This window comes from Pangasianodon hypophthalmus, chromosome 16 (genome assembly GCF_027358585.1).
Source record: "Pangasianodon hypophthalmus isolate fPanHyp1 chromosome 16, fPanHyp1.pri, whole genome shotgun sequence".
Taxonomy (NCBI): Eukaryota; Metazoa; Chordata; class Actinopteri; order Siluriformes; family Pangasiidae; genus Pangasianodon; species Pangasianodon hypophthalmus.
This window is the reverse complement of record NC_069725.1, coordinates 11,488,656-11,610,551: the sequence shown is the minus strand read 5'-3', so window position 1 is coordinate 11,610,551 and position 121,896 is coordinate 11,488,656. Positions and strand designations below refer to the sequence as shown.

The 121,896-nt window shown below is 38.8% G+C and overlaps 9 protein-coding genes and 1 long non-coding RNA gene across 15 annotated transcripts; 2 read left to right on the top strand and 8 right to left on the bottom strand.

Annotated features, from left to right (window-relative positions):
• Positions 1-458: 458 nt before the first annotated feature.
• sephs3 (selenophosphate synthetase 3) lies at positions 459-8,886 on the bottom strand. The gene is made up of 8 exons (XM_026920458.3): positions 8,389-8,886; positions 6,540-6,643; positions 6,245-6,352; positions 4,061-4,215; positions 3,382-3,472; positions 3,174-3,273; positions 2,403-2,615; positions 459-2,306 (listed from the first exon to the last, which is right to left on the bottom strand). Exons 1-8 carry the CDS (start codon positions 8,669-8,671, stop codon positions 2,020-2,022), a joined length of 1,341 nt encoding a protein of 446 aa, XP_026776259.1. The 5' UTR covers positions 8,672-8,886; the 3' UTR covers positions 459-2,019.
• Positions 8,887-9,301: 415 nt separating this feature from the next.
• On the bottom strand, positions 9,302-11,919 carry ssr4 (signal sequence receptor, delta). The gene is made up of 6 exons (XM_026920941.3): positions 11,761-11,919; positions 11,311-11,429; positions 10,163-10,237; positions 9,977-10,066; positions 9,770-9,835; positions 9,302-9,664 (listed from the first exon to the last, which is right to left on the bottom strand). Exons 1-6 carry the CDS (start codon positions 11,810-11,812, stop codon positions 9,560-9,562), a joined length of 507 nt encoding a protein of 168 aa, XP_026776742.1. The 5' UTR covers positions 11,813-11,919; the 3' UTR covers positions 9,302-9,559.
• Positions 11,920-14,258: 2,339 nt separating this feature from the next.
• Positions 14,259-26,162, bottom strand: ikbkg (inhibitor of nuclear factor kappa B kinase regulatory subunit gamma). Its single transcript, XM_053240888.1, has 16 exons — positions 25,817-26,162; positions 24,232-24,425; positions 23,860-24,131; positions 23,681-23,734; positions 23,501-23,587; positions 22,776-22,964; positions 22,226-22,240; positions 20,434-20,465; positions 20,176-20,223; positions 19,887-19,989; positions 19,642-19,757; positions 19,365-19,517; positions 18,549-18,639; positions 18,256-18,399; positions 15,710-15,893; positions 14,259-14,901 (listed from the first exon to the last, which is right to left on the bottom strand). The coding sequence occupies exons 2-16, from the start codon at positions 24,413-24,415 to the stop codon at positions 14,762-14,764; spliced, it is 1,812 nt and encodes a 603-aa protein (XP_053096863.1). The 5' UTR covers positions 24,416-24,425; positions 25,817-26,162; the 3' UTR covers positions 14,259-14,761.
• Positions 26,163-28,971: 2,809 nt separating this feature from the next.
• On the bottom strand, positions 28,972-34,388 carry cav4b (caveolin 4b). The gene is made up of 4 exons (XM_034311970.2): positions 34,132-34,388; positions 32,789-32,982; positions 31,430-31,617; positions 28,972-31,240 (listed from the first exon to the last, which is right to left on the bottom strand). The coding sequence occupies exons 2-4, from the start codon at positions 32,975-32,977 to the stop codon at positions 31,090-31,092; spliced, it is 528 nt and encodes a 175-aa protein (XP_034167861.2). The 5' UTR covers positions 32,978-32,982; positions 34,132-34,388; the 3' UTR covers positions 28,972-31,089.
• Positions 34,389-34,726: 338 nt separating this feature from the next.
• Positions 34,727-59,489, bottom strand: arhgap4b (Rho GTPase activating protein 4b). 3 transcript variants are annotated; one of them, XM_026920330.3, is made up of 24 exons: positions 59,147-59,489; positions 54,106-54,571; positions 53,711-53,882; positions 53,452-53,614; positions 53,314-53,376; positions 52,289-52,462; positions 52,018-52,146; positions 49,805-50,026; positions 49,566-49,667; positions 49,116-49,301; positions 48,872-48,956; positions 48,706-48,733; positions 48,237-48,333; positions 45,634-45,694; positions 45,452-45,529; positions 42,910-43,038; positions 42,597-42,702; positions 40,577-40,807; positions 40,424-40,479; positions 39,971-40,142; positions 38,785-38,880; positions 38,495-38,683; positions 37,554-37,638; positions 34,727-37,235 (listed from the first exon to the last, which is right to left on the bottom strand). In XM_026920330.3, exons 2-24 carry the CDS (start codon positions 54,170-54,172, stop codon positions 37,020-37,022), a joined length of 2,907 nt encoding a protein of 968 aa, XP_026776131.3. In that variant the 5' UTR covers positions 54,173-54,571; positions 59,147-59,489; the 3' UTR covers positions 34,727-37,019. The 3 variants fall into 3 exon arrangements, with proteins under 3 accessions (XP_026776131.3, XP_026776132.3, XP_026776133.3); XM_026920331.3 differs by having other exon boundaries at positions 39,971-40,097; XM_026920332.3 differs by lacking the exon at positions 48,237-48,333 and adding an exon at positions 45,940-45,967.
• A 4,065-nt stretch (positions 59,490-63,554) lies between these two features.
• zgc:103759 (U8 snoRNA-decapping enzyme) lies at positions 63,555-69,524 on the bottom strand. The gene is made up of 4 exons (XM_026921373.3): positions 69,253-69,524; positions 66,018-66,058; positions 64,637-64,862; positions 63,555-64,554 (listed from the first exon to the last, which is right to left on the bottom strand). The coding sequence occupies exons 1-4, from the start codon at positions 69,382-69,384 to the stop codon at positions 64,348-64,350; spliced, it is 606 nt and encodes a 201-aa protein (XP_026777174.2). The 5' UTR covers positions 69,385-69,524; the 3' UTR covers positions 63,555-64,347.
• A 10,864-nt stretch (positions 69,525-80,388) lies between these two features.
• On the top strand, positions 80,389-86,950 carry LOC113530309 (uncharacterized). 2 transcript variants are annotated; one of them, XR_003403134.3, is made up of 9 exons: positions 80,389-80,518; positions 80,708-80,819; positions 81,757-81,840; positions 82,192-82,381; positions 82,552-82,702; positions 82,845-82,996; positions 83,984-84,269; positions 84,399-84,507; positions 85,654-86,950. It is a non-coding gene; the product is annotated as an uncharacterized LOC113530309 (long non-coding RNA). The 2 variants fall into 2 exon arrangements; XR_003403133.3 differs by having other exon boundaries at positions 82,845-83,000.
• A 2,026-nt stretch (positions 86,951-88,976) lies between these two features.
• On the bottom strand, positions 88,977-98,577 carry trpc4apb (transient receptor potential cation channel, subfamily C, member 4 associated protein b). The gene is made up of 19 exons (XM_026921241.3): positions 98,387-98,577; positions 97,505-97,633; positions 97,264-97,380; positions 97,028-97,085; positions 95,704-95,759; positions 95,476-95,604; positions 95,192-95,393; positions 94,697-94,885; positions 93,715-93,857; positions 93,463-93,591; positions 92,405-92,463; positions 92,162-92,263; positions 91,973-92,056; positions 91,772-91,862; positions 91,514-91,654; positions 90,909-91,020; positions 90,711-90,823; positions 90,229-90,435; positions 88,977-89,793 (listed from the first exon to the last, which is right to left on the bottom strand). Exons 1-19 carry the CDS (start codon positions 98,507-98,509, stop codon positions 89,656-89,658), a joined length of 2,322 nt encoding a protein of 773 aa, XP_026777042.2. The 5' UTR covers positions 98,510-98,577; the 3' UTR covers positions 88,977-89,655.
• A 493-nt stretch (positions 98,578-99,070) lies between these two features.
• On the top strand, positions 99,071-104,931 carry emp3b (epithelial membrane protein 3b). Of its 3 annotated transcripts, none has more exons than XM_026921110.3 (5): positions 99,071-99,219; positions 101,752-101,840; positions 102,063-102,165; positions 102,293-102,433; positions 104,564-104,931. In XM_026921110.3, the coding sequence occupies exons 2-5, from the start codon at positions 101,763-101,765 to the stop codon at positions 104,737-104,739; spliced, it is 498 nt and encodes a 165-aa protein (XP_026776911.1). In that variant the 5' UTR covers positions 99,071-99,219; positions 101,752-101,762; the 3' UTR covers positions 104,740-104,931. The 3 variants fall into 3 exon arrangements, with proteins under 3 accessions (XP_026776911.1, XP_026776910.1, XP_053096692.1); XM_026921109.3 differs by lacking the exon at positions 99,071-99,219 and adding an exon at positions 100,512-101,051; XM_053240717.1 differs by lacking the exon at positions 99,071-99,219 and adding an exon at positions 100,513-101,055.
• A 405-nt stretch (positions 104,932-105,336) lies between these two features.
• Positions 105,337-113,030, bottom strand: nsfl1c (NSFL1 (p97) cofactor (p47)). The gene is made up of 9 exons (XM_026920082.3): positions 112,871-113,030; positions 112,222-112,319; positions 110,895-110,966; positions 110,353-110,518; positions 108,720-108,815; positions 108,514-108,623; positions 108,254-108,391; positions 107,293-107,463; positions 105,337-106,287 (listed from the first exon to the last, which is right to left on the bottom strand). Exons 1-9 carry the CDS (start codon positions 112,970-112,972, stop codon positions 106,125-106,127), a joined length of 1,116 nt encoding a protein of 371 aa, XP_026775883.1. The 5' UTR covers positions 112,973-113,030; the 3' UTR covers positions 105,337-106,124.
• Between the last annotated feature and the right edge of the window lie 8,866 nt (positions 113,031-121,896).

The following is a 121,896-nucleotide window of genomic DNA, read 5'->3' as shown; positions in this document are numbered from 1 at the left end:
CCTTTCTTTAGTTTATTACTGTTTACTGCACTTCTTTCTAGAGTTTTTAATGTAGAAACATTTAATTTCATTATTTCTGAAGGAATCTTTGCTTTACTTTTGCACAATACCATATGTATGTGTGTGTAATTTGTTTTGACATTTATACAATTGATATATAGTTGTTAAATATTTCACACCCAGGCCAGACAGCTATACATGAAGTATTAGTTCACTGCATAGCATCATTGTCATCATTTCTAAGCTTATAAGGTCATATGCTTATGCAGACATGGGCCAAATCTGATGTCTGGACTACATGGTATGCAGGAAACCATGTATCTTACATAGCAGTGTGAGTGATCAGCTACTGCACTCTGCTGCCACCTTGAAGTAAACAAAACACAATTACATTTCTAGCACACGTGAGACTGACAGTACTAAATACATCACTGAGGGAATAAGCAAAACTGAGACCATTTACACAAAACCCTTCATCTGTTTTATTGTCTGAAGATGACATGTAAATCAGGACAAAGCCTGAGTCAGCTGAATAGACTAAGCAGACCAGGTCCCACCCATCCTTACAAGTAACATCAACTTCTCCCATCCCCATTGGCTGGGGTTTAACGGGAAATGCATCATGAGCAGGAAGGGTGAGTGCTTCTGATCCACTGCAGCCATTCAGCTGATGACTCTGGGATTCCGGCCTCACCCACAGGACCAAAGAGAGCTGCTCAATCCTCGCTCTGATCCATGGGGAGGAGTCCGACATCCGATTTCCCACTGATCAAAATGAGAATGCTAGCACAGAGAGAGGATATGTGACATATACCTCAGCATTAATAAGAAAACAGGCTTGCCATAATTCTAAGCATCACACAAAACCAGGTACACACCTCCCAAAAGCTACTGCAGCCTAAATACATAATGAAAAGAATGCACCAATACTAGCAATGATTTTAAAACCCCAGTGCCAACCTCAGTACAGATACACAGCACATGATCAAATGCAAAATGTTTCACAAATTAATACTAAAGCACATATTCCAGAGACCTACATGAATGTAAACATTTAACAAGTCATTCAACCATCTCAGACAGCTAAGCAACTATATGAGAAAGTCGAGCTGATCAGAACTAAAACAACGGCACCAGAATAATCAGTTATTTAACCTTCCCTAATTTGGTTGATTGCATTCAATCTATGACACAAACACATAATATAATTAAATATCAAATAAATTAAATATGCCCATATTAAATATTATTTTCAGCAATTTGTTTGGCTTGATTTGATTGTATTTGAATTCCCCAAGGTTTGCTGAAAGAATGTTTTCTAATGGATTTAATTGGCTTTGATTGTCATAAAAAGATGCATTTGATCGAAAGGGTCTGGACTTTGCAAAACTGTGATGGAAAACTGAAAAAAGTCAAAGTGCTTCCAACAAGCCATCAGTTTGGGTTTTGCAACTTGTGCCTACAACTACAATGCTTGTTCAGTGAACATTCTTTTCAGCAAAAATATACCCAAGGGTTAGAAGGGGAAGCTTTTCTATCACTGGATTGACAGAGTACAGTGGATGAAAAAGAAAGAAAAAAGAAAAACAAGCAATCCATTCCACCTCCCACCAGGTAAAAAGAAAATTTTTGGTCTGTTGCTCTCAACCCATCGGCTGAACAGGGAGATGAAATGAAAAGCGGAGTGAATGCACAAATCCCCTCTCTCATATTCCCTCTGATTCACACATGCACACTACCACACTCACTCTCACTACATGCATGCATGCATTCATTCTCTCTCTCTCTCTCTCTCTCTCTCACACACACACACACACACACACACACACACACACACACACACACACACAGTTATCCCAGTCTTACCAGCACAAACTACACATCACACATTTGTAAAGTACACACCCTTCAGGACTCACACAACCAGAGTAGCCACATCCAGAGAGAGAGAGGTGAAATGTACAAAGCACAAAGATGAACAATGAACATTCCTATTACACTCTTGTGTTAGAGGCTGTGTCACTGTGCCAGGCTGGCCTGAGCTTCAGCAGGGGTGCTGCTGGTGTTGGTGGCGGTGGGAGTGGTGATGGTGTTGGTGCCCTCCTGTGTGTTGCCTGCTGCGAGGCCACGATATGGCACCTCAATGATGCGGGGCTTGTCAATGATGCGTGCACAGCGGCTACCCTTCTCCACGATTCCAATTATCCAGGCCTGCTGTCCATCGCCCAGTGAGCTCGTCCGGCTCGCCTTCATCTCAGCACAGAAGCGTGCTGCCTGCTCCCGTGGCAGACAGATCAGCAAACCACCTGAGAGGCACACAGATATGACTTCAAGATTATAGCCTACTTTATTAATTGTATTTTTTTCGTTTCAGCACAACTTTTTCTGTCTCTAGCCCTGACCTGAAGTCTCGGCGGAGGTGCCGTGCAGAAGGCCAAACAGGTTACCACCGGCTTTGCTGACAGCAGCCATCTTGGCGAGGATTGGCAGATTGTGGATAACAAAGGCCACTTCATTGCGCTGCTGCTTGGCCAGGTTCCGTGCGTGCCCAATGATCCCGAAGCCGGTGATGTCAGTGGCAGCGTGTGCGTTGAACTTGTGCATTAGAGCAGCAGCTAAATTGAAACATTATCAGTGAAAATGAACGCACTGCTTTTAGCTGAGTGACTTAGAATCTGTCAACTGTAATTAGGAAAGATAATTAAAAATTTATCTAAAGCAGTCCTGGAATATGCCTGCACTGCACATCTGTGCTCCAACACATTTAATTCAGCTCAAACTTTTAATTAACCACTGAGCGTGTTAGAAACATTAAATAAGCAGGCCACAGTGCATTCCAATTACACTGCAGGGAATCATGTAAAGCTTCCACTGTTCCATAGGAGTCATGCTGTTTTCAAGTAAGTAACAACCCAGGAAAATGAGATGGACGAACAACAGCAGTAACATTTGTGAAAAGATAATTTTTGTATATTAAACATGCTGCAGTAGAGAATTTGCCAACAGAAAAAGTTGCCAAAGAAGTGATGGAAGGTATTATTCAAAATGGCACGGTATGAAGAATTTAAAATATTCCCATCAAATGCAGTAAAAGCGGTAGGCTTGACTGTAGTGAAACTTCAAACAAATGCATCATTGTTAGAATCATTTACAATAATTCTCAGTCATATTACCAGTGCGGTTAAGGGTAGCCATGTTGAGCATGGCCTCCTGATAAGCATGCTCCACCTCCTCCTTTGAGATCACCAACTTGATCTTGTTCCATTTTTCTGGCTGAGAGAACAAAGACAGAATATTAGGAAATAATTGGAGGCTGCGAAAACATCCACAAATGTTTCCACAGACCATGGCATAAGGTGTACAGGTGAAAAAAGCTCTTACTATGTTCAGCCACTGATGAGCGTTGACGGCTACTTGGGTTCCAAGAGGTTTTGTCAGAACGAGCACGTCACCCGGTACAGCACCATCTGGCCTGTGTATAATGCATAGAGGACGAGACAACATTGTTATCATGGTTATTTCAGATACCATCAATCTGCTTGTGTTTCATTCAGGCGACATACATAGACGTTTGCTTGCCCTGTAGCTAATATTTTCTTAATGGTTTTGAATAAGTGTCATCTTTATAAAGGAAGTGGCCAGAAGTCATTCTTGTGAATGAATTTAGCTACCACAAGGTGAAGCAACAGGAAGTGTATGACTTATGAGGTAGCATTAGTTAAACCTGGCTGTGTTAGTCAGCTCATTCTTGATTTAAGTACTACTTATAAAAAGCTTCTCAGTGAGACAGGCAGAGGTGTTTATTTATGCAAATGTAAGGCAAAGCATAGTTGCATAGAAACAAAAACGCTCTCATCGTTCTCCTTAGTGTGAAATGAAGCATAAGCTCCTAGTTTAGATCAGGTACCTAGTCCTCAAGTACAGGGCTGTAAAACCTTAAATCTGCTACTCTGTGTACTACTGTGATTAAAAAAAGAAGCAAATGCTTCTGAGACTTGCTCTATTAATCCACACACACAATATTCCAATATATATGCAAAATTCCAATTAAAACACTCACATGATGAAGTCAGTAGGCTGGCACACTACCGTGGCCACGCCCCCTATGATGATCCAAGGGTTCACAACTGTCTGTCCGCCTGTCACAGAGGTCCCGCCCTCTTCTGCTGCGTCACGGAAACCCTTCATCATTAAGGGCATCACCTGCTCTCTCTCCTGTGATAAAAAGACCACAAAAATAGATTTCACACTCCACTTTATTCAGTCTTGCACTCTGCTTAATCCTGCACGGCATCAGTTATGATGTTACTGGGTAAAAAAAAGAACCTTTTTTGTCATAAAATAGGTCAAATATATACATATTAAAATTAAATATTTTTTGGGGGGGATACAATTTTATGGTGCCTCATCATAAAGTGACACTGTACCACTGTACCAAATGTGATAAATGTACACTTATACTTGAAAATGTTTAAATAAATGTTAATATACTTTAATATTAAATATATTGTATATATTAAATTCATTTTAATATATCTCATGTTAAAATTAAAAGCATAAATAAGAGAAGCTTGCTTCTCAGTTTCCTTATTGCAACTCTGTACCACTGCACAACATTGCATAGTGATGAAATTACAGAAGAATGTCAGATGGCTTCAAAGTTTAGACTAACAATCTATAAAAGCAAACAATCAGTAATAAAAAAGCTTTGTGTCCATTCTGTAAATGGAGGAATAATCTGTAGCACTGTTACAGTATACAGCAGAATACAGTATACAGCACTGTAGTAAGCTCCCTGGTCAAAATATTAGTTGGAGCCACCAACAGCAGCTCCTTACTGCACAGCGTCAACAGTTTGCACACATGGATGGATTTAACTGAGCGTAAAAGCAGATGGTCAGTTATTAGCTAGACAAAATTCTAAATCTAATTCAAATTTTCTTTGTCACACACCGATGTGTGGTGAAATGCTTTTTTCAACTAGAATTTCCATAGAGTTAGAAAATGGGAAAGTATTAAAAGAAAAAGTATAAAAATAGAATGGGAGGCAGCAACAGTCCGATAAAGAGCAGATATGTGCAGTTGTTTTGTGCAATATAATGCCTTTTGTTCTTCATGTCAAGCTTGATGGAACACTGGACAGTTTGACTGGCCTGCAAAATCACCAGGCCTCAATCCCATAGCAAACTTGTAGGATCACTTTAAAACACTTTAAATCCAAAGTCTAGCTGAAAGTTAGTTATATTCATTATGAGATTGGGTAAGAAGGCACTGCTATTGGTAGTATGGGGACAAAAATATACAGTACAGCCTGAATTCATATAAACTGAAAATCATATTAGTTTAATTTGTATAAATAAAAAGCTATGATCACAATGCTTATGACTAGTACATAATCCTAATTATGTTAATAATAATCCTTAACCGTAAGATGTGGCACCAAGGCAGCATATACTTTTCAGCAATTCCCCATAAGTTAATTATCAAATTGTGGCACACACGCGGCAGAATGTGAACTTCAGCTGTGAACTTGGCAGACGTGAAAGCTGCGAGTCTGTGGCAGACCCTCTACTGTTGATTTGTCCTTTTTTGTTGAGTTTTGAAAGTGCGCTGAAAAACGCAGACTGAATAAATGTGAGCCCAGATCTCCGCTAAAATTCTGCCTGCCTCCTGAGTCTTCCTCCGCCCCCTCACACACCAGTGATCTACACAAATATACTAATTTAACCTATTAGACTTTATTCACCTATTATTATGAATATGATTTTCCCAATTGGAAAATAGTTTGGAGGGCGATTTTGTGGAAACAGCAGGATGTGTCAAAAGCACAAGTAAAAGAGTCATGTGATTAACTGAAACACAGCTATTACACCACAGGCCTTTCCATTTCTTTCAAATATTATATCATTCTTCATGATGTTTAGTGACTGTAATTAACTACAAATGTTTATGTTGCCTAGATTTAGCTTAGTACCATAGAGTGTTAACTATGAGCACTTAACACAGAACATAGTGGGGAATTTCTTTTGCATTTGCAAATAACCACTGTGCGGAAGCATTATGCAAAGCATCATGGTTTCCACAAACGACAAGATCTTATATATTACCATATATTACTCTGGTTACAGTGTGCGGATAACAACCTCATTCGTGTCTTCTTCTTAAAAATAATCGGGATGTATGATAAAGGTGGTGTTTGGATGTGCGTGTGTGCGTGTGTGTGTGTGTTGGACGGAGGTCTCACCTTCTCACTCATCTTCTGACTGACACTCAGTAGCATCAGCATGTTGTCACAATCAGTAATTCCCATCGCGTACAGATCGCTCAACACATTTGCACACGCTATACGACCCTGTAAAAGAATCATAATGCGTTATTAGCACTGATTACTATATTTAGCGCAGAAGACTGCATGGTGCATGAAGTGTCAGCATTAAATAAGTAACCAGTACAGTGTTAATAGATGATGGAAAAGAATGTGCTTAGCTGAACAAACATGGCAAAAGCAGCAGATTTCTGGTTAGTTACGCAATACTTGCCATCATATAGGGATCTTCAACTAATGGATAGAAGAAATCTGTAGTCTGGATCAGGGACAAACCTCCATGCCTCAAAGGAATGACACAAGAATCCATCCCTATGCCTACAACATATACATGATTTTATATGAAATGACATTGATACACCATAGTTACACATCATTGTGTTATGAAAGGTCATGACTACTATCATTATCAGGAAGTCACAAGCTTTTTCCTGCAAGCTGAAAGTAAAAACAAGCTGATTCGCTTGGAGAAAGAAGGCTGCTATCCAGCAGAGGGTTAATGAATTATTTCTTCGATGGGGCATAGTTCAGGTGTACTGGATCACACTAGTCAGTACAAACAAGAACAGCTAGGGGTGGGGTGGTTTCCCCTCTCAGTTATATTATTTTATCCATGCAGATAACCGACATACACGATGGACTTGCTCTTGTAGATATAATTGCATTTAGAAATAATTTAGTTCCAGTTTAATCTAATGTACCAAAATTAAACTTTTTTTCAGCAAAGGCTGGACTGCAAGTGATCATAAAAACCTACATGTGTGTGAAGTTAGTCCATTCACAAGACATGCTGAGAGATTTACTGTATTTCATTAAGCCCAGAGATTTCACTAAATACAGTAAACACAGTAAACCTCTGACTTTATTGCACAACCACACTGCAGTTTAACCGGATTACATGAGCTTTCTTATATCAATTAAGAATACAATATAATCAAAACTACAACACAAAATGCTAAAGTAAATCTAAGACAAATTGTAACAAAATAAAAAAAAAATGTAGTATAAAAAAACTGGGTATAACTTGGCAGTTGTTATAGATGGGAGAGGTGATTTTCCATATTTTTCAGTCATTACACAATATGAGTATGAAGAAAATGATAAGATGTAATCCGGTTTAGCCTTGGGGTTTTGTACGCAGTTTAGTAAACAGCAAATAAATATTTATGATGATAAAGAACATCTCTGGCATAAGGACCTGCAGGAATAGTGCAGGAATGGTCAGGAATTGTGTGGGGATGGTGCAGGGATAGTGCAGGAATGGTGCAGGGATAGTGCAGGGATAGTGCAGGGATAGTGCAGTTATGGCGCAGGGATAGTGCAGAATTGTGCAGGAATGGTGCAGGAATGGTCCAGTAAAAGTACAGGAATAATGTAGAAATGGTGCAGGAATAGTGCAGGAATGGTGCAGGAATGGTCCAGTAAAAGTACAGGAATAGTGTAGGAATGGTGCAGGAATAGTGCAGGAATGGTGCAGGAATGGTCCAGTAAAAGTACAGGAATAGTGTAGGAATGGTGCAGGAATAGTACAGGAATAGTCAGGAATGGTGCAGGAATAGTGCAGGAATAATCAGGAATATGGTAGAAATAGTGCAGCAATGGTGCAGGAATAGCGCAGGAATAATCAGAAACAGTACAGGAATAGTCAGGAATGGTGCAGCAATGGTGCAGGAATAGTACAGGAATAGTACAGGAATGGTGCAGGAATGGTACAGGTATAGTCAGGAATGGTGCAGGAATAGTTAGGAATGGTGCAGGAATAATCAGGAATGGTATAGGAATAGTGCAGGTACAGTGCAGGAATAATCAGGAATAGTGCAGTCTGCTGCATGCTTCGGTTAGACAATACAACACTGATAGCAGGTTAACTAACTATTTTCGCGGCCATTGAAACTTTGTGTTTTAGTTTAGTAAGTAAACTGGTAGTCTAGTACAATAAACGGATAAATTACTATTCTTTAGTATTCTTCTGAGGAGCTACACTACAGTTGTGTCCCCTGCTGCAGTTAGCTAGTTAGCGAGTCGCGCTCTCAGTCCAGCGCGCTGTGTCTGGCCTGACTTACCCAGGCGGGGACCCTGTGAGACCGCAGCCAGCTGAGTGAACTCCGAGGCCTCGTCCCCGGCTCCTGTCCCCGCTCCGTCCTGTGCCGGCTGGGCCTCGGGCTCCAGTCCCTGCAGGAGTTTGAGCAGTGTCTCCTGCGGGACTTTGCACCCTCATCCTTTCATATCGGAAAAGGCCGTGAGCCGAAAAGTGCGGTCCAGGCCATGAGTTTCTGGAGCCTGGTAGCTGGCCGGGTAAAAGGCCGAGAATCCCGCCGAATCGGCCGACGGTGGCGAACCGGACATGGCTAGCTCTCGCCAGTTATTCGCCTCTCATTCAGGCGGTGAAATAACGAAACGGCGTGGACTAGCAAATATCGTTTCCTACAAGGAAGTGAATATGGATGATGTAAAAACGGTTGCAGCATATTGGCTGTTGTGTACAAGGGTGAATCCCAAATGGCTTTCTATTTTGAACTTAGTGTACTACAAAGGGAGTAGAACCCATTATTTTATACCCTATGTAGAGTACTTATATAGCGAGTCAGTAAGCATTTGGGATTGAGTCAGAAACCGTTTTCGGTCGATACCATTTCAAGACTGAGACAGGTAGTGAACATGAGAGTGCGTTTTTTAAACTAAGAATTTATCTTTATTCATTACAAATTGCATTTTTCTTGTTACTCAAACATACTAAAAAAAACACCTGACAAAATAACCTCAGACTAAATAGAACAATTGGTAATGTTTGATTTTCCACAACCCCTCATCTTTTTCAAAATGGTATGGTCCATCTATTTCGGACTGCACACAGCTAGCCAGTTGGAAAAAAGGAATATAAAATACATAAAAGCTTTATTACTTTACAGACCTAAGTGTGCAGGAGTGACTAGCTTTAACTTTCTGGTCGTGTGTTGGCAAAAAAAAAAAATCTGACACTGTTACAAATGTTTATTTTTATTCAATGAATTTCATTGACAAGCAGACATTCCAAAAGCCAGAATGTGTCCTCTGTACATCAAGTCCACATCTAATAACACAGGTTATTACTCAGGCTTCTCCCAACTGCATCATAAAACAATCTCCTGGCTGGAACAAATTACTTACAAAACTGAGACATGAGCACTTGCTGGTACAAGAAATACATGTTTACATGACCGAGTTGCTTTTTCACACTTTTAGCACCTGACATATTTATGCCTGAATTGAACTTTTAGTGCTGTATGCCAGATAGTACAGAACAATGCCGATGACAGCTGCTAAGACCTCCGAGGACACCCAAGGACCACTCCATGCACCCTGAAATAAAGAGAAAGTAGAGTTTGAATTGAAAGACATCTTTTAAATGTCAATACAACTATGCTTGTACCTCATTTGAAGACACAAAGCTACCATGTTACTCACCCTGTGCTCTACATTGACAGAAAACAGAGGCTTGATGGCTTCTACATCTTCATTATTTCTCTGGGCCTGAAATAATACAATGTTTATCATCAGCGCTATTTATGAAAATGGTGGCCTTGTACGTTCCATTAGCAACACTTTCCAGCATAGCAAAACACTTTCATATATTAGACACTTAAAATAAAGATTCAAATCAATTTGCCGCACCTTACGCAGGACGCTGTACGCCTCCTCATCAAAGAACTTCACTTGATAAGTGCCTGAGCTGGCTTGTTTGTGGGGAACACTCCAGGAAACCTGCAAGCAAGAAAATCATCAGGTGAACTGTGTGTGCAACAGGCAACAGTCATGTTTAAACGGGTTTAATGTGAACATAAATCTGGCATTATGTACCTGATATTTTCCAACATCCTGACCTCTGGTCACAGGAAACTGTTTGCCATTAACATCTGCGTACAGGGCAACACTCTAGTAGAGAGAGACAGACACAGAGAGACAGAGAGAGACAGAAGAGTTTGCTTAGGCAAAGTTGAATATTGTAGTAAAACTATGATATTTTCCAGACCACATTGGGTTTAATGTACCTTTTATTGCCAAATCTGCAGACAATAGCAGATATTTTTGATTCATTACTTGTACAAATAACCTGGAAGATATGTACACCATGATTTAAAAAAAAAAAGGATTAAGCCGTGGCCTTAGCAAAAGTGTATAATGTCGCTGAGAAAACCCAATTGGAAATTGGACCTCTGGTCTGGAATGCTTGTTTGTGTTTGGATGTACCTCCTGTCAGTCATTTTATAGACACTCTACAAGCCACTCTAGATCCCTGAGGGCAGAGCTTCATGAACATGAGCACCTAACAGTTAGAGGTCTAATCTTGGGGGAAAAATCGTACCTAATGCACTTTAATGGTAAGCATGGACATATCATCAGCTGGGAATCTGACCAACTAAAGATTCTGGCTATGGCCCTGAATCTCATGTACATTCAGGAACCCTGCAACACTTAGAACAGACACAGCGTTTATATTGGCTGACCCTGCGTTTTTCATAATGAACCCCGAAAGAGCACTGTTTAAGGAATCCAAACAGAATAAGGAAGACTAACATTGCAAACAAATTGGACAAATGTTTGTTTAGGGGTGTATTAATAATGCAACCCAAATTCAGACAAACTCTTTACCTAGTACACAGTTATAGGAGGGAATTATTTATAATTGCACTACTCGTTATCAGATAAGGATGGGTTCCCTTTTGAGTCTGGTTCCTCTCAAGCTTTCTTCCTCATGAAGTCTCATGGAGTTTTTCCTTGCCATCGTCGCCTCGGGATTGCTCATTAGGGATAAATTTATAAATTTAAAACTTATATTTTGAATTTATATATTTCTGTATAAGCTGCTTTGGGACAACAGCCATTGTTAAAAGTGCTATACAGATTAAATGGTATTGAATTGAAGTGATCTCCCGTCATCCTGCTGGGTAAAAGTAATGCGTACAGGTTGTTCATAAAGGCAGTTTCAACATCGTAATGCTTTTTACCTGTGCTCCATTTCCACATGCCAAACTCAGCTCAACAATGAAGACTGTCTCGGAGGAGATCACTGCATCAGCTGTTGTGTATGAAGAGGTGGAGATCACCGGCTCTGTGCAAGTGTCAGCTGGGAGGAGAGAAACACTTTTTTTTTACAAACATGATTGATTTATCCAAGCCATAGAAGATCCCAGATTTAGTAATCCTAGCATTTCCCTAATCTCATTATCTAGGCTGTTTGATCAAAGTTCAGAGACTGTAGCTTACAACTATTTAGAGCTATTTGGATGTTAAATGAACTTTACAGTACAGTACAGTAGAGTAGAGACAGCTAATAATCACAAACACTTATAACATATGATCAGCTTTAACAGTTATGCTCCTGGCTGGTTTAAAAGTCGACCTAAATAACGCACTAACATCACAAATACAAAAATGACCAACATAAAAATCTTCACCTGCACACAGAGTCAGACAAAAAGCCACAAGAGCTACAATTATTCTCCTCATTTTGCTTCTTGGCTGGTCGCGAGAACTCAAAGGAAGCAACTTCAGGCAGGAAAGAGCAGCCCGAGGATCAGCCAATGAAACCCACACAGACACGTCATGTTTCTGAGAAAGGAGTGGAGCAGGTTTAGAGAGCGCCCTCGTGTGGAACCCGCCGTTACTGCAGACACACACCACCGCAGACACGTGCTCTCAGAGTGATCATAAACATAACACATGAACCTGAGCATTCCCAACATCCTGACCTCTGGTCACTGGAAGATGTTTGCCTTTGACATCTGCATACACGAGAGAGAGAGAGAGAGAGAGAGAGATCAGTGTGTCAGGAAACTTTAATCTGGGAGTGAATACAAGAGAAAAAGCACGAAGAGCTCTTTATGCAACCAAGAATAAATTCTACAAAATAAATTCTACGAATTAGACAGAGTCGTTGCGCCTATTGTGCTGTATGGATGTGAGGTTTGGGGTCCACTCAGTACACACGACTACACTAGATGGGATAAACATCCCACAGAATGCAGGCAGAATTCTGTAGAAATCCTAAAAGTTCAAAGGAAAACACCAACCAATGCATGCAGGGCAGAATTAGGCGAATTCCCACTGATTATACCCGTACAAAAAAGAGCTCTAAAATTCTGGAAACATCAAATCAAGTAATGAAAACCCAAGAGCTCAGCCCTAAAGCCAGTCCCCTCTGTCAGCTGCTCCTGAGACTCACTAACACACTAACCACTAACACACTAACTGCTAACACACAGCAGTCTCAGACCAGCACTGCTCACCAAAGTCTAATCAGAGTCAACCAAATTACTGAGCAGATGAGAAGAGTGTATCTGGAGCACTGGGACAGTCAAACCCAAACCCAGTCCAGATTACACTGCTGTCAGGCCCTAAACAGAGAGTGTGAACTGGCAGAGTATCTCTTCACTGTCAGAGATATAAAGCAGAGACACATCCTGACCGAGTACGGGCTGAGTGAGCACAGGCTCGCCGTGGAGAAGGGCTGACACAGGAGAACCTGGAACACAGGAGAACCTGGAACACAGGAGAACCTGGCTGCCCAGTTAACAGAGACTGTGTGCTCACTGTACGAGCAGTGAGGTCAAGACAGAGCTGCACTTCCTCCTCCACTGTGAAAAATATCAACACCAGAGAAACACCTTCACCAAAAACATCACACAAAAAATTCCAAATTTCTGCTGTTTAACAGAAGAGAAAATGAGAATCATTCTAGGAGAAGGAAACACTGCAGCCTTCGCTGCAAAGTATGTGTCAGAACGTGAGAGCCTGAGGAACAGCAAGACACTGAGTGTCCTGCACACACCATGAATACACACACCATGTTCACACACTTACCTGTCAGGTTTTTGTTGTTGTTGCTGTTTGCTTTATGTATATATTTTTTATTGTTCCTGTTTATGATGTCTGTAATGTTTAAATACGTATATGTGTGTTCTTTGTATAAAATTTGTTTTAATCTACCTGCACTATTTGCTTTGGCAATAATGTGATTTATAACATTCATGCCAATAAAGCGCTGATGAACTGAACTGGGGAGGGGGATGGGGGAGAAAGAGAGAGAGGGAGAGGGAGAGAGGAGGGAAAAGTTTTATCAAACTTTTTTAAATTGTGTGTGTTTGTGTGTGTATGTATGTATATATCTGTAATTTAATGTTACCAATGTAAAGCCTTTTACCATGCCAATAAAGCTACTTGAATCTGAGAGAGAGAGAGAGAGAGAGACAGAGAGACAGAGAGACTGATAAACTATTCATCCTGTTAGGAGAACAGAAGGAGAAGAGCAGAGTACAGAAGGACAGTGAGTGACACACACACACACGCACCTGATTGACCTATGCATTCATTGATTGATTATTTATTAATTTATTTATGCTCTATTTTCACCTTTTACCTATTTATAAAAAAAATTCTTTGTCATTTCAATGTTTTCAATATTTTTACAGCTGTAACAGTCATGGCAATACAGCTCACTAAACTGAAGACAAAGAAAGAGACAGAGAAAGGCACACAGACATACAAAGAGAGAGAGGGAGACACAGTCTTCAGATGTTTTATTTTGCCCTTGAGGAGTCCTAATTACAGTAGTTAAATCTTTGCATTGTAATTGTTAGCTAGTTATGTAGCTGTTTTTGGGATCTTCCTATATGGACATAAATGCAACCAATATTCAGAGGTGGACACCAGCAACCAAATCAGTGACTACTAAGTATTTATAATACCACTGACCATGACAATGTTCCTCTAACATGATGAAAGGGTAAATGTCAGCAATAAGATTGAAACTCAGGTATCAAAATTATTTACAAAGCTCCCACTTGTCATTATGACTTCAAGGGAGGCTTTTGTGCAATTTTTAGGTCAGGGACCTGTTTTATTTACAATAATTCAGCTTAAACCTGCATTAAAGTAATATTCCTCCAGAAACCAATTTCAATTTATGTTTTTAATCTTCAAATCTCTCCATAATAGACTGTACAAAGTATTTAATACATTCAAGCAAGATTATAGACAATATTAACAGACAAAGATATGAATCCATACATTCAGAATCCATACATTCAGAGAGACAAATAGCACATTTATAAAAGGACTGTTGTCACTGACAGACTTGTGCTGTACATCGAAAACACGTGCAGTACATTACACTACACTGTCACAGAGAGGTACACATCTTTTCTAACAGATAACTAATATATTATGTCAAATAGTACACTGCGGACAGTTCTAGCTCCCCGAAATAAAATGTCCACTGCAACTGCTATGTATCTTCTTTCTTGATCAGTTGCACAGGCAATCATTAGGCCTGTCCTTTAACAAAATTTTCTGTTCATTGATTTACTTGTGCTTAGATTGTTTACGCTAAAGTTGCTGTGATAGGATTCCAGCTCTGTAGATCATGCTCATTATTCTCGATCTGCGGCGCTCCTCTTCTCACTGGATACAGTCCATGACATGAATCTGCAGGGTATCCATGTCCGGAGCATTGTACTGACACTTAGGGCATTGGTATTCAGGCTGCATCTCAGGGGCATTGCGATTCGGCTGTGGTATCCCAGCGCCTGGCATTACTGCTACCACAGAAGAAGAAAGAAATAGGCCAGTAAGACACAAAGAGCATAGCACAGCAACAAGGTAGTTGAGGATGCAGGACAGCTTTCCAGTGGACATGGGATGGTACACTTACTGAAAATACTACCGTATTATCCACCACACAACTGGCTTTTAAATGGGCTTAAGTGTGATATTTATATCGCAAGCCGCTATGGATTTACCCTACATTCTCACTAGGAAGTGACATAGCGCCAGGTGAATTTCATTTTCTGTGCACATGCTTGACATGGTACCATGATTTTAGTGAAAGCGGCAAGTGATAAAACAACATCTAAACTGCAATTTTTTTTAATTATATGCAAATTACATATGGCATAGACCAATCCTAAATTTCTTCACCTACCTGCAATTAAATCCCATTTTCTGTTTGACCCACAAAAATAGAAGAAATACTTATAATCATGGTTTCATCTTCTGTTAGATATAAAAAAAAAAAAATCTGGAAGTAGGTAGCAGCATTTGTTGGTGCCTTTGGTGACTGTATGTAGCTTGTACCTTTAGGCTGCCAATGAAACTAGTACGAAGCCTAGCATGAAAACATGGAAATCAAACAGCCAGTTTTCACACTGAATAGTGCATTAATAGTTAGCTTTAGGAGCTAAATAGCTATATATCTCATCTTAACTAAAAGCCACTGGACAGTGCATGCCCACAAGTGCCAACAGTGGCAGTCGCTACACACCCATAAGAGACAAACTCAGAGGGGCTTGTCGCTTGCTAGAACATGGAGTTAGAGCAGGATGGCAGATGAGATTTTAAAGTGCATACCAGGTGGTGGCAGGTGTGGGAGAGGTCTGTAGCTGTCCATGTGTCTTTGCTGCATCTTCTCCTGCTTGTGGAGATTGAGTTCAGTCAGTGTTTGGTTCAGTTTTTCCTGCAGCTCCTCCTTCTTTTGGTTGAGCTCCTCTCGTGCTCTTCTCTCTGCATGGAAGTCTGACTTATAGATCTCCGCCTGAGAAAGAGGACATGTGTATGAAAAAACAGATGTATTTTGGGCTGTCTCACAAACATCCTTTAAAAAGGGGATGCTGTGTGTGTGTGGGCACAGACAGCGGTGACTGAAGGGTGTATATTAGTCAATGTAGATAATTAAAAGCACTACAAAAGTGAAAAAAGGAGTAAAACCTGCCTTCCTACACAAATATATATAATGCCAAACAGATGGAACAGCTATTTGGATATGTTATGTGATTAGCCAAGGTACAGAGAGAAGAGAATGCAGGCCTGAGCTGAAATCCACATTTTTTGCATAAATCTCTTGTTTTGAAACACCACCTTTTCTAGTCAACTACAACAGTAATAGGCAAATAGTGGTCTATCAAACAGTGACAGTGGGCCGATATTGCTCACAGAAAGTATCATATGACGGAGCTAATACCTCAAATTTTATCGTTCATTTGCAACATTTACTAAAAAAATAGCATGCATCATAGGGATATTTATAGCTTCAGATTTACAGGAATAAAGCCAATTTTATACCGGACGTGGTAAGCATGCCGCTTCCTGAATGTTCCTATGTTAATCAGTGTGCTCTTTTACATGCAACAGTGGGGCACAAGTGTAGGGTATTTCTTTCCAAAAGTCCAGTGTAAACTGAAATTCATCAGAAAAGGGTTGGTGTAAAATACATTATATATATATATATATATATACACACACACACTAATCAGCCATAACATTATGACCACCTGCCTAATATTGTGTTGGTCCCCCTTCTGCTGCCAAAACAGCCCTGACCCGTCGAGGCCTCCACTAGATCCCTGAAGGTGTGCTGTGGTATCTGGCACAAAGACATTATCAGCAGATCCTTTAAGTCCTGTAAGTTGTGAGGTGGGGCCTCCATGGATTGGACTTGATGGCCATCACACCCCACAGATGCTCGATTGGATTGAGATCTGGGGAATTTGGAGGCCAAGTCAACACCTTGAACTCTTTGTCATGTTCCTCGAACCATTCCTGAACAATTTTTACAGTGTGGCAGCGTGCATTATCCTGCCGAAAGAGGTCACTTCCATTAGGGAATACCGTTGCCATGAAGGGGTGTATCTGGTCTGCAACAATGTTTAGGTAGGTGGTATGTGTCAAAATAGCATCCACATGAATGCCAGGACCCAAAGTTTCCCAGCAGAACATTGCCCAGAGCATCACACTGCCTCTGTCAGCTTGCGTTCTTCCCATAGTGCATCCTGGTGCCATCTCTTCCCCAGGTAAACAATGCACACGCACTCGGCCTTCCACATGATGTGAAAGAAAACGTGATTTATCGGACCAGGCCACCTTCTTCTATTACAATAGAGTATTGTCTATTAGCTCACAGACAGCCATGACAGGTAGATTGTGAGAGCAGAGGAATATCATTCTTCCAACTCTCATCATTGCCCTCATCAACATGGACAGCATGAAAGCTCAGGAGCCCAAGACTTACATCCTACCAGTTAGCCTGAGACTCAAATACTGCTGAGAACCTAAAATTTAGTGTATTATTTCTTACAAGTTTAACAAGTTATACTGAAAGGTCGAGCAAACCGTTCATTTAAAAAAAAAAAAACTGATTTTAAAGATAGTCTAAACTGTACTTCACACCATGTATCAAACTTTATCCAAATATATGCAAAACATAAAGTTCTAATACATACATGTAGCTAATAACCACATATCAAAAATGTGAATCAAAAAAACCTGTTTTAGGACATACCTTCTGTTTGTGGTCTGGCTTAGCTTTGCACTTAGTGACATTTCTGTATCAATGAGACATAAGCACACACTACTTATGCCAGAACTACCTTCCAAGCACCTGCCAAAGTATTTTCATGACTGTAGAACTGCTTGCAATACAATCCAGCCTTAATTAGTGTAGCTTTCCATCAGCGGGTAGCAGTGCAGCAGGAGACAAGCAAGCACAAACCACAATCTTACTATTTTTGCCACTTGCACCACGCCCCTAGAAAAGACGTACAAGTACACCATGCAGCCTAGCCTCCCAACTTGGGTAAAAAGAGCAGCACTGCAAAAAGATTCCACTTTATTATTTAGACTCCACCACTATTGTTATGTTGCCAGGAAGCAGACAAAAAAGAATTTTAGCAGCATGAATAAAGTGTAGTTGCTGGCTCAAAATTTCCTGAATCTACCTTTGGTAAATGCTTAATAAAAAAAGACTAAGCATTGAGAGATTTTAAAACTATAAAATCAGCACATGAAGCTTTCTCTCCCACAAATCAAAAAATAGATCCAGCCCATAAAAAAAACATTACAGTTACCAGTGAGGGATGCATGTGTATTTGTGTAAGAGAGAACGTTTTTTGCCTGCTGACCTGTGCTGTAAGCACTTCAATGGTCTCCTGTAAGGTCCTCTGCTGCTCCACTTCTTCCTTGAGTTTGTCGATATGAGCTTGTTTCAAGGCCAGAGCTTTCTCAGCTTCCTCTAGTCTGTGAGTAAGCGTCTCTGTTTCTCCACTCTGACACAGAAACAAACACAGAATAACATTAAACACTTCCTGCTCTTGCCTGGCACTCAGACCACTACCCAGTTTCCTTACATGTAACCACTCCAACCACAACTGGTTTAAAAATGATTAACATTAAATGATTAACTCATTTCACAAACCCTGTGATTGGCTAGCTTTTCAGTTTTCAGTTTGGAGTCATAATCCTGAAAGAGACAGGTGTAAGCATGCTGGAGTTGAGCTAGCTTCCTCCTAGAAGGGAATAAAAAAAGACGGAATTAAGATTAAACCAGTCAATAAACCATGGATACGGACAGACGCTGTTACTAGGGGCTGGGCAACATGCAAACTGCTTGAAATAATGCACTGATTCAACACTGAGTCAATATTGGGATGATCGGATTTGACAGATTTGCCAAACAAGGAACTGAATTTCTTTTTACTTATTTTTCTGTTGATAATAAATCTGTTTTAAGATTTTGAAAGCAGATCTAGCAGATTTTGTTACTCAGTACAATTTTTAAACAGCTACTACATTTATTAAAGTGAAAAATCAAGTACACTAAGCTCTGATACTGATACTGTATCAGAAAGTACTAACAAAATTAGTGAATCTCTGATTTAAAAACTGTACACAGTTTTCTGTATATCAAGGTATCCGCTTAAAGAAACTCCAAGTATTTAATTAAATGAAACTCATTATTTTTGAAATACATTTGTTGTTGTTCTTTCGGCTGCTCCTGGTAGGGGTCGCCACAGCAGATCACTGGCCTGTATATTAGATTTGGCACAGGTTTTACGCCGGATGCCCCCCTTTTTTCCCCACATTTTCACCTAGTTTTTTTATTTTTTTTTTTTATTTTTAAGCGAGTTGTGTAAATATTTTTATGCAGTCCATTCTATACTATTCCGACATGACGTTAACTGCAGAACAATCTGATTTACTCAGCACAGTACTCAGCAGCTCGGGGCCTCACCTCTCCTCCACAATGACAGCCCGTTCTGTCTTCAGTGCTGCCTCCAGGTTCTGTGTTTGCAAAAGGAATTTGTCCACGGTCACGCAATGCTGCTTCTTTTGTTCCTCCATGTCACGCTCCAGAGTCTGCAGGTTGTCTGTCTTACAGCACAGCCTAAGGAAATACACATCAGCATAATCAAACATGCACATGGGTTTAAACCATTGTTCTGGCTATTATCCATGACACACACATAACACTCAAACGTGCATGGGGTGCACACAACATGCTCACTCGCCTTTCTTCTAAACGTCTTTTCTCCTCTTCACACTTGTCTAGGGATGTCTGCCGCTCTTTCAGCTCACCAAGTAGAGAAGTGACCTGAGCCCTCAGAGCCTCACTGTCCTTGGTCAGCTGCAAAACGAACCAATAAAATAGAGTATTTTGTTGTTGTTGTTGTTTTTAATTTAAGACAAAACAACCACCATTACACAAATGTCCAAGACACATGAAAGACAAAAAGGAGTGTTTGTGTGTCCATACCTGAATATAATCTTTCTCTTTCTGCTTGAGTAGCGCCTCAGTTCTATCCCTTTGCACTGTGTTCTGTTCTAGTAGGTTCAGTTTTTCCTGAAGCTCTCTATACCTATGCCAAAGGACAAATACAAAGAATATACATCCACATCAACATTTGTCTTTAAGAGTACCTCATTTAATTATGTTCTTCATTTTAAACAGCAAAAATACATGCTCTAAATGGACCAATGGCAACTCAACAAAGGGAAGGAGGTACTGTACATGCACACATACAGTGAAGCACAGCTCTCCTCACCTGCCTTGAGTAGCCTGAAGCTGTTCTGTTAGTTTAGCCAAGTGAAAGCTAAGCAGACACATGGAGTAGAAGGTTAAGATGAACAGTGATTAGGGACAGTCACTAAGAAAAAGTGTAGAATCAAGAGAAAAGTGGATTTTGTCAAAAATTGGTATTCTCAAAACCATCACAGAACCCGCACATGCAGCATAGAATTGTGTAGAGTCCTTATTGGCCACGGCAAAAAAAAAGGCAAAGAGAATAGTGCTAGGACTGTACCTTTCAGCAGAGACGGTACAAGCATTTGTTTTCTGAAACGTGGTCCTCTGTTACAGCACCAGTCTGTAAAAAAACCAAAAAAAAACCAGACACAGAGCACATTTTCAAACTAGAAGGTTTCTTACGGGTTAGTCAGGTTTTTACATAGAAAACAGTGATTTCTATATTCAAAGTCTACTTTTATCATTCACGCAATTACAGTTGGGTCCAAATCATTCATGCAATTACAGATACAGTCAGGTCCAAATGATTCATGCAATTAAAGGTACATTTGGGTCCATAAATATTTGGACAGTGACAATTTTCATAATTTTTCCGCTGTATACCACCACAATGGATTTAAATGAAGCAATCAAGATGTGATTGAAGTGTAGACTTTCAGCTTTAATTCAAGGAGTTTAACAAAAAAAAAAATATTGCATTAACTGTTTTGGAATTACAGCCATTTTTTACACAGTCCCCTCCATTTTCACAGGCTCAAAAGTAATTGAACGATTGACTGACAAGCAGATTCAGGGTCAGGTGTGGCCTGTTTCCTCCTTATTTCATGACAAATTAAGGAGATAAAAGGTCTGGAATTGATTCCAAGCATTGAATTTGCATTTGGTAGCTGTTCATGGGAACTCGTGGTCCAAAGAGGTGTCGATGCAAGTGAAGGAGGCCAAACAGACCTAGCAGAGAGATAGCAGAAACTTTAGGAGTGGCTTTATGACCACAGAATTCTTTCCTTGGCGAAGAAAAAACCCTTCACAACATCTTGCCAAGTCAAGAACACTCTGGAGGAGGTAGGCGCATCACTGTCAAAGTCTACAGTCAAGCCTTCATGAATGTAAATACAGACGGTTTACCTCAAGATGCAAACCACTGGTAACACTTGAGAAAGTCCCGATTTTGCTAAAAAAAAAAAAACAGACTTTGCTAAAAAAAAAAAAAAAAAAAAAAGACTTAAAAAACTTAAAAAAAAAAAAAGCCTGCCCATTTCTGGAATAAGATCAACTTGTACCAGAATGATGCAAAGAGAAGAGTACAGAAAAGGAAAGGAAGGGCTCATGATCCAAAGCATACATCATCTGTCAAACATGTGGAGACAAGTGTTATGGCATGGGCATGTATGGCTACCAATAAAACTGAGTCACTGGGGTTTTTGATGAATTCTGAAGTGTACAGAGCTACACTTTCTGCTCAGATTCAGTCAAATGCTGCAAAACTGATAGGACAGCACCTCACAGTACAGATGGATAGTGACCTAAAACATACTGCGAAAGCAATCCAAGAGCTTCTTAAGGCAAAGAAATTAAATGTTCTTAAATGTCCAATGACCTCAACCCAATTGAGCATGCGAAGGCAGAAAGACCCAGAAACAAGCAGCAACTGAAGGTGGCTGCAGTAAAAGCCTGGCAAAGCATCTCAAAGGAGGAAACTCAGCATTTGATGATGTCCAAGGGTTCCAGACTTCAAGCAGTCATTGACTGCAAAGGATTTGCATCCAAGTATTAAAAAAAAATCCTAATATTTATGATTATGTTAGTTTGTTCAATTACTTTTGAGCTTGTGAAAATGGAGGGACTCCGTAAAAAATGGCTGTAATTCCTAAACAGTTAATGCAATATTTTTGTTAAATAATTAAATAATTAAAATAATTGAATTAAAGCTGAAAGTCTACACTTCAATCACATCTTGATTGCTTCATTTCAAATCCATTGTAGTGCTGTACAGAGGCAAAATTACAAAAATTGCGTCACTGTCCAAATACTTATGGACCTGACTGTATGTAAACACAGGCCCCTTTAACAGGAACACTTGTACACTTCATGCAATTATCCAATCTTATCCAATCATGTGGCATAAGCACAACACATGGCAACAGGGAAGGCCCACACCTGGGTGTGGTGGTCAGGTGTCCACAAACTTTTGGCCATATAGTGTACACGTCAAGAGCTCCAGTTCATTCGACCAACAATCAAACATCAAAATGGTGAAAAATGTGATTCACGACATGACTTTGGCGTGATTGTGTCAGATGGGCTGGTTTGAGTATTTCAGAAACTGATAATCTGGGATTTTCACACACAACAGTATCTAGACCTTACACAGAATTGATATTTTTGCAAATACTAAATTTTTAAATATCTCTGAACATTTTTTTTTTTTTGATGGTACTCAGCTACTAAACATACACGTATCTTAAAAAACATTCAAGTATCACAAAGTGATATTTTTGCCATATCACTCACTTCCATAAATTTACTTCTATTAAGAAGCTTATATCAAACAAAAAAACACAAGTATATCAGTGGGTCAGGTCATGAGGTTTAGCTGCAGTATTTAGTAAATGAAAGCACCTGAGTAAGCTGTGTCACTTTGAAGCGTAGCTGGTCCACAGTTATCAGAAGGCATTCATTCTCTTTTTTACTCTCCATTTTCTCCTTCTCCAGTTCCTCATTTCTTCTTCTAAGCTCTCTCATTCCTTGCTCTAGCTTCTCTTTATGACTCTTCAGCATCTTTAGGATTTCGTTAGAACCTTCATTAGGCTACAGAACACAGAGGTGTATGGAGTTAGCAAACCAGCAACACATATTTCATACTCATAAGCAAGAAAGTGTACGGAAACCAAGAACAAGTGTCCTTTTTCCCCCTACCTATTACAACCATGGGTAACATCCATGTTTAACTTAGTACATACATGTACAGTGCAGAATCATTTATCAAGCTTGTGTGACCAGTCAAAATTAAGCTGTATTATAGAAATCAGAGTGCCTCCAGTTACTGGTAATAATTAAGTTACTGGTAACTGGTAACCTTATCGGATGGTTTTTGACATTATTAATATATGATTAATAAAGCTGTGGGAAATGGGGAGAAGATTCAGGTAATCAAGGTTTTCAAAATCATCTGAAACCTGAAGCAGTGCAGAATATCACCTTTTATAATGGTAGAAGAAAAGAGCAATATGGAGCAGCTTAAAGAAAATAAAAAAACAAGCATAACCAAAAGGAAAGAAAATTTTCTGGACTCATGGAAGCAGACACCCAGCTTAAAGAGTTTGGGAGGGTGGTGACAGGCTTACCCGACAGGCCCTGCCCTCTTGCCCACAGGGCAAGCTTTCACCAAAACTGGGAATATAACTATTGAGGGAACTATTCTCACTAGATCCCTAAACACACACACATAAATAGACATTATAAACTGGACTCTTTGTGGTGTATAGTGAAAAGCATGTGTTCTCTACCAAACTTCGAGGCATTGCCTGTCTGTCAGTGTCTTGTTCTGCATCAACCTTCCGCTCAACCACGGCTAACTCCTGATAATGAAAGGCAAAAACAAACAAACAAACAGGAATCAGGTTTTGGAGAGATGTCATGTTTATTCAACTAAATAATGTCTGAATAAAAAAAAGGAGATTTTACACTGTTCTTGTAGACTTACATTAGAATCCTCCATCAGTCCATTACTCTCTTGGTTCCGATTTTGACATGCTGTCTCTGTGCCGATAGCAGTGCCTTGAGGTTCTACATGACTGCCATTGGGGTTGAGCTTGCCCAGCAAATTCTTGTTCTCCTGAGCCAGTCGCTCAACCAAAGCCCGTGCCTCATGAAACTTGCCATTCAGAAATTCTCTCTCCTCCCTAGTTCTTCGCTGCCATCCCTCCATCTCCTCACACCTGTTTTTCAGGGCATCATTGCTCCTCTTTAGTGCCTCTGTAGGAGAGTCAGAAAGTCACATAGCTGGCAAAAATGATGTACAAATACAACATTCAGACTCTGTGTTGGTCATTTTGGATGAAATGGCTTACCATACCTCGTAACTGGTGGTTATCCAAAAGAAGTCTGTTGACCACTTCATGCCCAGCTAATTCAGGTGGCACCCTTAGTGATCCTTGAGAACTATTCGTTAGTGAGCCTTGGCTGGCAGCCCCCACTGCCTCCTCTCCTGCCATGTCCCACTGGAAGGCGCTGTCCACGTAAGGCTGGGGCTGGACCATGACCTAGGACCTAGGCCACACAGAACACAACATGTTTGTGTCTGGCACTCTTGAGCACTAAAACTTACTCCAAACCTCATGGTTAGTAACGGCCACCTTTGTTATTTCTACGGCTTACTCATTTCTGACCCATTAAAGTGTGCAACACCTCTCGCCAAATCTACACAGATTTAAGAGCGACTTAGTAGACTGGCTAAATAAGAGGTAATAAGTTTAATTAGAGCTTGTTTTCAGCTTGCAGGTAGATTTCTCCCTGCCAATTTGGCCATTGCATCATGTACAGACCTCCAACCATTGCATCCTCAGATTGAATCCAGGCCATGGGTCATTTGTTACCAGCCCAGGTTTCTATTATTTTTTTTTTACCTCTTCCCCATGGAGGAGAGGGAAAGGCCTGCCATTTAACACAAGACGGTAAAATAAAACTGTACCGACAAGCGAGCACAAACAAAGTAGAGTCTTGGTATGTCCAAATACTCGCTAGCTTGCTGTATATTAAACTGCACACTGCAGTGCATGGACCATCACAGTGCAGCCCGCAAAGGTCATACGTTTGAGCCGAGCTCAAGATTTTGGACATGGAACGAGTGCAGACATACCCATACATAAACTCCAACTAATTTTTCCCCACATACAATTGGTTGTTTTGAAGGAGGCTAAAAGCTGCACAAGCACAACTACATGAATGACCCATGTTTGCTACTGAAAAGCAATGCTCTAGAGAGCATTTAACTGGATGGAAATTAAATGAGTACAGGATGAATCATGAGAATCATCTTTTTGTTCCCATACATGATAAACTGTAAATTTACAATAAGAATATCTACAAGACCCACTATATGTGTGTGTGTGTGTGTGTGTGTCTATAGCGACAAGAAACTCGTATAAAAACCATCACTTTTTGATTTGATTGCGACTTCAGGTTTTGCAGCACTTGTATTACTACCGTGGGTGTATTTTAGACTTAAGCTCCCTTTTCCTCAGCCCAAATGTAAATGCCACAGCTGAAAGAAATCAATCACGATGTCGCTTCATTTAAACTTTCATTTCAGTCTTGACCATTATGTCTAATTTCTGCCAGTCATAATGCGCTAACCTATCCACCCCCAACCTTTAAACAGCTAGCTGAATTATGCTTTCTAATATTCACACATTTAAAAAAACAAAACAAAACAAAAAAAAACCCTTAATTCTTATGTGTCACAGTGACATTTCTCTCACCGGCTAGTTATATTTACAGCTAGTTAACTAGCCACCTGGCTAGCAAGAGAGAGAATGTTAACTACACAGCTAATAACACAGCAACAACACAGGTAACAGCTCGTGGAAAATGGAGAACAATACGTAATGTAACAGATTTATAAACAGAAATACAAAACCAGAAAACCAACGAAATGTTACCTGGCAGTCTTAACGCGTACCTAAAGCTTTAGCCGAGTTAGCTAGCTAGCAAAACAGATAGCTAACTTAGCGTTGCTCTGAGTGCGGAAGACTTGTTGAGGCGGTAGAAAAGCGTTGACAAACACCACAACGCTAACAACGTTAATGGTTAACAATGGCTCCCAAATTCTGGTACCATATTTAATATAATTAAACGCGCCTCACAGACTAGCTTGCTAAGGCAACTCAATTCAATCTGTTCATGTAGGTGGATAATTCTCAGGAATTCCCCTTGTTTCTTCCGCACTTCATCACAGCAGCGCTAACGCCGCAGAGCCCTGTCACTACCCAACCTGCGTCCCTTGACGGTACCCACTGCGCATGCGTAAACATTTCATGCACTAGAATCTGGGACACTTTTTCTACACACACAGATACAAGCCTGTAATACACACACTTACTTTTTATATAACATGGAAATAACATGTCGTGTATCTACACTCATTTATCAGGTATATCTACCACACTGTAGGTGCAATTCCAGACTGTAGCCTGTCTGTTTTTATGCACAAATTGTTGTATGAATGGGCAAAATAGAGGGGGCAAGTCATACACACTTACAGATGGGCTACAGTCAGGAACTACATAACCTAACCTCCATAACCTAAATACATGCACCTAGTAAATGGTATATAAAATGGTCAGTATAGGTATACCTAATAAACTGGGTACTGAGTGAGTACCCACAACAGAAACAGATGACAAATTTACCAAAGCAATTTCATCAAAGAGATGTCAATCTGAAGGAAAGGAGTGAAAATGAAGACTAATTTACATTCTGAGGAAGTTAAAGAAAAAGTAATGGAATTTCATAACTTAGGAATAGAGTGTAAAATTATATCTAAGAGTGTGAACTTACCAGTAAGCACTGCTGGATCAATGGCAATCAAGAAGAGCCATATTAACGCACAAGAGTGACAGTGAATGTGTTTTTGGTGTGATGAGACCATGACTGATATATTTGGGAAAGTTTCAAAGCGCTATATGTAGTGCAAACCTAACAGGCCACACCTCAGTTAACACCATCCCTACAGTGAAATATGGTTGTGGCAACATCATGCTCTGGGGATGATTTTCATCCTCAGAACCTGGGCTTCTTTTCAAAATTGAAGGGAGAATAGGTGGAGAAAAATACAGTGGGATATTACAAGAGAACCTCTTTCAGTCTGCTTTAAAAAAACAGCTTGGGAGAAACTTCACCTTTCAGCAGAACAATAGTCCCAAACACAAAGCCAAAGCAATGCAGGTGTGGTTAAAAACAAAAAGGTGTATGTTCTACGGTGGCCAAGTCAAAGTCTGGATCTGAATCCCACTGAGAATCGGTGGCACTGTTTGAAAATTGCAACAAAAAACATCCAGCCAACCTGGACAACCTGGAGAAATCTGCCAGAAAGAATGAGCAAAAATCACTCCCAAACAGTGTGCAAAGCTGGTAGGAACTTACCCCAACAGACTTGAAGTTGTTATTGCAGCAAAAGGAGATTCTACCAAGTACTAGTCTGAAGGTGAATACTTATGCAAACAGCATTTCAGTGAAAATGTCTAGATCCTCCTGATGTTGTAAAGGAGAAACCTGCATGACCGGGTCAGGTTAGCAATGTGAGGAGAGAATGATTGCCTGGTTGTCCAGATTTACCCCAAGATTTTGTTATCAGATTGTGTGTTCCTGCTGAGAGGTTAATGAGTAGAGAGTCTGGCAAAACTACAGGGTGTCCCAAAAGTCTCCATATAGGGGAAAGTCTTCACATAGGGGAAATTAATACTTTTTAGCAAAATGTCCTCAAAAATTTTTCATACTTAGTTTATATTACTTTTTTTTCAGATAGCAGAACGTATTGAAATCATTCTAAGGGCTGGATCAGGAAGCTGTCACAAGGTTGTGATGGAATTTAACAGGAAACATGGCAAGCACATCACACACGACACTGTTGCCAAACTTCTTAACAAATTAAAAAAGATTGGAAGTGTTGCGGGCCAACCAAAAAACTATGGCATACATAGTCCTCTATGTTTAGAGACTTTTGGGACACCCTGTAGTGGAATGAGCTTCTCAGTATCAGCCACCAGGGTCATGTTTGTGGAGTATGCCTGGTGGCTTTTTCTTACACAGAATAATTTTGGAGGTCATTCTGGGTAGGAAAAAGTAAGAACTGATTGTAAAAGATACATTCAAGAGTTTTAGAAAGAATGTAGTGATACTGGTCAGTAGTTGCTGAGATCTGAGGCATCTAGTGTGGGCATTTTCAGGATGGGTATGATTCCTATTTTGAAGGCAATCAGTACATTACTAGCTGTCAGTGACTATGGAAGTGATGAAGGGGAATAGGCCTTGAGAGATGGTCTGGAGCACTGTGTAAGGGATGGGATCCAGTGGATAGGTGGAAAATATGTTAAAGCTTGGCAGATTTGATCTTCTCATCAGAGAAGGTGGAAAAGTCAGTGAGCAGGGTGAATGGGGGGGCGTTGAGAAGTGAAGAAAAATGGAGCTTATCCAGATCAGATGCAGATGCTTCTTCATTCTGTCTTCCTAATCTGACTCCTGAAATAGAAGGTAGGAAAAAGAAAAGTATAAGGTGGTTCATCAAGGTCAGGTATATTGTTGTCTCTGCACAATGATTTGTTACTTGGTGTTCTTTCTCAGCTAAGTTCTGTTAATCCTTCAGACTATCAGGGAACAGACAGTATATCATACTGAGATCCCTAATTTTATTCACAGCAGCTCAACTGTTTGCTAAAAACTCACCATTAGAGGGCAGCAGCTTTCAGTGCATTGCCTCTCTGGCTCACTGACACTAGAATACACAAAGTAAAGTGCAAATAGGATCTACAAGGTGATGTATATGCTATCTTAGTATTTGAGGTTTGGCCACTTTTTGTTACATGGAATAATGAACTGTATAGTACATTCACACATGAATATCTGGGAGTTGATCCCGGGCTTTGTCAAACTTGAGGATGTGATTGTATTTTGCTGCTGTTCATGGTTCAGATGGGGGTATTCCACAAAAGAGCATGAAAAAAATGAAGATATAGGACTGACATTATTATAATAATACTGTTAATCCACAAGAGTTGTAAAATAGTAGTTAAATGTATTTACCCCTGCCTTCTTAGAGTAATGACATGTGGTTGACATATACTGAGAGAATCCATAAAACTGAGGAATGTTATTAACATCATTGTAATATACTAAATTGATCCAAATTGTCTAATACTGTGATAATTAATTTTCCATGGGCACTGAGTAAATCCTTCTGCAGTATGAGAGTAACAACATGGAAAATTGAGGAACCTTGGTAAAGCAGAAGCAGCATAGACATCATCATTCCTGGCACTTTAGTTCCAGAGCTGTTATAATATGTCAGGGGGAAACATATACTTATTTATGGGTACCAGTCATAAATATGTGTATTTCCACTCTAAAGGCATGTAGGGGTTCCGTTAAATTTACTGAGTTAAATGATCTTGTTAATTTTTACATGTAATGCTGTTGTTCCTCTTTTGGCTGCTCCCGTTAGGGGTCGCCACAGCAGATCATTGGTCCGTATATTTGATTTGGCACAGTTTTTACACCGGATGCCCTTCCTGGCACAACACTCCCCAGTTTTATCTAGGCTTGGGACCAGCACTGGAAGTGCAATGTCATGTGCAACCCCAGTGGCTAGGGTTGATTCCCTGGCCAGGAATCAAGCCCGGGCCACAGCGGTGAGAGCGCTGAGGCCTAACCATTAGTCCTCCAGGGACCCAATTCTTACATGTAATGATGACTCCAAAATACATCACCAGCATCACTGTGGTGCTATAAAATTAATCACACTGTAATATACAATGGGGAAATCCCTTTTCTCATGGCTCCAGGTAAATCTGTTACCCCAGGGTTCTCAGTGGAAATGAATGCTCTGTGGGTGAAATGTAATGAACACTTAAGTTGATCAAACATGGACACATTACTAGCATTGCTGTAGTATTTGAAATGCACACCAGTTGGAATATAGTGGGGAAAGCACTTTCCATGGGTGTCAGTGTAATCTGGTTCCCCTCATTCTTAATTATAAAAGCATATGGATGAAACTTGTAGAGTTCAGAGGAAAAAGAGAGCTAGAGTACCATCATCAGAGTTTTATTTTAAAGACATTTCAGTTGTAATATATTGTAATACATGTGGGAAACCTCCTTTTTACCAGTACCAGTTCTGTCTGTGGTTTAGTGTGAAAAACATGATGGATGAAACTTGAATGAAACTGAATGAAACTGTGAAGCAGATATATTAGTACCATAACAGTAGGATATAAATGCAGTCTAGCTGCAACATACTATAGGTGAACCACTTTCCTAGGTGCATTTTTTCTCTGAGTAAGTTTTCCTAGTGTGTAACTGAGACGTGTAACCTAAAATAATAACACAGATTACTTACTGTGCCATGCTATATAGTTTATTTATGTCTGCAACAAAACTTCAAGTTGTGTGACATACATGATACACAATAATAATAATAATAATAATAATAATAATAATAAAATTACTTACTGTCCAAACAACAAAATGTCTGAAAAACTAGGCATTCACAGTTCTAATTGGGATATATTTGTTAATTAATCTTGAAGCATTTACTCCAATTAAGTTACACAGAGACGCTGAAAACAGGGTGAAAGCTAGAGTTACTGGATATCCGTCATATGACTGAGCAATAAAACCTCTGACAACAAAACATTCTATGCTTCAAAGCATGTATTTAATTACAAACTATATTACAAGCAATGTGAAATTTACCTTACCCTGATGAACAGAAAATAATAACGTTATAAACTAACGCGTGGTGATTCAGCATACACAGGCTGCCAAACGCAGCAACAGGAGAAAATGTCAGGATTTTGCACATGGGCACTGAAGGGCAAACAGGGGAACTGAATCATCCGGAACACTCAGACAAATCAAGTGTAAAGTTTAAAATGAAAAATGGATTCTTGTTGCTGTGTTGATGTGTAACAATAATATCCAACAATATATCAACATACATATGCTGTACTAACTATGGTTGATTATATTTGGTATATCAAGCCACACAGTGACCAGTGGTTATTTAAACATTGTTTATATTCCATTCATTTCACTCCAATGTAGACGTATTTAAGTGCTGAAAGTGCACTGAACCTTAAATGTCATGAAGTATGTATGCCTGAATTAAGCAAAAAGGATTGTTTTGATATATGGAGTGCATTTCTTCACTGTCTTCCTCATTCATTAGAGAATAATACATACATTCCACTACAACAGCGAGCAGCAGACACGCAGAGTGGCATGATGAAGATATTCACCACACTCATCCACAGGGACCTAACGCAGGGCAAACAGGTATGACACACCTGTACACACGGCATCACACACCTGAGAAAAAAGGAAGTGAGAAACAACAAAACTGTGAGAAGTTATGTTATATGAATTCAATAGTCTGAGATGTGACATTTGCATCTGATATTGCTGTAACAATAATGCATTGCTTTTCATAGAGCATAAAATGTGAAACAGGAAAAGCAGTGCACTGGAAGGTGTTAGAATTCTGAGGATTAAACTTACCAGATGTGTAAGCAGGCCAGCAGTGCAAAAAGGCAGCCAGAGAGGCAGGAAACAGGGACTGCGAACAGTGTCGTGAGGCAGCGGTAACTCCAGATTCGTGCTGACTCAAACCCAATGCTACTGTACACCCAAACACGTTCATAACTGTGCGGAGAGGCTGGCTCGGCCAAAACATCACTAAACTCCATCTGTAGCATTAACAAAAGGAAGCAAAAAGTGTCCAATAGCTAGTGAGAGAAAGGAATCAAGTGTACTTTTATGACTTAATATCTTTGTACACATTAGGGATGTATCTGAATATGAATATGACACAGTGTGTTCTACACAGATAAAAATGCTGATACGAATAGGAGGTGCACTGTTTGTTTTGTTTGGTAAGAACACTTGCTGAGTGGGATCCTGAGGGACAGTCAGGCCAGCTAGAGGTCTTTACAGATATGAAGCTTGTGGGCATGAGCAAGCAGTCAGATAATAAACTTGTGGGACCGAAAAGATTAATTCATAAATGTGAACATGAACAATGCATTTACAGCATTTATTTATTCATCCTTAGTAACTACCTGGTCAGGGTGGCCGTGCTTTAAATTAGGCTGCTACTATATTTATGTTTTGGGAAATAGAACCAACTAAATTCATTAGATATTGTTGTAGGAATGTACAAAAAAAATAGTAACTGCATGAGTAGGATTAAAAATAAATGTTTAAAAAAATTTAGGCCCCAGCCTCTTCAGGTTTAAATCTGTTGCTGCCTCCAAGTCCTGTCAGAAATATTATAATTAGGTGAGGGCACTTAAATGCCATGCTAATGTCGTAATTACAACTCAGGAACTCATATTTTTGTACAAGCCCCAACCTTTCCAGTTGGGGGTGTGACAATAAGAAAAAACAGCAGACGGTAAGATTTAAGTGGTAATTTTGCATGTTAACTTCACTTTTTTCACTTTCTTTGAGTAAATAAACCTCCTGTTTTTGATGATACAAAAAAACAAAAAAAAAAAAGAGTTTTCTCAAGCTGTCCATTTGTCCAACTTTGTATGTTGTAATCACCAACTCTAAACATCAACGCATGAACTTCTGAGCAGGACCTGAAGGCAGCGTGAATACAGATACAGATACAGATACAGATATAGATACGAATAGTTGGAGCACTAAACAGATACAGATAGGTGGCAATGCGTTAAACCCCTAATACGCACAAGCATAAAACAACCAGTGTTAGCTGTGTTTAACATTATTAAATAGCTAATAATATTTCTGGAAGAGCTGGGCATTACCTTCGGCATCATGCAAAAAAAGGCTTGATTTACTTCAGAACACCTTGGCATTAAACTTTGCCTACAGTAAACCTAGCAGTCTCACCTTCAAGTGGTTGTTGACTCCATAGGGGTCTCTTGTTTCACCTTGGCTTATGGACACTTGGGAGCTGGAGCAGAACTGTGGTGGTGGAGTTGGAGTGGGGTGCATCTTCATCATATCCTCGTCATAGTCATCATCATCATCATCATCATCATCTATTTTGCACTCCACTAAGTACTCATCAGACAACATGGTGACTACAGTGCATCAGATCACACAAATATTTACAACATATCATCAAATCAGTTGTTAATACATCACTTAAAAGTGACAGGTGTGATTTTCAAAATTGACACGGCTGTCTGAATAACTAGTCGACTAATTGGTCTCCTGCATTATTAGGCGAACTTAGGATGTGTAGATGTAGGCAGGCCTATTCATCAATTATATAAATAACTAACACAGACAGGCCTATTCATCAAGTAAATAAATAATTATATCCTTTCATTGTATGAAAAACATTATCATCACAGTAAATGGTGACTGTAATAACACTGATAGCAGATATAAAAACTGACCGGTGCAAGACTACATTTTCATGACGTCTCCAGAGGACTAGACTTATCCTAGGTATAAGTGACAGGTGTAAGTGTAGCAGGCTTATAATGTATACCCCAATATATGAGTATATTGATATAATACATAACTATAAAAGCAACAACAAGAATAAGAATAAAAATAATGTTAATACTGAAATGTTAGAAACAAAATATAGTTAAAAAAAACTCAATAATTGATTTTTCAACTAGGCGATCGTACTGACTCATTGCAATAGACTATAAAATTCAGTTATCAGGAAATAACAGAGAAGCAGAGAAAGTATAGTGTATAAGAAGTATAGTGAAAACATTAGTTTCATTCTTCATATCATTGACTCTTGACAGAAAAATTTTACTCAACAAACTTTGACATATATTAGAGTTATTCAATGTAACTAATGTGGAAAATAACATTGCATGCAACTGGATAAGGTCCAGTTTGGAAGAAATACAATATGTCTATGAAGTTTCATGCAGGTCTCTTTGTTATGTTCTGTAGTAATAAGTTAAAGCAACTGGACCTGTCATATAATCACAATCTACAATAATTCAAGGTTGCGGAACAGCTGATTTATTTGAATGGCGAAATATCTTCCATACAAGTCTAGTCACATACATTTAGAACTGTGGTTTTACTTTCTAACCAGTTGTGACATGTCATCAAATCAAGTTACTCTATAAATGCATTGATCCATGTACTTACTAGCAACAATGCAGTATAACTCTTTCTTTTTTCTGTTTTTGTGTTTTAGTGTCATGTTAGACAGAAAGGGTATATTTAGCATCAGTGAATATTTTCTCACTTACCCACTTCAATTTAGTCCTGGTATTTTCCTGTACAATGATTTATATCTGCTGAAACAGGTTCCACTTTATAATATGGTTATCAGATAAGATGCATGAAATATATCTTGGTCTGTAATATAGTATAAACTAGAATGCAGAAGAAGACATGAGGGAGTCGCGTAGTTGTGACCTCACTTTTTTTTTTCCTGACCACTCGCCTGTATCATATAGCAGGAGTTTCAGGCAAGTGTGGTGTGTGTGAGCATGTGTCTGTGCACAGTGAAGAATTAGCAGGGGGAACATGGGGTTATTTTTGGGAAAGGAATGACATGGGCCTATAGAGGAAGAGAGATCATATTACTACTGAATAGACTATTCAAACAGATGCACACATTTAATTTAAGTCATCTACTAAAAATAAAAAAGTAGTTATGTTAATTAATACAGATATGTTAAAGAATAATAATAATAATTCAGTGAAAACTTTTACTTGACAATGATAGTGTAGATACTGTATAATATCTAATATTATAAATGTGCAATACTGAAAATATTTGGTTAGGTTAGTTATAAAGTTATTAAACACAGACACAGAAAATTCATTCTTGATCAAATGTATTTTAGAATTTACATCATTTATTGTGATAATATTGCAAGTCATACAACAACAACAAGTCATTATGTAACACATTTGTCATTATGTAACACATTATGAAACACATTTTCTGAAAGGATATAGGAGTGAGTGGCACAAAAAGAAGAAACGTACAACAGCTATGGACTAAAAGGCCAGTCAGCTTGTAAGGCTGCATATTACAACTACACCTATAAGACCAAAGCAAACCTCGTGGTCGTTTTTCCTCACTTGTTTCAATATTTGCTGACTATTTGAGCTTTTGAAGGTTCTTTAGCCTAATAATTAGTCTAATCTTGGATTCCAGATGCACTCACATCAATCTTTAGGATTAATAATCAAATAAACAAGCTTCCTGTACGGAATGCACTGGACTGACAGGATTGTGGTATTTTCTCAATTCATGTTTGTGTCATCCTTGAAAGTGGCACAAATGCCAATTTTTCTCAAATTTGCATACTTGAACCAGACATGAATCAGGCGCAGTCAGACTGGCTTGTCTTTGATGGGTTGTATGCAACCTTACAGGCTAAGCTGCTTTTTAGTCAACATAGCTCTCCCCCTTCTCTGTGGAGTAGAGCAGGGGAAACCCATGAGATGTGTACACTTGGGTGTAGTAGGAAGTGAAAGTGGTGCTGTACTACCTGTGGTTGCATCAGCTCGTTCACAGTTTGGTCAGTCCTGTCAATCATTTCCTTTCTCATCTACAGCTCTTCCTTTATCTCTGTCCCTCTCTCTAGGTGCTCCTGAGCTATCACATATATCATAGACACTTGTCTTCCCAGATATCCAGCAGACTTTTTGTGCGTGACAAAGATAAGATAAGTTGATGGGGTGAAGTGTAGCAACATACTGTAGTTGCCCTTATTTTGGTTGTCGCACCATTCCTACATGAGATGTTTTTGCATGTGTGTGTCCACGTGTCACTTATTGCACTTTTTGTACAATGATCTTTGACTTGAAGATTTCACATTACACATATGATTGCATAAAGACTATGGGGAAAAAATCACGCTAATGTATGATATAACCAAAATAAGGTCTTTCCACTTTCTTTCTGCTTTTTTGTAATCGTTTTTTCTCCTGTGACTATTTTGCAGAGCCTAGTCCTAGATTAAATTGCATATTCCATCATTTTCAGTGGATAGTCCTGTATTCATAACAGTGGCTATATTGTTTTAATAAATGGAGACTTGTAGCTGATAATATGATTGTTCTGTTTTTTAAGGTAAGGGATTTGATTTGTTTCAATGCATCTCCTCCTCTTTAGAATGAGTTTTTAAAAAAAAAAAATAAAAAAAAAAATTCAATAAGATCAGGTCAACAAATATAAACATCTAACAAAATGAAAAAAAAAATTTAAGCAAACAACTTGGAAATAAAAATAATCATTAAAAAAAACATAATTACTATAAAAATATTAATTTTCAAAAAATAGTTGTCTATTCCTGTTGCAGCCAGAATGGAAATTTATGTTTATAGTCGTTTTCCCTCTATGAGTAATAGATGACACACTCATTGCATTAATGCTGTAAAGCAGTGGATCTTTGAGTTTGTAGGGAGAAACCAATAAGTCCCAATGATAATGAAAGTTACACTTCAATAAATTGCTGCCTTCCAGAACTGCTTTTAACATGCCCTCATTAACTTTCACATTATTTCCCCTTAAGGAATGAACAGCACCTGTGAGTGGGCTGTGGGATGAAGTCTTGGAGACTTGAGGGATTTAGAAAAAACAACTGTAGAATATTCCTAGATATTGGCCAGAAGACACAAGAATATTTGAAAATAGCATTTGGTAAGTTCAAATTGGGTGCTACATAGCCACATAGCAAGCAAGTGCATTCTGGTTGAAAAAACTGGGTACCATACATGAGGCACCATTGCAAGGGCATGTTAAAAACAGTGTATGAATGCAAGGATAGAATTAAGTCACTCCACTGCACATCACTATAATGAATGATCATTGTAATGGGGCAAAAACAAATTATAGAAAAAGGTTCTACATTAACGTACCATTAAGTTTATGTTAAGCACAAACAAAACCAGTTGCAAGACCAGTGAATAGTTTCAATACCATTGTGAATGACAGGCTAAGTCACTGGCACTACATGAACCAAAGTCACTTTTCATAAACAAAATTTTTTCAGAATTGAGGTCTCACAAACATCATATTATACTTTAGAAAAAATATATTAATCTCTGCTGTATGTTAGCTCTTGCCCTTGCCTTCCATTTATGCATTTTCTGCTCTCTTTCTTTTATCCCTCCTCTATCAGTCCTGCTGGTCGGAGGGTTTGAAAAGGCCTCGGCTGCGCAGGCCGAATCCTGCCCCCCTCTTTATGGACTGCCGAGAAGGTGCAGTGGACACTGAGGAGGAGGAGGAGGAGGAGGAAGAGGAGGAGGACATAGCTGGTGAAACACTACTGTCTTGAGGAGGTTGCCGGGAAAGGAGCTCTTTGAATACCGAGTTCATCTGCCGGGTGACCTCCTGTGGGGATGAAAGAGGGGGGGGGGGAGAGAGAGAGAGAGAGAGAGAGAGAGAGAGAGAGAGATCATGCTATGTTCAACTTATTCCTCAGTTCAAATGAAATTAAGTCATATATAAGTCATATATGCATTGCAACACATAATCTAGCCAAATATTGGTCACGCATAGTCATTCAAAGACCAAGATCGATTGATTGAATGAGTGGAATCAGAGTTACTTTGGTTGTTTGAGATGAAAACCAGCAGCTCTTTGCAGATAATGTTAAGGAGCCCTGGTCTATACACTAAAATACAGCAAGTAAAATGTAGTAAGTTAGACCTTATCAACTGACTGCGCTGTCTGTCTTTCTGCTGTTCCTCCAATGGGCCTGACACTGTCCAAGGTATGTCTCCGTTCCTGTAGACTGAAATAAAAAAAAACATTTATAGGGTCATTCATTTGTCTCTTGATTCCATATGAATAAGCTTAGTACTTGTGATATAATGTGCCGAGTGTATTTTGTGGTATAACAGGCTGTTATAACCGAATAGACTATTCAAATTTCACATACATGCACACCACAAATTATATAGATAAAGGTTAGATCAATTTGGCCACAGTTTCAGGTGGTTTGTAGTCAGCTGGGAAGGTTTATGACCATGACTAGATTATAACAATTAATCCAATCTGGCAACCCTGATTTCTTCATAATCAGCCTCTCTGCAGATTCATGTATGCTTTACATCAACCATAAATTTATTCATTTGATGTAAAGAATTCTAGACTCCAGAGTAAATATCAAATATGGATTTTATTAAAATAATTATAATTAATCCAAAGAGGACAGAAACAGGAGATGGCAGTTTTGCAATCAGTTTAACCAGGGAGATGGCATCCCCTCACATCCACTCCTAAAATAAGCACTTTTGGAAGAAGAAGCCTTTATATGTCATATATACATTACAGTACAGTGAACTTCTGTCTATGCATATCTCAGCTTCTTAGGAAGTTGGGGTCAGTCATGATAAGGCTGCCCCTGGAGCAGATAGATTTAATGGCCTTTGCTCAAGGGCCTAACAGTGGCAGCTTGGCAGTGATGGGGCTTGTACCCACAACCTTCTCATTAGTAGCTCAGAGCCTTTAAGTTTTTAAACAAGAGCCTTAACCTTTGAGGCTATTTAATCTTATAATATGAGGATGATATCATGTGGTGTAATGAGGTGAGAGAATATTGTGGTATAAAATAACTAAGGGTATTTTGCAATGTTCTTTTCTCCTACCCTGTGAATTGCCGGGCCATGCCAGGTGATTGTTGCGGGAAGAAGAGTCGGCCCTCTGGTACCTGCATGGGGAATTTGCGTATTGGGCTGATGTTTCCACTGCCCCCTCCTTCTCCTACCACAACACCACTTCCACTGGCGGTCCGCTGCCTTCCCGGCAGAGACGCGCTATCACTGTTCACCCGCATCCTGGGAGTGAGGTACATAAAGATATCAGCAGTTATTTCTCAAATCTTTAAAGGACCAGGTAGTACTGTATATCTGTAATACATCCACTACTAATGACACACCGGGTGCTGTGTTCAGCCTGCTGCTCATCAGCTAGATTTCCCGTGCTGCCGCCTCGGCTCTCCTCCCTCTTCCCTCGCTCCTGCTTTCTCTCCGCCCTGGGTTAGAGGAGCATACAGTAAATGATTCTAGTTTAGGATGTGACAAAATGAGTGGAAAATGAGTATGAGTGGGAGAAGGGATAAATATATATTATTTCAAGATTACCAGATTGTTAAATCAAAGCATAAGTGAAGAAACTGTATCAAACATGCATTATGTTATGTTTATGTTGCTATTTATGTTAAATTGGCCCAGGCATCATGTCTAATGATAATACACATCTGGAGACTAGTGAGCAAGTTTGGCTTAAAAGTGGGTGGGAACCTATTGGGCAAAAAAAAGCAATGGTATGAGTAGATACAGGCCACCTCTTGAAATATGAAAGGGATAGTGTGTAATGCTCAAGATGGTGACTGTTACCCCAATAAAAAGAGGCAATTGCATTTTCGGTGAAGATATCAAATTGAAAATGCTGATTCTTACACTGACACATATGGAGATATGTTTGTTCCACTGGTTATAGAGAAACGTGTGCACAGTAGCCAGAGCAACCTTTTTTTTTCTTTTTTTTTTCGTGTTATTGAAGATCACACAGCCATTTCAAATTCATGTTTAAAACCTCATCTTGTTGATCTGTTTCAGATTAATGGGTCCCTTCCACTGAAGCAGATAGAAGCCTGGCCTTGTATGACATTTCCAAGATGGCTGCCAAGTGGACACACTTTAGAAGGACTTTACAAAAACTCAGTTCAAAATTTCTAAGCCAATCCAGCAGATATGAAAGTAGGGGCAGTGACTGAAAAAGGTGCGCTTGCCACTGACTGACAGCACACATACTGGATGGAGGTAAGCCAAGAAGGATGAAAAGACACTAAATATGACATAATTTAAGCAAGTATCTGTGTGCCATGTATACTGAGAACAGATTCTGGGCATTAAAAACAAACATTGTCTTTTCAGAGCAAAATGATTCAGTTATACACCCATTTTGAAGTTGTTGTTACTCCTACCGACATTAAAAGTGCATTATTTTCTCACCAGTTCTTGATTGACTTTCTATAGATGTGTATTAAACAAAATAATGCACAAAACAAATTAGAGATAATGGATAATCCTGTAATAATGTAATTAGAAATGAATTCTCACCCCTCAGGCACACTGATGTACTTATGAGGAATGAGACCTTTGACTCCTCCTACTTCTCCTTTCCACCAGTCAGCAGAGGCCTTGCTGTGGAGTAGGACGTGGTCCCCCTGCTTGAATGACAGCTCGGCTGCAGAACGTGCAACATAATCAAACATAGCCACAGCCTCCCACTCTGCTCAGCCACATACATGCACATATATATACACAAAACACAAGGAAAACAACACAGCATGGCCCGTGAACACAACACATATGATGGCACATGAAACAAAGAGCACACAAGCAAGACAATGTACACACAAACACAGAGATGAGTATTTATGACCCAGTGCACAGGTGTGCAAGTACTGTTGTATTTTATCAATAGTGAAAATGTCTACACTACAACATCCTTTCATTATTTGAATCAAAGGTGTATCTATGACCTTTATAAGTATAGTTTTACTTCCTCACCATCCTCACTTGGAGCATGCTCAGTCTCTCCTTCACCTTCCTCTGTAATAGGTTCACTGCAGACGAAAAGACAGATATTAATGGATATAAATCAAGGAAATTAGTCTACCGTTACCAGCAGATGTTAACAACGCCAGTGATGAAGCATCTCACCAGTATTCTTGCTCCAGGGTCATGCATTTCTCATAGACAGAGCCTGGAAGCTCAGCAGGGCTGGGGAAGATGCTCTCATGCTGGAGGATCATGGTCTTAACCAGGGCATTAATCTGGGGCTGCAGAGTTACTGCATCACCCGACTCGGCCCCACCTCTCAGCAGACTGGGCCCAAAGCACACAGCCAGGTTATAGGGCTGCATCATGTTCTCATCACTGTACTGAGAAACACTGCACACACACACACACACACACACACATATTGTATGTTCATTTCACTGTAGTAACATCCAAAAAAAAAATCTTAGAATGGCCATACTGGTTTGAACTGACAGGAAGGTTACAGTAACTCAAACCACCACTCTTTACAACCGCAGTGAGCAGAAAAGCATCTCAGAACGCACAATACAATGAACCTTGAGGCACATGGGTTACAACAGCAGAAGACCATATCAGGTTCCACTCCTGTCAGCCACAAACAGGAATCTGAGGCTACAGTGGGCACTGGCTCACCGAAACTGGAGAGTTAATTACTGTGAAAAAAAATCGCCTATTCTTTTTCCAATCTTCAGCTGCCCAGTTGTTTGGGATTAAAGCAACCACAAAATGAAATAAATAAATATTTCATTTTAAATAAAAAAATTAATGTAAGTATGTTCATCTCAATTTTTAAGCAATACATTATACAATAAACATTAATAGAAATATTTATGGAAACACAAACCTCTGCATGAGGAGTAGGACAGCATAGTGTGTACAGGTAGTGAAACTAAGAAATATATGCCTACTGCCATGATCAATAAGAAAAAAATGCATAAAAAGGCCCAAGATCATGGCAGAAACCTGCAGAGTGTCAGTAAAAAAGGGGTTGTGTTAGAATGCATAAACTATCAAGATGTGTGATCAAGCTGGTCAGTGCTACTATGATATACAGTCAAACCAGCTCCTTTCATTCTGAGTGTGTGCAGTGATATTTTCATAATGATGTGTGTATGGCTGCATTTTGATTTCTACAGCACTAAAAATTTTGAGTCTTTTACTCTTCTAGACAACGCATGGGTGCTGACTCACATATAGACACTCATTCTAGGACACTTAATAGGAACTAAATATTTGCATATTTGATATAGATGTCGAAGCTGTAAATGCCAACAACAGCTTTGCAACAAAGTATTAATGCTGGTTATTTGTGGTGTCTGAATATTTTCTTCCCTATCAATTTCATTTTTTAAACATTTTTAAAACTTTGTAATGCTTATGAAGACATACTTTTTTGTTCATATTTATAAGTACGAAGTAAAAAGACAGTGAAAATACAGACATGTGACAGATTAAAGGAAAAACTCTGTGGCTCTGTTATACTGTGGTGGCATTTTGCTTGTGTGGTTTGGGTCTGCTTGTTCTCTTAGAGGGAAGTGTTACTGCAAATCACTAGAAGTCTTTTTTTTATTATTTGTCATATGTAAGTATGTTATGTTCTGTGCATAATGATGTGTCCACTGCCGCTGAGTTCGGTCAGTTGTATTTAGTTAGTATTTAGTTGTATTTATTTGGGCGAGGCAGACTATTTAGTGCACAGCCACACAGACTTTTAAGGTTTTGCTAGCAGTGCAGAAACCATTTTGTATTTGTTTCTGTGGTAAGAGGTGGCCAAAGTGGGTTTGAGAATATTGCTATACCGCCAGATATCAAATGTCACACCCTGTTTTTAGCCACTTCACCAACATTAGTGTAGCCACATTCATTTGTAAGCATGAAAATGGCAAATAAATAAATAAATAAATATTGCTCACACCCAAACCAAATTAGCAATAAGTTATACCACTAAATTGCATTTGCAATTGCACAAGCCCATTGTTTCATGTAGCATGATAGGAAACTAAATTATTATTATTATTTTTTAAATTTCATATACATTTTAACCATTAATGAAATGTTCTATTGGGAAATCATTTATAGTATAGTATATAGTATTTGTGCTTGCTGCTCATCATGATGAGAGAAAGGCAGCACTACTCACTGATGGAGGAAGGCAAACAGATAGCGCATCACTATGATGAGGGGTCTGGGGAAGGATGAGACCACTAGCTTTAACTGAGCTGCACTCTCTGCCATGTTCTCAATTTCTGTTGATGACACACAGAGGGTGCATTAAAGAAACACAGATGAAAATGATCACATCGTGTGCATTAGACACTGGAATAGCTCCAATCAATAACACGTCAGCTTCTAAATCATCATCTAAGGTATAAGGTTTGCACAGTAGCACAATAAAACATCACAACATCGATTCATTAGACTATACACACAGAAGTGCATGACTGTTATCTTACGGACACACTCCATCAGCTGACTGAAGCTCTCCTCTGGGAAGAGAGGTTTCTCCAGGTCTCTGAAATACAGTTTCAGAACTCCTGCTACTGAGTCAATGTCACACTCACTGTCTGTCAAAGGATCTTCCCCTGGGAGAAAAACAGATTTTATTCACATACTAAATGCAGTAAGTATGTATTTCTCTGATATTTATGATTGCTTGAAGAATAGCATTAACACATTGTCTACTACCATATTAGACATTCTCTACTAACATTAGACATTCTCTACTAACCCATAATAATAATAAGAAGAAGAAACATAGTACAGAGGTGTAGAGTGTCAGGTCTTCTGTTTTCAGTTTGAGTCAGAAAACCTGAAGATGATGAGCAGGCTTGCAGATACAGTGACCAGTCTTTATAAAGTCCTTGCTGAACAAAATGAGGCCTGTACCCATTCAAGCCTTTAGTCACCATGGAGAAGCAGACAATCCCCAATCCAGAACCCAAAGCAGATTGGCAACTTAACACCAGTAAATGCCAGAAACACACAGAAAAAGGTGCTCTCAGTCCTCAGTCAAATAGCTTCAGAAAGGTGATTCAAGCTGGACAGCGTGTGGTGAAGCAATACAGTGATTATGCCGAACGATATTACCACAAATCTTTTTCTGTTGTGCTTCATAGATCATATCACTGATAACCATCTACAGAGATTCATAGACCACAACACTGCTCACCACCTACACCAACTGGCATTCTATCAACCAGTGCATTCAGGCCCTCACGACCAGACTGTGCAATAGTTTCTTCCCCCATGCCATCAGACTCCTCAATACTCAGAAACTGGACTGAAGGAACATACACACACGCACATATATACACACACAACTGAGCATCCCCCATCCTCTTTGCAGTTTTTTTTTTTGCAAGTTTTTGCACATTACATTATGCTGCTACTATACTTATTATACTCTACATAGGCTGCTACTCTTATATTTACACTATTTCAGTTACTTGTATTGTACTTGTAATCTACTATTGTAGATTCACTTCTAAACAGAACTGTGTACTGGTTGGTGCTGCACTGGGACTTACTGTGCCCATTGTCTTTCCCAGTAGTCATTGTACTGTCTTGTGCTGTCTGCACATGTTTGCACTTGTGCACTTTATGTATAAATTTATGTAGTCCCTTGTAGTTCTGTGTTGTTCTGTGTATGTCTTATGTAGCACCTTGGTCCTGGAGAAACGTTGTTTCATTTCACTATGTACTAACTGGCTGTATATGGTTGAAATGACAGTAAACTCCACTTGACTTGACTTGATGGAAAGCTAGCTGGTGAAGGGTTCATACAATAACCTGTCCCTATATGCATTGACACCAGTACCATGCAGAGAATCCCCAACAGCTCCATTGTTTTAGGAAACCATGGCTACAGGTCCATAACCCAACATTATCCTGGTCAGAGCATGAAATCACAACCTGGTCTCCCCAATGTAATAGCACCTGTATATTCAGTCATAAGCATATCACCCAAAGCCCTGAGATGGATCAGGCAGTCAAAATCCCAAATTGTTACTCTGAATATCAGTTTTCAGTAAAAACAAAGTAAGTGCTCTTCCTTCTCACAAACCTTTGAAACTGTATTGACTATCGTTATCAACAAAATCACCTTCAAGTACCGATATCCATTACTCATTGCACCTTCTGATGCCGTATGTCCCGGTTAATGCCCCCTCCTTGTACCAGGTATTTCTTAACAATGTCCTCAGGGACATGCTGGGCAGGTTTGTCACACCCTACATAGATAACATCTTGATATACTCCAAATCACTGGAAAAACATATTCAGATGGTATTAAAAAAAAATCTTGGATAGACTCATGGCCAACCCTCATCCCGTTAAAGCTATGAAGTGCAAATTTTACATGTCCTAAGTTGCTTTCCTGGGTTACATTATCAGCAATTAGTGGGTCATTATGGATGACGTAAAAGTTCATGCAGTCACTGAATAGCCAACTCCACAAAGCACTGATTATCTCCAGAAACTCTTAGAGTTTGCGAATTTTTATACCAGGAACTTTAATTCCCTAACCCTCACCTCCCTCTAATGAACAGTGTCCAAGTCATTAGTTTGGGCTGACCAGGCCTTCTCTGCTTTTAAGCAAGCATTCAGTACATGACTACCATTGAAACGAGGTCTACAGATGCCTAGAACATTCTGTTCAACAGAATGAAGACCTCACTTACAGGCATTGCTCCGAGATGTCTGCATATGAAGCAGGGGACTGGGTGTGGCTGTCCATGAGAGATTTCCATCCATTTAGAGGTGGTCAAAAATCCCACTGTCCCACTGCGCTATAACAACTAAATAATAATGACTAAACTATAACAACTACTGTATAATAGCTCATAGTGACCACCACCATAATGTCCAGCAGAACCCCGGGTCTATGCAGTGTTATGATGAACATAGGACACCTGTGCTCACTACAACTTGGTGTGGCTTTTGGAAATAATTGTACAATAAGTGAATGAATTTACAGAATTTAATGAATTTTCTTACCTCTTTCAAATGCATCTCTGATATTATTGACTTCGCTCTGAGAGCCCGGCACTCTGAATATGCCCTCGTGATGCAGACCTTAAAACAAACACATTTAATTTGCAAACATGTTATTCATCTGAATTACAAATACATAATTCTTCTAGCAGTATGAGTCATGGCAGACTGGTGCGTGGACTCACCATGGAGGTTGATGAAGCGAATACAGCTTTCCACCACTAAGGGGATCTGCTGCCCAGAGCTCTGTTAGGCAGGTAGATATGAATAGAGATCATGAGAATTGCAATGAGTGGCTATGAATGAGGCCACTGAGAATGGGAACATCGCAATGGTGTGACGATAACGGTATAACACTGTATAAATATGCTTAAGACAGGAAATGGCATGCATATGTAAAGCTGTGAACTAGGGAAAGTGAGTAGTGCATTAGTGAACACAGACTGTGTGTAGGTAGTGAGGAAGACTGCCTAGGACAAGCAAAGCAGTACCTGAGTCCTAGACATCCGCCTTCTTCTCCTGATGCACCAGCGAGCCAAACAGTGATGTGGGAAAGAGGAAAACAAGGAAGAGAGTCGAAAGAAGAAACAGAAAATGTGGCATGGGAAGAGAAGGTGTGAGATCCACAGACAGAAAAAAAAATAACGAGGCAACCAAAAGCATATGGAAAGTGGAAAGAAAGAAAAAAGCAAGAGAGAACCGTGGGGGAAACGGGTAGATGGTGGAGACAGATAAAAAGCAGAATCAAGAGTCAGATGAAAAGCAATTAGCACAAGAATACATTTGCTCCCCCATTTATATTCAGCAGGCAACAACAGCAATTTTAATGCATTTACACAAAGGAACAGGACACCACAGCTTAACCAGTCATAGTAATACACTGTCAGCATGGCTTGGAGCAAACGAAGTCCTGTTTTTTCTACGTTAATCTGATTTCCAACCACTCAGCCAGAAATGTGTGCATTTTAGAGTCAAGAGGCCGCCCACGCTGATAACTCACTTAAGAGAGAAACAGTTCTGTAGTCCTGACTGCATTATACAACACAGTGTGGCGTAACAAGAGGGTACATCCCATAGATTAGTGTCCACTTCAGCGAAAGAGATGGGCCAAGGTTAAAGCATGGTGCAGTCAATATGCAGTTTGACATTCTGATTAATTAATATAGAGGAAGAGAATCAGAGAGATGCAGAGAGGAGGAAGAGGAAGATGGCACTGTGAAAACTAGCTGAATAAGCAAAGGCCAGATGGCGGTCCCACCAGGCTGGTGCACCTCTCTCAGTCACCTAGAAGCTTTCAAGGATGCACATGTACTGTGCCGTGGCCAGCCAGAACACCACAGATAAAAGATTTTCATGGCCAGGAAAAAAGAGTGAGCTGAAAAGACAGCTCCTTGTGCTGTGTGTTTCATTACTATGAAGCCCTAACTAAAAAAGAAGCTGAAACCTATTTTCAAGTCCCAGACAAAGATGTTTAGCCAGTGCAAATGATGTTTTTCTTAGTGACCCACAGAAGATTAGGAAAGCTAGCTCAATAACTTTTTTATATCCAGATTAAACATACTTGTTAACTTGGCCTATTCTTAGTCTTGGAACTAAGAATCTTGATTCACACTAAGAAAGACTTGCCAAAAGTGTGGAGGATGTTATCACAGCAAAGGGGAAACCAACTTCATGTTAATGCCCATGGTTTTGGAATGGGTGTGATCGTCAGGTGTCCACATAATTTTGGCTATATAGTATACTTTATAATAAATAGCATGTTTTGACCTTCTAATCTTTTGCATGTAACACACTATGGGATTTAGATTGAAAAGTGTTATATACCTAAATAGATTTGTATAAATAGCAGCTGGTAAAGTACTGATCCAAGGGCACCAAGAAATGAATATATGCAGAATGTGGTGACATCCAAAGACAAGTGGACATGGATTCTCAAATCTTTGACCTTAGACAAGTTCAAAGAAGCACTGATGCTCATGGAGGACAGTTTGCACTGTAACGATGCATCATAGCACATAGGCCAGCTAACCAATGAATGAATGAATGAATAAGGACAGTGAGCTATATAATTACAACAGCAATAACTGCATTGTTGTAGCTTAGTTATGACTTACACATTCCTAAAACACAAACGCAAACACCAAAAAACTGCTCCTTAAACACATAGATCCTTCCCTGCTCTCTCTCAGATGCACACACATTTTTATTACGTAAAAGTAAACAGAGATGACAATAGCTTTTTCTACATAAGCTTCTTTCCAGAAAGAGCAGCCAAACAGTGTAGTCTCATGGAACAAATACATAATGACACATCAATTCAGAGCCCTTTACACAATAATTTAAGCATGCAAGCACAAAACTCAGCAGTTGAGCAGGAACCGTTTCAGCAGATGATCGCAAGGGGAAGTGGGGAAATATGATTTTAATGTAGAAACAGTTTGAGTACAACTGCAAAATAGTATGAAAATGGTTGCACATACTCTCACTATTAACAATCACAAATTCATTAATAGATTATTTTTTCCCCTTTGTTAATGCTTGTGTAGCAGACTAGCAAAGCAGAGAATTCCAGGGACAGCAGGTAAGACAGCAGGTAAAAGCAAAGAAACACAGCCAGGCAAGTCACACACACATGAGTGCTGTGAAACAAAGGTGACATGATTGGAGAGTCAATGACAGGAAATCTCATATCACAGAAGCTGAAGGGAGGAGTAACGTTGCAGAAAGGAGCTTTGCAGTAACGCATCATAAATCCAGCTAAAGGCTGTTGTGGAGCACAGGGCTGTACCTGGATGAAGGACAGCATGTCTCCAGAGAAGAGTTTGTGGTTGTACTGGGAGCAAGGTCTGGCTTTCCGCACACGCACTGACCTACCAGACGGCATTCTGGGAAATACATACACCGCACTCCACTGTGAAACTATGGCGTCATTACATGCATACAACAAACATGCAGTCCATTTTCATGCACATACACACATGCACACAGGTGTGCTGCCTTATGAAACATGATGTTTGAATGGCTCTATGGTTCTCTAAAGCCTTTTAGGTCAAGTCTTATCTACTGAGTTTGAGAGTAGACTCCAGATTGAGCTCAGTGACTTTGGCTCAGGATTTTCTAAATATACAGTGAGTCCTGATAGGCAAATATGAACAAATGTTGTCTAGGCTGTGGCCAGTGTCAGCAACACACCCACATGTGAACAGTGCCAAAACCAAGGACAGATAGACAGACAGATGGAAAATAAGCTTCAATACCTGGAGGGATCACTGTCAACTGCCTCAGCTGGAGGAGAGAAATGGGAGTAAAGAGAGATAATTACAAATAGGCCAATGCTGCACACCATTGCAATTTAGTGAAAGATGGTTCTCATGTGTCTTTTTTAGACTGAAATATTGCCTTTTTATTTCTTATTTTTTGTACCTTTCTGTATGGCCTCCTTGAACAGGTCATGTTTGGCCTGGAGTTTGGAAATCAGAGAGCTACCACTGAGATACTCCTTCACTTTCTGAAAGAACAAATTATAACAAAATGAACATTTATAGTCACACTACAGATCATAGCTTTACCACTAATCATCTTTGTTCGTCAATTTGTATTCCCATAACTCTAGCATGCATGATGATAAGAAACAATTTTGCATAGACCAAACTTATTTTGCACTTACGTTGAAATAGAAGGTCTCTGTTTCCTGCTGATTGGCTCTGCGCTTGGTTAAGCTCAGCTTGGTGTTAGGGCCATCGCCTGTGCTCTCCTGTGATAGGTTCGCTGAGACATCAGGAGCGGGGTTACAGTCATCATCGCAGATACTCTCCAGTAGAGCAGCATAGGTCGCCTTGAGAGTTTTACTGACCTGTGAGAAATAAAATGACATGAGAAAAAAGTGTGGGATAAATATAATATAATTCACATTCACCTCTCTATATAAATGTAAATATTATATGTATGCACACGTATCATTAACTTATGTGTATTTGCCGTATATTTGGCCAGGGCAAAATTAGGCAGTATTAATTTGAGTGAAGACACAGATGGCTCTTTAATAAATAGTATGATTAATAGAGTTTATGATTAATAGAGATGTGATGTGATGTAATTTATGCAAGTTTACATGTACCTCCTCTGTTTCCAGGGTAACGGTAGCCAGTCTGGACTGCAACTGCTGGTATCTGGTTTCCATCTCATACCTCACCTGACAGTCAGCACTCACCTCACAGACCTGCCACATGCAAGCACACACACACACACACACACATAGACACACACAATAGCATTAAACTTCTGAGTATGCAGTATGTCAGCTCTCCCTAGCAGAGATTCTGACACACACCAGGTATGTGTGTGTGTGTGTGTCACCTGGTCTCCCTCGTGTGGCTGGTGCTGAAAGCGGAATGGCAGGCAGAAGGCTGAGTTGTGGGCCTGCAGCAGGGCATCTCGGTCCTGGCCCTGGTCCATAGCATTCACCGCTTTTTCAAGCTGCTGCAACCCATTCTCCAGGTTCTGCTGCGCCCGGTTTCTGTTGGACAGGTAGCCACGCATCACCCGTGCCACAGACAGGTGGTAGCCAAGATCCGTGCACTGCAAACAGACATGGCAACAATAGAATGAACAATTTTAGAGCTAGTATATAGGCTATGGGCTGTATTCAGAGTTGGCAACTTAAGTTGAAAAGGTTAGTCCATATAGATTAATTTGATTATATATAAATGAGAAGATGGCAAGAATTCAAATAAACATCTAATAGGAGCCTAGAATATTGCACAATAATCCTAGTTGTAATTATCCCATTAGCCATTGCAAATTTGGCTTAATTTTACAACATGACTGCCACATTAATCAGCAGCTTATAAAATAGCACTTGATGCAGCACAACCTTTAACTAGAAGTACAGTGGCAGAAAGCTTGAAGCTTAAGCAAGAGTAAAAAATGCTCCATCTGCTGTTGAGTGTTGCAGCAAGTCACAGGACCTGCCAGGTAATATATTTATTTTACTTTTTATTATCATGCATTGATAATTACTTGTTAATTGTGCAAACAAATTAATGTGGCCACAAGATACTAAATCAAGGGTATGAAATCGCAATGTGGGTGCATGATGTAAGCTATTTAATCATACTTTTACTTTGCTATATTGAGTTTTCAAATTAATAATTAATGCCAATGATTTTGTTCATTTTGATGTGCTCTCCATTTTAATGGAAAAGCTGACTCAGCACGCACCCGCTATTATTACCACTACGTTTAAGTAAGTGTAGTTCTTAATTTTATCCATATATTATCCATATATAATTCAATCCTTGAGATGACACCAACTAAGTTCTGTCTTCCTCCATGCAAAAAATAAATAAATAAATAAGAATTTAAACTTTCTTTATAAAGACTATAGAGATGTGGGCTTTAGAGAGATTATGCAATTAGTTAATTAATTAATCATATACTCTCTCTAAAGTCCACAGAATGGTTTTTAAATTAATTTATTAGTGTCATATTTACATATTATGTATTTACGCCTTCAAATGGCATACCATTAGTGTCTTTATAGCCCCAAACATGAATTCAGAATCAAGGACAGGTGAAGGACAGAATCACACATAACTATGACACACTAAGAGTTTTCTCTTCCTCAAACCCTGAAGTCTGAATTCCAATGTGCACAATTTCAGTAGTAACTCCTCACTAAACATGCTTAACTCTGAATATGACAACCTGCATTTTACTCCATGTTCTAGCATTGCTCTCGCACCTCTTGTTGTGTTAATGATTGTAGCCTTCTATAACAGCCACATGACCGTGGCATATTTTTACACAAGGGGCTTATATTTCGTCACTTGCAAAGAGTAGCTCAGGAGTGATTTCTACAAAAGACACAACAAAATACACTATTCATTCTAAATTGGGAGGTCTAGGGCCATAATAAAATACAGCATGTGCTTTATTTTGTAGTCTTTAACTTGCCCTACTGCAACATTTGTAGCCCTAGCAGTTGCTCATAGTTTGAAATGTGCAGCTTCTATCTGCTGCTAAGCACAGGATTTAAAACACCATGAATGTACACTGCAGAAAATGATAGTTTAACAAGTGAAAATTCTTCAATATAGGCAAATTTTTTACTAATTTCATGCTTTTCCTTTTTTCACAAAATAGATGTTTGAATTTAGCCAAATTCTCTTACAATAGAACAAGACCATTTCAAGCATAAAATACTATTAATGTCTAGAAATACACTTAATATTTTTATCTCATAATGAAAAATCTTTGATAGATTTGTCTATATTTGAGGCATTTACACTTAATAAGATATAAATTTGTAGTGTAAATAGTTGTAATGAGAAAACACACAAATAAATGCTCCATGCATCTCCAAACATGACACTTATAAGTTGTGTTCATTTTGAATTGAAAAGTACTGTGGCAGATAGACACTCTGGAATATTTTCAGTCCACATGATGAACAGAGAATTATACAAAGGGAACTAAGCTATTATTGGCCTGCTGTTACCTCAGAATAAGGAACTAAAACATATTTCCCAGTAAAACAGAGAGCAGACATGCATTATCATGGCACTCACGTCAATCAGAGTGCATATGTCCTCAAGATAGTACTTATTCATGGCAGCATTGGCTGCTGCGAGGTTGAGCAGGTAGTCATTGCGAGCTTTAGTGCACTTCAGCTGGGTTTCTTGTACTTTCCCTTGCCTCTGCAAAACACACATACACACACACACACACATACAGAGAGAGGAAGCAGCGGGTTACAGATATGAACTGATACATCTTCCTGTGCCATCTTCTGACAAAGAAAACTGCACATCACCAACTGAAAAACACACTCAGCTCTACCTTTTCCATTAGCCTTTCCATCTTCTTTACTGAGCTGCGCCTCTGCCCTCCCGATTGGCCAATGCTGAGTTCAGACCCCTTGCCAGTCTGCTTCTCCTCCAGTCTTGCAGCTTCTTTGAGTTTGCCCTCAGCAGCAAGACATTCGGAGTGATACTGGTGATAAGTTTTTAGAGCCTACAGTGGACATCAATATTGACACACATGACTTAGCTTATTGGCTAATGACTGCTTTTATTTGGTAGCTAAGATAATGTTTTGTCTTGGCAAATCTACAAAATAAAGAACACACACACACACACACACACACACACACAAATCATACAAGCCAAGAGCCTTGAGCCAAGACACTCGTGACAGGCAAGCTGTTCTGTGAGGGGTGAAGACTTTCAGAGAGCAACCAGCTGGCAAAAGGGTAGGTAGGTTTAATCAGGACATGTGACCTGGGCTTGACCACAGAAGACCACTGGGGTAGGGGATCTATGCCCTACCCCAGGGATCCAAAAAAGCTTTTGATCATGAGATGCTAACATAGAATACATGTACAGTCTTGCACAATAAGTGCATCCATGTCTTTTGTCAAATACTGTAAAATAGATTTAGGGCATTCTCACTCTTAGGTGTTTTCCAGACCTGATTGGCTGAACATGAAAGTTGTGTTCAACCACATAGAAAGTGCTTCCATGACTTATTTTTGTCAAAGCAAGAGGCTTTGACTGACAGACTTCACCCAAATTGTTGACCAGGGTAGAGTAAATATAACTAAACACTAATTAAAGACAAATGCATTCATTAAAGCAATATTAAAATATTAAGTGATGTGCTCATATTTCACAAAACTGCATGCACAGCGTATTAAACATAACAACACAGTCTGCAAGGAATGCATCTGTGCAGCATCAAAACTGCTGATATCACCCTTCCCCTAATTGGACTTGAGTATTCTGATGAAGTGTGAAAATATGTTTGATCCTGTTTAAACAGAGAGATGCATGATGGCTACATTTACGCAGCAAAATCACACTCACCGTCTGCAGCTCTGTGGTGACCTTTAGGAGTTCATCCTGCATCTGCAGACCCACTTCTTTACTCTACAACACAATCATAAAAATTCAGCCCAGTGCATTCATTAGTCAAAGAGTGACAGTATGTGTGTATGTGTGTACCTTCTTGGCCAGGCGGTGTGTGTCTTCGATGCAGTGAGACAGGCGCTGGGTGAAGGTGGTGCTGCAGATCTCACTGAGCGAGCTGTGGTCCCGGCTCTCCTGCTTGGTCTGCGTTAGCAGCACTGACCAGCACTGGGACACAGACTGGTCCGTATGCTCCTTCCTTAAAGACAAAGGAAAAACGTTTTACTTGGAGCTCATAGACAAGCTGTTGATATGCAGTAATATAATTTGTATGTAGGTGGTCAGGATGAGGTACTTTTTGGTCTTAAGGGTGAATCTCTCGCTGAGTTTTTCCAGAGACCGTGCATACTCAGCCTCGATTTCCCCCCGACGGCGTAAATAATCACTAAGATCCTGGAGCTGTTGTGTCTTCTGCTCCAACTGTGCATCCAACACCTTCAGCTGCTCTGAAAGCTGACTACGCACCTCTGAAAAAAGAGGGAGGTAAAGAGAGTCTCAGGCATGGCTCTCTTTCACCCAGACTGCACATAGCCTGGGGTAGTCATGGGACACGATAAACTGAAACAGTGTCACTAATGCAGACTCAAAAAACATGAGCCTGTCTCTCCATGAGGGAGAGAAAAACAAGACAGAGAGAGTGAAAGTGAGAAAGAAAGAAAAACAGAAAGAGTATCATGACCCCTTCTTTACCTTTGATCTGCGTCTCATACTCTGCCAGACACCCCCTTTCCTTCCTCAGTTTGCCATGTGATGTCATGGTCTTGCAGGAGAATCCTGTGTCGTATCAGGTATCTCAGGAATATGTGTCCGAATGGGTATTAATGGTCCTCTTATAACTCTTCAAACCACCCACAGCTCTTTATATAGTGAGGAATAGAACCAATCACTGTCCGATGTTGTGATTGTTCTGCCTATCAGCAAACACTGGCGCACACTAAAAATCTTCTGTGCTACTACAAAAAACGGAAAAGAGAAATGATGGCGTGTGTGTCTCTGTTTCAGTCAGCTTAGAGACAGTTATCAGTTTCCTCAGCACTGCAGTTGATCTCCCTTTTGTGTGCTTTTATGGATTCAGCTGTAGAACTAAGCAGGCAAGAGGCTCAGTAGTTTTCTTTATCTGCTTCCTGAGCGAGTGGATAAATGTGATTGTCCTCGCCTGTGAAGCGAAAAGAAAAGAAAAAGAAGAAGGAAGGAATATACAATGAATTTGTGGCAGTAAGCAAAAAACCGTTAACTTCAGCACACCTGGCCACATCCGGTTTACCTCAGACGCTCTCACCAAGACATCCTGTTAACATATTTCTGAAAGCCATGGGTTTCTGTAGAGTTGTGGTTATGATAGAGTGTTTACCCCTTTTACTGTGTCGCTGTCTGAGGAGCCTTCTTCAGAAAGGTTATTTTCTCACACCTATGCTGTAGACAATCTAAATATTCAATTCTAAACAATTCTGTCCCCTTTCATTAGAGGATGCTTTAAACACGTCTTTCTATGAGTAATGGGCAGAACGAAATGCTTTATATTCTGGTCAATCTATATAACTTCTATGTCATAACTAGCAGCTGTTCATACTTAATGCTAAGCTGAAGATAGGACCTGTTATACAGTGAGTATAGGGTAGCAAATAGCATATCTGTCTTAGCCATGTCTTACATACATAACTCAGATCATTTGATTTTAGTCATGAGGGATTTGGTGACTTTTATCATTTTCACATTTTGCTGAACATTTCAAAAGATAATTGCAAGGTCTATAGAAAATAAAATTTTCTTATGCATTATATACGCAGTTCTACATTGACAGTTCATGATGCTTTGACCCTGTACTGCAGCAAATTACATTAAACATAAAAGAGTGACTACGAAAATATCAATTATAAGAATTAGGAGAACATTTCCCAATATTGATGCTACCATTTATTAATTTGGCACTTTGCTCTCAGAACTGTTGCCTTTTAAATCCAATGTATAGCAACCAATAAACAAAATTGTGTCATTACTGTGTTACCTGTGATGTGCGCAGTACATTAAACATAAACTGGTATGAAAACCTTCCATATTGACTATATTCACTTTAATAATCCTCAAACCTGATTAACTGGATTAAACCTGAGAGCTGAGTGAACAACAGTTCCGCAAAGATTTCCTTGTATTTCTAAATTCACTTCTAAGCATCTGAGTCATTGTGGGGAACCGAAGTCGTCCTGGGGATCCTGCATGGGATGCGTCAGTGTGGTGGGCGTGTTGGTCCTGTTACAGGGTGGAGGGACTTGAGTCATATTTTTCAATCTCTCTCCTTTTCTTTTGAGTAGTTTAGGTTTTCAAATAAAAGCCTTTCGGAAAGCAAATACAAACTAAATAAATAACACTTTGACCACATACAAACACACACACACACAAATTTGTCTTGCCAACCCTGTGAGTACCTTCCACTGACATGATGCAGTTAATTAATTCTACGCTACACCACCTTAATCAAAAGAAAACAATTCAGCTCTTTTAGTTTTTAAATTAAAGCTGCAGTTTTTGTAAAAAAAATAAAAATAAAAAATCCCCTCATGGGGATTCCTATCCAACACACACACACACACACACACACACACACACACACACACACTGCAGACTTCGAAGAAACTTGTAGTCATGATGGAAGTGGCACAGAGGGGACTTTCATCTGAGCTGTAGAAGCTTTTACACAAAGAGAGCCTATGTGCATTCTGTGTGTGTGTGTAAAGGGGGGTGTACAGCATGACTAAGTAACTTTCTGTGAGTGACCCTGCATATCACTGCACTACACTGTCTCCATCAGCAGCCTAGGCTGCCACACTTACCCTTTTGTAGCTCTGACTCAGACACTTCACAGCATGGCCAGGGCTTAAGTTTAGAGGTCAAATCCCCCAGCTATTATAGGGATGCAATTATTAGATTTTGACCAACCTAGCAGTTTAGCATGAAATAGCCTAGACTCCAGCTTATGTGTGCACTCAAGAGTGACTCACGTCCTCTAATGGTTTGTACTTTGTCCGCAACGGCTAATAAAAGCACACACACACACACACACACTCTTACTATCAAAGTAAAGAAAGTAGCCACTAAGACCACATGTCTATAAGAATTATATGATATGACCATTCATCCAATTACATAACCATTTAAAATCTCAATGCTCTCCTTTCATATTTCATTTAAATGGAAATATATTAATGAAGTGATGGAATAAATGTGTGTGAGGGCAGTATCGACTAAATGGAAATGCTTGAATAAACTTGATCTGGCTGCTGTATTGAGTTAAGAAGCTGCAGGGAATTAGAGATCCATGGGATCAATCCTGTTTTACGCTCCCAGTGGGCCAAAGACGACACCAAGAACTCCTTATCTCTCCCTGAGCAAGGGACCAGCTCATTACACACACTTACACACACACCCATCCATCCACCCACACACACACACACCACATACACACACATGTACAATCACTGGTCACTTTAATAGGAACACATGTACATCTTCACATTCATGCAATTATTCAATCAGCCAATCATGTTGCAGCAGCATAATGAATAAAATCATGCAAATACAGGTCAAGAGCTTCAGTTAATGTTCACATCAAACATCAGAATGGAGAAAAGAGTGATCTCAGCGACTTTAAGTGTGGCATGGTGGCCAGATGGGCTGGTTTGAGTATTTCAGATACTGAAACTGATAATCTCCTGGGAACTTCATAAACAACAGTCTCTAGAGTTTACACAGAATGGTGCAAAACACAAAAAAACATCCAGTGAGCAGCAGTTATGCAGACGGAAATGCTTTGTTGTTGAGAGAGGTCATCAGAGAATGGCCAAACAGGTTTGAGCTAACTGGTAGGCTACAGTAAGTTAAATAACTACTCTTTACAGCCATGGTGAGCAGAAAAGCAACTTAGAATGCATGACACATCAATGTCATTTTTTTATAACACTGCATACAGCAAAAACACATTAGCAGGTCTGATGAAATGACACAACACACTACAGGCTGCAAACAGATGCCAAATGGTACTCTATTAATATGCACTACTGTATTAAGACTAGAGCTAAACACGCAAAGCTCAAAATTACAAAAACTAAAGAAAGATATTGAAGCCTTCTTTATTTCAGTTTAGAGAGTAGCACAACTCTGTGGCAAGTGACACCATTACTTACATTAATTAAATGCACAAATTGCATGTAAAAAATAGACTGCCTCAACATTGCAACTCCTTCTAGTACTTCAGTAAAACCCTGAAAATACAGATTCTCAGCACTACCAAATGCAGCACACCAAAATCCTCCAGTTTCCTGCTAAACATAGGTACAAATTACAGAGCTGCAATGTGTAATAAGCAAAAGGATTAAGTCAAGCGGATTATTAGCTGTGTTAAAGAAGCTCCGTACAGTCTGTTTATCTTCTCACAGCATTAATGAGACATGTGTTCACACTCACCACATCACACCTCCTCATACCGCTATAGTACCAAACACTGTACACATTTCTGTGAAAGGTTACATTTTAATGTCTGGTCAGCGTATGCAGAAGCTAAAGCCACATTAAACCAATCAGTCTCATAAAATTTTAAATCAGTGTCTTTTTTGTAACATTTTACAAAGTTTTCCTCATTTTCTGGCAGCTGAGAATAAAATATTTCAGCTTTTCATAATGGTTTCTGTGGCCAGAATAAAAATCAATGATGTGGACCACCAATATTTAACCACTTAGGTAAAGAAGGTGTCTCTACTCGCCTGTCAGTCATGAAGCCTGTCAACTCCAAAATCTTCCCCACTTGCACTAGCTTTGAGAATGAAGAGGTGGATGAACTCTGTCTTCATCACTGATGTACTATAACATGGCATGATCCATCAGTCAGACCACACGCTGACAGACAGCATGAGATGGAAGGAGAGGAAGTGAGAGAGAGAGAGATTATCTTAAAGAAGATGAAGAAAGAAGAGTGTGAGTGTGAGAGGAAATGAAGAGTGAGAGATAGTGTATATGAAAGAGAGACAGACACTAATGAGAGATTGAGAGATGAGGCGAGAGAAGTGTGTTCGCTCAGTGGTTACGGTTCTATTGTACAGACTGGAAGACTGTGAGCCACTTCTGGGCTCTTGAGCAAGAATCTTAACCCTTAACTGCTCATGGGATCAGTTAGACTAGATGATGAAGGCGAAAAATTAGGAGGCGGGGCCAGCTGTCTGAAACTGATCAATGCTGAGATACTGTGATACAGGAAGCAGTTATAATGTTTAACCGTTAGTGGAGTTCTCCCTTTAACACCACCCCCTCCACCTACACACACACACACACATATATATACACACACATCTGTGAGCATTTAGATCTCTGTGCAGTTCAAATGACAAATAACCTTCACACAAACAGCTAATGTACATGTGCATATAGATTATAGGTAGATTATAAGTAAGAGAGCTACTGAGACAAGTTTAAAGATTGCTGTTATTCCTCAAATGTAAACAAGACTGTGTTCAGTGTTGATCAATTTTCTTGAAGTTACAGCTGTAGAAAAAGAATGCTCCCTGCTCATAAATGTCAGTTTCCCTCTTGCATGCACAAACATGCATGTGTGTATGTGTAAATCAGAAGGGCAGCAAAGCTGCAGGCATTAACACACACAAACACACACACACACACACACACACACACAGGATGCAGACACTAGATTCACATGCATCAATAATAAACAACACCAAAGCCTTACCTCATTCTCTGTAGCCTTCTGTCTGTCACTCTCCCTTGCTTTCTTCCTTTCCTCCTCCCTCCCTCACCCTTGGACACAGAGAACACTGTGTTTGAGTCACACAGATTTCACGGACCAATTTGATTTCTCTCCTTGTGACACATTCAACACAGTCGTCTCTCTCTCTCCTCCTTTCCTCCCTCCCTCTCTCGCTCTTTCTCACTGAGGTGCGCATTCAAAATAGCCCTCCTCTCTCTTCCGTATACTCACACACATAAATACACACAAGAAAACAGCTCCCCTCCTGCTTGTTCTGCTCCCCCCCTCTCATACACACACCACACTCTGACACACACTCACACAAACACACGACTGCACACTCAGACACCACCAATCCCTCGCCGTGAGAGGATGTCATAAACTAAGCCCCACCTCCATCTCTCCCCACTCCCCGCAGGCTTGCTATAAATACAAGGATGGATATGAATATGCTGTCTTGTTCTCCTAGCTCTCTACTCTCCACCATTTCTCATCCCTCACTCTCTCCTTTTCTCATTCTCTCTCCTGCCATGTGTTGATGCTTGTGACCTTGCACTGTATTCGGTGACCAGCAGCAGTCCACACGTAGATGTATGGCTTGTGATCTCACACACCCACAGAGCCAAGGGGGTAATTTACAGCCATGAATCCACTAGACGCGACCACCCTGCAGATGATGTAGCTTTAAAGCAGATCCTGGGAGTCGTGACCAAATCAATAATAAGGATGGTTAGCTGTGCACAATAACAATGCCTCCACTTGATCCTTCTGCACACAGAAGCACGGCGACAATTAGAAACACGTGCAACACAGCCCACTCAACCACAGGTGAATTACCTATCATGTGATTGTTTTTTTTTTTTTCTATGCCAGATGGCTACTTCCTCAACGCTTGTGTATATGATGACTGTTTCAACAACAGCAATGTGTTATTTCTCTGTGCCACAAGCAGCAAAAACCTGCATCTCAGAGGAAATGATGGTGCCAAATCACTCATCACGTACAACACATCACGTACAACACATACAGTAGAGCATTAAGAAGGTGCACAAAGACTTCCAGACCAACAGAAGTGGGGGAGGGAAGACATGAGATCATGTATCTGTGTCGATAAGTGTGTTACTTTTCCATTAGTAAGGGTGTGTTTGTGTGGTTGAGAGAGTGGCTTAAAAGCAGACGAATATGAAATATGAAGTACAAAGAAGTAAGCTCTGTTTGTGCACAACACTAAAATCTACTCTGGATAAACAATGGGTCAAAGTGGGGGTTTGACTCGGTTCTCTGGAGTGTATAAGGTGCAACTCCTTCGGTTCTTACAGTGCGAGAGTTAAAGAGAAGCTATACACTCTCTACACCCCCAGCTTTCCTGTGCTTGCTTCCTTCCTCTGTTACTCTGTGTCTGTCACTGCCTTTCTCACTCTACCTCAGGATGTGGTGACTATGAATACAGAAAAAAAGAATTCAAAAATCAATTTGAAACTCATGGAACACTTTCAATACACTCCCTATTCTGCATGAATGTTTCAGCATGTTTTTTTCTCATATTGAACAGAAAAAATGCTCAGATCCACAGCTGCATGTGCACTTGTCACAGTAATCCATTCCTAACCAAATGCTCAACAATCTCATGAGAAGCTTCACTTTAATTATGGTCAATAAACTCACACAGATGTAGTAGCTGTGGAAACAAGGATTACTCCACATGAATCTCTCCACCCATGTGTGGCTGGAAAGATGACTCCAATGTTAGAGACTGGGGGAAGCCGGCAGGGCGTCACAAGATCAGATGTGACATGAACAGCAGAATCTGGCGCATACTAGGGGTCTTATGCAACCTGGCAGGTAGCCTAAAAATGCACACTGAGTTAACACAAACACTAATACTCCAACCTTGTGCTAACATGGTCAATGGCAACTCTTCTGCCCCTACTATGGCAATATCCCATGATCCATCTCTTTCCCCTTGGGTCAGTTCAGTTTCCACTTGGTCAGTCAGTCCTCACAGCTCTGACCTACTTCATCACTCTGACTTTACACACACACACACACACACACACACATACACACATATACACATACTGAGGAGAACTGCACATAGTACAACTGGACAGAAAGCAGCAAAATTACCACTCCATTAATGATGAAAACCCATAGAAGAAAAACTATGAGTCACCAAACTGGCAGTAACCAACCGTTGTTTAAGCTGTTGACTGAACACTTTTCAATTAAATGCCACAATAACTGAAATAGACAATACTACCTTGCCTGTGTGTTCCAAAATATCTCAGTCTGTCTATCAATTATTACAATCACTACACAAATGCTGTTCTGTATTGAGTTTGAATATGGCAAGACACATGGTGGAACATTTGCTGTTTTCGTGTGAGTTAGAGATGTTGATAAAAATGACTGAAATTAGTTAAACTTTGGAAGATAAGCCTTGAGATGCATCAGGAAATTCACAGGCACTATTACATCCATTTGCAGTATAATTGCATGGGTCGATAATGTAGTAATGCAGAGCAGATTAGCAAACCACATGTTGAGCAGCTTAAAAACCTTTGCTCATTTACCCTTTGTACACTTAGAACTGTCAACTCCAAGAATAAGGGAAGCAAAGAGGGAAATACAGAAGTGTTACCACTGAAACTTCACCGAAGAGAAAATCAAGTTCTGGCAAGCCTAAACTAAAACTAATATAAAAAAAAGTAAATGAAAAAAAAAACATATAGAAGTGTGATTTGTGGAATGGCAAGCTGTCTCAAATCACTGCTTCCAACAAGAGCATGGCTCAGTTAAGTTATGAAGAAAACTGCATTACATTTTGAGTCGCAGCTGCACAGTGGTGCCTAATTCTATTGATCAGCATCTTAGAGAGTGTTCTCTTCTGTAGATGTGTGTGTGTGTGTGTGTGTGTGTGTTTCAAACAAAATGAGAATCACCATGTTTTATCTGCTTCAATTGCATATGAGGGACTGTGACAAAACTGTGAGAAGATTTACATGCATATATATAACTATATTTACATTTAGTTTTTTTTAAATTCACAACATCACAGCTTTATTTAAAAGAAAACAATAATCTGTTAATATTATTAAGTCCCCAAATGGCTGTAATTAACTTATTATGTAGTTAACTAATGCTTAACACAAATACTTAATGTGCTTAATACAGATAGAGAATTTCATTCCATGTCAACTTGGTTCAATATGGTTAATTATTTGAAGCGATATTTCAATTTCTTGAACACAACAGTGCAACACTGTGGCCATTCTGTAGACTGCAGAATTATGAATGATATTGAGTAATGTACCCTCTCCTGTGACTTCATCAGGGTCTATAATCATGGAAAAATTATTTGAGATTGAGTTTTATTGTTTTATATCTAACAAAACATAAGATTCGTTTTGCTGAACCACCAATCACAACACAGGATCTATGATGCAGATATTAGTGATACATGATCTCTGGCAGAATATTAAACTGTACTGTATAGGGTGAATTCAGATATATTAGGACAATTTTTGAATTTCCACCTTCTTGCCATTAAAAAAACAAACACTCTAACACATGATACATTTCTGACATCCTCAGGGTGTTGACTATCTACATATAGTACGTGGGGAAAAATGTTTGTATCATATTCTGAAGATGCATGATTTACCCTTTTTTCAAGACTGAGTGAAAGCCATTTTGAATGACATGTTTGGTTATTTTGGACAGCATGTTTCAGTGGTTGAGGCTTTCACTTTCATCCACAATTACAGGTTTACAATGTTAGCAAATTAATGAAGTTTATCTCAACATGCGTTTTCAAATTAGACGAAGTTCATGCCTTCTTGGGAGGCAAAGGAGACACTCCATTTTATATGAGTCTTTTTTTTACTCCAGCATAGTGAAGTATTTTACTGAGGTAGAGCCAGGGGAACTCATCCTTTAATTTCAACAACGCAGACTGGTGGCTTATCAGTCTTCAAATGCACATGGATAGCTATAACATTAACTACATTGTGAAGCATGGGAAGATGACAAGTGATGATGAACTGGCATGATTCTTTATTAGTTTTTTTCTGGGTTGAACTAGATTGGGTACTAAACTGAAATTATTTAAATACTACACTGAGCCCATTTGATTGATGTATAGCGTCACTGGCTGGATGAGAGAAGAAGAGACCTTCAAGATCTGTAATGAGTACTTTGATCGATAAATATGTTTATTTAAATAAATAAATAAATAAATAAATAAATTTATTAAAAACTCAAGTAAAGTGAATTTATGGCAAAAAAACTTAAGTCTAGTAACAAAGTACAATTACTTGAGTATTTTCCACCCCTGCCTAAAGGTACAGAAACAGCCGTGAGTGCAGTAATAACCTCAAGAAGCAAAATATTTCCCCCAACAGTGTCCTTTTATTATGAATATTATATGATGATAAAGACAGGCAGGACCTCACTCTGTATACAGACCAAAAGGAACATTTGTTAATTTCATATTCTTTTAATTTTTCATTCTGTTGGATCAATTCTTTCTTTTTAGAAAAGAAATCCATCTTAGAGATAACTGTTTTGTTGGAGAATTATTTGAATACCTCTTACAGAGCATGTTCGGACTTATTTTTTAGTTTCAGAATCTTAACATGTTTCAACAATGAAGCATCAATAAATCTTTTCTGGCCTGGTCTGCAGATTAGCAGAAAATAAATACATGAATTACATAAGCATCAATTTATTTCTGTGTTCACACTTGAAACTGTTACATTAACATTCCAGATGTGAAATGACAAAAAGACCAGCTGTACAGTATTATTTATGATCACTTATATGGACTCAAGCCAAAAGCTTATTCCCTTAAAATAAACCAAAATTCTCAGATTAAAGCCTTTACTGCAGGTCACTTCATTCCATTCAAGAACCAGGTGAGCAGAGGGCCCACAATGGTTTACAAATCATATACTATATATACACAGTTCACATGTTCATGCATTTCACATTAGCATGTGCATAGATTAATAAGCTCTAATTCTTCTTCATACATGACCAAATGTGTGATCAGAACAGATTCTGGTCGTTTAGTATGTAAAATGGCATAAAGACAAAAGAAGGATCCATAGAGAGGAAGCAGAAGTCTGGAACAGTACGGCTGTTCTGCTCATTTTGATGACAGCAGGTTCACAGAGATAATGTCAGTGTGGATCAGATTTAACCGTGTGTCTCATCTCATCTGCCTTTTTAACTGCTTCCTTCAGAGTCTGAGGTGACACCAAGTCCAAACGCTGCAGTGCCTCCAGCAGCTGGGCTCGTGAGTTGCTGATGAATGAGTGAGACAGGAACCAAGGAAGACCACCACCGTTCCTCAAGGTATAGAGGGGTACTCTAGTCAGACCCAACACCTAGATGGACAGATTGTTTTAGGTCCTTTAGGGACAAAGAAAATAAAACAAAACAGCTTTAAGTGAAAGCATGTGGCTTTACCTCTAAGCCATGATCCACAGCATTAGAGACGGCAGCTCTCTCGATCTCTAGCAGCTCAGCCTCTGTAATCTTCTTGCTATAGAAGTGTAAGATGAGGCGGGGAGGAGACTGAGCAAGGTGAGAGGACACATAGTCGTCCGCGGTCACTGGCACTGCCGCCCCCAACTCCTCCTGTAGCTCTCTGCTCAGCCCTGCCTCCAGACTCTCCTCTGAGGGTTTGACTAACCTGCAGCGACCATTTCAGAAACATTCATATACTTTCACTATGTCATCTTTATGAAAATTCTGTCATTGTTTAAACAGTTTACTCTGCATTCACACTTGTAGATAACAATGTTGCCCTTTTCATCTGATAAAACAATGCTAATAGCAAAATTTCTAGGCTACTGGTTGATAAATGTCTAAATATAATTGTGATTGGTTTGTTTAAAACATGTTGCTTATATTTCTGTCGGTTAAAATGTACTTTATTTACTAGGTAATAGCACAGCATTGTGGTGCAATGAGTAGCATTGCTGCTTCATAGCTCCAGGGTCTCAGTTTGATCCTCTGCTTGGGTTACTGTCTGTGTGGAATTCTGCATGTTCTCTTAGTGCATGGGTTTCCTCTGGGTTCTTCGATCCCAGCAACATGCAAGTAGATGTATTGGTTATGCTAAGTTGCTACTAGGTCTGAATGAATGCGCACAATGCCCTGAAATGGCCTGGTATCCTATCTAAGTTGTGTTCCTGGGTCATGCCCAGTGTTCCTGGGCTTGGGATCCATCACGCTGACTGAAGATGAATGAATGAATGAATGAATGAACACTAGGTAATACTAAACATGAACTACCTAATCACATGCACTCAGGAAACTAGCTTGCTGTTTGGACAAAGCACAAGGCATATATTTACTTCTTGCATTTAGTAGCAATGAAGCTTGCTAGAGACCTGGCTATAGTCCTAATTTATTTACAGGAAGCAGAGCTAACATGGCATTTATAACTTTCTCTTTCATTTTTCTGTGATGCTGAGCTCTGATGACAGTTCTGACAGTCCATAGGAAGTAAAAATCAAGCTGAAAAAAAATTATGAGAGTGTATACCTGGGGAATATTGGATATCTCATGCCAAGGAGCGGCCCAAATAATTTACAGAAGGCAATTATTTGGATGTGTTGCGTTACCACGTCATGACTAATAAGCATCAAACTGAGAGCATTTTCATTCAGCTGTCACTTGTCACCTTATTGCTTGATGTTGTTGTCAGAATTGCAGCTCCAAATTGCTCACTTACATAGGAATTAATGTTACTTGTTAGTGTGAACACAGGGTTAGAATTGAATAGTTTCTTTAATTACATTAATTGAATTGATTACTTTGTATTTTCCACATAAACACTTACCCTCCTGGGAAGCCAAGTAAGCCATCGAAACGCATCTGCATCTGAAAAATATTTGGATTTTTGTTTCATGGTCATGCGTGTGGTGCTTTGACCCAATTTCTGACACATTAGAGGAAGCATTTTTGGGAAAGGCAGTTTAAAGTCTTATTTATTTAGTATAAATATGACTTATGATTTGAAAGGGTAAATTTCACACAAATGAAAGGACTGATTAAATATATAGCCACATATGTAGCTGAAGTGATAATAGTGATATTAGCTAATAGTGATTTCCCTTGTGATACCAAATCTTTGATGCCTTTTCTGTCAAAAACCAACATGCAATTTTGAAACACTGTCCCATTGCTTCATCCGCTCTACCCACAAACCCGTGACCATTGCCTGGAGCGTTGTTTCACAACCGCTTTTTAAACTGCCAGAAAAGAAGCCTTGGCAAAACCCTAGCAGGCATTTTGAGGATTGTGTAATGAAGTCGTCCAAGTAGTTTAATGATGCAGAAGTAATGATTTAAGAGACATTGAGCAGGTTAGCAATACAGACACACTGATAATGTATCACAATTTAGATTTGAATTCATCATAAAATATAAAACTGTTAAAATGTTTACTTCAATTTAGGTTAACAATATATTCAGTTTATAAGTATTCTCTCTTTTTATATATTTAAAATGATTTGTATACCAATTTGTATACAAAATACCAAAATTTGACTTATTATGGGCTTACACTCTTGTAGATATCCTACTGCGTTCAGCAATTGGTTAATAATAACAACACTCTTTACGAAGGTGAGACAATTTGGTGGAAGCCAAGAAGCATTTACAAGCAGCCAAGGTATAGGCCTATTGTCATTCATTCCTCACTTTACAAATATTGTACTATTTCTGCCTACACTCAAAAATATAATAACTCTGGCTGTCTTTCTTTATTCTTGGTGTGCATCAGCAATAAAATAAAATAAATTAGCAATTATACTGTCTATACACCAGACAAAAATATAAATAATGAAATGATCATGGACTATGGGAAACACAGAAGAACACATGCTCCCCTAACCATAACCATAAATGGAGCTGCGGTACAGAGGGTCAGCAGCTATAAATTCCTTGGTGTCCTCATCACCGAGGATCTCACATGGTCAGTGCACAGCGGACCTGTTATAAGGAACGTACAACAGGCCTTTACAACCTCAGATGCCTTAAAAGATTCTATCCGAGAATATCGCATCCTTACTAGCAGCATTAACGGCTGGTTTGGGAACTGCACTGCTCTTGGCCATAAAAACTTATCAGAGAGTAGTACGAACCGCCCAGTGCATCACTGGAGACAAACTTCCTTTCCGTCCAGGACATTTACACCAGACGGTGGCTGAGGAGTGCCTGGAGGAGTATCAAAAATCCCAGCCACCCAAACCAGCCATTTCACACTACTGCCTGGAGGCAGATGGTACTGCTGTATTCCAACAGGCCAAATGACTGCTGAATAACTGTGCATTGCACTAGACAGACATTAACTGCACACTATTTTCATGTAGCATAGTCTACAGATTGCACTCTACACTTTTCTAGCCACTTAACTGTTTACATATACTACTATGCGTATATTAAATTACTGTTTTCTTCATACATCACTACTCACTCTCATATACTAGAATTCTTAGATCATACGTATACAGTTCAATATGCAGTTCTACTATTTATTTACTTTGTATTATGCACACAACATATATTTTTGTATTTTATTCTTTCCTTACCTCTATTTTATTCTTACCTTTAACTGACAGCAATATATTCTTTAGTTTACTCACTTTTATACCTGTGTAAGCATTTACATTTACATTTATGGCATTTGGCAGACGCCCTCATCCAGTGCGACTTACAGAAGTGCTCTGAAGACTCTATCAATAAATGCATCCTGATACTGGTTCAGTAGGTCACAGACTAAGAGTACTATCAGTCTAAAAACACACACAGACAACACAAGAAACACACACAGACAACACAAGAAACACACACAGACAACACAAAAACTGATATATGGCAATAAATCGAAATGTACTAGATGACACAATCTATGTATATACATGGGTTTTTAACAAAGTAATATACTTAAAATACATTATTTAGTGCCCAGTTCTCTTTATAAAACAAATAACATGAATTTGAAACACTAGAAATGGATTTAACAGCTGTAGCCCAGAAATCTATTTCAACACCCACTAGGACAGTGTTTCTCAACATGGGGTGTGGGGATCCTGGAGTGTCCATGAAGCATAGCCAGGAGGTCCAGGGGAAACCACAAGCCACCATTATCAAAGTTATATAAATAATGTCAACTGGAATTTTATGATACTATAATAAAATGGATTTCATAAAGTATCATATACAGTGGAAAATTCAGAAACAAAAAAAAATATCTGGCTTGAATAAATAGCCAAAATATTATTGTACACAATATAGATAATGTGTGTACATTATTGAGTAGTTTTTTTATTATTATTTATTTACAGAGGTTCATTTATTTTTGTTACAGTTGTGGAAATCACAACCTAACTATATCAACGTTATTATATCTATTTATTGAAGTCTTTCAGTTATTTGATTGTTCGACTGGACACTTAAGTTTCTCTAAAACAATTAATAATGTCGCATGGAACTAATGTTTTCTGTCGGTGGAAGAATCAGGCATAAAATATTTTATGGCTCCAAATTATTATTGTTCACATTTAAATAATGTGTACAATAATTTAACATTTAAATAATTGTACACATTATTTAAATTATTTTAAATAAATTCCACAAACCCCCTATATACAATCCAGCTTTACGAATATGCTAAATTAATTATTTAGCATATTTGTATAGCTGGACTGTGTTTCTAAAACAGTACACGGGGGATCTGTGGAATTTATTTTACAGTTAAAGGGGCTCCTGGCTGGAAAACGTGACACCCCATGCACTAGGACACAGTACCGTATTAAAGGCTGCACTTCACGTTTTAACCGCTAGGTGGTAGTAATGTGCACTAAAGTAAGCAAGCTTCTGCCACTCTCACCACCATTTTATTGTATTTCAAAATAGTAGTCTAGACGCTGTTTCTGTGCGCTTCTCTCTGCTGTGAATCAAACAATTCTAAATTCATTTTGAAAAGTAAATCGTATGTCTGCTGCTCTCTGTGGATCTCATTGAATTTCCTAGCATATTCCATGTAAGAGTAAGGAATAAAAACGTCCTCACCAGCACGATATGTTTAATAGGGATTTTGCCGAAGAGTTTAGCATTGCTATCTGCGTACAGCAGGATGTGACAGGCGTGTTTGTGGTCCAGCCGCGACAGCGCATCTTCTCTGTTTATGTCTCTTCCAGCCATTTCACACTGTAATTACACAGCGAATTTAGCTCATCAGGGAAAGAACTTTACGGATAAACGTCACTTTAGAAAACTGACAACCAATAACAGTGTGAAGACAACTACAGCGGTCTAATAGAGTTGAATTTCAAAATATGAGTCCTGCAACATATTTGACCACAAGAACGAATGAAAGCCTTTATTGTCATTGTATATCTCTGTATACAACGAAATTAGGAAATCAGGAAAGTGAGACGTTAAAACAGTGTAGTGCTGTGAATAAAACTCATTCATTCATTCATTCATTCATCTTCTTCAATAAGCGCTAGGCCATCACACAGGCCATCATGTACACACATTGACACGCTCATTCACACCTAGAGGAAATAGTGTAGACAATCCACCCAACAGCATGTTTCTGGGAGATGGGAGGAAACCACAGAACCAGGAGGAATCCCACATAGACACAAAGACAACGTACAAAACTCCACACAGACAGACTCAGGATTGAACCAGGGACCCTGGAGCTGTGAGGTAGAAATGCAGTTCTACCACTATGCCACTCAAGAAGAATACAAGAAGAAATTATGAATAATTGAAAATCACATTTTTAATATGTTATACTACCATAGAATTTGAATTTAGTAACTAGTATCCAAGTAATTTAGTAACTTAGTATCCAAGCCGTTGTTGACTCAACGTGTCCTACAAGATTCAGCTGTGCATGTGTGTGTGTGTGTGTGTGAGTGATGGGTGTAGGTGTGGGTGGGTACGTGTGCAAATCAACAATAAACATCAAAGTGCAAAATAAGACTACATATAAAAAACAATATATTACAATAAGAGTGCTGGACAGCAGAGTTATGGGATTGCATGATTACATCTTTTGTTTTCTGACTTGAAGACCGCAGAATAAATAAGTATGAAATGTGCAGTCTATACATCATCACACACATCATGCCACTTACTGTGGCGAGTTATTAGATAATCTCAGATAGACTTGCTTGTGTGTTTTCTAGCATTGTATGATATCCCAGGAACACTGGGCACAAGGTCAGAATACACACTGGATGAGACACCAGTCCATCACAGGACACCATGCACACACAATCACCCACTCATTCACACCTAGGGGAATTTCAGAGTAGCTGTACTGTTTTGTGGGAGAAAACCACACAGACACCAGGAGAACATGTACAGACACTCCACACGCACAGCAATCCGGAGCTCAGGACTGAACCAGGGACCCTGCTGCACCACTGTATGATGTGACATCCACTGTATGAGACACTGTAATCTAAAAGTTAGTTACAATTTGATTTGCATAATTTGCTTTCTTAATATGGTATGTAGTTCTTTTATTCAACAGTTTTAGTGTTGTATTTCTTATGTGTAGAGACCAGTCTTTGATTATTCACATCAAGCCACACTGGAGGCTAAAAGCCTCTCCATTACCCTTGCAGCATCAGTGTAAAACTAAAGAAGCAAACTTGAGAATGCCGAATGTCCTGCCTGACCAGCTACGGTTAGGCTTTTGGGAATATTGTATAAATTCCATTTTTTAAAAAAAAGGAAAGGTAAAAAGTAATGTGTTAATTTTCTTCCATTTATTCACTTTTATTTTTGTTCTATTTAGCTCTTGCAGACCTATTTTGCTGCAACTTTTATATTTCTGTCATTGATTTTGCAAAGCGACCTTGAGTTTAAGAAAGGCATTATATAATTATTATCGTTATTATTATTATTAGTAGTAGTAGTAGTAGTAGTAATAGTAGTAATAGTAGTAATAGTAATACAGTCTGTCCCAAAAGTCTCCATACAGAGGGGAAATGAACACTTTTTAGCAAAATGTCTTCCATACTTATTTTATATTATATATTTTTACAGATAGCCTTTAAGAATGCCTTTGACAAAAGAAGAACATATTGAAATTCTAATGGCTGGATCAGGAAGCTGTCGCAAGGGTGCGATGGATTTTAACAGGAAACATGGCAAGCACATCACACACAACACTGTTGCCAAACTTCTTAACAAATTCAAAAAGACTGGAAGTCTTGCAGATCAACAGAGATGTGGACTTTCACGAATATCCACTGACGAAGACACAACCGACGTGGTGCTGGGGTACATAGTCCCCTATGTATGGAGACTTTTGGGACACCCTGTAGTAGTATACTGTTCAATTAGTTTAAATGTGTGCAAATGAAAGTAAGCTACGTTCTCTTTTATACTTGTAAAATACTATATATAGACAGATAGGTGATAGTTTCAAGCATATTTACAATTATACATTTCCATGTTTCCCCAAGAAAACAATGTCAAAGCTGTACTGGTTGCTTAAGACTGACTTACTTACAAGACTGACAGTACATTGCCAAAAGTTTGTGGAAACCTGACCATCATGGCCATTTGTGAACCTTCCTCCAAACTGGTGCCCCAAATTTTCAAAATCTAGTGGAAAGCCTTGCCAAAGAATGGAGGTTATGATAATAGCAAAGGCAGACTAAATCTGGAGTGGTATGTTCAAAAAGCATATATGGATGTGACAGTCAGGTGTCCACAAACTTTTGGCCATATAGTGTATAATGGAAGTATTAGGGCAGTTGTTGTAGCATTTAAACATTTATGTGAAATGTGTATTTTTGGAGAAAGCTTTCATGAGCTCTTTAGTCAAAGATATTTATAAATTAAATATATCTTTATATCTGTATAATTTTCATTTCAGAGATGGTTGTTGTACTTATGACACTACTTTACTGAAAGAGGATCCACCGTTAATGACCTGATGATAAATGAAATTCCCAATGACCATCATGGTGAACATGTCATGATAAAATATTTATCTCTTTCTCTCTCATATATACACATTTCCTCTTTCAGGTGGAAAAAATTGTGTTTGTGTTACCAGTGTAATTTTGTGGGTCTGATCATGCATGAATACAAGGAATTCTTAAGGAAATGTAGGTAACTGGAATTTCTTTACAGTATTTTTGTACAGGGAAATGTGTTTAAATGATCATCTGTGGTATCTTACACAGAGTTGCAGTGGATAAATAATTAATAATACTGAAAAAAATGCTAAAGTATTCTTTTATGTTTTGTCACGTCATAGTAACAACTAGCAATGCTACCATAACAGATCATACTGTACATGGGAACCTGTTGCACCAGTTTACTGTATATTAATGATCATTACTGATATCTATATTTCTAGCTATACATCTTAGTTTTACTGTAGTATTAATAAATAATCTATTTGTTTGCCTACTTGCGGTTTGACAAAATAATCTTCACGGTGTAGCCGCAAATACTTGCCTGCAGTTTTCTTATTCCCAAAACAAGCTGCTAAGTGTCAGGCCATGCAGAGTGCTGTTGAACGGTATGCAGCCCTGCCTGGAGTGTGTGTTGTCCATCTAAGGGGTGTAGGAATACAACAGAGAGACAGCAAGGCAGGAAACAGATGGCTGCTCAAGTGTCTGGCCTCGTGCCCCCAAGCACTTGTCAGAATTCTTGAGCAGCCTTACAGCGGGATTGGAGGCTTGCAACATCACTATGCTATGGGCCCAGAAGAGGAAGGAGCACGTTTCACAGCCACACCCTGCTCTAAGTGAAAAATCATTTGTCTTCACAGCTCCCGTGCCAGCTGGACATAGCGACACAGGAAAGCCATATACTAAGGATCAGGAAGACATTAACCTCTGAGCCTTACAGTCTGAGACATAGCCAGCATGAGTGGGTTTTACTATGAGGACACTTCGTTTAGTATAATTATGTCAGCATCACGCAAATAACAGGGTTCTTTTATTGATTTATTTTGAATGTTATTGTAGAATGTACATTTTTACCTGTAGAGTGTATATCTAAAATATATTGTTCTGTATTTATTGGTGCCTTTGTGTGTATGTGTGTGTGCGTGCGTGTGTGTGTGTGTGTGTGTGTGGCCATGTTTTTATATCTTGGTGAGGATATAAATATCTGACAGTTTGAACAAAAATTGTGCTTTTATTTTAAAAACAAACAAAAAAAAAATTAAGGAGTCCAATGGTTTCCTTTTGTTTACTAAGGCTAAAGTTAGGGTCAGGCTTAGGTGTAGCATTAATTAGCTACAGTAATAATTATGTAAATAGAAGGTCCTCATAAGAATAGTAAGACAAACGTGTGTTTGTGTGTTTGTGTGTGTGTGTGTGTGTGTGTGTGTGTGGCAGCAGTTGTTGCAAGGGACAGGTGTGGACCTTGTCTCTCGAGGCTTTCTGAGTGAACCGCTCAGAGGCATGCCCTCACTGCCAGCATTCTCTGCTTCTTTGAAGCTTTGCCTTCTCTCAGAGCGGCTCTCTGTGAACAGGCATAGTGTTTGTGCAGACGCACGCCGACCTCTCCTCACATGTCCTCCCCACCATGATCAAGGTTCTTGCAGTGTCGCACTATGTCTGTGTGGGAGCATTAAATTTGTACAATGTCATTTATACCTTTTTGTAAATAAAAAGATAGACTGTATTTTTCTGTGTTGGAATTTTAGTTGTATGTACTAGTGTGTGCTTCAGCAAATAAGTATGTGTGGTTTATATTTACTGCATGAAAAACAGAGAAAGAGACAAAAGGTTTATGGCGACAAGTTCATCATTGGGAACTTCATTACTCAAAGAAGAAATGAGGAAGGAAGATGTCATTAGTAATGGTTCTGCTTCCAAATGGAATAAGTACAACACACAACTAAGGGGTTTTAAACGGAATGGAAACCTGTTGAACTTTAAGGCCAAAATCAGTTCTCTGACAGCATGTCAAAGTGACATATCACAATGCTGTTGAATTCTCTAATCTGATTGATCAGAAAGGAATTGATTAATTTTCTATAACAGCATGGCTCTGACAATAGTTCCAGCTGCAAGGTAAATCATGTGTATATTAATGCACTTGTTCAATATGTTATCATATCTTTAGTATCAACACAGGCATTTCTATGGGCAACATTCCACAAAAACACATTTAAAAAATGAGTATAACTGTTTTCTTTCTCATTAATTTAGTAGTTTGGAAGAAGTCTTCAGTGTCAATGCTTCATAATAGACATGTTGTTCTTATAACATTGTAAAACTGTAATAAATAAAATTGTTAGCGTTGGCAAATTGTCATGCTATAAGAGGAATAAAACACATTGGGACATGCTGGTACAGGGAAATAATCCACATTGGGTGATATGATGTGTCACTGACCCAAAGTTGATTATTTTCCTGTAACAGCATACCCCATAGTGTTAATTTCTTTCTTAAACCTCTTATAAATCTCTTAATTACTCTTATATGTGACATTTTATTATTTTAATGAGAAGTCATTACAATGGTAGAGAATTATGTAATTGATAATTAAATAATTAGGGAGCAGTAATATAGTCCATTCCATTTAATTTACTCAGGGATGCAGCAGCATATTAAAGCAGTTGAATAGTGAGTATTTTACAGTCTCACTTTGCTCAGTAGTAAATATTAACAGGTATACAGTTGAGGCCAAAAGTTTACATATACCTAGGTTAATGACATTCAAACTTTTTTCACAACACCACACAGTAATTTATGTACACTCTGTCAGTATTTAATGGCGTTGCCTTTTAATTGCTTAACTTGAATCAAACACTTGGGATAACTACAAGCTTCTCACAATACTTTGCCCATTCCTCCTGACAGAACTGGTGTAACTCAGTCACGTTTGTGGGCGTCCATGCTCAGACACGCTTTTCAGTTCAGTCCACAAATTTTCTGTGGGATTCAGGTCAGGGTTTTGTGATGGTCATTCCAATGCTTTCGCTTTGTTGTCTTTAAGCCTTTTTTAACAACTTTGGAGGTATGCTTAGTATCATTGTCCTGCTGGAAGACCCAATTGCGACCAAGTTTTAACTTTTGCTTCAGTATTTCAAGATTATCCTCCTATTTTCTGAATTGCACTAGTCCCTTTTACAGTAAACCACCCCACAACATGATGCTACCACCCTAATGCTTCACAGGTGGGATGGTTTTTCCTCTATACATAGCATTGTTCATTATAGACAAACTGTTCAGTGGCAACTGCTCCAAAAGTCTAGGTCTTCATCCTGGTGATCACCAGCAAAATTCATTCTGCTTTTTTTTATGCCAGTCTTGGAGTAGGGGCTTCTTCCTTCTGTAACAGTCTTTCAGGCCAGGGCAGTGTAGTGCCCTTTTAATAGTGGATGTACATACTTGGTACCTGAAGCCTACTTCACCAGTTCCTTTCTTGTTGTCTTGGGGTTCACTTGAACCTTTTGGACCAAAGTTCATTCATCCCTGGGAGTTAATTTGTGCCTCCTTCCTGAATGATGCCATGTATGTGTGGTCCCAAGTTTTTATATTTGCATATTTGCAGGAATTGGGCTTGTGGAGGTCAATAATTTTTTTCTGAGGTCATGGTTGATTTGCTTGGATATTCTCATGTTACCAACATCACTAGCTCTAAAGGTAGGCCATTAAATCCAGCCACAGGTGCATTCCCAGTTAATGCCTAAATATGAAAATTGGCCAACCAGAAACTTCTAAAAGTCATATCAATTTCTCGATAGACTGTTTCAAGAGACAATCAGCTTGGTGTATGTAAACTTTTCACCCACTGGAATTCTGATATAGTGAATTAAAGCTGATATAAGTCTGTCTCTAGTCAATTGTTGTAAAATCACCTCTGATGTGAATTAAGTAGATGCCCTAACTGACTTGCCAAAATAAATGTATGGTAACATGAAAAGTGTGGAGTTGTGAAAAACTGAAATTGAATATCTTTAGCTGTAGGTGTATGTAAACTTTTGGCCTCAAATATAAATTGCAACTAATTCTTTCTGAAAGACCGACAAACAGTAATCAAATCCAGTAAATAATTCTCTACATACTTTTGTTTTCTATAATTACAATGATCTTGTTACTTCTATAAGGTACTGGTAAATCATGCTGTTTATAGAAGTGTGACACTACAGGTCAAACATTATAGGAAGTATGACCCTAGCGGTCAAGGATTTGATCCCCGCTGACCCCTAATGGCACAGTACCCTCAAGTGAGGCACTTGTTGCTTCAGCAGAACAAACCAATAAAGCTGTATTTGGTAAACACAAGTCACTTGGAACAAAAGCATCATCTAAATATCTAACTGCAGCTATCTCCGTGGATGGATGGATGATGGATGGATGGATGGATGGATGGATGGACAGGTATGTCCCAAATGTCCCAATGTCCCAAAGTGGAAATTTGGTCACTACTGTAGCTGAAGAGCATTACACATTAAATACACCTACTAGTCTAGAATCAAAGCCTTGTTAGTGCTGTCCATCTTATTTGGGCTTACTGTGTGGCAGCAGAGGGATTGTTCTGGCATGGCCATGCTATTCTGGATCCTGACTACTTACTAAGTTTTATGAGCACTAGTGTCTATTGTCCTGGTTTAGGCAACAGGCTCGGAGAGGGAGGGTGGACATGTCGCTGTCAAAACAATGACTAAAATAGACAAACAGCTGCAGGTGCTCCTATCTAGGTTACATTCTAGAGTGTGTGTGAGTGTGAGTGTGTAGTGGTAGAAGATGTTGGAGGACAGGGAGATCAGCTCTATCACAATGCAGTTGAGCCTGGACCTGGAGCCATGAGGTGGTGGTGATGACGCATGTCCATTCTGCAAGACACTTGCTAAAAGACTGATTAGCTCACATTATTGCTAATACGGGTGAGGCCTGGAGATTAGAGGTCCTAGATATAGCTAAAGTTAAACAGACTCAGTCTTTCTATCTCTTTCACTCTCTCACACACACGCACAAAGTGTGCTGATTGACTATGGTGCATGGGGTCTATCATGGTTTTCAACCTGAGATTAATAAGGGATATTAAATGAAAACTTTAATTTGGATAAACAAACCAAGGAAGTGAATCAAAGCTACTGCCAGCTCCAGTGAACTCAAACCATGTACTTGTCGTTTTCTAATTTTGAGAAAATGGCACGTACTGAATCACTTATTGTGTGTATTTCTATGGGTTTTTTTAACCTATAAAGTAATATGTCATATAGGGCCCCAGGCCAACATTTCAGTCTCTTAAGCCAAGTTGAAATAACTCTGTACGTGATAATCTAAAACAACTGCTGAGCTCCATGTGCAGCACTCGAAACCCAGGTTCCAGGAAGTCTTCCTGAGATGAGATGGGTTATTACATCAGGTTTGCATAGAATGAGATCAGGGCTATTGCAAATATATTTCCTCTTGTTAAACATATTTGATGAATTCTGCTAAATTACAAAAAAAAAAAATAAATAAAAAAATACACATTTTTAAATATAAGCACACCCTGTAACACAGTCCAATGTGCTACGGACCACAACTGCTAATTATATTTAATAATTAAGTGTTAAAAATTCTATTTTATAATAATAAATTATACAGGAAATGTCAGGTTTTCTAAAAAAATAATAATAATAAATAAATAAATAAATAAATAAATAAAAATAAAGCTAGTTTAAAAAAGCTAATAAAAACCAAACTCTGCCCTCACTCTAAGGCAGCTGTTAACAACTGAAGCCATGGACATGTAGATTTATGGTCCATCAAAACGGAATCAATATCTTTAATGTTATTCAAGGCTAAAAAGTTTATCATTTTAAATCAACTTAGGGATTTAACTGATTGGATGAACCAAGCTAATACCTTCATAAATAGAATAATGTGTTTTAATGAACATAACAAAACGCTGTTAACCGATAATAACCGAACAGAAGTGGCGTCTGCCTCTTTAACCACAGAGCCATGCCAGACAGCATGTCTATCTCTAAACATGTCTATCTCCGCATGGAATGGCTGCCATCAGGAATGGGAGTATTCTCTTCTATTTTCAGCCTCCACAGTGGGCTCTGCGCTCTGCTAGAGGACTCTTATCTCAGCTCTGGCTCTCAAGGTCGAGAGCCTCTGAACCCCAACAACCAAAAAGGAGGTTCAGGTTTTCTTAGTGATTAAGTGTAAACACTAGCCCTATCCTACCTTAATGGAGAATTGTTGTAGCATTACAGTGACATGCACTGAGAAATAATTAATACACTATTTGTCCATGTTAGACCATAATGTAAAAATTCAAGTACTACCTGAGATCTAAAAGCCTTAAAAATAACCTATTTAAATTAAATAGCAAGTGTGTTTATACGTCATATATAAGTAGTAAGAGACAGCAGTAACAAGACATAATATATAGAGCAACTTATACATGTAATGTGATTATTACATACAGATTAGTGACGAATTAAAAGATAAACAACAGTGTCTTAGTAAGTTGCTGGTCCAGCATGAGCTACCAGAATATCATATAAATGAATAATAAATAGATTATTTATTAATTAAGTTTCTAAACACCATTCTTTCAAAAGATATTCTCTACATTGGTGTTTTGATGATAGGTGGAGAAGCCTGTCTAAAATGTCAGTACAAAATTTCCCATAGGTCTTCAGTTGGGTTGAGTTTTGCATGTGATTTACATCATTTACATACTCATTAAATTATTCACTGAGACCTCATGCCCTGTGTATTGGAGCATTGTCATTCTAGAAGAGACAACTCCCATCATGACAGAAATGTTTCATTTTAAGATAAAGGTGATAAGAAAAACTCTGTACTGATCTGTAGTATGCTTCCCTCTAAGGGGACAAGTAGATCCAAAGCATCCTAGTAAAATCCCAACAGCGTAACAGCCATTGTTTTTTGTCCTTTAAATTGTCACCTGTCTGTATAGATATGACCACATGCCTGACACTATTTAGCTGCTTCTAATTAGCAAGTAATAAAACACAGTGTTCATCATAATGCTGAAACTATCCTGATACTGTTCTACTGATATAATTTAATATTAAATCTACTGTATATAAATTAAAATATGCATTCAGTGAAATAGTTAGACCCTTTTAGATTAGGCTATTTTACTCAGTACATATCTAATGCATTGTAATAATAATAAAAAAATAAATAATAAATAAAAATAATAATGATAATAAAGATAATTAGGTAGGCTACAGTAAAGTCTCATATACAGTGTACAGTATAGTCAGATAATAAATAAATGATGACTTTTGTAAAAATATATCCTCATGCAATCAACATTATTTGTGCTGTGTTATGAATCTGTGGCTCAAGAAATGCAGTTTGTTCAGAAACTCAGTGATGAATGAATGCTATAATTATTGCTACTGACCAAATGAGCTGCAGAAGAAAGCCATGGAATTCAAGGGCATGACTTAATATTTAAAATGCAGATTTAAAAAATAAAGAAAATAATTATCACTTTATAGACTTGAACACAGTTTTAACATTTACCATTTTTTTTAGTTTTAGTTTTCTCTGCTAAATATACAGTTAAGCATTTCTCCTATTCATTTTTATGCACAATATGAAGCAATGTATTTGGCAGTAAATATTCTGTATTTGTTATTATAGTGTTGTCTTTCCCAGTGTTGTCTCAGCTACTGACATGCTTATTTTTCTCCTCCTGTGTGCAGGAAAGATGCAGGTCTGAATCCCTGATGTGGAGATGTCAGTGTGGAGAAGTACTTAGAGGCAAGGTCGTTGTAATAAAACAATATATTGATAAGACATAGTGCAATAAAAGATATTTAGCTTATTTATTACATCTATTACAAACTGTTTGCCGATTTTTTATATGTCAATAAGCAATCTTTATTGCATTAAAATATTTCGATATGCACATTTCCAATATATGGTCGAACAGTTCGTATGTATGAAGAGACATCTTATTCAAAAATCCAAATATTGCTTTCATGCAAAACGAATTGCCAACGCTGTGCAAAGGGCGTTATGCTAATTGATGGCTGCTTTCATCTTAGCGTGTTTGGTCAGGGTCTTACTTTAACCTTGATTGCAATGTAGAGATCGGTGCAGAAATGTTCACCACCGGCGAACATCAGTCGGCTTTTAAAAATAGTCGGCGTACAGTAGAGCGCTGAGCGCAGATAAAAATGCCGCTGGCCTTTTGTGCGCGCGCGCAGCCAATGAGCGCGGAGCTGGCGGGTCAGAGCGCGCGCGCGTTTCTCCCCTTTCTGCCCAACTCTGACCTTGAGGGAGACAATAAAAGAGGGTCAGAGCGCGCGCCTGGGGCAAGCCGAGCCACCGGGAGCCTTCTACAGGTCAGTACCCACGTGCACTCCACTGCGCAAGTCCTAATGTCCTCTGACAGACTGAGGAAATTTGTTTTGAGACTTCCATGTAAATTACAGTATCTTTCATTTAAGTGTGCTCATGAGAGGTGACATAGTTTCCGAAGTGTTATATATGCTCTCTGACCTGGGTCTGTGTGTGCTGTAAAATGTGTGCAGGTGTGTGTGAGGACGAGTCTTGCGGCCCGGAGTGTTTACTGCGTGCCGCTGTATGGAGCTGAGTGAGTGGCGCGAGGCCACCCTGGAGCTGCGCAGACGCAGGGACTGGACGGTACTGTCTCATCAATGTGCGACTCAAGCAGCGCAGCTCGTCTGGAAACCCTTTTTTTTAAAAAAAAAAAAAAAAAGAAAGAAAAAAAAACTGTTAAAATGAAGAAAAAACTTATTACTTAGTGATGAATGTCTTGCAGAAGTACGGCGTGGACTTCACTGGCATGTTTGCGTCCTTAAAATGAAGATACAGATAAAATGTTTTCTTTAATAATATAGAGACTTTGCAAAATACCACTTTTCCGATACCGATACTGATACTGAAACCTTGAGTGTCAGCCGATATCGATAACCATACGATACTTTTTTTCTTTTAAAAACTACCAAGCTTTAAAATGAATCATCTACTTAAAATTACAGGAAAAAAATACATAGCTAAAATATGACACACAGAACTGCAGGTTTTATTCATTTTTAAATTCAGTATCACTTACATTGCACATATAAAAAAAAGTATAATAAAATGAATAAAAGTATGAAGTATAAATATAAACATAATCTACAATAATTTAAAAAAAAAAAAAAAGCTTTGTTAAAGTTAGTCAACGTGGCTACTGTTATCACGTGACCTACTTTAACCTGCCTTATTTTCTCTGATATTTCAGGATAGACTTGTTCTAGGATCAGATCAAATTTGTTCATTTTCCCCTCCAATATCTGATCCACCATTTTTGCTGGTATTGACCCGATACTGATCTTAGGGATCGGATCAGTGCCATCTCTACTTGAACTTAAATTTAACTTTGACCATTTTGTTACTTTTCTGTGCAAAATATAAGAATTTATTTTATTATTTACAATTTTGATATGCATGCACAGTATGTAGCAGTACATTTATCAGAAAACACTGGGTATTATCATATATCATATCATATCATTTAAAGCCAATGAAGGAAATCTTTGTCTTAGTACTGATGTTTTCCTTTGTCTGTTTGCAGGAAAGATGCATGTCTGGATCCCTGATCAGATGGAGGCCTCAGCATGGAGATTAAAACAAAGTAGATGGATGGAAAGATGGAAGGGTTAGTAGGCTAAATAATTTACTGATAAGATTGAACACATAGTCTGACAGAGTAAACATAAATATGGTAAAAAAAATATATACTATTATATAATATAAATAGTATAACAATTGGTCTACCAATTTTCTAAGCCCTATTTCTGCAATAAGTTTAAATGGGTGATTTGTGTGAGTTAGATTCACACTGGATTAATACAGAAATGAAATAATAGTTGTACTGCTAAACATCTCTTTAAGCCTAATAAAATGGAGGCCATCTGACACACCAGAATATCTGCAAATGCCAACTAGTGGTTTTTCATATCACTGTGGTTTTTATTAGTTTTTCTTCCCTGAAAAATCTTGATTTCAGGTCTGTGTTGTCCCCTTCTCCGTGCATCCTCCCTACGGACCTCCTCACGGCTGTTCTGTGTGACAGAGAACCCTAACAAATGGCGACCAGTCTACACTGCTGATGTCATCTCTGATTATAAGAGCGAGCTCAGACGCTTGACCTTATATCTACTCCATAGCTGACAGTGCACACCATGCTATGCTAAAACGTAAGCCAATGTCCGCTTTTTTTATTTCACACTAACCCCAGTGTGTAAATATGTGTGTGGTTAATAATGTGCACCATGTCTGACACTTTTCTTGTTGCCTTTTATAGTTCTGTGCAGGCAGATTTCATAAAATATAAAAAAAAAAAAAAAAATCTTTAATGGATTTACAGGTTACCTACACTGCTGGCACTCTGACCAAAGCTACTGATGAACACATGTTTAAAAGGAGTTTGTAAGCAGAACCAGTAAGACACTCTACACATCCCTCCTTCACTAGTTCTTCATAGGATTCTCGACATAGCTGGATTTGAGCTTTATGAGGTGAGTGCATTCTTTTTTTTATTGTTGTTTAGGAAGATCCTATAAGGAGTTTACCAACACATTCTGTAGATACTAATAATAGGGATATATTATTTGTGCATGATGTATATTGTTCTTAGCCTGTTTCTCTTTCTCTTAACAGTTTTGAGCAGTTGTGTATCAGTTTCACAACTGACAAACTCCAGCAGGTTTTTTTTAACGAGCACATGTTCGTTTTGGAGCAGGAGGAATATAACAGATGGCACTGAATGGACTTTTATTGACTTTGGCTTAGACCTCCATTGACCTCATTGAGTAGGTGAGCTCATGCTGTCTAAGTAAGATTAAGTCATGATAACTGTTAAATATTTTGATCCCCAGGGATGTATTTTTATTGTGCTGATGGCAGCCTCTGGATATAATGTCTGTAACGGAGGAGGCATGCATGTTCCCTAAGGCCACAAAACAGCAAAACTAATGCTAAACTCTACAAATTCCTGAGCACATTGTACCAGTTTTAGAAACCAAAATCTGAAAAGAAATGCAATGTCAAGGCCTAGTTTGAGCCGGTTCACTATGCTGAGACTAAGACCTCTAAAGGAGGCTATTGTAGATATCTTCCAAACATCATCTTGCAAGTTAATGACAAGTCTGTTTGAGAACGGAGCTGATTTATTAATTTCACAATAAAGTCAATCTGCATCTAAATCATAATGTACTATTTTTCTAAAGAAACAATAAACATTCTGACAAAGAACTTTGATACAAGGTTCATAGTATATTTATTCTATAGCAGGAATGGAGCTTAGAGGCAAGGAAAAGAAGAAGAAAGGAGCTTCATCCTGAATAAGCAACTCATCACAGCACAGAAAATTGGGTTTGAAAGCAGAAATTGGAAAAACAAGATTGCTTTGGGGATTAAATCAGATGCAAAACAACAAAGCAACATTAAAGTGTAGCTGCATGTTAAATAAGTGTATTGCATAGGAATACATGAACATAGATTCATATTCAATAGAAAACATTTTCGTGGATCCATAATGCCCACATTGATGTTAGAGAGCGAGGCAGTTAAGACTTGCAGTGATGTTTAGGTAACTTCACCCATGAACATCACTTTAAGTCTGTGCTGGCTCCACTCTCACCAGCAGCACCAAAATTCAGTGAGGTAAGAGTCCATGGACCATCCCTTTGGTTCAGCAGAAATACAGCTCGAGTGGAGTTTCTTCTTGTGGTCTTAAGTGTTGCTTGATCACCTCCTTGTTCATTGGCTAACCATGATCTTTTCACACATTTTCACAGGAGAATCTTAACAAGCTGATGACCAACCTGAGGAGCACTCAGTCTCACTTCGAATGCTGCAGCATTTCTGTAATGCAGACCTACAAGAACTACTTGAGACTACTGCTAGTACCAACAAAGCACCACATCTTCATTTAGACATTTAAATGGGTACCTCTTCACCTGCTGCTCTAAGGTATGATGGAGGTGTTCCTGGTCCTTCACCACTTAATGGAGTTCTAGAGGACAATTGCATCTACAGGATGGGATTTTCTACCCAAATCTTGTGTGCCAAGTTTAAACAGTGGTGAGGTTTAATTCTTTCTGCTGTTTAATTTAAAGGACATATTGAGTTAAAAACAAACAGGAAAAGTCTTGTATCATTTTATCCCTTATATGCATTAAGGTTTGATTCAGACTTTGTTCTCTTTTCCAGTTATTGAATCTTGAACCCTTCTACCATTCCAAAGGACAAATGGACAATGAGACTATGAGGCTGCAGATAAACTTCTAAGCTTGCTGGATACTGACCACATGCAATACAGGTTAGCCAATACAATGGTTAGAAAATCTTCATCTCTTCTTCTTAGTCTATCTACTCACACACTGAGTATAGTGTCTTGACCCTGAGTTCATGACTTCTTTCATGCTGGTCTGCTTGGTCACCTGGAAGACATGAGTGATAAGCAGATAACAAAGGTCACCACCTTGCTGTAGGCATTCTGCAAGGCCAAGCTCATGAGGATTGAGGAAGATGATAATAAGCCTTCAAGTATTTTATGCATACTTAAGTCAAAATTAATAACCAGCAACATTTTTAAATTGAGGCAGGAAAGAAAATTGTGAAATGCTTAGTGTAGTGTCATACAATTTTTTGTATTTGGGTGTTCCCAAGTTATTTCTAAGCTAAGTGCTAAGCAGTTGAATGGGTTTTTGTATGGCTACAAGTTTAAAGTGCTATGTCAGGAATGCATGAGGTATGTCTGGCCTGTGGTGTGGCGTGTGTCCACCAACGCATCCATGATTGTGTGTGTGGCCCCTTTGAAATAAGCCTGTTAAACCCCTCTACCCCAAATAGCACTGACAAAAGCAGGTGTGGTGGTGGGTCATGTGGTGGCTCAAAGGAACCCCATGCCAGTTGTTCAGTATTCTTTCCCAGTATGGCCCCCATCCCCCCATTATAAATAACCTCCCTCTATCCACCTCCTCCCTCCCTCACCGCTTTGTTAGGAATAGTTGCTGTCAAGAGCATACGCATCGCTGAGATGCCAGCCCAGGTGATTGAGGATTAAGTCCTCTTGTTTCACCAGTGAGTTGGGTTGCAGATAATCAACGACCTCTGTCCAACCTCTGACTGAGTGTCCCTGATTGTCATGCCATGCCAGCAATGCGGAATTGATTTACTTTCCAGGCATGTCCAGTGTCACCATGGGCTTACTGATATAGAACACAAGACACAATGGCGTGTGCTGGTCTGACCCTATTTGGTGCTGGCCTCGCTGAGCTAATTTAGAACAATGGGAGGGGAGTAGAGAGAGTTTGAGTTCCACCGTCAAAATGGAGGCTGTCACTCTCAAACTTGTACCCAAATGAAAAGGAAAAATACTTACTGTACATATCTTTTATAGGACTGTTTTTAAAGGACTTGTATTAAATAAATTATCCTTTATGTTTTGTTTTTTTTTTAACAGGGGAAAGCACTGACCTGAGTAAGTGGTTTGGTTAAGCAGGCAAGACAGTCCTTTAGACCAAATGTAAAAGTCTCTGGATTAAGAGTGACATCCAGGCAGCACTGGAGGAACCTGTTTGGTTGCAGAGGTCAGGATGAAGATGATGTAGGAAGACCTAAATAAGATGCTGTTCCAGCTCAGCTATGCTAACAAACAGACAGCTGCATCACAAAAACTAGTTCACTACCAACAAAGTAGCCATTTCTCCACCTTACCTTCTACACTGAAGTAATGTGACATCAGCTTCAATATGTCAACAAAACTATACAAACTAAAATGAAGAGATCAATCCAATCAACATGTATCTTTATCTTCTTTATATCTTATCTATAAATAAGCAAGACACATGAAGGCCAAGTAGCATGAACAAATAAAGGAAACGGAGCTTGATGAGTCTCTGCATCAGTGTGAAGGTCTCGAGAAAATCTTGCTGGCTCCTGAACTGGAAAAGCTCCAAACAATAATTGAACAAATCGGCCAAATGTGCAAGCCTCCTGGAATCCAGTGAGAGTGAATATTTTATATGCCCAGAAGAGAAACAAAACTAGCACACAAATACCATACAGAGAAGTAATAAAACCAATACTGATCTGTCTGTGCACTGATGTTGATTGTGTGCTGAACCAGATAAAGAAGCTGGAACATGTTATCTTGATGGTGGCGGTGATGCAAGGATTTCTGCAGTGCTCAGGAGAAGGCCAAGAAACCCTACAAGATAAAGAGTTAGTGCGTAGTGTCTCATCTTAAAGCATTCTGCCTTGCTTGCATTACATATCACAACTTCTAGGAAAGCACACACACTGTTCATATTGGTCTACATCACTGCGCAAGTACAGGTTGCTTTGACTGTGTATAAGCTGGAAGGAAAGGACAATACCAACATGACCCATTTCAGAAAGATCCACCACAATGCAGAGGAGAGCAGACATGGACGAGTTTCTAGCCAACCGACTGTGCCTTTGCACAAGAGAGACACATCGTCAAGCCATAAGTGCTCCTATATTTAGAGCAGGTGATTTCACATGGTGATGAAGCATGCTCCTGATTAAATTTCTGGTTTACACATTGTTGTGGACAAGGATTCTTAATATAGAGTTTACTTTTTTTAAGCAATGTAGACAGAAAAAGATCATAACCTGTGTGGTACACAGTAGAGCTTTCATATAGTAACAAGATGTTTTTTTGAAACTCCTACATTTCTCTGGATGCCCAAGTCTGGAAATGACTAGAAATTTTAAATAAAGCTAAACAAAGAGAATTGTTGGTTTGATGTATGTGTGTAATCCTTTGTAAACAAAACAATGTGAAATTGTGACTTTTGATTTTAAACTATGGGCCTACAGCTCATGGTAATGAGATGGTACATTTTTATCGTGTTCTGTCCATTGCAATAAGATACCTCCTGGCCATTCAACAGTATAACATGTCTATCAGAATCTTGCATAATAGTGAGGTTCATCTGTTAGCTGCAACACACTCATGCCTCACTGTCACACCAACATCCCCTCCACATGCACAACACATTATCTTCTGTTTCGATCTATGCCTAGATTATGTTATACTGAGAATAAGGGTTGTAATTAGTTATGTGCTAATCCCACATTTTCCTTAAGGACACCATATCTGAGCTGTGGATATTGAGCAATTCCTTATAGACAGGTTCACAGTAACAGGCCCGACAGCTTCTAAGCATCTGTTGCCAAATTATGTGAACGATCTACTAGCATGACAGCAGGGGGTTTACGGCAACCTGTCCTGTGTTCACATGCATAACCCATGTTTCGTCAGTCAACACCTCACAACTTCATGGCATGAAATACATCAGTGGACCACATCAGAAAATACAGCAATATCTGCCTAGATACTGATACTTGGTAACGGTGTCATTATCTAGGTGCATTCCTTGTCACAATTTAACAGTGGCTTGTAGGCTTGCATGGAATGGGCTGCAGATTTGTTCTATTTCATCCAAAACATACATTTTTATAACTTTCCATGTTACTATTTTGAAAGACACCAGAGACCTGCAGCTTGTGACCCCACAATAAACACTTAAAGCTCCATTCATTAATTCTCAGTAGCATGTTTATCCATATGAAAATCATGGACCCAGAGCTTATACCGGGAACAGTACATGCAAGGCAAGAATACACCTCGGATGACATGCAAATCCATCACAGGGCATCACACAGTCACACATTCATTCAGTCATTCACACCTCTGTGCAATTTTTGGGAGGTGGAAGGAAATGTACACACATTATCCTAATAAAAATGCATACACTCGTTATGCATTCTGAGTGCCAATATATTAAAAAAAAAAAAAAAAAATGTGTCAAGGACAAAAAGTGTGCCCAGTTTACCTAATAGTTAAATAAGCTCAAGTTAAAATCTCAACAGTTAAGTTACAACCATGTTAAGCATCTCAGAAAGCAAAACACGCAGAACTTTATGTGGTTGTTTTCTGTTGCAGCTTATCTGCCATGTTGCGTCTCAAGGTCATGCGTTCTGGGTTGCTCTTCTGCTCACTATGATTATAAAAAAAGTTATTCAAGTTACTGTAACCTTCCTGTTAGCGCAAACTAGTCTGGCCATTCTTGTTTGACCTTTCGTGTCAGTGAGGCGTTTCTGCCCACAGAACTGCTGCTCACTGGCTAGTTTTTTTGCACCATATTGTGTAAACTCTGTGCATGAAAATCCCAGCTTCTAAATATACTCAAACCAGCCCATCTAGTACCAACAACCATGCCACAGTCAAAGTCACCAAGATCACATTTTTCCCCATTCTGATATTCTCATGCGAACAGGAGAGTAGCATATCACTAGTGCTCTAGTAAAGATTAAGAAAGTAATGTTTCAAGTTGAGAAACATGATTTAATCTTATATATTTAACCCATACTACACTTGCATTTGTTTCCTGTTTTTCCCACATAGTCTATTACTGCATTACTGTGAAATATGTATTCTGAGTTAGAAAACTGCTTTTGGGGTGTGACTTGATAAAAGTACAACTGTGGCTGTGAAGGCAACTCGATGTGAAAACCACGACTCAAGTGACCTCACTAACTTAATTATACATTTTTTCAGCAGTAAAATTCCCCAGACAGTATAAACAAGAAATGTACATACTGAGTCACTATTCTAGTTCATTATTACACTAGTCACTGTTCTGCTTTCAGTTCAATGTTTCAGCATTTTGTGCAACCAGTAAAAGAAACAAAAATATTTAAAGCTTGATCTATTAAATGTATTGACCCCACATTGACACACATACACTCACTGCATTTGGGAACAATAATGTTTATGTAATCATAAGACATAGTTGTGATAAAACATGTTACATCTTTATTTTCAGTTACTGTCCTGTCATTGGGCTGAAAAGTTAGAATTTGAGTTCAAGACTGAGCTACACATTATCCATAAATATAGAGGCAGTATTTAAACGAAGCAAACCACCAAGATTAAATTGCATTGCCCCTGAATTTTGTAATTTTTTTTGCTGATGAAATAGGCTCTTTTCACGGGCATTTCCATGTTTTTTATTCAGGTTACAACATTCCCATATATCTAAAAAGGAGAGACAGCCCTTAGACTACAGCTGAAATAAGTGTGCCTCTTTAGACCTGGACAACAACATCCAGAGTCTACTGCAACACACATGCGTGCTAGCACACACACACACACACACACACACACACACACACACACACACACACACACACACCCCTAAGATTTAGAATCACTGGTTCATTAGAAGCAGTACACCCAAACACACTTGTAAAAACATATGCACATCCATTCCACACTTTCCCAAGCACACTCACTCACTCTTTCACTCTCTCTCATACATACACCCAGTATAGCAGTCCTGTTTAATGAGCCCTGCATGCATCTCTATAGAAGTGCGCGACAGCAGCTCATTAAAAACCTTCTTTTGCTTCCATAGCCACACAGTCACCATGATCACATCTCCAGAAAGTCTCTGTCCAGATCCCTGTAGGCCTCATCTATGTAGGTGGCTATGGCACAGAGGGAGCTCCTATCTGAACTCAGCAACACCGTCACCGTCTCCTTCCAGTAGGTGAAAGGAATACAGGAACTCTGTATAGGGAGAGACAAAGCAATGTATTAGATAAATGTGTGTACAGTATTGGATTAGCTACTTTAATAATATCCCTCTACACTGGACTGAATGCCATTGTGAAGTTTATTAAGATCAGGCTCAGATGGATAATTATCACCCATCTCCTATTCAAATAAATTTCAAATGGTATGGCCACAGTGTCTCCTCAGCTCCTGCCAACATAATGACATTACTACAAACTGCAAAGTTGTTGCCATCAACTGGGCGAGGTACAGTCAAGGATAAGGATCTAGCGCTGACCTCAACCTCGATACCCTGAGCTGGCAATGGCCACTCATTCATTTATATTCATTTCTAGAATCCAGAATTTTTTTTCTCCTCAGGTTAGTATCAGAGTGAGGACATGTTAGTAGCTAGTAGTCTTCAACAGCGTGACGATGTGGTCTGCTTACATTCTCCAAACAGGTACTGTCCTTGTCTTTGTTGAGGTAGTGATGTTGCCAGAAGCGCAGTAGGTGGTGGAAGTTGTTGAGCAAGCAGCCTGGGTATTTCTCAGCATACTCCTTCTCCTTAAGAGCTCTTAGGTAGAATGGCAGCTTGCCCCGCCACCGTGCCAGCATCAGCACTACCAAACTTGTGTTCAGGCAGCTCACATTCTCCTAGGATTGGACAACAAACACACAAATTAAAAAAAATAAATAAATAAAAATAAATAAATAAATAAAAAGCCTCAATTACTGTAATGTACTGAGAGGTGACAAATTAAAGGAAAATCAAGTGTTTGGCCACCATATGCACCCTGGCATAGATGTTGGAATTCTCTCTAACAGTACAGGAAGTATGAACACTGTTCTTCCAAACGATATTCCCTTAATACCAGAGACTTTTCTTGCAACTAGTGACAAGTCATCAAAGAAAACAAATACAGTCTTGCCTGAGTTAGAGTCTGCACATTGATGATGTTGATCAGCCTGAAGAGGAAGGAGAGTCTATTCTCGACTTGAGCCATGTAGGACAACAGACGGCACTCTGACAGCACCTCTATCACTGAGAGAGGAATACAGTTTGTAAAGCTGCATCATGCTATGCACATGTAGCATTTAATCAGATCCATTCATTTTCTCATTAGCACCTTTCATGTCCTCCGTCTGTCCTTCAAAGCGGTCCAGGGACAGAACAATGCAGCGTACCAGCATGTTGGAGTCCACGAGTGAGCTGTTGATCTGGTTCAGAAACGTCTCAAACTGAAATAACACAAAGGGCATGCAACAATCATGTTGCGAGTATTTACCTGAGCAAGTTCTAGAGGAGGTTTTTTCCATTAGAAAGTAGGTTCTAGAGGAGTATTTTCCCATTAAAAAGTAGCAATTTTCCCATAATTAGGTAACTGTGCATTACATCAACTACATTTTGAAGAAAAACTTTTTCAGTGAGCGTGGTAGGAAAATCCAAAACACACTGACATGATTAGGAACTGACAGAAATAAAATTCAGTAAAATTTTCTCTTGTCATCTATAAACCCACCATAGCTGGTTAGTTAAAATATAACAAAATTTTTTAACAATCTATTAATTTTGAATGTTGTCAGACCTACAGTGATTTCAGACTTTATTCAAATTAGGTGTTTTCCTCAAATGCTGACATATTCTAAAGATAACCCAATGGGAAGCAGCTGAAAATAGGCACACTGAAGAACTGAATGTCAAGCACTTAGCAACCCAGGAGGCAACACTAACCTTTTCTTCTGTGTTCACATATTTGTTAAATCTCTTGAAGGCGTCAATGTTGAACTTCATGAGTTCACCTAGCAGATCAAAATAGCTCTGAAGGACATCACGTGATTTACAGCCACTGTCAATGATGCAGAAGAGAATGTGCTGCATGGACACACAGAGAGAGGTTTAAATATAGGCAACACCACATTTCATGACATACATGGATATGAATGCACAATGTATAAAAGACAACATATATGGAACGTAAAGATCACTCACCTCCAACAAGCCCCTTTTCAGCAGGAACATCTGGTCTGCATAGGATGTGGCTCCTCTTAGAAAACTCTCTACTGCTCTAGCCTGCCAGAACCTATGGAGTAGAATAAGAGTGGCAAAATGTAATGCACAGAATATCAATCAATCAGATCATTTTTATGATGAAAGATAAGACCCGTGAAGATGCTCAGCTGGAGCGCTCACCTGAACGATGAATCGACTGGCTCTTTCTTCATGACTGAAATCAGTCGTGTCAGGAGGCCCTTTTTCCCATCACATGCTAGATTCCTGCATTAAGCACATTCAGACAACAGGAGATTGTGCAAAACTGATAAAGGATATAATGGGCTAATGAACATGTAAAAGGCTAAGAGTAATTTTTTTTCTCAGTACCTGTCTGTGTTGACCAACGCTTCCACTTCAGGAATATTTGCTTTCAGAGAGATGGCACTGAGCTCATTTAGCTCCTGCCCATTCAGGAGAAGATACTTGTTCCTGAGGACAAATATAAGAATATTTTAATGTACTATTTTTTTTCATAACTGAAGCACACAAAACAAAATTCATTACACAATGACGCATAGGATTGATAGGATTGATAGAAAGGAAATGATGCACATTCTCAGATGTACTCACTCATGGTGGTCACTGAAGCTCTGTAGCAGCCTGAGGAACTGGATCTTGAATGAGATCTCCTGTAAACAGTACATAATAAGCCTGTATAAGCCTCCACAGATTTTAGATGTGAACCCTGTGTACGTATACACTATGAACACCTTTACACCTGGCCATTTTCACGCATCTTGAGTAACAGGAATTGCGTATCAGTAACAGTGTTCTGGAACTGCTGTAATACTGTAATGTTGTTGCCCACTCAATCGGGATTGTGCAATAGTTTATCATGTAATCGAGACTGGAACGTACACTTCCATGCCTGGCAATACAGTAACGCATAAACTGTATGCAATAAAATACGATCTCTACTTATTTATTCACCATTACATTTTAAGATATTTCTAATTGTTTAATAATGTTTTTTTGCACTGGATCTAACTTGGATTACATTTAGTACTGAATTCTCACTGTTCTGCATTTAACTTTGTACTCATGTGTTTAAGGTTTGTTGCACCAGAGAGAACAAGTGAGATGGTATTCTGTTATGCTGTAATGACAATTAGGTTGAATTTAAACGAATGACTAGATAGGAATTTTTTTTTTTGAGTGTAAAGGCAGAGATTTTAATCTAATCAATTAAATCTTTTCAGTAGGTCTGATATATAAGAAATTCATCTGCATCCCCAAGCTGCATGTCAACCTAAATCCCTCCCAATATATTACGTGGACCAAAACTGCAAACATTGGCACATTTTAGAAAATTAAAAATCTCAAACAAATGGCAATTTCTTTACGCAGCAACCACATTTTGTAAAAAATGAATGGGACGAGCTACAACGCAGGACACTGTTGGTCAAATCTTATGAACTGATTTGTATATTACATGGGATTTAGCAGTCAGATTACAATCTGGCTAACCAGAGACTTCACTTGACTGCAAGTGTAAATGCATGCGATTAAAATATTTATCAGACATTAGACAATTTTATTAGACAATCCAGTTACAAGATGCATGAAACAAACAGGTGTAAATGTGGATCTGTTTATAATAAGTGCAAGCTCATGAACATGAGTCTTACTGGACTGCAGTCACAATTCTGGTTCTGTCTGTGTAAGACATGACTAGATGGATGTCTCCTCCAGATCAGTTTGTCAAACAAGTTGTTCAGGCCAGGAATCAATCGGAACTCTGCTAGCATCCTGTGAACCTGTGTGAGAGAGAGTTACATCTCCAGCTACTGTTGAAACATCACAATTATGTTACGTATCAAAGAATTTACACAATTATAATGCTGACAGTGTGCATATTATAGCTCGAGTAAGTATTCTACCTGATTTCTCTGTCGGCCCATGAGCAGTACACACAGCACGTAGAGAACCTCCACTTTGTACATGATCTCATGCACAATCTTCATGGACTGAGGCAACGTGTGCCTAAGAGGACTTGATGAAAGTGAGCCTTCATCAGATGACTCTGGAAAACAGGTGGATGTGGAGAGGGGAATGAGGTTTATTCTAAAGAGAATATAGAGTGAGCAATTTAAATGTAAACAATGCTCCAGACATTATCTCTTCAGCTACTGAAGGCTGATTTATACTGTCACAATGCAGATGTGAAATGGGATTACAGGTACACAAGCAAATATACACCAAATCTGCAGCACTGTGCGTCAGGCAAATGTGGATTCATTAAACAGGGAGGTGTGTCTAGTAGTACTGGGACTAGTACCTGAACCTTGTATGGTTATTTCCAATGCACAGAAGCTCAACTAGTCCTGTGGTTAGTTCCATTTCTAACCAATCGCAATATTTTCTAATGAACTCAGTTTCACCAAGTATAAACAAATAAGTCATTTAAAACATTTTATTGAACACAATATACAAACCAAAAGATTTTTCTTGCAACAGAATATTTAAAGCATTATGCAGACCAAACACACAATTTATGCCCGGCGAAAATACTGATTAATTTAAAGGAGGAAAGATGCAGTATTGCCAAAAAAAAAAAAAAAGGTGAATTCGCCAAACTCTCACGTCGAGTTCATCTATGTGAACATTAACACAAATTCACAAGCTGGTACAAAATAAAGCAAGATCTATTTCAGGACAGTGTGAACTGCAGTCCTTTACTTCTCTCTATTCTCCCTACTACAGGGAAAAGTTAAACACACATTCTGCTTTGTTAACTGTAAAACAGTCCCCTAGTGTACATATTCATGTTACGTGACAGCATGTTGGCAGAGACGTGAACGTCTGGACATAAGGGCCATGCATGCTCACACAACTATAAATCAGGACTAAGACTTTTCTCACCTGTGCTGCTCTGCTCAGCCTCCTCGATGGCCATCTGCATGAGAGCATCCAGCACCAGGGCGTTGTCCAGCCAGCTGTGCCAGTCCTCCAGCTCCTGCAGCAGTGCAGCCGTGCCTGAAGCTTCCGACACCTTCCGTGTAGCCAGTTTGCACAGTCGCTCAATGAAGCCCGGGATATTTAGTAGAGCAACTGCAGAGAAAACAGGCAGCCATGAAACTCTATTTGTATACATTAATCTTATAAGTCTCAGAGTTTTTTACAGTATATGTGGTCCTGTGTATTTATTGTCTTGAATATGGATCCATAGTGCTGCAAGTCCAATATTTTATCCTACTGTACTTGTATATTGATGAGAGGAGAAAAAACTGACATGACTTCCTGAGGCTTCATACTTCATTCAATCACACAATAGTTTCAAATCTCTGCTTAATGACAGACAATGTAAATAAGATAATTTTACAAAACTGCTTTTGCATTTAAGTGTGTGGCTCTGACCTTGGTTGCTCTCTGCACGTGACGGAGATGCAGTTATCTTCTGTTGAGCGTTGCGGGCCAAAAGGGTGTGTTTGTCATCCATGCCTGCATCCGGCTCCGATATAGTGACAGACAGGATACGGCAGAAGTTGGCCAGCTGCTGCTGGTTAAAGCTCTGCACCAGACTGCCCAGGTTGGGAATTTCCTCCAGTCGGATCACCTCCTGAGAAAATAGTTTTGAATAAAGGTTTAGAGCGCTTATCTATTACTTCTGGGTAACTAAAACAAGTAAGATAATTATTTACCTTTCTGACCCCCATTATGTCTTCTATAAGTGTGGCAGTTTGTAGGAAAGTCTTTTTGTTTGACATTAAAGTGAAAAGAAACATGACAAAGTCGTCCCTTGCTGCAAGACTTTTTGTAACACCCTCTGTCTGCAAGACAGAAAAAAAAGAAACACTTCTGCATTCCCAAGGCTGATCAGAAATGGAAAGAATTTTATATCCTAATGAAATAATTATAAAGAAACCTACACAAATACAGCAGTTGTAAAGAACACTTAAACAGTCCTTGATGAGATCATCACCCACTGCAATTAAAGAAAAAAATATCAATGCTGTTATATTGTCATTTTTTTCTAAACATTACCTGCAGGAATAAAGCAATACAGTTTGTTAACCAACAAATAAATTGTCTGATAAATGTTGTAGGTTGAACAATAAACATTATTTCATAAACCCACAACTTTCAATTGCATTCAACTTGCAAGAACTGAGCTATTTTTGAGCTGCACACATGAGGAAGTTAACAGAGCATTCAGGCCAACATTTCCTCTCACATTTCTCACATGAACGATAAAAAAAATCAGTGTGTTGCACTACCGGTGCATTTCCAAGACATCAGTGCCTTCTTAGTGGGTTTTCCTATCACTTACTAGACTGACATCTGAACATGTCAGTCTCAGCATGTTGATCTTTCACAATAACAATTATTAACATATATACATACTGACTAATACATATAATTAAGCTAATGTTTTCACCACCTAACCAATATAAGTGTACCATAGCACATCTGTGTGTTAGCTACATTTAAATAAGCCCATTGCACCACCATTAGGAAAAAAACCTTTATGTAAGGTAATATTCCATTATTACTAAATATTATCCCAGGGATAAATGTGCATTCCTTTAATTGCATTAGCTCGCTACTCAAGCCTATAGCCCCATCTGTAACAAACCGCGGCTGCATTTTGTCTGTTATTTTTAAATTATTATTAGAAAATGTTAAGAAAATGTTAAGGATTGCGGGCAGAGATATATTACAGCTGTTAACTAAATGTAGCATATTGACATTTTGCATTTAATAAAGTCTTGTTGACATTACAGTTGTAAAAAAATATCTGACCAATCCCACCTTGCCTGTGATTTTCAGAAGTTCGGTGAAAAATTAATCCAGTTAGTAATTTACACTAAAGATGATTGAAAGCAGTAAATGTGTCACAAGGCACAAATACCCACTGCACTATCATGTTAATGAACACGGCCTTTCTTTGTCCTGCAAGCTTCACAGCCCACTTCTTTTAAAAAAAAAAAAAAAAAAAAGCCCACTCCCATGACTTTTTGTTGGGATCCCAGGCTCAATGCATACCTCTAACTGACATGCAGATTTGCTTGGTATTTTTGATTGATTTCAGTCTTTAATAGTTGATCAAAAACAGGCATTCCCACAATAAACTCTTTACATTACACTATAAACTGATACAAACATATTACTTCAATGCTGTAACAAGAACTCATTATTTACATGCATATACCTGCCCCTTTCCATAAAGCAGCTTAAATTACAGGTACTTACTAATGGGAACATTCCCCTGTATTGAGAGAGTGGGCCGCATCAAAATCTCTATAAACAACTGCGGGAAAACAGAATTAAAAATAGAAAAAAATAATAAATTATCGTTGCATACAACATGAAGATATGAGCTGCTATGCAAATTTGTGTACTTCGTAAAAAATTAAAAGCCATGCTTGCTTCAACGCCATAAATTTAAAACATTACTACACAGATTTATCATGTAAAGCATCACTCACATCAACTCCTCCAAAAAGGTCAAAGGTGTAAGTGTTAGGAGACACAGACTCCTGCGGTGTCTTTCTGTCTTCTGTCACGAAGGACATCGCCTCCATGGACAGCAGTGACGACAGCTCCTGCATTACCACAAAACAGTGTTTTTGCTTGCAAACATCAGAAAGATTTATGAATTTTAAGGAGAATTCAAAACATACAGATATTTACGTTGATTTGTTTTTAATAGGGATTTGTTATAGATACCTTAACCACATTGTGGCTTTTGGAAAGATCACTGTTTATGTGGCTGCTGTTGTGAAGTTTCCTCAGCAGCAGTGGTATTCCCTGCCATCGAGCTTTCTTATCTCTCTCCTCAAGAAGACCCACTGGGATCTAATTATACACCATGATTAACAAGCAATCAAGCAGCTGATGCACAAATACAGTCACTAAAAATGACACAAAAGGCAATCACATGGCAAATACAGAAGCAGGAAATATAGACTTTAGTCATTTCACGAGGTGGTGATCTCATTCTTTCTCAACTGCACACGTTGCCTAATGTTTAAGACATATCTAATAAACCCAAATGCGTATAATGAGCCTATTAAATACAAGTTATAAGCTCGTAGTAAACACAAGACCCGGAACTAATCAGTTATCTTAAGGGCGTTAGCTTGCTAACTAAAAAGTCTTCTTACAGTAACGTTAGCTAAGTAACAAATTGTGTAGTTATTTAGCTAAGAACAATCATCTACACAGTTCGAATATGTTTCTTATATAAAACGTGTTACTTCTTACCTAACAAGCTTAATATGACCAGCCTGAGAAACACTGGACAGGTCGAGACTATGTTAGCAAAACAGCTAACTAGGTAGCGAAGGCAGGATTGCAACCTGACAACTGTGTTAGCGTTAACGTTATCTAGCAAATACACAGTGCATTTCAGTTCATCAGTTATATATAAATATTCCAACTAAAAATTAATATCGCGACGTAAATGTAAACGAGTATGTTGACGTGATTAAAATAGCTGTTAGCTAAGCAGTAACTTCAGGCTCGGGGCTCTTGCGGCCTGCTAGTCTGTAAGCTGCTGCACAGTCGCTTAATTTCAACAACAACACATATTAATCATGGTCTTCCTACCTGTGTGCCATGGGTCATCCCCAAGCCTGTTATCTGCCCATATTTGATCTTATGCAATATGTTTTTGCTTCGATTTCTCCGTCTTGTTTGAGTTCGAGACGACTGCTGCCCGTTAGCCGCCATTGTTTTTCCTTTGACGTCGCAATGTTTTTCTTTTTCTTCAATAAAGCCTTTGCTGAATGACACAAACAGTCAGATTACTGACCCCTAGTGACCCGGAGAGCTGCTGACCCGCAGCCTGGTTTCGGCTCTTTTCAGTGAGTCAGTCACTCGCCTCGGTTCATCAGAAAGAACCGACTCCTTCAGCTCCCAAACAAATGTGACAACATTAAGTTACTGCATATTTGAACTGACTAATGCACAGGAGTGGAAAACACTACAGTAATTTTAATTTGTTACTATATCAGTTTTTATCAGTTTGTATTATTGAAATTGGATACTTGTACTCTTACTTAATTACGTTTCCAAGAAAAAAAAAACATACTTTTTACTTCTTATGTTTTTATTTAGACTTTCAAAGTACAAATCTCAAAGGTTTTTTTTTCTCTCATCCAGCTAACGACTGTAAGCTACACATCAGTTTAGCAGCCAGTCAGTGGAGAAAAATCTTAACCACCTATAAAATGAGGTGTCTCCCTTGCCTCCTACAAAGCATGAACACTATCTAATTTGAAAAAAGTATACTGAGGTCATTTTATTGGCAAAATTTGCTAACATTAACAGGCTTTAACAAAATTAGCCTGGCTTCTTTGCTAATGCTAGTTTGCCAGGTTAGGCTAGTATCAGTTCCAGCAGCTAGCATTAATGGCTAGCAAGTCAGATTCTACCTAATGGTAAACATTGTTTATTTACATGGTATTTTACTTCTGATTAATTCATTAGCAAACTACACAGCATTAGCCATGCATTTGACCAACAACCCTAGCAAGATTAAATGATGTTTTCAGGCAAAATGGCGTTGTTGCCTTAAAAATCATCTTCTAACAGTTTTAGATAAGTAATATATTACTTTTCACATGAAAACATTAAATTAAATTAAATTAAATTAAATAAAAAAAATTTACTTTTAATTTCTTTTAATACTGGAGAGCATTTAAACGTAGCAATTTATTTTTACTTTCATGTTAATACAATTTTGGCTGGATACTTCCACTTTTAATTTTTTTTTCCACTTTTATGATTTTGACACATTATCTATACTTTCACTTAAGAATAATTTCTCTGTACTTTTCCACCTCTGCTTATGTAATAATCTGCTGTCTGTGCTTGACTTTCTTTAAAGATTGCACATTCATGCAGTTATCTAATCAGCCAATCATTTGGCAACAGCACAATGCAAAAATCATGCAGATACAAGTTAGGAGCTTCAGTTAATGTTCACATCAGAATGGGGAAAAATTCTGTGTAAACTCTAGAGACTGTTGTGTGTGAAATTCCCAGGAGATAAGCAGTTTCTGAAATACTCAAACCAGCCCATCTGATACCAACAACCATGCCACGGTTAAAGTCACAGTGATCACACTTTTTCCCCATTCTCATGTTTGATGTGAACATTAACTGAAGCTCTTCACGTGTATCTCCATGATTTTTTGCATTGCGCTGCTGCCACATGATTGGCTGATTAGATAACTGCATGAATGTACAGGTGTTCCTAATAAAGTGGACGGTGAGTGTATTTTCAAGCAGCAGTGCAGTCGGACGCTCATGCTGCATCAGTTACACAGAGAAAAGAGTCAAACACTCATCTGATTCTTGCCAGAACTGATTCTTCAGCATTATGCTGTGTCAAACTACTTAGAAGTGAAAATGTTTGGATGCACAGTTTGGTTGCACTGTATGTAATTAATGACAGGGAGAGTCATGAATACAGAATACACCCATGAATTTTCAGTCGAAGCATCACATTTGTCTTCTCCTTTTAAAAAGAATTGGTTTGTTTTTGAACCTTTGAGCCTTTATCAGTTACACCTACCAATTGTTTATCACTTCGTAAGTAAACAATGACTGACTGTATCCTGTCTGTCGCTATGCACAATTTGGCATCCCCTCTACTCCACCCTTCAGTTGATGGGGAACTCTCTAGGACCACACCTGACCTGATGTTTTTTGGGTGGTGGACCATTCTCATTCATAGCAGTGACACTGATGTGGTAGTGTGAGTGCCGCTTGTTAGAGTGTATCAGGCACAGCAACACTGCTGAACAGCTGCCACTGTTGGGTCCTCAGTCATTTTAAGTAAAACTGCAATTAATTTGAATTTTCAGATTCAGATCTGGTGTAGTTTCGAACAAATAAACACAGTTATTACTGTAATTTTCCACATGAAGGTGTTCCCCCTTCCCTGCTCAATTTGAACAGGATGAAAGCCGCCCCTCAGCTCTGGGTATAATACACAGCAGAGGAAATCTGGTGGGCTGAAACGACGTGTGGATGCTCTTGTGTGTCTTCGTTTAGCTGGGTGGGCCTGCTTAAAGACTGGCCTATTTTTGTAGACATGAGAGAGTGCAGGGAAGGGAGTGTTGTTCCTGTAAGATAGGAAGCAGCCACCAAGTCCAAAGCAAATATAAAGGGCGGAGTGAAAGGAAGACAGTAGTGGAAGAGTAAAAGTGGACTCGGTGGACATCCCCCTTGAAGCTGGTGAAACATCTTGTTGAGTGTAATCATTGTAGGTGAGCCAGCGCTTCTTTTCATCAATGACATTAAATTAAGAGCTAAGTTTCACAAATATGTCAACGTTTTGCTAATATAGGCCTATAAATTATCTTAAACAGTCAGACTACTAATTAATGTTTATTTTAAACATGAAAGTAAATATATCTGAACTGTAGTCTGTTGGCCTCATGAACAGTCATATGATAAATATGTAATGTGCTATATATGAATATACATTTTATATTGATGTTGCCATTTTGTCTTTTTATAAACAGTAATAATTTGTAAATGTAAAAAGTAATACTTTAAAACAGAGAATTTTCAAGTTGATGGAACAGCAGTCGATTTACATGAACATGACTGAAGAGCCAAAAAAAAATAGGCAGCCTCCTTGTTACCAGATGATCTACTGTGAAGTAATTAGAACATGACTCTGATAAACTGTTTCTTCTCCCTCTAATTAAAATGGGAGGTAACACAATCTGGCTCTGGAGTGCCTTACGGTTTACCCTGCCATACAGACATTTTATCACTTGCCCACTTTTCACTCCTGGTTTTGAGAACAGAAGAGTGCAGGACACCATCCCCAAGATATATGAGTGTTTTATTAGTAGTAAGCATATGTTGTGAGAATGGTTCAAAACTAAATTAAAGAAATATATCCTATGTTCCAGCATCAAGATTTGATAAACAGAATATTTCATTTTTTCCAGAGTGAGGGACCATGGCCATCCTGCTGATTTTTATCACACTGCTACATCTCTTCACACTGGCAGTTGTGTTCGTTGCCACTATGGAAAAGGTTAAAAATAATGAAGCTCCGGCTCACAATTCAAGATATCATATTGATCATTTTTTTTATTGCAAAACGTTACGTGCAGAAATAAACCAGTCCTGTTTGCCTCATATATACACCTTGTGATAAACCTAATTTCACATTTCAGAAATTATGAGAGAGAATTCTGTAATATTGTGATCCTCAGTCACTGGTTACAGTTTTGTCTGTTTCTTCTGCTTGACTCAGTCCTGGTGGGTGTGGAGCAGCACTGAGAGGTCAGACCTCTGGTACGACTGCAGGTTAGACAATGAAACCGAGACGTGGTTTTGTGTGTCTTCGAACGAGACAGGTAATTTCCCCTGCCCACCTCATATATCCTAACTCATATATAACTAACTCAGTGCAAACTGAGCTTCTTTATTCTTTAGTTTCTTTACTGACTGCAAGTACAGTTAGTGTTGAAATTTATCTTTCAGAGTGGCTTCAAGCTGTCCAAGTCCTGATGGTCTTGTCTGCTGTCTTTTGCTCTGTCTCATTTCTCGTTTTCCTCGGTCAGCTCTTTATTATGTCAAAAGGAGGCCTCTTCTACCTTACAGGAGTCTGCCAAGCATTCGCAGGTAAAATACAAAAATAAGTAAAAATACAAAAGTATAGTAAAAGTTACATCCCATCCAAGGTGTCCCCTGCCTTGTGCCCCGAGTACCCTGGGATAGGCTCCAGGCTACCCTGTGACCCTGTGTAGGATAAGCAGTACAGAGAATGGATGGACTAATAGTAAAAGTTACACTCAAGAAGCACTTTATTAGGAACACCTATACACCTACTCATTTATGCAATTATCTAATCAGCCAATCGTGTGGCAGCAGTGCAATGCATAAAATCATGCACCAGCAGCTTCAGATCATTTCCACATCAACCATCTGAATGGGGAAAAAAATGTGATCTCAGTGATTTTGACTGTGGCATGATTGTTGGTACGAGACGGGCTGGTTTGAGTATCTCTATAACTGCTGTTCTCCTGGGATTTTCACACACAACAGTCTCTAGAGTTTACTCAGAATGGTGCAATAAAAAAAAACATTCAGTTAGCGGCAGTTCTGCGGACGGAAACACACTGTTGATGAGAGAGGTCAACGGAGAATGGCCAGACTGGCTCGAGCTGACAGAAAGGCTACAGTATCTCAGATAACCACTCTGTACAATTGTGACGAGCAGAAAAGCATCTCAGAATGCACAACATGTCGAACCTTGAGGCGGATGGGCTACAACACAGAAGATCACGTTGGATTCCACTTCTGTCAGCCAAGAACAGAAAGCTGAGGCACAGTCTCATCAAAACTAGACAGTTGATGACTGGAAAAATGTAGCCTGGTCTAACGAATCTCGATTTCTAGTGAGGCACACAGATGGTAGGGCCAGAATTTGGCGCTAACGGCATGAATCCATGGACTCAACCTGCCTTGCCTCAACAGTCCAGGCTGGTGGAGGTGGTGTAATGGTGTGGGGAATGTTTTTTGGCACACTTTGGGTCATTTAATACCAAATAATCATTGCTTGAATGCCACTAAATATATGAGTATTGTTGCTGACCATGTGCATCCCTTCATGGCCACAATTTCCCATCTTCTAATAGCTACTTCCAGCATGATAATGCACCGTGTCACAAAGCAAAAGTTGTCTCAAACTGGTTTCATGAATGTGACAATGAGTTCAGTGTTCTTCAGTGGTAGAATAAGAGCTTTGCCGCATGAAAGTGCACCAGAAAAATCTGTAGGAATCTGCAGCAATCACAGGAATTGAGAGCAAAGGGAGGCCCTACTCAGTATTAGTAGAGTGTGCCTAATAAAGTGCTCTGTGAATGTATATTATACACTTATTCTGTTATATTTTGTTTATATTACATTCCATGGGGTCAGAATGTCTGAGCCCACTAGTGAAAATGCTCTTTTCTACTTTAATACAAAATGTTTCATTAAAAAATTATATCAGCAACAACCTGAGTGAACAGTACCATCTTAGAATATTTAAATTGGCTCCCGAGCAGTGCAAAAGAAAAGTGTTTGCCCTATCGTTGACCATACTCTCCCTCCCCTCTCCATCACAACAAGAGCCAATCATGGGCATCTGTGAGCTCATGTATGCAGAAGAGGGTAGATAGCACTTTCTGAGTGTGTTACGCTGCTCTGTGATGCAGCATGCAAAGCAGTTTGAAAAGATGTAGTTGGCTGGCTTAACATGCCAAAAGAGATATTAAATTTTAAAATATGAATATAAGTAGTTGATATGTATTAGTATTTGCTACATCCCCCTTTTACTTTAACGGCAGTGTGCACTACAGCAGGTGTAAACTCCACAAGATTGTGTAAAACCCGATGACCCATTTTAGATCAAATCCATCAAATCCACGTGTTTTCTGAACGAGAGCTTCAATGGAAAAAATAAAATCTGACCTTTTGTACAAAGGAGCTAACATGGTCAATACCACAAATGTGCTTAAATTTAAACAATGACCTGGAAATAGTGCAGAATATTGAATATTCAAGATACTGAATGTTTTCTTTTCAGTTTTAAATGAAAAAAAAATCCCAGATTTTCAATGTGGTTACAGACGTTTGGACCCCAGTGTATATAGCAAGATGCTAGAAAGTTTTTTACCGAATAAGTGCAAGTTACAATTACAGCCAAGTTGAAGTCCCCTTAATGAAATCTTGACTCTGTAATAGCTTCTCTCTTTACTTTTCTCACAGGTCTCACAACCTTTACTGCAGTACTCATCTACACATTACACAACAAAGAAATCCTTCAGGACGCCAGAAATTTGAGCTCAGGACACTTTGGTTACTGCTTTATTTTGGCATGGGTGTGTGTGCCTTTGCTAATGTGGAGTGGAATCATGTACATATATTTACGCAAACGGAAGTAGCGTCACGTTTGCTCCTGATTAAGTATAAAACAGCCACAGTAATATGTATATATAAATTTGATCACTTTTATATTGTAACAAAAGACAAACTTGATATTCTTTCTTATTTTGTAGGATAATGTTCTGTACCACAATATCTTTTTAACTATATACATGCCAAGTATTTTTATGAATAAAACCTGATTAAAACAACTTTGAGGCAGTAATTGTCTAAAATGTCCGTGCACATAGCTCAGCAATAACTCAGGAACTGAATATAGTGGAATCTAATTTTCACAAAAATAGAGCCATTGTTATTTCATTGTGATATTATGATAAATAAACTGTCAGTAAAAATTGCACTTTTTACAGTAAGGCAGTTAGTCCTACTGTTGGCAGTTTCTTCAGAGAAGCTGTGGCTCATGATGAACACAACATATGACTGGTTCTGTGCTAAAAGCTTCCTTCACGTTGTACAGTAAGCATGAAGTTCCTGCAGATACAGGCCTCTTAGTTTCTTTTCTTATGGCAGGAGTTAGCTAGGCTTTATATGGTTCCACATGATTGAACACTGTCCTGTGTGAATCCAGTAAAAATGAAGAAAAGCTTCTCTAGATAGATAGGTAGACAGAGAGATTTTAATCGCAGAATTACCACATCTCCACACAACCACGCAGTGTCTCCAGTTCTACAAGTGGCTGCATAGAATACAATATAGCTGCCGATGTGTTTAGCAGCAAAGCAAGTGGTCGGCTCAACCAGCTATTTTCTTATCTTGCTAGCATATAATCAGGCAACAAAATGAATAAGGTGCAGCTGTCAATTAAAAATAAACCATTTTAGTGTTAATCATCAGCTTTCTTACTGAAAGGAAAAAAAAAAAACAATAGAAAAAATATTTTAACTTTTTTGTGTTGCAATTAAATCTGAAGTCCATTGGAGTGGGTGTTGGATTATAAGGCTAAAGGCATTGGGAGTTTGGTGAGAGTGGTGATTATGGTGAGAGACAGATTGCATTAAGAAAAGAGAAAATGAAGAGGTAAAAGAAGAACAGTAGAACTGCTTAAGAAACACTGAGGTAAAAACATTGAGGTGAAAACTATTTAGAAAGCTCTTTATTTTCAGTTTGGGTGTGTTTTCCTAGTATTTTTTTTAATTGGTAAATTATGTAGGGAAACTCCATACTTCTCTCCTTCCATTAACGCATCTCATAGGAATTATTTTTATTTTTCCCCTGCTCCATTCTGTCATATCCAAAAGGTACACACCATCACAAAATTGCCAAAGAGGAAAAATGTCACTAAGGAAAGAAAAATTAAGTAATGATAAGTCCTCAAGTCCATACATCCCCCACTGAGTAGGAAACTCAGAGTGCTGTGATAAAACATAGCCACTACAAGGTATCATCACTTTAGCCGCTGCACAATGACTGCGTTCAGCAGGTTGGCCTCCTTCAGTGTCAGACTCTCGTCTGTCAGCTCCTTGTTGGGGAAAGTTGTCATGAGGACAAACTCCGCTGCAGCCATGGCTGGCCGAGCGTTCACCACAAACTGGCGTACATCAGAGACCCTGAGGGGAAAGAAACAGGAAATAAAGATGTTATAATGGCTTTGGTTGATCCTTATTACTATTTAAGTGTCAGTAATGAGGCTTTGGGCAAAAAACTGCAAATTCTTGTACAGTTTTGTGCTTTTATCTTATGTCACATGAGCTGGAGTCGACCATATTGAGCTGATTGAGTCCTAAACTGAAATGTCATTATACCACAGTGCTGGTGGATTCTCTAATCTGATTGGTCAGCTCAGACAGCAAATCCAACTGTAATTGCACAGGTTTATATTAATGTCCTCATTCTAATACATCATTGTTTGTATAATAAAACTAATTCATGGGAACCAGTATGGTGGACACTCCACACAATCAAAGTCCAGTAATAATTATAATAATAATAATAATAATAATAATAATAATAATAATAATAATAATAATATTAATAACAAACCAAATAGTTTAAAAAATAAACGATTTTAAAAACATGTGAAAAACACACTTGAACGATTTTAAAAACATGTGAAAAACATGTGAACACTGTGAAGCTTTCTATAAGGACATGTTTCTTTAACATTTAAGGAAGGTGTCTCGTTTTTCAGTGCTTTGTAATGCTTCAGTAAATTTTCCACCATGGGAGAGACGGAGGCCCTAGCGCTTTCCACTTTCTCTGTAACATGACAGACCGTGTTTTGTCTTAAAAAAATTCAAGAGAAGAGAAAAAAAAAGGCTTCACATTTTCCTTTAGAGTTACACTGAATTAAGGTACCAGCCATCAGTGACCTGGCATGAACCAACCCCCCTGGCCCAATGTCAGTGTAACCACTGTGACACTCTCACTGAATCCATCCATATGCCATTTTGCAATAAATTGTAATTGTTCTTTTCTATCTTTTGACACAGTTTTCTCTCTCTGGTTTCAATTACTGTTTTATGCACTATTGTAAATAAGGAAGAAAAACGTGCTGCAGCTCTCTTGAATAAGTCTGGCTGCAATTATTGAGGCAGTATGTTTTGATTCTGTACCTGTGGGTGTGGTTAAACTTCTGCACCAGTCGTCCTCCATCAGCCAGTCTGATCTGGATGTTGGTGACGGGCTGCGACTCATCCACGCTAATAGATGCGCAGGCCTGAGCCTCGCTCGCAGCCTGATGTGCCTGATCCATTCTTGGGACAGATACCAATTCTGGAGTGGCACTGAGAGAGGGATTTAAAGAAAAAACACAGAATATATCATATGCCGCTTATGATTATTGAATTATTATAATTATTATCTAGAATTATTGGCACCCTTAAGTAAAATAGGCAGTTTTTTTATATACGAAAACCTGCACAAGTTGTGTAATTGGTATAAAAAAAAAAAATCAATCAATTTAAAATAATCTTTAGCACAGTCAGAGTTATGATTAAAAAAAAAAACTTTAAGGAAATGGATAGTGACACTCCTCCTCACTGTGTTGGGAGTCAATATGACGAGAGAGAACTGCACAGTGTAGCTGGTTGTCAATTTTCAAAATTAGACAGCACCTCCATAACAATAAGCTGTGTGGAAAGAAACTTTTTGCTTGAAAGAAGCTGTGTCTGAGAGCAACCCACAAAATGCAGTGTCTAAACTTCAGTCACTGACACTACAATTGTGACCAAAATAGAAAGTTTTGTGCTCTGAGATCCCTCCCAGCCTTTTATAACATTGTTAGACCTTGTTACCGGAAGAGTGCTGTTTTTCCTCACCAGAAGAGACTTCACATAATGCTAAAGGTAACAATGCCCATAATATAAGTAATTAAAGCCAATAATTGAGAAACATACACTACTTGAGAAAACATTGTTTTAGAGTTTAATTTTAAAACACTAGTGTGAACATATGTTCAGCTCAAAATTTCACTCATTGCGTTGCATGTGTTCCTGATTTATATAATCAAAGTGCTGATTAAACGGCACCTGACCTTTGAACACAAAGTGGAATGTACATAGAGCACTTACTCACCTGCCCAGTTTCTGCCCCTCCCCAGTAAAAGCCTTGAAGGCAGACTTGGGTCTGATGAAGTCTTCGTCCCTATGGTCCTCCATATCCAGATTCACCTGCCCACCACGAGAGCGCTGCCTCAGCTCCAGAGGAATCTCCCTGAGACACAAAGCGAGTTTACATGGTGTGAGGAGCCAGCTGTAACTGTAGATGAACTTGAAGTAAAAGAACCAGTGAACATAGTGATTTGGTCGAAAAAAGTTCCAACATCCCAAACTCACCCCCTGCGGATGGACTCCAGGAAGAGGGCATTCCCAGGATCATTGTAGTTTCTGAGCTCTCCATCATCAAGGCTGAATCCTGTCTTCCACAGCTTCAGCACCACATGTACCTGTATCGAAGCAACAGTCATGAAGTGTACATCAGAGACTGCCCTGATTAAACCTCCTCACACACTTTACTGTAGTTCAGGAGCTTGTTGACTCACATCTTGTGCACTGTTAGCGGATCTCCTCTCTCCAGCCACGTAGGCGGACTCTTCTTCTGGTGCTGCACCCAGACGATAACCACCTCCTACAAATGCCTGTAGGGGCACAAAATTACAAGACACTGTCAGGCAGAACACAGACAGACTGAATCAGAAACTAAGTGAAGAGGTATCAGGAGTAGAGCTGTAACAACAAAATCAGTACAAATCTATAATAAAAAAATTGGCAATAAATTTCATTATCTATTAGCTGGACTGTGCTTTGAAGCATGCAGTGGCGCACTACATCACTTTATTTAGAATAAAAACACGTTTGCAGGAAATAGTAGAGCATGTTACCTTTACACTACGTTGTTGGCTTCACGACATCACTTGTGAGTAATATTTCAATTTGTAATCATTTCATTTTGTGGTTAATGTGATTAACAGTAGAAGCACAATGTATTTGCTTGAATTATACACAATATTAATTTCTATTATATTACTTGATATTAACAGTTTGTTTATAGAACTGTCCTATATAAGTAATATCGCATTCGCAATCATGCTGAGTGTTATAAAAAGTGACATGTACCAGTACTGTTATACTAAATATAAGCACTCATGGATGACTAATATGCACTACTTTGGCCAAAGGTCTGTTGTTTGTATGACAACTCGATGGGCTGAAAATGAACATGGTTATATACGAATGTTTAGCCTTTAGCCACGAATGTTTTCTCACTTTAAAACTCATGTCGCATGTGCGGTGCTGGACAGTGAGTAGTGAAGCTATCTGAATCAATTAGCTTGTATGTGGTCACCATCTACGATCTTATCATGACTGTCATTTTGGCTTTTAAGACTTTTTTTGCAAGTTAGTGAACAGAGCAACCAAACTACTTTCCCTACTGATGAAAATATATGTAGGAAACAAAAAACGTTACAGAGACACCTTTGGTACCTTTTCAAACCTGTCAACAAAATATTAAAATATTTGTAAAATGAAGCATGGATCACATATTTAAAAAATGTGAAATAAAAAGATCATCACTTGTTTTGATGGGTAGCAGATCCTTGGCCAAGTAAAATGTCATGGCAGCAGTGATGTCTGTCCAGTGCTTACTTTTTTCCCATGACTAGTAACTTTTTCAAAAGCATATGTTTACTTCAGGAGTGTTTCTGGCTGCGGTGCTGTGGACATGCGCTTCCTGTGCTCTCTGGTTTTCGGTGTTATTCTTTGGGGTGCTTCCTTGACGGTTAAATAAGTTTGTCATGTTTCCTCGACATGCAATCTTGACTTTGCAGGCTTTGAAACCAACAGTGGTTTGCACTGTGTCTGCCAGCAGTTCCATGTTGTGAGCTATGCTGCAGTGTTGCCAAGCAAAACAAGGAAAAAGTGTAAGCTAAGGAACTGCTTATTCTTGATTATTATTGGTTTGTTCGTGTGTCTGTCAGTGAGCCCCAATCAATTAGCTATCTGTCTTGTTCTGCCTTCAAAATGGTGCATTAGTTATCTTGGGTGTGAACAACCCACAAATGCTACCTGTTATAATAGTACATAGTAAGTATTTTTAGTGTCTGTGATGATGCTGTTTGTTGTCACTTGCCTAGTGTTAACAGCACATGCCCAATATACATGAGTATATGATACCTTAGCCCTGCTAGACTCTCCAGGCCCTTTGCCTGCTCTGTCGACTGGAACGGCCCCGTGCTCCTTAGCACCCTTGAACAAGTCCTCAACCACCTCATTTGTGCTCTTCTTCTTGGGTGGACCAACAATCTGCTGACCACTGCGTTCTGAACCACCAGCGAAGAACCTGTGGGAAAAGAAATCAATCATCAGGGATGAATAACGCTGACAGCACACTGTAGGAAATTCTCCACTACGTTTCTAGTGTAGTGGCTGGATGTAGCGCAGAGTGTTTCAGTAGAAGGTCTCCAGAGATTATCGTCAGCAGAATGTGCTTACATGGGGTTTAAAAAAAAAAAAAAAACAGTGCATCCACCTGCCAGTGGTTTTGTCTAGTAACTGTTAAACTGTAGAACTGTTTTGAGAAAAATTTCTTTTTCACTGGAACTATTAAACACCTGGTTTTGGACTTCAGTTTAATATGAAAACACAATGATTTACATATTGGACTTGCTACAAGGATTTGCTACTCAACTGACAATGGTTCATATACACATACTGACCTCTGACCTTCTTCATCACTCTCCTCTTCATCTTCATGCCTCAAGTCTCTGAAGGAAGTCACTCGGTGTTCACTAAATAAGAACATAAGTAAAATGAGCCTTTGCAAATACTGAGACAATTAAGGTATTTTGTTGAGTGATAACTTGTATCAGTGCAGTCTGATGTTAATGCAGATCCCCTATGCAAATATGTAAAAGGTGGAAGGTCTGGATCAGTTCAGAGAAAAACTGAACTACACTTTTTTTTCCCCTCATTTCCTTAAGTTTTGTGCTGGACCTATGATAATGTAGTTTGCATTACGTTTTGGAGGTCGAGCTCACTTAAAATCTTTTCCATAAAGACATGTCTAGTTATGACTGATGAGATTTAGGACATAATATGACTTACTGCAACCTACAAAAATGAAGAAAACTTCATAGCTGTGTGAGCTAATGGCAACAGACAGTCAGATTCACAATTTGCGTGGATATAGTTTCTCAAAAATATTAACACATGGAATTGTTTAAAGTCTCAGCAGAGACACACAGTATGTTGCCAGGTTTCCTCCCAAAGTTTCAAATATGGAATTGTTGTAGAAAGCTTTAAGTTATGTGGATGATTATGTAGTTCCACTTTGAACTAAACTTGTTTAAAAAAATGAGCTTATATATTTTGACGTCATTTGAGGCATATGTAGATGTACAAAACTAAGAAGCAAACAAGACACAAAATGTTTTGCAGATTAAGTACATTTGTGGTACAGGGGAAACTGTGTTTGTTTTTTTTGCCAGATTATTTCCTTACGAAATGTGGACAAAAGCTTATTAACATCTATATATCAATATATATTTATATCTATCTATACATCTGTCTATTTGTTTATATATATATATATATATATATATATATATATATATATATATATATATATACACACACACACACGCACACACACAAACACACATATATATGCGTGTATATATATGTACGTATGTGTGTGTACACCCAGACACACCCAGTACTGTACAAAAGTCTTAGGCACCCTTTTTTTAAGTACAAACTTGTTAAAGATTTTTATTTTATGACTTCTACATTATCAAGTCAGTAAAATTAGTTTTCCAGCACAAAATTAAATGGTGCAGAAATCTTCACACCAAATATTGGCTTTGTTTCATTTATTATTGTTTACTGCTCTTTATAGTATTTTTTTTAAAGTGTGGAAACATTTAATTTCATTATTCTTGACGGCATCTTTGCTCTCCAGCATTTCTTTGCATGTGCCTAAGACTTTTGCACAGTACTGTGTGTGTATATACTGTATATATGAAAGGAACTCTGCTGCTTTACCTTGGTCCTGTGGATCGAGGGCCCGGGCCGCTTTCTGGCTGAGGAAGGGTAACAATATCATCATCTCCTCCATCCTCAAAGAAGCTGGCAAGGGCAAGCTGAGGAGACACATCAACACCAGAGACACAAGAGCTTCATAAGTGACGGGGAAAGACAATGTGGCTGAGTCTGACGTTTGCAATTCACAACATATCACTAACAGCACAGCTGATTATACATCGTAAGAAAGGAAAGCTTGCTCGCGCTGTCTTCACTATTCTACAGTATCACTCAGGTGTGAATATCTGTTATACGTCAAGAACCTAACTAATTATTCCTGCACGTTTAGCGACTCGTCTGTCCGACACTGCCGTAGCTAAAACAGCTAGCAGTCTATAGTGCCTGTATTGTAGTTAATGTAGTTATCTAGATAACATGAACAAATCTGGGGTAGATCTAGTTTATCACGTCTGCCAGGCTAATTATAATGCCAAAGTGTTCAGACTGGGGGTGCTTCCCATCAACAGTGACTTGCACAATTCACTAGCCGGTTACTTAGCGCATGCTAGCTAATTAGCTACCTACTGAGCGTGCGAGCTTAAAGTGATAGCTGCTAATTGACAGTCAGACAGTCAGTAATGCACGCAAAGAAACTGTAAGCCTGCTTCACCTGCAAATCCCAGCCAGCTGATTCGAGGAAAAACCGGGCTCTCTCCTCCTCAACACCGGTAACTGCAACAAACTCCCTCACCGATTCATCCCGCGACGCCATTTTGCTGTGTGGAACTGCAGCTAGGTCCGACTGCTCGACGGGAAACAGTGGACTGAAAACTTCGGTTCCGATTTAGGTAGAAAATAAACGTTCCAGAGCGGCTGTACTACGCAGTAGTCCAATACCACAGTAAGAGACAGCGTCCTCGAGGTCTGTTTTCAATCAGAATCTCCATAAATCCAAATGTATGCCATTTTTGAATGATTAAAGCAAGGGTGCTCAAAGATGTTGCAGCTAGGAACCCCTTTAACTCTGAAATAAATTCCACAGTCTCCCTTAGGACAGATTTATTTAATGAATATTATTTAAATGTGTGCAATAAATGAAAAAAAAATGTTTATTTACAAGATCCATAGAGATGTGTGTTCCTGAACTTTCCGCCCACAGAACACATTAGGCTCATGTTTTCTGTTTAAAGGCCTATTTGTTTTGAATTAATGAGGTTTAGCCATTCACTTCAGTCAAAGCGCCTAATAACTATATTAACTCAGTGACTTTAATCATGTTGTGATTTTCACCACTGTAACTAAATTAAAAAATAAAAAAAAAATAATAATAAAAAAAAACAGATTTGCCTCACGAACCTTTGGGGTTCACTGTCGGACCTCATTTGGAGAATCATGCTATTCGTCAATGAAAATAAACCGAGACGCGCCAGCTGATTAGTGAGAAAATTAATGTTGTGTTTGTCCTGTCATTTCTATTGAGGGCAGATAGTAAAGTGTGTCCCTGCTGAAAGTGTAAATGTATAAATTAGTATGAAAGTAAAGTTTATGTAAATTGGGCTGTTTTAATTTTGTCCTGTGTTTATGCGTGCAGCCCCATTACATGGGGAATAATGTCTAGTTGCAGTACTTGCACACACCACTAGATGTCAGTGTAATTTCGAAATAATTGTGGACAGGGTGCAGTACTCGCACACACCACTAGATGTCAGTGTAATTTCGAAATAATTGTGGACAGGGTGCAGTACTCGCACACACCACTAGATGTCAGTGTACGTTCGAAATAAAGGTGGACACGCGACAGGAAACCTGTTGGGTCAATATGGGAAAATATCCTCATTGTCAAATACTTTTGACTACTACTTTTGCACAGAAGTGCTTGTTGTCTTGATGAGAGAATAAAGTGCAACCAGTTTTGTCCCTAGAATGTTTTGGAAAAGTGTGTATGAACACTTATGAAACATTCTTTTAGCATGTTATTGAGGAATGGTTTGCAAAGCTTAAAAGCAACACCAGATCATAATATTCTGTTAATTAAAATTATATGTTTTGCTGCAATAAGGTGCCAAAAGCCAAATTATGCAGGCTACTTTACAGGAAGTACCTGTTTTACAGCCCTGAATGGATCTTTATAATTAACATATGAAGATAACATATAACATATGTGCAAGATTTATTTGGTAATTAAATTCTGAATTGACTTTTTTTTTAGTTCATACTTCTTTTCATCAAAATTTTGGTCGGTTTACATTTAGGGTAATGGCTTCGCTGTACAGCTGCATTGCATTCTGTAACGTTGAGTCCAAAGTTTGCTGTCTCCTCAATTATATGTTGGATTTCCTGCTAATATGACATTGAAAGTCACTGAAAAATGGTGGGTGTGCTCTTTTATTTTTAGGAGCCAACAGCAAAACATTTGAAAATGTTGACATTTTTTCACCTATTAAACTCCTTTTTTAAATGTGCTAACAATGTCCCCCTGTGACAGAGTGCAACACACAACTGCTAGCATCTGATAAGAATAATTAAAATATAGCACTCACCAACAAATTAACAAATTCACAGATATTTCAATTTAAATATATCGAATGTGTTTGAGAGTGGACTTGTCTTTTAAGGTTTTTTTTAAAATCTGGATAGCAATGGTGGGTAAAGTACCCTTTAACACAATCAGCATATATCAGTCTGCTCAATGAGCAGTCTTTCAAAGTCCTTTCCCTGATGAGGTAGAGAGGAAACACAAATCCCAAAAGCCAATTGGCTGTAAAAGAAACAAGAGAGGGACAAAAGAATCTTCTATTACATTTTACACTCTCTATACACTGTGTGTGTGTATTAAACATTTAAAAAACACCTCTAAGAGTCTCATAAAAGTAAACAAAATAAAAGCAAAATAATTAAAATTATTACTATTAGCCTGATTAAAATTGAACTTTCCTCTGGTCCCTTCTTCGTTGTACCAAGACAGTGTCTTCTCAGTGTGCGATTTGAGACAAAGCTATTGATAAAATCAGTGTGCCCTGGTATGACTCTATGAGAAAGCAATCTTCACAGCCTTGTCTTGGTCTTTGTATGAAAGTCTGGAGTTGAATACAAAAAACACAATGCAGGAGAGCAGAGGCTTGTGAGGATTTGCAACTAATGTGGGAAATGTTGCCAGACAGAGAAGCTCGGGTCCCAAAATACTGTGTGAGTCTGTCTAAATGAGGAAGTCTCAGAAACGTACAGTGAAATAACAGAATGAGTTTGACCACAATGAGCTGAATAATGAAGTCTCTGGTTGATCCCAAACACTCTACAGCTATGCTATTGTAAAACACAATGAGTTTACTATGTGTATACTGTGGTTTGAGCACCCGGAATTTTAACTATTTTAAAATTATATGTTGTAAGTATATTCTCACAGGAAACAGCTCTGTAGAGATTGTTAATGTGGCAAAATATAGTTTCCATTTACGTGAGGTATCAGAAGTTTAAAAATGTACTTAGAGTTTCAGTGTGTCATTTGCAGTGACACTGAAACAGCTTGATGAATGAGTGATGAAAGGCAGTGAGTAGGACTGAGTGGCTTCGATTAATCTGACAGACAGATAGGAAGATGGGGAAGTAGACCAGTCAATCCAGACCTACCTGTGAGACCTAAAGCCAAACAAGTACAATGGCCTCCATGACACGCTCTCATACATCTCATGGACATGCAAATGCACGCAGAATGGAGGAAAACGTGACTGCAAACTGGTAAAGCATGGCAACACACACATAAACATCCACCCAATTGCAGATCTTTCATCTCATTTAGATAGCGAGGCTGTGATTCTCTAAACAGGAAATCATAAAACATGCAAGAGAGAAGAGGAAAGCATAATTAGTGTGCATTTATATCTACTGCTAAGATATCATACACGTTCCCCAGTCCCTGTTGGGGTGCATTTTTATGGTTGATGGCCCAGAGGATAAGGCTGTAAAATGTGTTTATGACCATTAAAACTGGCCACCAGGGAAACATCAGCAATGGTTTTGAGCTGAGTATCCAAGTGGAAATCATCTTTCACATTCACTTGCTCTTTCTCTCATTCTATTGCACATACACGCTCACTGTCCCAAAATCTTAACCTCTGAGCATAGTTTTGCTTTAGCGCTTTTTGCTAATCCTGTTCTCACCTTATTGTAATTATGGCAATATTCTGAAGAGATATCAAGAGAAATCAGATCTGAAGTGTTATCATTACTAACAGACGCTCCTTGCACGTGAACATGACAACCAAGTCAGGAAACCGATCCATAATAATGGTGCATTCATTCAAAAGACAGTAGATTTCAAATATGAAACGTAAAGCTTCAACCGTCAGGTCTTATCTAAGCAACTATGATCATTATTGTTTAGTTAGAAGAACAACATTTCCCCTGCTATCCTGAGCTTTGCTGTTTCAGGAGCTTGATGTCTGTGTGGGGGCTCAGTGACTAGTTTGGGCTTGGATCAACAGGAAGAAGCCTGCTTATGTCCTGAAACAGCCCTGGTTTTATCTCTCCTCTTCTGCCTTTCATCTTATCTTTGTTACTACTGTCCTCCTTTCCGCCACTATCTCAGTGTTGAAGAACCAGCACTCTAGTTAATACTATTCCCTCTCTCTTTCTCTCCCTCTCTTTTCTCCCTCTTGCTTTCTCTCTCTCTCTCTGTCTCTTAACTCACAATCCCATTTTCTTTTTTTATATTTATCTTTACTGATATTCAAGAGATCATGAAGCAAAACAGTTAAAACACAAAATCACATTACATGAGTAATTAATCTACAAGTAAGCGTAAACTCATTGGTTTTTATCTTCCGATCATATGATCACTGTCCTCTCTCTATTGAAAGTGCTTTTTAAAACTAGTTCACTTGAGATAAATGGGTGGCCAATGGTCATTTTACTCATTGTTTTTACACAATTTCAATTTAACAATATTGTTGAAATATAGTGGTTTTTCCTTTTGTGTGGTCTGTTCTTCAAAATATACCAGAAAATAGTGACTTCAAATTAATTTTAAATTTAAAATCAAGCCTGTATTTCCTTAGACATATAAAAACCTAAAGGAACACTGAGTGTTTGAGTGTTTCTTTGTTACTGAAGCTTGGTATTGGGCACACCATAGTTTCAATGAAACCACTTTTGTCAGACCACAGCCCTATAAATATCGGTATATTGAGCTTCTTGCATGTCATGTTCAGTTATAGAGCTTCTTACATGTTGTGTTCTTAATACATTCTTTATTCTCTTCCAGTTTCTATATTCAGTGCAACTGTATCAATTATTGAAAGATCCAATTAATATCTAACACTATGAACACAACAAGTTATAATATCCCTGCTCTAGTTTGACCCCTTTTTAGTTTTCTATTTGTGACATTTCCAGTCCTCAATCTTCTTTTCTATTTGTGTGCTCGGTTTGTTTGTATCTCTCCTGACCCCCTCACTCTGACCTGGGTGTCCATGTCGTTTTTCACTCTGACACTTTAATCAGAAGGTTTAACCGAAGACCGTCTGATGCTCTGCTCTGTCTCACTCCTGACTACATAAATCAGCTTTCATCTCTCTGTCTCTGGATAATATTCCTCCTGTATCTGTACTAAAGAAAAACACTGCCTTTCTCTAATGTTTAATCATATCTAAATGTGTAGTCTACAACGTTTCACTCACTTTCATAGTACAGACGAGATTAAATGGGGCACTTACATTAAAGCTCTTCAGTACTCTTTAGGAATGGATAACAAAATCCTGGATAACGAAGGATTCACAGGAAAAGTTCTTTGTCACTTGGTCTCTTTTTTCTTTTCAAATGTTTTTTGAGTTAGGAGAGAACCTTGGTTTCTTGTTTGGTTCTTGTGGACCCATAAACCATGAGTAGAAGAGCTAGGACCAGTGGGACAACAAGGGCAGATTGATCTCTCCCTTGACAGAGTGAGAGTTGTAAATCTGCAACTGGGAGAGCAAAGCTAACAGCCACTCAGCTTGTTTTACAGTGAGCTTCGCCCAGCAGCAGGCCACCTGCCGCCACCCCCTCTTCGTTCCTAAAGAACAAGCCGCCCTTTCACTGCTGCTTTAGAGAGTTAATTTAAACAGACTGGTGTTAGAGTGCTTACAGGTCCTACTCTGATACTAATGTTGATTATGGGGGATACACTAAGAGGGAAGAACTGTCAGAATAAACACACTGACAATGGAACTGTGGAGCCTAATGAAATGTAAAAGACGTTTGCTCTGGCTAACACTGGATACAATGAATATGCGAACAGATAAGGCTCAGCCCTTCAGAGACAGCATGTCACATCAAGGGCAACTATGCATGTGTGTAAACAATACAACAGTGGCTTGCTGGTCCCTTGTTAATGACAACTTTCTTCGTGATTAGATAAAATCTGGCAGCCTTGATGCAATTACCAGCACAAAAGACCCAATAAAAGTAAGTGAGTGCTGTCCAAAACAAATGGCTGTAAAACCACTAGAAACAAAATACAGAGCCTTATGTCTCAATTCACAGCCTGGTGCCACAGGGCCACTTGCCCTGCTACCTTTATATTTAACCTTGCTCCTATATATTTGGATATTAAGGGTGATTCAGTGTGACATTCCACTTGAAGTCTCCAGGGCAATCGCTCTTCTGTCCCTTAAATGTGCTATAATGACTGAGGGGCAGCAGGGTCTCCTTGGCAACCACAGAGAACCTCATCTGCTCTGCCAGGCACATGGACTAAGCCTGAACACAAATGTAGTAGATCTCAGCTGACATTTGCAACCTTAATGCTCTCATGTCACTGTGTGCATGTGTGTGAGCGTGTGTATTGATGCATATAAAGGGGGTCGGGGTGGGCTGCGTCATGGCCTGGTGAGGTTAATCACCATTTTGTATGCGCAATGTTCAACTTAATTTAAGTTTTAATTGAGCAAAGCCATAAAAATCTAATTTCACATTCACACTGATCTGACTGGGTTTGGCTGACTGGGTCAAATAAGTCACTGGGTCAAATATTGTCAACTCCATAATTATGGCACTCTTTAATAGTATGGACAAAAATTCATTCATTCATCTTAAGTAAGCACCTTAGCCTGGTCAGGATTGTGGTGGATCCAGAGCCTATCCCAGGAATAATCAGACTGACGTTGGAATACAGCCTGGATGGGACACCAGTCAATTGCAGGGCACACACACTCATTCACTCCTAGGGGCAATTTAGATTAGCCAATAGACCTATGTGCATGTTTTTTTGGAGGTGAGAGGAAACTGGAAAACCCACACAAAACTCACATGGGCATGGGGAGAACATGCAAAAGCCCACACAGGCAGTAACCCGAGCTCAGGATTAAACCAGGGATCCTGGACCTGTAAGGTGGCAATGCTACCTGCTGCTCCACTGTGCCATTCATGGACAAAAATGATTGTATATCACAAGAATTACACATAATGATTCAATTTCGTAACCAACATTAGATGTGACCAAAGATAAAACCTTTTGGCTAGTAAAAGCACCCAAACCTGCAGTAAAATATGATGGAGGATGCTTTGGGGCTGGTGTGCAGTTGGTGGCTGACGGTTGAAGGAACACGAAATCAATATTTGGCAGCTGCTATCTTAGGATCCAGATATGAACCCTGTTGAAATCCTGTGGTCAGAATTGCAGAAGGCTGTTCTAATGCACAATCCTAAAAATAAAAATAGGAAATTGCTTGAAATGTTGTGCATAGTGTAGTGGTCCAACATCCCTCTAAAATGTCTCCAATATTATTAGACATTACAGGAAACGACACATATTCTCTGAAAGAGAGTCTTCACCAAATATCACCAAATAGGGTTCCAATAATTTTGAAAGTAGTTTATATATATATATATATATATATATATATATATATATATATATATATATATATATATATATACATATAAATTATAATATAATTTAAATTAATTTAATATAATTTAAATTAATATAAATTGCACTATTTAAGAGAAAGTTTTATGTTTAAAAACTATGGTGTTAATAGGTTTAAGCTTAAAATATCACTAATTGCATGTGTCATTTTTTTCCTCATTTTTAAAAGGTGCCAGTAAATTGACGGTACATCATCTCCTTTTCTTTATGAACTAGTGAAATAAGTTGTGAAATATTTGTTTCCACTGATGCCCTGAATTGACTAGAGTTGAGTGATACTCTCCTGGCATGTAAGTGAAAATGGCATGAACCCACACTCACCAGACAACATTTGACCCAGTCAGAGATCAGCTGCCTGAATGAAAAGGCTTGTTGAAATGATATGTGTTTGCCAACAATAGTATGTCTGTGGATGAGTTTACATATCATATTTGGGACACACAGCTGTCTGTTGGCTCTGAGGCTGGGGGCAGGGTGTGTATGTCTGTTTGTGGACACTGAACAGTAAGAGAAAGGGCTCGAGTCAGAAAAGGCAGCTGTTCGTTGGGAATGATCAATGTTATAATCAACAATTATCTAACATTGCTACAACTGCTCATCACATACAGTGTATTAACAGTGGTCAGGAACAGCCAGAACAGTGTTTAACACACACATTCAAGAATAAGCACAGTTAATTTACAGTATCTCACTCCTCTGTAAACACCTGTTGATTTCACATTGCTGCAGTCCAGCTGTTGCAACGGAAGACGCACTTCTAGACCATGTGCACTTTGGGGACAATTATCCTCATCAGCCTTCTTTCATGTATGTTGGTCTGGGGAAACCCTTCACATGGTCACCTTTTGACATTTTCTAATACTGAATATACTTAATATTCTGTGTTTCTTTTTTGCATATATCTCAACCAGAAGTAAAGTTAAAGCATTTTAAAGTCTGGTTACCCAAAAGTGAAAATTCCATTTAATGATTTCATTCTAACTCTACTAAAAGATATCCTGTCTGCCTTTACATTTATACCCCAATCTACTCATGGAAAAACTATACTTCACATTTAAAGAACTATCAGTTTACAACGGGAAATGAATTATCACTTATTATTACATTATAATATCAGCATTATCCACATCAGTCTCTGTACATATATTTATGTTTTCTTAAAGCAGAGATGGCAAAGCATATTATTGGCAGTATATTATTGCTCAAAACCAGATTTGAGTCATTTTTGGCTGTTTTCAGCCACAGTGAAATCCAACAGGTTTTCCCAGTCTGCCTCTTTCTGATCTATTGTTCAGTCACAGATGATGTGCAACTATATGCAGATGACTATAAATGCCATCCTGTCCTAGATCCATACTGAGTGATTAGAGCAAAGGAGAGAAAAGTGAAAAGACAGAAAAGATGTTTTTCTAATGAAATATTCAAAAGATACTATAAAGGGCACATACCAACACAAATTCAATATTTTATAAAGCTTTTTACAGTACCAGCAAATTGTGCCACGCCTCTCCTTCTGCACAAAACAGCCTCTCAACAGTTTAAAGCACTATTATTTGTAGTTAAAGCTGACATATAGTCCATTTTCTGTACCTCTGCAATGAGCAGTGCTTTGATTTTCATTAATATGGGATCACTAGGACACTTTTCTTTCTGCTTTGAATGCAAGCTTAGCTCTGAAATATCGCTGTCATGGCGGCACAGCCACACAGGCATGCAGGATATACATAGCTGCAGCCAGACACACAGTCCCAATCAGGCCCATGCAACACAGGAATCTGATAGGAATCTTATTC

Bases quoted from the DNA above. Each gene is read 5' to 3' on its own strand.
- ikbkg (XM_053240888.1), bottom strand. From the start codon at position 24,415: ATGGTCCAGCCCCAGCCTTACGTGGACAGCGCCTTCCAGTGGGACATG. The intron at 19,518-19,641 runs GCGAGTGAGCAT...GTATTTCCTTAG, and splicing joins AAAAGACGTTTAGAAGAAAG to GCTGTGCTGTAAGACAGACA. The intron at 18,400-18,548 runs GTTTGTGAAATG...TTTCTGTGTCAG, and splicing joins AAAAGCTAGCCAATCACAGG to AGTGGAGAAACAGAGACGCT.
- emp3b (XM_026921110.3), top strand. From the start codon at position 101,763: ATGGCCATCCTGCTGATTTTTATCACACTGCTACATCTCTTCACACTG. The intron at 101,841-102,062 runs GTTAAAAATAAT...TGCTTGACTCAG, and splicing joins TCGTTGCCACTATGGAAAAG to TCCTGGTGGGTGTGGAGCAG. The intron at 102,434-104,563 runs GTAAAATACAAA...CTTTTCTCACAG, and splicing joins AGTCTGCCAAGCATTCGCAG to GTCTCACAACCTTTACTGCA.
- cav4b (XM_034311970.2), bottom strand. From the start codon at position 32,977: ATGTTGTCTGATGAGTACTTAGTGGAGTGCAAAATAGATGATGATGAT. The intron at 31,618-32,788 runs GTGAGACTGCTA...TTAATGCTACAG, and splicing joins GAGTCAACAACCACTTGAAG to ATGGAGTTTAGTGATGTTTT. The intron at 31,241-31,429 runs GTAAGTTTAATC...CTTTTTTCTCAG, and splicing joins CTGGCCTGCTTACACATCTG to GTGTGTGATGCCGTGTGTAC.
- arhgap4b (XM_026920330.3), bottom strand. From the start codon at position 54,172: ATGACATCACATGGCAAACTGAGGAAGGAAAGGGGGTGTCTGGCAGAG. The intron at 52,147-52,288 runs GTAGAGCTGAGT...TGTGTTTTGCAG, and splicing joins TGGAAAGGCTAATGGAAAAG to AGGCAAGGGAAAGTACAAGA. The intron at 40,808-42,596 runs GTGAGTAGTGCT...GTGTGTGTGCAG, and splicing joins CTGTTTGCCTTCCTCCATCA to TGTTTCTCAGTACAGTGATG.
- trpc4apb (XM_026921241.3), bottom strand. From the start codon at position 98,509: ATGGCGGCTAACGGGCAGCAGTCGTCTCGAACTCAAACAAGACGGAGA. The intron at 92,057-92,161 runs GTACTGAGAAAA...TGCTTAATGCAG, and splicing joins GCGTTGGTCAACACAGACAG to GAATCTAGCATGTGATGGGA. The intron at 91,863-91,972 runs GTGAGCGCTCCA...TCTACTCCATAG, and splicing joins CCAGTCGATTCATCGTTCAG to GTTCTGGCAGGCTAGAGCAG.
- zgc:103759 (XM_026921373.3), bottom strand. From the start codon at position 69,384: ATGGCTGGAAGAGACATAAACAGAGAAGATGCGCTGTCGCGGCTGGAC. The intron at 66,059-69,252 runs GTGAGGACGTTT...AATATTTTTCAG, and splicing joins CTATTAAACATATCGTGCTG to ATGCAGATGCGTTTCGATGG. The intron at 64,555-64,636 runs GTAAAGCCACAT...CTGTCCATCTAG, and splicing joins CTGTGGATCATGGCTTAGAG to GTGTTGGGTCTGACTAGAGT.
- nsfl1c (XM_026920082.3), bottom strand. From the start codon at position 112,972: ATGGCGTCGCGGGATGAATCGGTGAGGGAGTTTGTTGCAGTTACCGGT. The intron at 108,624-108,719 runs GTGAGTCAACAA...GCTTCGATACAG, and splicing joins CCGCTAACAGTGCACAAGAT to GTACATGTGGTGCTGAAGCT. The intron at 106,288-107,292 runs GTACAGAATCAA...CTTTCCCCTCAG, and splicing joins AAGTTTAACCACACCCACAG to GGTCTCTGATGTACGCCAGT.
- ssr4 (XM_026920941.3), bottom strand. From the start codon at position 11,812: ATGAGGAGAATAATTGTAGCTCTTGTGGCTTTTTGTCTGACTCTGTGT. The intron at 10,238-11,310 runs GTAAAAAGCATT...TCTCTCTACTAG, and splicing joins CATGTGGAAATGGAGCACAG to AGTGTTGCCCTGTACGCAGA. The intron at 9,665-9,769 runs GTGAGTAACATG...TCTTTATTTCAG, and splicing joins CTGTCAATGTAGAGCACAGG to GGTGCATGGAGTGGTCCTTG.